This window comes from Hibiscus syriacus, unplaced genomic scaffold (assembly GCF_006381635.1).
Source record: "Hibiscus syriacus cultivar Baekdansim isolate YM2019G1 unplaced genomic scaffold, ASM638163v2 tig00011824_pilon, whole genome shotgun sequence".
Classification (NCBI taxonomy): Eukaryota; Viridiplantae; Streptophyta; class Magnoliopsida; order Malvales; family Malvaceae; genus Hibiscus; species Hibiscus syriacus.
Genome location: NW_024062258.1, coordinates 327,114 through 471,292, shown reverse-complemented (window position 1 = coordinate 471,292; position 144,179 = coordinate 327,114). Strand labels below are relative to the sequence as shown.

The following is a 144,179-nucleotide window of genomic DNA, read 5'->3' as shown; positions in this document are numbered from 1 at the left end:
GTCTTCTTCATTTGCATTAAAGTCTCAAAAGAAATGTTTCATTTATAGAACTCTTGCTGCATTGAGAATTATGACCTTGATGCCCCCATTTTGTCTTTGATAAAAACGACTTTCTTTGTCTGGACTTGTGTAGAAATCCAATAAAGCTTTCATCTTTGAAAATAAAAGCTTTCATATTTGAAAAGAGAATCTGTCATCTTTGAAGAATGTAGATGTAGATATGCCAAACTCCGTAGAGATTAATTAGGAGAGCAGTGTATGTTCTGATTTGACTTTTAAAACACATCACCAAGAGAATTTATCCTAATTTCTTTCATGTCTTCACGTCTAATCGTATCTCGAACAAAGCTATTTGGACCATATCATATTGAGATGTTTAACAACAACATATTGTTTAACCTTAATTGGCTCCACTAGTTTCTTGTTGTTAAAATTTCAGCGTCCCTTCCGTGGAAAGAAATCTTCATCATATATCACTTCTAACCTTGGGGTTAAAGAAGACAAACTTTATCTTGAATCAATAAATGGAAACACCATACAATCGCAACATTGGTTCAGCACCACAATAACTGGTTCATAAAATATTTGACAACACATTCATCATTTCCTATGTTTTTTACCCAGATTTCTTAATCATTGAACCCATTGCATAGTGTTCTGAGCTTTTGTATGATGTCATAAGGATACTAGATAACAAAGATTAGTTAGGAATACAAGTGGGATGCTTTAACTGCCAACATCAAATCACCAGAATAATGCAATTGTATGATGAACAAAGTAATTATGTATAGTCAGCTCATCTGTCACTGTTTCACCATTTTCATTCATCATATTTTTCTATCTCATTGGAAATATTTGCTCAATTCAATGATCTTTCCACAAGATGATATGGGCCTTCAGCATGCCCCAACATTTACTTCTAGCTGATATGAGCTTTCAAAAATGCCCAAATATTCATACTGATGTGAGCCTTCAAAATGCTCCACATGGGTCATTTCTGTCTGAAATGGGCCTTCAAAATGCCCCAACATTTTCATGTCATAAAATTCATCCTCAATATCCATTAGATTTGAGGACTAACTTTGATAATGCCCATTGTGGGTACTTGTGGCTTTCTTGGTATCAAATCTCTTAATCTTGAATGCTTTCATTCGGGTGTCACTAAACAGTAGTATTGTCAACTAACTTGAGGGATTCTCTTCATGTTATCACAAACTTAAGAAGTGATCAATCTTTCTGACAGAAATGTCTGAGATATGTGCCTCTTCTGAATAAGGTGGTCATCTCCTTCTTGACTAGTCGCATTCTTGCCTTTTTTTTCTATGCTCTAATATATGTGTCCCTTTTGAATAGGGTAATCATCTTCTTCTTATCAGGTTGCTGATAATGTCACAAGAGAGTATTACAAGGTCTATTCTCCAGCTCTTATGATATTTCAGACCATTTTCTTTCAAGAATGTGAAGTGCTTCATCATTTTGGCATCACTCATTCTTTTCTTCAATAGAGGTAGAATAGGCATCAACTTGCTTCAAGGACCTTTCTCATTTGAGACTATCCTGTTTGAAAATGTTTTTCCTCATTTTTTATCAAAGAATGAAATTTTTTGTAAAGTGTTGTTCCTTAATTAAGGTTCACAATAGAATCAGATCATAAGCATGAGTTCAAAGAATATCAAAAGAATCAACATCTCTTTAATATTTGAAAATTATATCACTTTGACAAGTATCAAAATTTTGGGTTGGTTTCAGGATAACTTTCCTATTTTCTATGGTTACATCTATTTAAGATGTCACTCTTCTCTCACTCTTTGTGAACTTTGCCACATGCCTCACTTTCAAGACTTGGTATTTTAACCGGATGCGGAAAAAATGATGCAACTAGCATAGCCAATTAACTTTCTAGAATACTTCTATTTCAGTTCTCTAGAATCTTCCATTTAGACTCCTCTAACCAAATCAGTGCAAAAATATCGATTTAGAAATGAAAATTCTGAGTGCTTGTGTGAAGTTGACTATAACATGTGCTTCTTAACTCTCTTAATCCATCTTTACAACAACTTCTTTTGCTATTTTGGCTAGCTGAATTCAACTTTATTATAATTTGCCCTAATCAGGCTAATTGAAACTTATCCATAAAGTCGGGGCGATTAACCAATTGCTCTAGAGGGACAGTTTTATTGCATATAATAGTATAACAGGCTAGCTGAATATTATCCATAAAGTCAGGGCGATTAACCAATTGTTTTAGGGGGAAAACTTAAGCTATATTATAGGCTATCTGAATATTACCCATAAAGCCAGGGCGATTAACCAATTGCTTTAGAGGGACAACTCAAGCTTTATTGTATATATAATAATATAATATGATTATACAACTCCAACTTATTAAGACTGTTAAGAAGAACCTGTTATAGTCTAGGTGTTTTGGAGGAAGTCAAAAAATCTCTTTGTTATAGTCCAATTCTTAAGCAACTGACTTAAACTAGATTTACCTATTTATGAAGATTATGTTTGTAACACCCCTAACTCATATTCGACCCGAATACAAGTTTGAGATGTCACATTGGCTTTTCAAACTTTGATTCTAAAAGAAAACCCCGAGAATTTAAAACTTTCATTAAAACAAAATACTTTAATTTACATAAAAGAGACCACTTAACACAAAATCGATCAGAGCATTCATAATTAACCACTTATTACATACCAACACTCTATACACAACAAAATACCTACTTTGTCAATTACTTCTGATCCGATTTCTTAGTAATGTTGCTGTCTGTGCCACTTCTATTATGAATCATCTTATTTCTTGGTACCTACGTGTAAATCACTTATACGCTAAGTCATAGACTTAGTGAGGAAATAAATGAATATGCATTCTTACCATTTCCTTCATGACATTTCAATATGCATGTATCTATTACACAATAACATATATAATCATATCATGCATGTACGAAACTTACCTTCTTGTACCACTTTCACTTTACTTTGTATTTCAATTGTCCATGTATATTATTGAGAATAGAGGTATATGAGTACATTGAGGTTTTGCACTAATGTTGTCACCGCAGCTCGTATCAATTCCCTCATGGGGCACCGAACCTTAGTTCAATATTCGTCCTGAAGGACTGTTATATATGTCCCGTAGGACCACTACATCCCGAAGGACTATATCCCGAAGGACTATTATACCCTCGACTCTTGGCATGCCAATTACACCTATAGCTCTCATATCATATACTATGTGCATTATTCTTATATTTCATATGTTCATGAACTCATGTCATTTCTCTTGTGATCATGTAGCTCATGTCACTTACTTCATGTCATGTTCTCATATCACATATGTATTTGAATCTATTCATATATATACATCATTTATCCAATCACATGAACATATATATGCCTTATGCATGTATTATAATAATTATCATGTATGTATGTTCACAATTATTGTACTATGAAAATTAATATAGGGATTAGACTTATCACAAGTCTTATTCCATTATACTATACATATAGTATGCACTCACCTTAGCTTTGCTTTGATTCAATTTTAATCATTTGATCGTTCCAGAATAAGCTTACTTTTAGTATCTACATAATCACACATGTATCTATATCAGTATTATAGCTAATATACTCTAATTGTTCACTCTTTAGATTAAGATAAATGCCAATTTCCTCTTTTAATGAAGGTATGCATCGATGCACTAATTGTGCATCGGTGCATAAAATGCATTCGATGTTTTTATTTTAAAAGAGTGCATCGATGCACTACCTGTGCATCGATACACATTCAAACAATTTCTGGGTTTTAACATTGATGCATCGATGCACTATGAATATGCATCGATGCACTCTACCCAGAATCCTCTTTTTGAACCCGAAAATTCATTCATTTTGGATTTAATCCTTCATGTTTAATCCCCTTTTTCATTCTTAACTCTAGTACACATCCTTAAACCAATTTATACTCATTTATTTCATCTTAAACCTCCAAATCCTATCCTTCATATGTAATTCAAGAATTACATCAACAATTCAACATGTTTGAATTCCACTTTTAACACTTCGTATATCTTAACTAGATTGATGACAAGTCAAATTTAACTTTCAATTCTAGCTATGAACTCTATTCCAAGATTTCATTTAAGAACTTCAAATCTTAAATCTCTCCTAACTCCATCATCATTTGATCTTACCTTTGCTTTGGGTCACACGTACATGGAATAAAGAAGAAGAAGAGAACTCTGGAAGCCTTGGGTGTTCTCTCCCCTTCAACCCACGTGTATCCTTATATATACATATTTATCCTTTCTTTAATTATTTTTCCTTGCAATTACTCTATTGTCCTTCCATTCCTTCTTCCTTTTAATTCCATCCTACACAATAATTTACATGTAAATATTTATACTATTCATTCATTTTATTTTAACCACCAAAGTCTAAGACTTTACAATTTAGTCACTAACCCGGTATTGAGGATGTTACAACTCTCCCCCCTTAAGAAAATTCATCCTCGAATTTTCATTATGCAAAGAGGTAGGGGTACTTAATCCTCATGTCCTCTACTTTGTGATTCCTCCACAAGACTTTAACCAATGGAATAGTCTTGTCCCTTATTTGCTTGACTTCGTGAGCTAATATTTGAATAGGTTCTTCCTCATAAGTTAAATCTGGTCGAACTTCAATTTCTTCACTAGTCACAACGTGGGATGGATCAGATCGATATTTCCTAAGCATTGAGACATTAAAGACATTATGTATATTTTCCATTTCAGGTGGCAAAATTAGTTGATATGCTACTGGTCATACTCTCTTAGTAATCTCGTAAGGTCCAATGAACCAAGGACTCAACTTTCCTTTCCGTCCAAACCTCAATACTTTCTTCCACGGAGACACTTTCAAGAACACTTTATTTCCAACCTGAAATTCGATCTCTTTACTTTTTAAATCAGCATATGATTTTTGTCTATCATCTGTAGTTTTCAGATTATTCTGAATTACTTGAACTTTTTCTTCCGTATTCTTAATCAACTCAGGACCAATAACTTCTCGATCTTTAAGTTCATACCAGTTCAAGGGTGTACGACATATCATTCTATATAGAGCTTCATAGGGAGCCATTTTGATGCTTGAATGATAACTCTTGTTGTACACAAATTCAGCAAGTGGTAAATACCTTTCCCACGATCCTTTGAATTCAATGACACAAGCTCTTAGCATATCCTCCAGAATTTGAATAGTTCGCTCGGATTGACCATCGGTTTGAGGATGAAACGCTGTACTGAAGTTCAACCGAGTTCCCAATACTCCATGTAATGACTTCCAAAACCGTGATGTGAATCTAGGATCTCGATCAGAAACTATGTAAATAGGTACACCATGCAAACGTATAATGTCTCTAATATACAGCTCCACATACTTATCCATGGAGAAATCAGTTCGTACCGGAATAAAATGGGCTGACTTAGTCAATCTATCTACGATCACCCAGATTGAATCCTTTTTGTTCGGAGTTAAAGGCAACCCCGTCACAAAATCCATCGTTATGTTTTCCCATTTCCATTGAGGAATTAAAATTGGTTGTAACAATCCTGACGGAACCTGATGCTCAGTTTTGACTTGTTGACAAGTCAAACACTTTGATACAAATTTTGTAATGTATTTTTTCATTCCCGGCCACCAATATCGACTCTTGAGATCCATATACATTTTGTTCCCTCCCGGATGCATTGTCAATGGACTACAATGAGCTTCTATTAACAAATCATTCTTTAATTCATCATCATCTGGAATTAACAATCTTTCTCGATAATATAAGTTCTCATCAGACTTAATCTCATAATACGTACCCTCTCCATTCTTTATCTGTTGTATCTTCTTTAAGCACTTTCCATCTTTAGCTTGCAATTCTTTAATTTGATCTAGCCATGCTGCTTGACAGTCAGTTCTGCACAAATTGCACCATCTTCTCTTAACGATAATTTAGCATCAAGAGCTCACAAAGCTGCAAACGTCTTTCTACTCAAGGAATCAACTACCACATTTGCCTTTCCGGGATGGAAATCAATCACAACATCATAATCCTTGAAAAATTCCACCCATCTTCATTGTCTTAATTTCAACTCTTTCTGAGTCATCAAGTATTTTAAACTCTTGTGATCCTTATACAAGTAGCACTTTTCACCATACAAGTAGTGACGCCAGATTTTTAAAGCAAACACTACTGCAACCATCTCCAGATCATGTATAGGATAATTATTTTCATGCGGTTTTAATTACCTCAAAGCATAGGCCACCACCTTGCCTTCTTGCATTAATACACATCCCAAGCCATTATGAGACGCATCACTATATACTATAAAGTTTTTTCCAGACTCAGGTTGGACTAACACTGGAGCTTTTGTCAAAATATTCTTTAACTTTTCAAAACTCTCTTGGCATTCTTGAGTCCAAGTAAATTTTATTTCCTTTCTCAACAGCTTAGTTAGGGGTAATGCTATTATTGAAAAGTTTTTAACGAACCTTCGATAATAACCAGCTAACCCCAGAAAAATTCAAACTTTTGACATATTCTTTGGAACTTCCCACTCTAGAATAGCTTTAATGTTTTGAGGATCCACTCGAACTCCTTCTGCAGAAATTACATGTCCAAGAAATGCCACTTCATTCAACTAGAATTCACATTTAGAGAATTTAGCATAAAACTTCTTGTCTCGTAAAATCTGTAAAACAATCTGTAAGTGTGAACTATGCTCTTCTTCTGACTTTGAATATATTAAAATATCATCAATGAAAACCACCACGAACTGATCTAAATAGGGTTGAAAAATTCTGTTAATTAAATCCATGAAAGCAACTGGTGCATTCGTAACTCCAAACGACATTACGATAAACTCATAGTGACCATATCTTTTTCTAAACGCCATCTTTGGAACATCTTTCTCTTGAATATTTAATTGATGATAACCCGAACGTAGATCAATTTTTGAGAACACTGAAATTCCCTTTAATTGATCAAATAAGTCATCGATTCGAGGAAGTGGATATTTATTCTTGATAGTCACTTTATTGAACTGTCTGTAGTCGATACAGAGTCGCCTTGATCCATCTTTCTTCTTAACAAACAAAACTGGAGCTCCCCAAGGTGATACACTTGGTTTAATAAATCCTTTGTACAGTCACTCCTGCAATTGAATCTTTAATTCTTGCAACTCTTTTGGAGCCATTCGGTATGGTGCCATTGCAATGGGCGCTGTTCCCGACATTATCTCAATCTGAAATTCTACCTCTCTGTCCGGAGGTAAACCTGGCAATTCTGCAGGAAATACATCAGAGAATTCTCTCACGATAGGAATTTCTTCAATCTCTTTGTCTTTGGCTCTTACATCCAGCACATTAGCAATGAACCCTTGACATCCTTGTAGCAATAACTTCTTCGCCGACATTACTGAAATTACATTTGCCAATGGATTCTATCCTTCACTAAATACCACCATATCTACCCCTTCTAGATTTCTCAGCGTTACTCTTTTCAATCTACAATCGACATTAGCGTAATAACGATATAACCAATCCATTCCCAGTATCACTTCAAATTCATCGAAAGGTAATTCCATCAGATTAACAGGGAATTCAATTCTTTGAATTCGTATGGGATATCCTCAACTCACCATATTTACCCGAGCACTGTGTCCTAACGGATTCGTCACTATCACCTCATTGCTAGTAGTTTCTAACGGAATATTCAATTCTCCCACTAACTTACTTGTAATGTATGAATATGTAGACCCTGAATCAATCAATACAATAACACCTTTATCAAACAATAGAAATGTACCTATTATAATATCTGGGTCATCACAATCCTCATTGGTCTTGAGGTTGTACACTCGAGCAGTGGAGTGTATCTCCTGTTGAGCAGAGAATTCCGACTGGCTTCTTCCTCTGCCTCTACCTCTTCCTCTCTGGCATGCAAAAGTAGATCTCTCTGGCTTTGTAGATTCACTGGTTAACATTGGACAATCCCGAACAAAATGCCCAGCGTCCCCACATCTAAAGCAGGCTCCAGAAATCATCCGGCATATCACTGAATGATTCTTTCCACAATGTGGGCATTGTCTGGCTTGACTCTGATTAGATCTCCCAGGTCCAGATCCCACTGACTAAGTTTGTCTACCTCTCATCTGATTTGATCCTCTAGCGGAGGATACCACTGACTCTGATCTAACTTAGGGTCAAAAACCAGCATCTCTTATGGTGCGAAACTCGAAGAAACACCCGTTCTTTTGACTGTCTAAGCTCTCGAATTTTCAAACCTCTCGTTCTGAGCTCTTTCCAGAGCCTTGGCACGGTTGAATACCTCTTGAAACGAGGATAAATTCAAGACAATTAACATTTCCTTCAACCAAGGACGTAACACCTCTACAAACCACTCACAAGTATCCTTCTCCGTAGGAACTAGCTCGGTAGCAAATCGGCTCAACTTATTGAATTCACACTCGTACTCATATACAATGTGATTTTATTGCTTCAGATTCATGAACTCTTACTTTATTTGACGAACAAATTGATCTCCGATGTACTTATACTTGAATTCTTCTAAAAACAATGACCAAGTTACTTGGGCGTTAGACATCCTCAATGTAACATTGGTCCACCAGATCCTTGCTTGTCCTCTCAACAAGGAAATTACTCCATCCAGCTTCTCAGCATCGGAACAATGAAGTCTCGTAAGCATGACCTTCACGTCATTAAGCCAAAGGTCCACAGTAAAAGGACCTTCATCGGCTACCCCTCTAAACTCTGGAGCTCCTAATCCCTTCAACTCTTTCGCAACATGCATTTTTGGAGTTAAATTAACAGGAGGTTGGAAACACGTCAATACCGCGTCTAACATTCTAAAGAATATATCTTGATCATTTACAGGCATTCCAGAGGATGTCTGTTCTTCACTCTGCCTGGCCAGGGAAAGTGAATTACTGCTTTCAGCGGGTCTATCTTCTCCCACTTCATTCCTAGAACTACTTCGTCTGGACATATATAAAAATACAACCATATAGTTATATTAGCAAAACAACATACTTACTATTCCATCAAATCAGAAGTTTCCACAATTTTGTTGGTATGTATACATTATCAGACACTCTAGACTCCGGTTTATGCAGAGAATCAACTAAACCGTAGCTCTGATACCATTAAATGTAATACCCTAACACATATTCAACCCGAATATAAGTCTGAGATGTCATATTGACTTTTCAAACTTTGATTCTAAAAGAAAAACCCTGGGAATTTAAAACTTTCATTAAAACAAAATACTTTAATTTACATAAAAGAGACCACTTAATACAAAATCGATCAGAGCATTCGTAATTAACCACTTATTACATACCAACACTCTATACACAACAAAATACCTACTTTGTCAATTACTTCTGATCTGATTTCTTAGTAATGTTGTTGTCCGTGCCACTTCTATTCTGAATCTTCTTATTTCTTGGTACCTACATGTAAATCACTTACACGCTAAGTCATAGACTTAGTGAGGCAATAAATGAATATGCAACAATATCTTCATGAATATGCATTCTTACCATTTTCTTCATAATATTTCAATATGCATGTATCTATTACACAATAACATATATAATCATATCATGCATGTACGAAACTTACCTTCTTGTACCACTTTCACTTTACTTTGTATTTCAATTGCCCATGTATATTATTGAGAATAGAGGTATGTGAGTACATTGAGGTTGTGCACTAATGCTGTCACCACAGCTCGTATCAATTCCCTCATGGGGCACCGAACCTTAGTTCAGTATTCGTCCCGAAGGACTATTATATATGTCCCGTAGGACCACTACATCCCGAAGGACTACGTCCTGAAGGACTATTATACCCTCGACTCTTGGCATGCCAATTACACCTATAGCTCTCATATCGTATACTATGGGCATTATTCTTATATTTCATATGTTCATGTACTCATGTCATTTCTCTTGTGATCATGTAGCTCATGTCACTTACTTCATGTCATGTTCTCATATCACATATGTATTTGAATCTATTCATATATATACATCATTTATCCAATCACATGAAAATATATATGCCTTATGCATGTATTACAATAATTATCTTGTATGCATGTTCAAAACTATTGTACTATGAAAATCAATATAGGGATTAGACTTATCACAAGTCTTATTCCATTATACTATACATATAGTATGCACTCACATTAGCTTTACTTTGATTCGATTATAATCCTTTGATCGTTCTGGAATAAGCTTACTTTTAGTATCTACATAATCACACATGAATCTATATCAGTATTATAGCTAATATACTCTAATGGTTCACTCTTTAGATTAATATAAATGTCAATTTTCTCTTTTAATGAAGGTATGCATCTATGCACTACTTGTGCATCATTGCATAAAATGCATTCGATGTTTTTATTTTAAAAGAGTGCATCGATGCACTGGTAGTGCATCGATACACCTTCAAACAATTTATGGGTTTTAACCTTGATGCATCGATGCACTATGAATATACATCGATGCACTCTGCCCAGAATCCTCTTTTTGAACCCGAAAATTCATTCATTTTGGATTAAATCCTTCATGTTTAATCCCCTTTTTCATTCTTAACTCTAGTACACATCCTTAAACCAATTTATACTCATTTATTTCATCTTAAACCACCAAATCCTATCCTTCAAATGTAATTCAAGAATTATCCTACATAATAATTTACATGTAAATCTTTATACTATTCATTCATTTTATTTTAACCACCAAATTCTGAGACTTTACAATTTAGTCACTAACCCGGTATTGAGGATGTTACAATGTTCTTCATCAAACGTCATCAATAGAAAAGTAGTGTAGTCAGTTTTGTAATGTAATACACAATCGATGCCCCATGTTGTACGCTCCTATATAAATACCAAGCCTTTTTGCAAAAGGAGAAGGCTATATCATATTTGTAAGAGGATGATGTTTGAGTGTATTTCTTCTGAGGTAAGGTCAAGGGTCCTTGTTTTACAAGTTTTCAATCTTGATATTTGTCAAATATTACAACTTTAATCATTTAAAGAGTTTTTAATCTCGTTGATATTCAAAGAATTACAAGATTGCAAAATTGATTCAATGCTCATAACCTTAAAAGCAACACAAATTTATTTATTACAAAAAGGCAGAGAAAGACACAAAAACATGTTTAAACAAGATGCTTAAAATGAGATAAAGTACTATGGCTGATGAAATGATCTTTTATTTGATTAGGATACCCCTTTACTTATCCAATGCGATAATACTTGATTCAATCATGCTTTGATGCCCTACTTTGAGTTTGTGATCCATTATTCCACCAACTCTCGTGTCAATATCTCATTATCAACAAGCATCTCTATTTCTTTTAAAAATAGCCTACAATTGCTCGTAGAATGCCCAAATACTTCCAAGTGAAAATCACAAACACTACCTTAATCATAGCTATAAGTATAAGGGTTTGGTGGCACTTTCATTGGTTTTGGTGTGATGTATTGACCTTTAATCAAATGAGGGTACAGATCTAAGATGAAAGTTTGGAACACCTCCAAAATATCTCTTGATCGCGCGACTTTCTTTTGTTGATCCAAACAACTACTTGCTACTTTTATTTTGTAATTACGGGGACTTTGGATGTGACATTCATTCACACCATCAGCTTTTACTTTTTGATCCGTCGGGGTTTTGCATGTGACTTTTAAGTTTCCTTCGCTAATTACATTTTCAATTAATTCTCCATTTGTCATAAAATTCTCAAATTCCTTCGTCGGATTTTCCAGCATTGACTCAAAGAAAGGAACGGGAAGGGAATCGTGAAACATATGTGATATCTCTTCTTCTAACATGGGAGGTCGAACTTGTGATGCCACTCCTCTCTATCTTAAGACATAGTCCTTAAATCCTTCATTGGCTTTCATATTTACTCCTTGAAGATCCGTACGTTTGGGAGTTAAACCTTCAACATATCGATATTGTCCCAAAAATGCATCAGCTAGATCAACCCATCTCTTAATCTGCTCTTGGTTCAAATGATTGTATCATACTACTGCTGGCCCAACGAGGCTATCAAGGAAGGAGTGAATTAACAAATCATCAAAATTTAAATATCATTCCATTTTTCTGCAAAATATTCTTAGGTGGATTAGGGGACAACTGGTGCCATCATATTTCTTAAAATCAGGCATCTTGAATTCATGGGGAATAACCAAATATATAACCAAGCTGAGCTCTCTTGCTTCTAATTCTTTGTGGGAGGCATTAACACCTTTCATATTTCTTATTGTTTCATCCACCCTCTTGAATCCCTCCTTATAATGTGAATAATTAATGAGGATATTCTTTGGGTTCGAGTGGGATGCCCCAGGGTATGTTATCATTCTCGACTTATTAATATGATAGCATTGTTGCTCTTTAGCAGTTATCTCTTCTTTATCAGTTGACATCACCTGAATAATTTGATTCGATCCATCATGTAAAGAATCTGATGCTTCATTCCTTGTATCTTGATGTAACCCAGTTAGTTGTTCTGGCCACTGATCTTGTAATCCCTCACTAGATTGCTCCATTGTTTTTATGATGATGATAAAGTAATATGAATGAATGATCTCGGTTTTACTGTTACAAAACATTTCAAGAATTATTTACATGTTTTTATAACTAATAAATTTAACAATAAAAAAATGTAATGTAAATACGAAAAATACATAAATGCAAAAATAAGAATGTAATTTGTGCAATGCAAATGAATGTATGAAAATGATATTAATCAAGAGTGATCATTTTAAAATAGCTTTCATTGAACATAAAAGTTTCGATAAATCAAACAAAACTTTACATATAGGGGATAACTTTCACTCCTAACTTCTCTATTTCCCTTAAAAGCCAAATTAACTTCCACTCATGCTCAGGTGTGGAGTTGTCAATTTGTTTTAATTATCTTGTGAAGCTAGCTAAATCAACCAGTTTATTAGTCACATTGCTTGCTTTGGCAGCAACTTCCTTCATAACATTGTCTTTTCTTTCATCTTTTGTGTCAAATCTCGGAGTTGTAGACAATGTTGTTCATTTTTTCTTGTGAGGGAATCTTTATGGCTACGGAGTTCTTGTACAATATTTTCATAATCATCTAAACATTTCATCAATATCTTGTTCTTGGCTCTAGTGGATTTTAATTCAGTATCAATCTCATGCTGATTGATCTAATATGATGCTTCCATGTTGGTTATAGTAGTATTCAACATTTGCTTTTTGGCTTGACATATTCCCAATTCAATGACAGTTATATTGCGTCTTTCTTCTGTAACTCGTAAACCATGAGAAAACTTCTTGGCTCAACCTTCATATATCTTGCAGTTCCTTTTTAGTTTAGTGACCCCTATTATCCACTCTTCTGGGGTATTTTCTATACCAACATTTTTAAAGGCTTGACTGATCTTTTGAAAATCCTCATGCATGATTTTCATTTATTTGCTCAATTTATCGTTTTTAATCTTTAAATGATGTGTTTGAGCCTCGTACATCAGTAAATATTCTTCATTCTAGACGCCCCTACTGACACTTTTACCTTTGAACACTTTTGGTATTAATCTATCAGGACCTTCAGTTACCAAACTAGGTCGATCATTTATCATAAACTCTAAGATTCCATGATCCAAAAGGCATTGGACTCGATGTTTGAAGGCAATGCGATTCTCAATGGAATGTCCTTGATCTCTGGCATGATATTCACAATGAACATTAATATCGTACCAATTCGGATACGGAAGTTGCCACGGTTTCACATAATGTGGAGCCACTTCTCGTGCTTCAAGTACCTTCTCGTACAGATCCTTATATGATATAGAGATAGCATCAAAATGAGAACCACCTTTTATCTTGGATTGAACCTGAGTTTCTGATGTCAGGAGCAGACTAAACCTCGACGATTTCAGATTGCATGATTTATTCTCATTTCTGGGAGTTTTTACAGTTGTCACCATTTCCTTGGTGTCTCCAGACAACTTCCATTTCCTTGGTGTCTCCAGACAACTTGTGAATACGAATGATAACTGTATGTAATTTCTCAAAGTGGTTAGGATCAGAAGTCCCTTGTATATGTGAGATTGCAATATTATATTCATTGAGCTCTTTCTCTTTTTGTACAAGAGTCTCTTTTCCTTTGGCCAAAACAGATATTCTACTCATCATCGTGGACATTTGCTCTCTTATTTCTTGTATCTCATTTTGCTCTTCCACGGGCGTACGATCTTCGGGTGTATAGTTCTCCTTTATCATCGGAGTTCCCTCAGGATGCCATTCCTTGGCTGCGTCATAGTTTGCTTGATCATAAAACTCTTTGTCCATTAATGAAAACTTTTTATTTTGATGATCATTCACAAATCAACACCTTCTGGTTATGTCATGATCATGCAATGCAAGAAAAAGAAATCAATATAAACAAGTTAGAACAAACTAAAATGTATCTACAAAATAGATAAAAAAAAAGAAAAAATAAAATGGATAGCACCAATTATTGGAAAGAAATATCTTATTCATCATGATATCTAATATATATCCAAACCTCATGCTTTCTAGTTCCATGCTTTGTTTAGAAAAATAAACTTACCCGCATGATTACTAGTTCGCGTGCATAGAACGGAAGAAAAAATCAAATAAATTAAACGAAAAAAGTTAGAGTTTATTTCTCCTTTGTGTACACTTATGGACAGAGTTTCAGAATTTCCTTAGATCGGGTGAATTTCTACGATTTATTATATGCAGGGTTTTGGTTCTAGTAGTAAAGGTACTCGAATTGTCCTTGTTGAAGCCCCCTTGGGCTGTCAAACCCTCAATCCTGGTCTATCACAGACTTTCGGATTGAGTTTAATTAGAGAGGGTACATTTCCCTATGCCTAACACACAAAATTAATCCTCACGAAGACATAGGGTATATGAACCCCAAAAGCTACTTACTAGGTATAACACAGAGAATAAATTCTCACGAAGACGTCACTTTCACTCCCACTTAAAAGGGAAATAGCTCGAGTATAAAGCTTATGTTTATGCAATGTACGTGTTGTGTGTGAGGAGAAATTCTCAAACCTTGACAAAGCATCACAAAAATTGAATCCTAATAACTGAAAATTAACCAAATACTAATATACAAGAGCATAAAATAAATTGAAAAAAAATCAAAAGAATCAGAAATTAAATAAAATTGAATTCTCAATTTTCAACTATAGAGACAATATACAATCAATTTAGGTTTGACCAGGTTCCCCAACAGAGTCGCCAAGCTGTCGTAACTGGTTTTCGCCCGGGCATGAATTTTTATTGGCAGAAAAGTATGTGAATAAATGGTTTTTAATGAAATGTTTTGGAGTCGCCATCAAGCTTTTGGATTAGGTAGGTCGAATACCTAAAAATCATCTTTTAAAAGAGTTTAACAAAACATCATTTAAAAGATAAACTAGTCTGCGTATAACCTAAAATTCATTCTTTTTAGTAATAAAAAGGGATTCGTGGTCGATTATATTTGGGGAAGGATTAACACCCCAGAACGCCCAAAATTGGTACCCGTTGATTATAAATTGTCTTTGTAATAGAAATTTAAGAATTCAAATATAAATTTAATTTACGATCCTATTATATCAGATTCAATCGCATATTTTCATTTAAAGAAAATTCATAAGGAAAAATATAAAATATTCCAATATTTCTAATCGAAGAGAAACTAATCCCTAAAATGCTTTAGGACAATATTTCTCTTTTCAACTGAAATAATAAGAATATGATAATTTATCCCTGAGAATTTTATATTGAAATAACTTGATTCGACTAAATAGGCATATTTGATTTGTCAAAGTTTAATAAATAGGGTATTATTTATTTTAAAATATCAGAATAAGACATCTAGTTACTTTAAGACATTCATTTTTTTAATAATTAAAAATAAATAAATATTGTCCTTTAATTGGTCAAATTATACCTATGAGTCTAAAATGAAATAAAATAAAAATAATAATTAAAGTACTAAATTTAAAATATTGAACAATAAAGGGTAATAATAAAAATTAAATTAAAATTTCCATTAAACATTGACTAAAATAAATAAAATTAAAACTATAGGGTTAAATTAAAAAGTAATAAAACTTATGGTAAAAAATAAAAAAATATTAAATTATCAGGGATTAAATCGTAAAATATCAAAATTAAATGCCCTAATTCAAAATATTATGAAATCTAGGTACTGATATTGTAATTTAGCCTTAATTAATTATTCGGGATTAAAATAAAAATTATTAAACTATAAAGGACTAAATATGATATTTTAGCCTAAATATATAAAAATACTGGTAGGGACTAAAATAAAATAAAATAAAATGTGAAGATAAAATTAAAATAAACATAAACTTGATTTTAATGACTAAAATGGAAGTTTACAAAACTAAGAGTGACTGCGGACATGATTTTCCCATGAGGGAAATTACACAAACACCCCTCCCCCAAAATGACGCCATATGAGGGATGATATTTAAACCCAAATCCGACCCCAAAAGGGCCAAGCCCTCTCATTTTTTCAAATTTCTCTCTTTATGAGAGAGAGAGAGAGGAAAATTCTCTTTGTCTTCTCTAGGTTTCCCTCACCGGAGGGAAACCAGTCACCGGCCGACCGTCTTGCTCCGTTGCCGATCACCAACGCCGACCACCGTCCACTGTGGTTGAAAAATGTCAAAGTAGCCCAAATTAAAGATTCGAACGCCTTAAGGCCGAATCCAACTCCAGTTTCCCTAGAAAGCCCCAGAATTTCGTAGATCTACGATTATACCTTCGATGTTTCGAATTCTTCGGCGACGTGTGGAGGCTCTGATGACCAGGCAGTTTCCTCGGTAAGTTTCTCTCCTTTTCTTTTTCTCGATTTGTTGTTGAATGATGTGGTTAGCTGGGTTTTTGTGTGTGTTGCTTGTTGATGTCTTCCTCGTTTTTTTTGTTTCTGTTCGTATCTTTGTTGTCTCTCGCCGTTCGATCTTTGTTTGCTTTCTTCGTTCCTGGTTCCTTGTCTTGTAGGTGGTGGCTTTTATAAGCCACATTGTACTGCTCTCGGACCAGTTCTAAGGGTGGCTTTCGGTGAGTTACCGAACTATAATGGTGACTCACCCTAGAGCTGCAACGTGTGCGATCATCTGGTGCCTTCTGGAGGTTTCTGGCGAGGCGGCGGCGTTGTGGCAGCAGCTGGAGCATGGACGTGGAGGCGGCGGCCGAACATAGCCCTAGGGTTATGATACCATATGGTTTCTTCTAGAAGAGATATGGACCATTGTATTTCTCCAGATCCAACGGCTGAGAAGACTGGTGGCTGGAAGTTGAGATGAAAACCCTAGAAGGGTTTTGCTGGATCGGTCTGTTGGGCCGGGTCTTGACCAGGTTGGGCTTCCGGGTTGAAATTGTAATCGGGCCTCTGGGAATAATGCAACTGGGCTCTGGGTTGTAATTGGGCCTCCGGGTCCTTATAAAATTTGCTTGTAATATTTAATTGTAATTATTATTATTATTATTATTATTATTATTATTATTAATAATAACAATATAATAATTATAATTATAATAATAAAAATGATAAATAAAAAATGGGCAGAAACTTGGTGTCTACAATCATCATAGTTTTTGGCCATATGCAAACAGACTATGAGTCCTTCACAGCAGGTAACATGTAGGTTAGGAGAGTGTAGTAAAGGGTCAACGTTCGATTAAATTAAATTACATTATTTGAATTTTACTCATCTTAAAATGTAATTACGTCAGCCAACATGACATTTAAATAGAGGAATAAACCTGCTTTTTAGGGATTTTTTCCTTTCATTTTTTTTCTTTAGGTTTAATATACTCTTAGGTGTCTAAACCATACTTCAAATTGACTGTAGATTTCTAAAGATTTTTTTATTATAAAAAATATATATCTAATGTTTTCTCCGTTACGCTTTTAGGTTTCTACTGTTAAAAAAATATGTTAAGTGACATGTATCACGTTAATGTTTTTTTTTAATATTTTAAAAAAATATTTTATTGTTAAGAATATCACAAAATATAAACATAATACATGTCACTTAACAATATTTTTAACGATAAAAACCTAAAAGTATAAAAAAAAAATAAAACATTTAAAAATAATTTAAACACCGGAATTTAATTTGAGATATAATCTAAACAAAAATGTATTAAACCTTTTTCTTATAATAATCATTAACGCGTAGCTTTTTAATTTAGTAATTGTCTAATTGCAATGCACACGCTGTTCGCATCTGTGGAGCAGATCTGTCATATATATATATATATATATATATATATATAATATGTTCAACATGTAATTTGAAATTAAAATGTTTAAATTAAAAAATATCGGAACTATTTGTATTCTTTTAATTTTTTAATATTTATTCCGTATATTCATTTTCAGTGATCTAATTATTTAAAAATCTTATAAAACTAAAAGATTTTATATTATACCAACGAACCATACTATGCACTTTCATTTCTAACAAGTTCAAAGAGTCGGTTGATCTTTGATTTTTTTGCTTTACGAAAAGTAACTTTACTGGTAATTAATTCAAACTACATGCTCAACAATTTCTTTTGGTGAAAAAAATACTTTAAGTCCCTTCAATTTCTAAGGAAAATCACTATTACTGAATTTTATGTATTCTATTAGTTTTGCCTAATTTTGATTAACATAATAACAAATTATGCATTCAACGTTTAAGCATTATGTCAATCCGATTATAATTTATATTTTTTTTTAAAAAAAATCAACACATAATTTGTAAATGTTGAGAGTTAATTTTGTTGAATTGTTTAGATTAAAGACTAAATTAACATATCATAGAAAATATTGAAAGTCAAAATTATTATTATATTAATACAAATTGAATAAAATTTAGAAAAAATATTGACGTTATGATTAATTATCATTAATTATTCATTTTTAAAAGTAAAATGAATCAAAATCATTTAGCTTAGAGATATTAGTTTGTTCAATTTTAAAATAGAAAATAAGATATTTTTTTTGTTTTCATATATATATATTTACGTATATATATCAAGAAATCCATTAACATAAATTAGCCTTGGCGACTTTGTTTGTATGGGTGTGTAAAACTTAACTTGACTTGATTCGTAATTTTATGAACTCAACTCGAATTAAAAGAAAATAAATTCGAGTCATGTTATAAAATATAACACGAATAATAACTTGAAAATTTTAGTGATTATTGGATTGATTTTTAAGTGTAAATCGAGCACCTCAACTTTGAATGATATGTGTATATGTCATATGAAGAAATATATATGTATTATATATGATTATAGAAAATCGTTTAAATTGGAATCAAATAGTATATTTATAATTAAAATCTAAATAGAGACTACAAAAATTTGATTTTTTAAAGAAAAATAGACCTCATTAAAAATCCATTCTAGGCTTATAAAGGGAAAAGAGTGTCACAGGAACTTGTTAGATACAACAAACAATATAAGCTCATGACATATTGATTTAAAATACACAATATTACCAGACCTACGAGCCCACGTAATTGGAGTATGGGCCACAAAACTACAAGATCTAAGAACATAACAAACCTTGAATTGGATCCTAGCCTCTATTGTCTTATGAGCTTTCAAAAGATGGTAACTCAATGTGGATAGATCTTCCTCTTGTCGGAATAGCTTGTTAAGAACGAACATCGAGTCTGATTCGAATATCGTTAGCCAGCAAAAGAGCTGCATTGAGAACGTGAATCTCTGATAACTTGAAATTTTTAACTTGAATTGATCCGATGAAATGCTCACCAACATTTGTTTCCACTTTATTTTTCTTTTCCTTTTTCTTTTTGCTTTTCCATTTCCTTTCATCCTTTTTAATGAATTGACCTGCTGCTCCTCCTTTTAGCTTTAATAGCCTCAAGCTTGGGATTGAAGCTTGGCATCGCCACAATTAATGAGGTTCTTCACAAGTTTCCATCATTGCTAAACAAAATGTCATATACACACATAAACATGGCCTGATTTGTTTTTGATCTAATATGAATTCTCTTTATTTCTGCTAATATTAATGACACTGAATGTTTTGCAGAGATGATGCAAGTTAAACCATGCTCTTTACCCATGCAAAATTCTGTACTAGAAAGCAAGTAGTTGACACTACAATAATGGCGGTGCCTAAGAGTCTAAAAGTGACTACTTTTTCATCAGATTAAGTGACTGCTTTCAGTTGACCTAAAAACCATCAATGGATAAGATGGAGAAAAACACTTATATGCACCCAACAGGGAATTAACTTTGTCAACAAACGTGTTGGACGAGAAATTCAATGGCATTCTTGTGAAGTTCCTAAAAATATATTTTTATAGGACGACTGGTTCCACCCGCCTCCCCTCGATCCATCTCTGATAGTGTTGTACTCGTTAAAAATACCTCCAATCATAAATTCCGTATCAAAAGATTTCCAAAAGACTTGGAAGCATCTGTGATTCTTTTAAGTCCTCAAAAGACGTAAACAAAACGTCTTCAAAGATCTTGAAGATCTAAATTTCAAGAAGACGCGACTTATCGATATGACTTCTAACAATCTACATGACCTATTAGAATTAAATTCATTGTCACCTGATAGTATCCACTTAGTCTGTTAAACTTACGAGTAATTATTATAACCCTATGACTTACACATATACTAAAGGACACGAAAACATCTGATTTATCACTGATTGTGACTCTTTACACAAATTTAAAAGGATGAATTGTTTACACGATTGCTACAACTTATATTATCCCGTCAACGAGTAATAAAATATATCATATTTTTTTCGAGATATTTTATTGAAAGTACAAGCATGAATTATAGACATAAATGGTAAAACATATAAGGACACACCAAAAATTAACTCTTTCTCCCTTTTGGGTGTGAAAACAAGGGGGTTTAGGGTGACTCTATCAAGCATATGAACCCTTGAAAGAATCCCTTTTCATCACAACGTATATATAAGGAACGCATTGGCATTCTTCTTATCTCTGTTATCTCTAAAAACTCTTCTTCATTATCCAGTCTTTGTTATGTTCTGCGGGCAATCTATAACATGAATTGTTGCGGGGAATGTTGTCTGGTTTGAAACCATTCATATGAAATCTCAAATGTGTTTTGTCCTTTGAATGATTTCGGACCAGGCTTCATTCCCCCCAACTTGGTTCTATAGCTATGTCTTTTCACAGCTTCACTGTCCAGTGGCATATCTATAAAGGTATAGGAGTAGGCAAGTATTCACCTTGAAATTTTTTTTTATATAATTTTTTTTATTGATTGTGTTCACCTTATATAATAATTTAATGTTCTTTAATATATATGTGTTCATCTTAAAAAATATTTTTAGATCTTTCATTATCAATATCCCAAGTATCGATCCATGGCATTGGAACCAGTGAAATGAAAGGTAGAAGAAACCTACATCCTGTTTTTCCATGTTTTGTTTTCTCCTTTTACTAGTTAATATGTTGTTTCTATGTAAATATATGACTAGGGATTTAAATAGTGTTGTCATATAATAATAAAAGTGTCCTTCGAAATTATTATTATACCATTTATGATATTTAAAATGATCGTAATAACATCTACTATTACCACAATTGCGATAAACGTAACGTAAAAAAAACCGTAAAACATGAGTTTTTCTTTAAGCTCTAGAAGTCTGGTAGGTAGTTGCCAATGCAATCTCATGTAATGTTCATCTGACCTCCTTTGATGTGTTTTCCGTTCTTGCTTGACTATTATGTGTTTTTTTTCTTTATTTAAGTTTAGAGAAAATTTTAATGAACATACAATTTAAATTAATATATTTTAATAAAATTCTATTACCCAAAAAAAATGTAATCGCACCCTTAATTTAAATCTATGTATCTGAGTGCAAAGGTTGGGTCGTATGGTCTATCTTTTGTTCCATTTAAGCTATATGATGGGGCTGATATATTAACTCTTGGAGGCTCAAATCCACATGAGAAATAAGGAAACCCCAAAAGTATTCCATGTGAGCCCGATTTGCATGCGAAGCGGGTCAGAACTCAGATCTGCCGTAGGCTGTCAGTATGTTTTCGTTAACAATAATTTGAGTGCCTCTCCTTAGAGACGGTTGAAGATAATATATGCACCACTTGCAGTATTTTGTAACAGATGAGATAATGATGATTGATGATGGTGATGAAAAGACCTCTCATATCAATCAGATAAAACTTTAGTTAGTGATGATAAGTTAGTGATGATATTATGTTAAAAATAGGGTTGAAAATTAGGAACCAAAGTTTTTCTGTTTGATTTGATAGGACTTGTTTGCCTAAATATATATATGGTTAATTATTTCATTTATTGGAGATGTAAAAAGGTTCTCTCTCTTGTAATTTATGCAACATTTTTACTATGTTATGGAAAAGAAAAAGCAAAGCAAAGAAATATACATATAATTCCATGCAAAAGACAGTTTTTGTTGGACATCACTGTCAGTTGAAGGCATTGTTAATTTTTTATAAGAAACAAGTAGCTAGACGACCAAAACTGAGTTGGTATAAGTTAACAAAGAATCACATGCTGCATAATCAGATTATATGCAACTGTTGTTAATCTTGGAGAAGATTGTTATATCTTTTTCAAGTCAATTCCGTAGGATCAATTTACCTATAAAAAATTTAAAAACTATTTTTATAACGAAAGCCTTAGAAGAACATCTTCAAAAATAGAATCTAAAATGTCTGATATCTTTCAAGAAATCGTGACTTATGATAAACTTGTGTAACTTGTCAGAGCTAAATCTATCGTCAGCCGACCATATTTATTAAGCATGTTATGTTAATTTATGAGTAATCGTAATCATAAGTCTAACATCAACACTAAAGGTGTTATTATAAAATTTCTCATCTAAGATTGATATAAGGATTTGGAACCACCCTCATACTCATTTTTCCTCTATTTTTTCGGGATGGAGACAAAGACCCAAATATCAGTTAATCATAGTTTAATCATTAATTATAACTTTTCATTCAAATTACAAAGAATGAATCACCAATGACTAACGTAACTATTTTATTATCATCAATAGAAATAAACTCATGCTTTACATTACATCTGACCTCGGCAACAATAAAGCTTAGCCAGTAGAGCATAAGCATGGAGATTATGGAGGAAGATATCGTAACTCATAAAGGTACGTATGGTTGATAATTAAATGACAACTCATGAATGAAATTATCACGGACGCCAATGTCTATCTGCTTTTTGAAGCTAAGAAAGATTAAAGACCTTTCTGACAAAGATGGGAACTTTTTGATGCAAAGATCGAGAGTGACATGGCTTAAGAACAAAGATTGAAACACCAAATTCTTTCAAGCGCGAGCTATCATAAGGAAAAAAGAAAAAATGGATGCATATGATCAAAGAACAACGGAAGGATTTGGGGTTGAATCCATGAAAGTTATTCCTGAAGTTGCCTTTTGTTTCTTTACCAATCTTTACGGCTTCTTCAAGGCAAAAGAGCGGCTTTGATCCCCAATGTGATTCAAACATGCATTACACCGGAAATCAATGTTAATCATTGAAAAGAGTACCCGACAGAGGAGGTTCGAGATGCCTTTTCCCAAATCAACCCTACTAAAGCTCCTGGTATTGATGATATGCCCGATAAGTTTTTTGAATCTTTTAGAGTATTGTTGGTAATGATGTGGTCACTTTATGTTTAAATTTCCTTAGGTGTCATGCTAATTTCGAGTCCGTTAACAAAACCGTCAATGTATTGATTCCCAAAATCTATTTCCCGTTGTTAGACGATAATGCCATGCATAATGATTGTCCAAGAAAATAGACACCAAGATTTTACGTGAAAAATTCTTTCGAGTAAAATCACGGACAAGAGAGGAGAAAATTCACTACAGTCAAGGGAATAAGAATACAAGAGGAGTCTTCATGACAACCTAATCTCTAACCTTGACCTTATAGTCTCTTTATAGTGATAGTTACTTGATTTCAAAAGAAACTTATAAAATAGAAAATCTACTCAATGTAAGTTTTCTATATAAAAGGAAAAAAGTTTCTACTTCTAATCAAACTAGGTTTCTAAATTTATATATTAATTAATTTGTGTCACTTTGAGTCAAACTCTAACAAATCTTTACCTTAACATGATGTCATAACATTTCCGCGGGGATCCGTTAGACTTAAAAAAAATTAGTTTTCGGGGAAAGGTGATGAAATATGATTTTCGAAAACGATTTGATTTTGGAGTCACCACCAACCATTAAGTTAGATAGGTTGGAAACCTTAAACGTCAAAAAATTGTCTTCGTTTTACCAAAGATTTATTTTTAAGAGTTCGAGAGTCGGTTACGTGTGGGGAAGTGTTAGCACCCCCACAACGTCCCAAATTTTAGAACCTAAACAATTATATATTGTTTAAATATTAGGAATTACAAACTTGAAAATATATTTATATTATGATCCTACAATTCATTCGAATTTATTTAAAAAGTGTAAAATTTCGGATAACGAATGATTTTGTGTGAACAATCTATGGGAATGCACTTCCTTTGCAGTTAGGAGACTTTCCCATAGATTACCCTCACAAAAATGTCATTTCACCAATTTTTGCAAAGATAAAATAAAATAAATCAAAACAAAATAAAAGTGTAAAAATGGTGAAAAATACTCGAAATAATTAAACGTAGCACAAAGAAAAATATTGAATATAAAATACACATTTATGCAAAAAATCCTCGAAAAGACACCTTCCCTTTTAGTCGGGAAATGTCTTCGTAGATTTCCCTCATAATAAAATTTCCCATTTACATAAAAATACAAAATATGTAAAACAAATACATATATATAAAGGATTCAATCGTAAACAATAAAATAGTACATATCCAATTACAAACAACAAAACATAACCACATTCTATAATGTTGGACACCAAAATGGGAAAACATAAACTTAAAGGACCAAAATAGTAAAAATAGAAACGCAAAGGTCTAAAAGAGCAAAAACAAAAGTTTTTAGGATTAAAATGGTATTAACAAAAATTGGAAGGACCTAATAAACAAATTAGAGACCCAATAATCAATTTAAAATAAATACAGGGACCAGAAACAAAAATAACCTATAAATAATATACAGGACTGAAATGAAATAAACAGAAACATAAAGGATCAAATAGTAATTAAACCAAATATCCAATAGTGACTAAAATAAAATAATCATAAACATCATGACCAAAATCAAAATATCAGCAAAAATACATACTACACTAAATCAATGACTAACTTGGAATAATTACAAATATTGTGCCAAGAGTCAAATATTAACAGAAATAACAACATAAGTAGGAACAAGACTAAAACGTAAGTTATAAAGAATAAATGCTTCAAATTAAAGAAATTAGAATTTCATTAAATGGCTTTACACAGAGTTTACAAAATACTGGCTATTATCCCCTAAAACATAAAACACAGAAAGTTTAGGTGCCAAAACGACAGCGTTTTGGTTTGGGTATTTAAACACAAATCGAGGCACTTTCCTCACTCATCTCTCATTTTCCTTCCTCGCTCAAAAAAAGAGTTAGAAAAAAAGAGAGGTAGCCACCGCCGGCGGCAGCCACGGCTGAGCCAACGGCGACTCACAGTTATAGGAGTAGGAAAAAAACTCCCGAACACTCCTCTCCATACACCTAGATCCCACACTAGTTTAACCTAAAAATATACCAATAACCCTAGATCTACATTATACCTTTCGAAAAAAAATGAAGACCCGAAGACCCTTAGGCTTCCGACAACTTTCCGACCAAGGTATGGCTCTCTCCTTTTTATATATATTTTTATGGTTCTTTTTGCTGTTTGGTTTTGACTGATATTAGAGTTTTGTTTTCTTCTCTCGGTTCTATTCGATTTTTGTTGTTTTTTTCTCCATATATTTTCTTTGTATTTTTCTATTTCTTTTTCTTTGTTTCCTCCGAGTGGTTCTTATCCCTCTTTTATATTGATGTATGTTGATATCAAGAGGTCAATCCCTTGGGATTTTGAGTGTGATTTTTTTGATATTTTATTAGGGTTTTCTGATGGATGTTGTCCTTTGACTGATTGAGGCACTGTAGGAGTAGATGGGAGCAGTCAGCTGAACAATTGACAGTGACATCATCAGAGAGTGGCGGCGGTGATGACATTATACCCTAGGATTAGGGTTTTAAAAACCCTAAGGGACCGGGCTAAATCCGGATCTCTGGCCGGTTCGGGTTTTGCTGATGGGTTTGATCTCGAGTCTACTTTGGATTCCAATTGGGTCGGGTTTGAGTTGTAACCAGGATTGGGTAAGTTAGCTGGGCCAGTTGGGCTTGTATGCTATATGGGCTTTGGATCTTGGCCTGTAAACAAAAAATGTAAATAATATTAATAAAAATAACCATAATAATAATAATATAATATTTTTGGTAGACCCTGATAAAAATAGGTGTCTACAGCTGTCATTCTTTGCACATTCTTGTGTTAACAAGAATAGGGCAAAGACGAAAAAGATAACTAGTTTTTGTATGTTTCTTTTTTTTTGGTTTTGGAAACTTGATGTGTTTGTTTTGGGGACGACACTACTCATACGCGATGAAGATGTCTGGTCATCTAAATGTGACAATGCTCCTACGTGATTAGGAGATCTGGTCGGTGGATGACACGACTCATACGTGATGAAAAATTCTGGCCATCTTTAGGAGTGGTGATAACTTGGTTCATACGCGATGACGATGGCTGGTTATCTAAAGGTTTCACGGTTCCTACGTGATGAGGACGGAAATCCATCTTTAGGGATGATAACATGGTTCCTAGGTGATAAGGACGACTGGTTATCTAGGGGTGATACGACTCCTATGTGATGAGGAGGTCTAGTCAGGGGATGACATGGTTCCTACGTGATGAGGATGTCAGGCCATCTTTAGGGATTTTGGTTTCAAGAGAAACCAACTTAAAGATGATTTTTCCAAAGAAACTGTCTCACGGGAGATAAAACTTTGTTTGAAGGGAAACAACTCAAAGATATTTGTTTTGTTTCAAGGGAAACATACTCAAAGATGATAAATTTTGTTTCCAAAGAAATAGACTCAAAGATTTTTCTCAAAATAAACTGTCTCAAGAGAGATAAAATTTTGTTTCCAAAGAAACAGACTCAAAATAAATTGTCTCAAGAGAGACAAAATTTGTTTTTAAAGAAATAAACTCAAAGATGATTTTGTTAAGAGAAACAAACTCACAGATTTGTTTCAAGCGAAACTGTCTCAAGAGAGACAATTTGTTTTAAGAGAAAAATATTGAAAGATTGTCGATTTTGTTTCTAGGGAAACAATCTCAAAGGTGTTTTTTTTGTCTCAAGGGAAACAATTTCAGAATTTGTGTTTAAAGGGGAAATTGTCTCACATGAGACGAATCGATTTTAAAATCTCAAGTGAGATTAATTTTATTTTAATTACAAAAAATTTAAATTTGTATCTCAGAGAAAAAAATGTCTCAAGCAAGACGAAATTTGTTTTGATAAAAATTTTCTCAAGCGAGACAAAATTTCTTTTAAAATTCTCAAATTTTGTGGAAAAATATCTCAAGCGAGATAGAATTTTGTTTCAAGAAAATCACCCTCAAAGGCGATAGAAAATATGCTTGGTCCTGCATGTTGAGGAAATATCTTGATTGTTGACTTCAGGAAGTCAAATCATTGCTTCTTCAAGTTAGAGACATCTGGTCATTTTCGAGCTTTGATTTCCTAAGAGATCAAAATGATGCATTTTTTACTGACTATCTTGGATGTTATGATGGATGCCAAGATGAAATTTATTTGATTTTTTATTGAATATGTCCTCAAGAGAGGGGAAAATGCCTTTAATACACATGATGATAAATGTTTGATGCAAATTTTATGCATTTCCACTAGGGTGTACTCTTGCAAACCTCAACCTGAGAAAATTTGTTTTCTTTGCCCCAAAATTAAGCTTCTCTTTAGCCAACTATGCATGTATGCATGTATGCATGTATGCATGTATGCATGTATGCATGTATGCATGTATGCATGTATGCATGTATGCATGTATGCATGTATGCATGTATGTGTATGTATGTATGTGTGTATGTATATGTATGTATGTATGTATGTATGTATGTGTGTATGTATGTATGTATGTATGTATATATGTATGTTTTTCTCGATCTGGAAGGAGAATGGTTGCGAGAGTAGTCTTCACTCTATCATTAATTCAGTTTGGCTGCATTTCCACTAGGGTGTACTCTTGCAAACCTCAACCTGAGAAAATTTGTTTTCTTTGCCCCAAAATTAAGCTTCTCTTTAGCCAACTTCGATCCTGAGCCTCGGAGAAATATTTGTTGAATTCCAAGATATGCTTCCAGAGAAATTATCTTGTTTGAAAATTTTTTTCTTCTTCTTTTTATTTTCGAAAATTTGAAAATTATCTAAAAGAATTTTGAACAATGTTGTCTCCTTCTAAGTTTCAGAATTGAAACAAATCATAAAACATGAGTTTATTGGATATCAAAGAATTAACTGCTCTTTTAATCTTTGATAGCTGCGAATCATTGACAAATATCAAGATCGAAAGGTTGGTTTTGAGGTTGGCTACCTAAACCCTAAGGTTTGTTTCATCGCTTCGATCATTATGAAGATCATGGCATGCCCCTCTTTCTTGGTTTAGCATTTTGATCGGACACAAACAAAATGTTGCAACTAACATAGTCAATTGCTAGACTTTTTAGAACACTTCTATTTAAGTTCTCTGAAATCTTCCATTTGTTCAAGCTTCGTAGACACCTCTAGTCAAGGTAGTGCAGAAATATAGGTTAAAAGGTGAGATTTCTAAGTTATCGTGTGAGTTTGACTATAATAGGTGTTCTTGAACTCCCTTAGTCCATATTCACCGAAACTCCTTATTTAGTAAATTTGATTTAATTTGCCATTGTTGGCTAGTTGAATCAACTTTATTGTACATATATATTTTATAATTTCCATTGTTTGGCTAGCTGAAGGATTCATGTCGTCACAAAGTCTTCGACTTGACAACCACAGTGGAGCACACACCGGATTGCCAATTACCGATCAATGTCATGGTTTGAATGTAATCTATTCATAAAGGCAGGGCTTTCGAGTTTCCTCTATAACCAATTGCTTTAGCGGAATAGCTCATCTTTATTGTAAACATATATATATAGGTATACAGATTCCATTTCTTAAGCTCGCTAAGGAAAACCTGTTATAGTCTCGGTGCTTGTTGAAAGTCAGAAAATTTCATCGTTAGAGTTCAATTCCCAAGCAACTGGCCTAAACTATATTCACCTACTTGACCATTCCGTTTGCGAATATCATGATCATTATTGAACGTCTTTAACAGAAGTAAAAACCAATTAGTTTCATAATCTCATGTGCTAATTGCCCCGTTTTGTATGCTCCTAACACATACCTGAATGCCAAGATGATTGATTGTACATGAGAGGAGAGAGCTAGCTTTGTTTCTTCAAGGGAAGGGTATACAATCTGATATACTTTTAGATCCTTATAAAAGGGTCATTTTTTATAGGGTTCAATCTTATCTTTTGTCAAAGATTTTCAATCTCAATTATTAAAGAGCTTTTAATTAAGATGATATTTAAAGAATTCAAGATTAAAACTTGCTCATTATTCATTTCCTAAGAAGAAAACATTTTATTGAAAATGTTCGAACGTCAAGTGACTTGCAAACATTTAAACATAGATAGAAAAAACAAGTTCAAACAAGATGACATGCATGAGAATGCAACAAAACTTCTGATGGATGCTCTAGTCAACTCTCGATCAGAATTCCCCATCAAATATTGAATGTTAATGCCCCTGAATCGATCAGATCTTGGACCTTGCACTTCAATGCTCCACAGTTCTTAATGGTGTACCCTGAGCTCCCAATATGATAGCTGCATATGGCATTTACATCATGGCCTTTGGGATATGGAGCCTCTCTTAGTTTAGATTGAATTGGAGTCACAAGGTTCTTCTCAACTAGCGTTGGGAGCAATTCCTTATATGTCATTGGTATTGGATTGATGCGAAAAAATTTCTTATGAGGTTTGGTCCCCAGATTAGCTAGGTAAGATCCCACTATGTTAATCTCAGCTCTTTCCTCAATGTTAGTATGGCTAGTACTACTTATCTGACCATTCTTGATAGCTCTTTCGATCATTTCTCCACACATGACGATGTTGAAGAAACTCTTAGTGACAGATCCTATCATGTAGTTGATATATGGAGACTTCAAAGTATCAATGAATAGAGTGATGAGCTCTTTTTCAGTCATTGGTCGATGCACTTAAGATGCGACATCCCTCCATCATTGAGCATATTTTTAGAAGCTCTCATCACTCTTCATCTCCATATTTTGAAGCATTGTTCGATCAGGGGCCATATCAGTCGTGCTTGTATTGACTCAGAAATGCACTAGCAAAATCCTTCTAGGAGAGGATTTAAGTACGACTAAGTTGATTACACCACCTTGAAGCGGGTCCAGTTAAACTGTCTTGAAAGCAGTGAATCAATATCTGATCATTGTTGGTGTATCCAGTCATCCTTCGGATAAACATCGTGAGATGTGCATTGGGGCAACTAGTTCCACTGTACGTTTCAAACTTGGGCATCTTGAATTTGGACGGGAGCACCAAGTTGGGAACTAGTACTAGTTCTGTTGCATCCATTTCATTGTGAGAGCTTTGTCCTCTCATTCTCTTGAATGTCTCTCTGCACCATTGTTTCAAAGTCTCCAGGATCTCATTGTTGTCTCTTTTCATCTTATCAAGATTTGACATGTTGTGATTAGTAGAGTGATCCCGAGGACCTAGCACAGCTGCATGAGTTTTAGTGGCGGAGAAGCGTGCTTGATGGCTATGAAGCTTGTGGGGCGAAATGATTATTTTTGGATTAGCATGTTCCATCACATCTTCTCTTTGCCTATTTCCTGGTTGAGCCTAGTCAATTTTTCTACCATTTCATCAACTAATTCTTTTTGGTGTTGCAAGATACGATCCATGGTGGCCTTTTGTGCCTGCTCCATTTTATCCTCTCACTCTGCTTGCATCTTCTGCAAACTCTCTTCTAGCTCTTTCTTCATCTTCTCAAATTTGGCTTCCATTCTCAATACTATGTGAATGAAGGTGCACAGTTAGAAGCACTTCCTTTGAGTTCTTCATGTGAAAAACCTATGATTCCATGATTAATGCATGTAAAAAATGCTTCAATGAATGTCATGCAGAATGCGAATATGCAGAAATAAATACAATGCAGAATGTAAATGCAAAAAGGTATTGTTTTCCAAAAGTAACCATTCTTAGAAAGAGTTACATTCATCCAAAAGAGTTTTCATCTTTACAAGAGAGATCCATCTACGAATGTGGTTTTGTGATACATAATCCCCAGGCAAACTACCAAGCTTGGACCGCCGGATTGCGTTCTTTCTTGTTATGAAAATTCTTTTCCATTTTAATGGTTGCTCTTCTACTATGATGATTACTTGGTTAAACAGCACCTTTCTTTTATTTATGATGATCATGCAATGCCAAACAATAATAGTAAAAAATCAAACATAGAAAATGTGTCAGTATAAAAGAATTCAAATATCAAGAAAATAAAATAATGCAGGTAAAGAGAAGAGGTTTAGAGTCGTTTCTCTTTTGTGTACACTTAATTTGGGTACCTACTGATGGACAGAGGTTTGACATAAATTTTATCGAGGTGGATTACTATGGCTCACAATATGCGGTATTGGGTTCTAAGAAAGAAGGTACACAAATTGTCTATGTTGATGCCTCCTTAGGGTGCCAAACCCTCAATCCTGGCCCATTACAGGCTCGTACGGATCGAGATCAATTCGAGAGAATATATTCCCTTATGTCCATGTGGAGAAACAATTTATCTCACGTAGACATAAGGTATATGAGCCCCAAAGATTAGTAGCTAAAACCCATGCGGAGAAACAAATTATCTCACGTAGGCTAAGCTTTCACCTCAACATAAAAGGGACAAAGCTCGTAAGTAAGCTTATGATATGCGAATGTACGTGTTGTGTGTGAGGAGAAACTAACAAACCTATAAAACTAGACAAAAAACAAAACTCTCATAATTTCCAAAATCTGTTAAAATATGAAAATCACTAAAATAAAAAATCAATTAGTTTAAAAAATAATATGTTGAAACTCAAAATAAATTAAAGGATCGTAAATTAAATACAATTTAAATTTGTAATCCCAAAAATAAAAACAATGTATAATCGTTTATGGTATGACTCTCAAAGTCCCCAGCGGAGTCGCCAAGCTGTCGTAACGTTTCCGCGGGGGACCCGTTACACTTAAAAAAATTTTGTTTTCGGGGAAAGGCAATGAAATGTGATTTTTGAAAACGATTTGACTTTGGAGTCGCCACCAACCATTAAGTTAGGTAGGTTGGAAACCTTAAACGTCGAAAAATGGTATGTGTTTTACCAAAGATTCATTTTTAAGAGTTCGAGAGTCGATTACGTGTGGGGAAGGGTTAGCACCACCACAACGCCCAAATTTTGGTACCTAAACGATTATATATTGTTTAAATATTGGGAATTACAAACTTGAAAATATATTTATATTACGATCCTACAATTCATTCGAATTTATTTAAAAAGTTTGAACTTTTGGATAACGAATGATTTTGTGTGAACAATCTTCGGGAATGCACTTCCTTTGCAGTTAGGAGACTTTCCTATAGATTATCCTTACAAAAATGTCATTACACCAATTTTTGCAAAGATAAAATAAAATAAAACGAAATAAAATAAAAGTGCAAAAACGGTGAAAATACTCGAAATAATTAAACGTCAAAAATCATATTTCATTGCATTTCCCCGAAAACTAATTATTTTTTTATGTGAAACGGGTCCATTGCGGAAACGTTATGACATCTTGGCGACTACGCTGGGGACTTTGAGAGTCAAGCCATAAACGATTTGATTTTGGAGTCGCCACCAACCATTAAGTTAGGTAGGTTGGAAACCTTAAACGTCAAAAAATGGTATGTGTTTTACCAAAGATTCGTTTTTAAGAGTTTGGGAGTCGATTACGTGCGGGGAAGGGTTAGCACCCCCACAACGCTCAAATTTTGGTACCTAAACGATTATATATTATTTAAATATTGGGAATTACAAACTTGAAAATATATTTATATTACGATCCTACAATTCATTCGAATTTATTTAAAAAGTGTGAACTTTCGGATAACGAATGATTTTGTGTGAACAATCTTCGGGAATGCACTTCCTTTACAGTTAGGAGACTTTCCCATAGATTATCCTCACAAAAATGCCATTTCACCAATTTTTGTAAAGATAAAATAAAATAAAATGAAATAAAATAAAAGTGCAAAAATGGTGAAAATACTCGAAATAATTAAATGTAGCACAAAGAAAAATACTGAATATAAAATACACATTTATGAAAAAAATCCTTGAAAAGAAACCTACCCATGTAGTCGGGAGATGTCTTCATAGATTTCCCTCATAATAAAATTTCCCATTTATATAAAAATACAAAATATGTAAAACAAATATATATATAAAGGATTCAACCGTAACCAAGACAATAGTACATATCCGATTACAAACAACAAAGCATAACCATATTCTATAATGTTGGGGGAACAAAATGGGAAAACATAAACTTGAAGGACTAAAATAGTAAAAATAGAAACTCAAAGGTCTAAAAGATCAAAAATAGAATTTTTAATGATTAAAATGGTATTAGCAGAAACTGGAAGGACCTAATAAACAAATATAAACAAATCATAGACCCAATAATCAATTTAAAATAAATACAAGAACAGAAACAAAAATAACCCATAAATAATATACAAGACTGAAATAAAATAAACTGAAACATAAAGGATTAAACATTAATTAAACCAAATATCTAGCAGTGACTAAAATAAAATAATCATAAACATCATGAACAAAATCAAAATATCAGCAAAAATACATACAACACTAAATCAATGACTAACTTGGAATAATTACAAATATTGTGCCAAGAGTCAAATATTAACAGAAATAACAACATAAGTAAGAACAGGACTAAAACGTAAGTTCTGAAGAATAAATGCATGAAATCAAAGTAAATAGATTTTCATTAAATTGCTTTACACTGAGTTTACAAAATACGGGGGACCAAAATGGCTATTATCCCCTAAAATAGAAAACACGGAAAAGTTTGGTGTCAAACCTGCAGCGTTTTGGTTTGGGTATTTAAACCCAAACTGAGGCCCTTTCCTCACTCATCTCTCATCTTACTTCCCCGCTCAAAAAATAGAAAGAGAGAGTTATGTAACTCTCTCAACTCCCTTCGTCAGGGAGAGAGAGGTAGTCACCACCGGCAGCATACACGGCGGAGCCAACGATGGCTCACGGTGGCTGGAACAGGAAAAAAACTCTCGAACACTCCTCTCCTCGCCATACACCTAGATCCCACACTAGTTTAACCTAAAAATAGCCCAGTAACCCAAGATCTACATTATACCTTTCGAAAAAACATGAAGACCCTTAGGCTTCCGACGGCTTTCCGACCAAGGTATGACTCTCTCCTATTTATATATATATATTTTATAGTTCTTTTTGTTGTTTGGTTTTGACTGAGACATGAGTTTTGTTTCTTTTTTCTCACGGTTCTATTCGATTTTTATGGTTTTTTCTCTATGTTTTCTCTGTTTCCCCCCGAGTGGTTCTTATCTCTCTTTTATGTTGATGCATGTTGATATCAAGAGGTTAATCCCTTGGGATTTTGAGTGTGATTTGCTTTGATATTTTATTGGGGTTTTCTGATGGATGTTGTAATTTGACTGATTGAGGCACTGTTAGAGTAGATGGGAGCAATTGACTGAACAGTCGGTGGTGACACCATCAGAGATTGGCGGCGGTGGCAACATTATACCCTAGGATTAGGGTTTTAAAAACCCTAGAGGACCGGGCCGAATCCATGTTGCTGGGTCAGTTCGGGTTTTGCTGATGGGTTTGATCTCGAGTCTACTCTAGATTCCAATTGGGTCGGGTTTAAGTTGTAACCAGGATTGGGTAGGATAGCTGGGCCGATTCGGGTTTTGCTGATGGGTTTGATCTTGGGTCTGCTTTGGATTCCAATTGGTTCGGGTTTGAGTTGTAACCAAGATTGGGTAGGTTAGCTGGGCCAATTGGGCTTGTATGCTATCTGGGCTCCGAATCTTGGCGTGTAAACAAAAAAATGTAAATAATATTAATAAAAATAACCATAATAATAATAATATTAATAATAATAATAAATATAATATAATAATATTTTTGGTAGACTCGGACAAGAACGGGTGTCTACACATGAATTATGAAAGTGTGAAGATTTTGATACAAAAATCCAAATTCAATAGAAAACAATTCTTTACGTCAATGAACAAGTTCTCCACCTTGGGAACATATTCTTCATTTCTTTCATGAAACCCCTTAGGGGAGTATTCTTCAGCAATGATTATCAATTGAATCCAAAGCTTGCCCAAAATTGTATTTAGTATTCACATCGGTAAAAAAATCTTAAGTGTTAACTTTTCTCATAACTTGTTCACTATAAGAAATATCATGCACATCACCATCTCGACCATCCATGAAAATGCTATCTTTTTTGTTATGTAACACCCTAGACCAGTACGACACGCAATCGATCGATTTAAGGTGCTATATGGAACCACCGAAGCAGCTGACCAACTTTTCTTACTTTCTTTAAATATAAACAACTGTAAAATAAAATATAGAATAAATAAAACATGTATACTGATGAGCACCAAATTAAAATATTTACACTTTACAAAAATAATACAGACCCCTCTACTGAAACTACTACTCAACTGGACAATAAAGTTTACAAATATACATGCCCTTTCAAAAATGTTGAGATGTACCCTGAATTTGCACTGGTCTGGACTGGGTTTTGGTGTATCTATTGCTCCTCACCTGCTGGATCTACTAACATGCCCACGGAAACAATCTGAATGTTGAGCTAACTAGCTCAACGACACACTAATAGATAAAACATACTAACTTCATATCACTGAAAGGCTAGCTATCAAGTCTACTGATCTAATAAGCTTAGTGAATATCCTTACGATACTCACTCTCTACGCCACTGCAGACATCATGGTGCGGTTGAGGGATTATTGCATTTCAGAGCTCATGCACCCCTCTAGTCTACTAAGATATGGCCCCTGGAATTATACATTAGACACCATACCCCTGACTAACCCACCTATTGCAAGTGTCAGGCCTCAACCTTAGTTAGTCGATTTTAAGGGCCTTGCGCCCTACCTAAGGATATATCCATACTACATCTATACTTTCAACTCTGATATCTTTTTTAAATGAACTCGGGTGTCCTGGTCGTTTTCTCGAGTATTCAAAAAAGGCTAGTCTTATTTGTACCTAATTATTTGGTTTCTATATTTGAATTAACATTAATAATGTTCCACTTGTAGTCTTATTTGATGATATAATGAAGAGTTGGGGTACCTCATGTCTAAATCCCTAAAAAACTAACATTTTTGCTCAAAATTGACTTAAAGTAGCGATACTATATCCGGAGTATTGATACTACTGCTAAAGTTTCGATACTTTATATAAGTACCGATACTTTTTAGTCCTCTGTTCTAGCAAGTTTCGATATTTGCCTGAGAGTTTCGAAACTATTCATAAAGTATCGACACTCTTGTAAGAGTATCGATACTTCTACCCAGAAAACACACATTTTGCTTGGAATGATGAATAAGTATCGATACTATCCCTATAGTATATATACTCCACCTGCAGAAAACACATTTTCACTCGAAAATATCATACTCGTCTAACCTAAAGACCTTAGTGAGGTCCCCAATGTTCTTAAAGTCTTATGTGATTAAAGAGAAGCATAAATAAGGCTTAGAAACATACTAAAAACATTAAACATAAAATCTACCATAATAAACATGATCATACTCAACTTTCAAGCTAAACTTCTTTCTAATGATCCTAGAACTGGTATGGAAAAGCTAATAGTGTGTTATCTGGATTCGTTGGATGCTAGAACACTTCTTGAATCAACTAGGGATCCACTCTTCCTTTTCCTTTGGCTTAAACTCTATCTTCAACCTCTTTAATAAATCAAGGTATAAAAAATGGATTACTTACTTACGTAGGTGTTGAATAAAGCTTAGATACACTCCCTAAAACTCAAACACTCTCCTAAAATGACTCAAAACACTTGATTTCTAAAAAACCCATAAAACCCCATATTTGAAAAACTAAGCCAAGCCTTGAAATTTATGGCTCTAATGGAAGCTTAGAAGATGAAGAATATATTTCTTACCTTGATTGCTTTAATCTAGGCTTAGGTTTCCTTAGAGCTTGATCTTAGCTAAGTAGAAGAAATTAAGAAGAAGAGTTTGGAGAAGAAGAAAATGGGAAGATATTTTTGGGGAATGACTCACGTGGAATAAGGACATTTTTAACCTTTAAACAAGCAATGGGTAAACTGAACTTTTAGTAATTTTCCTTTATAAATTAAATTTAAAACATCATTTTCCTTGACTTTTGGGCCAACCTTAAGCCCAATACCCTCTCTAAATGGTCCAAACTATCTTAGGAGGTCTAATGAGCTCTATTGACGGGTTTTTGGTTGATCGAAACTACTGACCCGAGTTCCAGGGCATTACTTGTTAAGCTCACAAATTTGAATTTTCTTCTTCATGAATATGTTATACCCATAGAATTGAACTCTCTTTTTCTTCTCAAATCCATTATACCCACAAAATAAAACACTTTTATTCTCTCAAAATTGTTATGGCCACGGTTGTTTTGTTCAATATATACTTATTCTTTTCCACAAAGAAAAATAATTGTTCATCTTCTATAATTGTTGAACCCTACAAATATAAAACTTGACAGTCTTTTTCTTTCATATCACCAAAATAAGAGACCTCTTACAAATTTATGTATCTCTACATTTTACAACGTGAATTTGGTACTGCGATCAAATAACAAAATTTCATACTTCAAATATGAGATTATTGTGATCAATTCAACCAATCCAGACGCTATAATACCAATTATTATTATCACTAATGTTAAGAGAAGAACAATACAAGAGGAGTCCTCGTGTAAGCCTAATCCCTAACCCTAATCCTTAGTATCTATTTATAAAGATAGATACTTGATTACAAAAGAAACATATAAAGTATAAATCTACTCAAAGTAGGTTTTCTACATAAAAGAAAATTAAAATCTCTACTTCTAATCAAATTAGGTTTCTTATTTTCCCAAATTATATATTAATTAATTTGTGTCACTTTGAATTTGAGTTAAACTCTTATAGATATCCGTCTTAACATGAATTCTAAAAGTGTGAAGGTTTTAAGACAAATCACTAAAATTCGATGAGACACCTGAATTCAATAAAAATAATTTTTCGCTTCAATGAACAAGTTATCCAATTTGAGAACATTTTCTCCACTTCTTCCATGAAACTCCTTAGAGGGGTATTCTTCAACAATGATTGCCAAATGAATACAAAGCTTGCTCAAACTTAGATTAGTTTTCACATCTATAAGGAGATCATAAGTGTTAACTTTACTCACAACTTGTTCACTACAAGCAATATTATGCACAACATCATCTTAATCATCAATGTCATTTCTATCTTTTCAGTTATGCTCACAGAACTAAATTTTCGTCTTCCCAAATCTGTTATACCCATAGAACATAACTTTATTTTTCTTCTCAAATATGCTATGCCCATGAAATATAACACTTTTCTCCTTCTAAATTCGTTATGTCCATGGTTGTTTTGTTAAACATAAAATCAAAAAAAATAATTCATCTTTTATAATTGTTGAACCCTACTGAATATAAAATTTGAAAGTATTTCTCTGCATTTTCATCAGAATAAGAGAGCTCTTATAAATTTATGTATCTCTACGTTTCAGGAAATTAATATAGTGTTACGATTCAAAAACAAAATTTCATACATTAAAGATGTCATTATTGTGATCGAGTCAAACAAGCCAAATGATCTTGTACCAAATATTTAGAAGATAAAAACGTGGATAATGAACGTCCAATAAAATAAACACCAAAATTTTACGTGAAAATTTATTTCGGGAACAACCATGAGTAGAAGAGGAGAAAATTCACTAATTTCAAGAGAAGAAGAATGCAATAGGAGTCTCCATAGACAACCTAACCTTTAGTCCTAATCTTTAGAATCTATTTATAGAGAGATGTATTTTCTTACAAGGCAAACTTATAAAGTAGAAATCTACTCAAAGTAGGTCCTCTACATAAAGGAAAAATAAAGTTTATACTTCTATTTAAACTAGGTTTCTTAGTTTCCCAAATTTATATTTTAATTAATTTGTGTCACTCTGAATTCGAGTTAAACTTTAACACCTAAGGTTAATGAAAAACTTTTGATCGATTAACCTATGCATAGTCATCTAAAAGTGGTGTCAAAATTTATTGTTAATCGTTTTAAATTGATTATGCCTTTGTGCACTTCAGAAAATCAGTGTGCTTTTATGATTGGACATCATATTTCTGATAATTTTCTTGTTGCTAACGAATTAATCCATTATCTCAAGGTTTTAAAAATGGCCTGAACAAATGGGCTACAATCAAATTGGATATAAAAAAGCTTACAGAGTTGAGTAGAATTTTATCGAGGGTATCATGTGGAAAATGGGGTTTGAAGAAATATCATTCAACTTGTTATGAATTGCATTACATCATTCTCCTATTACATTAGAATTAATGGTAAAATTTGAGTTCTTTCAGACTAAAGCACAAATTAAGGCAAGGAGACCCTCTGCCTCCTAATCTTTTATCCTTTTATTCACAAGGATTGCAGGCTACCCTTCTTGTTGAACAAAGGATCGATAACATCAAGGGGGTGCAAGCTTACATTGACCAAAAGTAAATCACCTACTCTATGTGAAAGACAACTTGCTCTTTATCAAGAATTCGAATCATGAGGCCAGGAGGTTAAAAGAAGTGCTTATCATTTACGAAGCTAGCTCCAACCAACAAAAATTAACCAAGACAAGTCAATGATTTTTAGCTCGCATACATGATAAGAAAACTAAATAGATATTATAACAACGTTGGTAGTGTGTGAGAAAGTCGATCTCTGATGGTACTTAGGTCTACCCCTCATTGTGGGTAAGAACAAGATGAGAATGTTTAGCTTTCTCTGAGATAAAATGGTTCAAAGAATTAGACGAAGAAAAAAATAATCTTTTATCGTATGGGGGAATGAGGTTTTTTTTATGTTAATCATCCAAACTCTCCTCAGTTGTGCAATTTCATGCTACTAGATCTCGGATAGTGTGCTTGAGTCGATATCCTCCTATATGAGGTCTTATTGGTGGTCGAGGAAACACAATGCTTGAGGATGGGCACATATTGAATGGACAGTATGTAGAGCAAAACGATTTGGAGACATCATATTTAGAGATTTAAAGTTTTTTTACATGGCCTTGTTAGGAAAACAAGCTTGGGGATTCATCCAATATCGAGACCCACTTCTTTTCAAGGTTTTCTTTGCTAAGTATTTTGCTAACTCTAATTTCTTGAATGCCCAACTCGGTAAAAGAGCCTCTTTTGCTTGGACTTGCATCTTTAAAGCTAAAGAAACCCTCGAACATTGTTTTTTTTACAGAGTTTGTCTTGATATCCCTACACAAATGAACGAAAGTTAGCGGGGTGGTGAAAAATAGATGGCCATTTACTGCACATTTATGGACAATGTTGACCAACCAATTCTTTGCAAGGGCTTCATGGTTTCAGGGGTTCCACAGTAACAAGATACCAAGGTTCAAAAGGTTTACTGAGCAAGATGCAAGATAAATATTGAGCACAATTTATCTCATTGACAAGTGTCTTAATTGTCAAATAAATAAGTCTTTTCTCAAATAAATAAGCTAAGAACGTAGTATATAGAAACAAGGGTCAACCCGCAAGGACTTAGAAATTTTCAATGTCTGTTTGAATTGATATTTAACTAAGAAATCTGTAAGAAGAAAATAAAAGGGGTTAAGTGAAATAAATTGAATAAATTAAAACAAAGTAAAATAATAAAAGAGAGAAAAGTAAATGGTTGAAAATAATTATAATGAGAGATAGCCTCTAGTCTCGCTTTACCTCAATTTTTCTCGATGACTGAAAGGGATTTTACTTCAGGATTCCTACCGGTTATAGTCTACAAGGCCCAACTCTTGTAACTTACTCTTCTCTTTGGTGAACTAATTTCCAAAAGTAAATCCTTGGAATTTAGTCCTTGTTTGGATTAACAACGACTATCAATGTTAACACCAATGCAACTTTGAGTGTTGGAAAAGTCCCTGCTCGGATTATGGCATCTCAATGAGAGTCGAACTCAATCTCGATTTCCCTTAGCATACTGCCACTAAGTGTGTTCTTAGGAAGTTGAATTTGCTACAAGTCGAATCTTCCTCTCAATGATAAATCAAAACATCGATCAAACCAACGTGTACTTTTTGAATTGAAGGTGTCAAGATATATAAAAGAGAGTTTGATTGCCAATCCAAGTTTGTAAAAAATCGAAAAAATATATTAAGTTATGAAGTACTTTTCAATTCTCAAGAAATGGATTTAGTCGTTGCTTAGCTATCGACTAAATGAAAAATTAGTTAAGCATGATAAAAATCATACTTAGCATATAAAAGAAAAAAAGAAAATAAAGAAGATGAAGAAGAAAGATAATCTTTATAAAAATCCCAAAGCTAATTGAAGTCAAAATTAGTACATCTATCAAACTACACCTTAATGGGTGTTTATAGCTTGAGATAACCTAAAGAAAATAAAATACCTAGAAATAAAACAACTAAAGATAATCCTAAGAACAGTCAAATACTTAAATCCTAATTAATAACAATATAAAATCCTAAATAATAGCTAGATAATTCCTAATTAAAATAATAATTCCTAAACATTTAAATTCAATTACAATTATTAGTCCCTAAAGAGTTTCCATCCGCTTGTTCTACCTTCTTGATTATACTTAATGGGTCGCCTTCTAGAAGTTATCACTGACTGGACTGTAGACTTTTCCACGTCAACATCGTCATGCCCAAATTTATGGCCATGTGTCCAGCCTTGATTCCAAAATATAAAAAAATTGCATAACTCGCCCTTTAGACATTGTTTTATGGAAAATAGAGTCCTACGCCAAATCGAACATAAATGACCCAAATCAACAATATCAAAGAGATAACATTAGCAACATAATAATAATAATAATAAATGAAATAATCATCACATTTCGAAAGTTGGAGACCAACTCATTTGGAAACACCATAACTAAAACGTTTATTCCTCCAAACCAGGGTATAACTAGTTTTTTTTTTTTTAATTATGCAGACCTCATTAAAACCCCCTTCTAAGTCCTAACAAAGGGAAAAGATCACCCAAAATATATTAAAATTTATGGGAGTTTACATCATCAGAAACAACCATAGCAATAAGATCGAGACAAAACAACTCAAATAAATGACTATCACAAGTTCTTAGAGCCCAACTAGCAAGAGTATGGGCAACAATATTACAATATCGATTAACATAAGAAATACAGAAACCAAGGTGAGCTTGGAAGATTAGATATGTCTTCAGTTTGTCTAGTTATCTTAGTCACTAGGACAGCCGAAAAAGTGGACAAACTCTCAGCCATGATCACAAGCAAGACGAATGCCAACTGACAAAGCATGAATCTCAGCAAGACCAGTTTCACAACAACCAATGGACGGTTAGGCCAAGCTATCACGAACGTTTCCATCATAATCTTTAGCAATGACTACAACAACAGAAGTTCGTAGAGTGGCATAAAAAGCACCATTAAATTGATTTTGATCACCGGGGTATAACTAGTTTCTCAAGGAAGCGGGGAATGACTGTGACTCTTCACCAATTTAGATTAAGGTTATGAAGCTCTCAAATCTATCAAAAATGAAATTATTTTATTGGTGATTCTACTATTAGGCGCTACCAGCCAGAAACAAATGGCTGCAACGGGTTTGGGACTAGGGGCCTGCTTTCTTTGTTCACAAGATGTGCAAACTCTCGTTCATGCCATTAAGGACTGTCTTAAGGAACGAGAAATTTTACTATTTTCGAGGTCGGTCCGAAGATGCATTGATAACCAATTGGAAAACTGCAAATTGTGGCTCGAAGCTACTGTTGGGAAATTAGATCAGGAAGATTTCTCAAAGTTTATCAAGTTCATTTGGAACATCTAGACCAAAGTTTGATAGATGATATTAATGCGACATGACCCCTCTGAATGAATTAAAGAAGAAAACAAGGTCTCGATAGCCACCCAACACAACTTGCAGAAAGCAAGGGAAACAATGGAAACCTTCACCAGCTGAGACCTTTAAAATTAATGTTAATGGGACTTTCCAACCAAAATTGGGTGTGGTCGCTAATGGCATTATTGTTCGAGACCAACGGAAAATGGTGGTGGGAGGGATGACGAGGTGACTGGATGGCTCGCATTCGGTTGAATCGATTGAGGTGTTCCACTTCATGAAAAGTCTACACACGAAAGTCGAAAATGGTTGGGAAAGTGTTATTAGGGATGACAATTTAACCCGAAATCGACATGTTATAACCTGACCCAATTTGATAGGTTCATATTTAAAAAAAATAAAATCACAGTCAAGTTGAGTCAGGTTAAATTTTTAAAGGGTGAGGTGGCATTAGCGTCAAGTTCGGGCGGACAGAGAAAAAACTCTGACCTGACCTGACTCGGGATAATAACATTATTTCTTTAAAATATTATTACTTTTTGATTAAGTCTTTATTTTATATAAGGTTGAGTCAAGTCTGGTCGGATTTATACTCTCAAAATTCGGATCAGGTTATAATTTGGCGGAGGATATATACTTTTCAAGTCAAACTGATCGGATGAAAGATATATAATTTTCGGGTCAAGTATGATTCAAGTGAATGATGAATATTTTTGGGTCGAATCGAGTTGATAAAAAACCCAACTCTAATCGACCTGTTACCATCCCTAAGTGTTATCATTGAGGGAGATATTATCTTCACTGTTAATCGCTTGGTCAACTCAAGAGATTATATTTTGTTGATTGAATTAATGCTCAATGAAACGTGAATAATCATTACCGATAATTCAAACTTCAAGGTGCACTAAGTTAATCGATAGGCTCATCGAGTTGCCTACTATTTAGCTCAATGAATTTTATCGAGGTTCAATCTTCTTTAGTTTATTTTTATGTACTGGAATGTGTTATGAACGATTTCAATTCTTGACGCCATTGGCATAGAAATATACTTTTTCCATTTCATAAAAAATGACAGCTGGTCATATACGTGGCCCAAGTATGATCAGAAATAATCTGTTTGAAAAGATTAATCAATATAAAGACCTCCACAATTATGAAAACGTGCCAATCACTAAAGATAAACCTAGCTAGTTTAAGCCTAGGCCTTAACTTCAAATGGAAACAGGTAACAAACTTTTGAGAACAACCATGTTCATGGCTTGTCATCTCCAGTAGTGGGTCCTTATCGGTATGGCATCTGAAGACTTTGATAACATTTTCATTACTTGCATGACAGAATGGTTAAACGAAACAAAAAGAAAAGGTTTTGGATCCAAACCTCAATGGATTTGTAGGGTGTTAGATGATTAGGGTAGGTGTTAGACTTGAGATTCTTTTGAAGATTATTGTCGTCTCTGTCTGTTGCTTGAGTCTAATTATGATGCCATCCAAATCTGTGAGAATAGTTCCCCCCCCCCCCACTTTCCATAGTCAACAAGATTTGTACCAACGACGATGACAAATCGTGCAATCATTGAAGTTTTACGATATTTTTTTTGTCATGTAACTTGTTTCATGACAAGCCTCTAATTTGCACCATTTACTATGCAGGTTATAATACAAGTGTTGAACAAGAAACGAATGAGTTGGAAAATAATGAATTTTTTAAACTTTGAGACATATTATTTATTTGTAAAATTGGAAGTTTCAATAATAAAATTATAGTTTTATATTTTATTTTTGATAAATGAGAAATTGATGTTTAAAGTGAGTTGTGTAAAAATATTCTTAAGAAAATTTTAATATTTTAAAACACTTTCATCTTACATGAAAAGAGTATGAGATTTAGAAAGTGTTTATAAGATGTAACCAATATATTGGTTAATGAATGTGCAAAGTAGGTGTAGAAGATGCAAATAAATCACATTTAGGATTAAGAGTGCACTTGCACGATATAGGTAACGTGTAATATTTGAACTTTTGTAGGGTCTGCTAAAATTTTAGGTCATTATATATATTTTCGTCTCCTAGTGTTGTAAAGATAGATTAAACGTTTTCCTGTAGTTTAATTTTTGCAATTAGTTCTTGTGACCATCCACTTGACTTGCATGTCCATTAATTTCATTTAATCTTTTTGATTATTGTCTTTTTATTTATTTTCATCTCTTTAAAAATAAATTTACAAAAAAATATTTTTAAGTGAGTTTGAAATTCTTTTCTTCAAAAAGTTTTCGTTTTTCATCTAGTCATAAAAAAAAAGGCAAGATTAATTTGATTTGTTCATTAGAATGGTGTTGTTGCCAATGAACGGTTGTTGTTGTTATATCGTGAGAGATAGAAATCCAATATTCTCAAACATCAATAAGAATATGAATATATCTTAAGAAAATTGTTTACCTAAGTCTCGACAAATCATGTTATTAGTACAATTCTGATGTAACCTATTTTATACTTCAGGAGCTATCATCACCTCACTATTATATCCGCCGCTCAAGTGTACTATGAACATTTTCCTTTCAAACCTTCTCGAAAATCTTTCGCACAAGTTTTCTTAAAATCTCCGGAAGACCCTCCACTTAAGTTCTTTTGAAGCCTTCGGAAGCTCGACATCATCTGGACTACTTTTTTGTTTCAGATTAATAGTTTATGTACATTAATATTGTTTAGTACTCTTAATAATTATTGGATTATTAGTGCATTATTTCTAGCATGAATCACAAAATTTTCAAGGACAATATACTACGATCTGACTTAAATAGTCGGACAGTATCACATAATATGGAATTACATTTGTTGAGTTTCTCTATAATGGATAAAAATAAATCAAGTAGATGAAATGACATTAATTTTGTGAAGAGTATTTGTTGATGTGAAAATAATGATTGGAAAGATTATTGGTGATTCACCCTTCATTGTTTAGATAAAGAATCACAATCAATGATTCAAGCGAGTTAAAAAAAGATAATATATGATGTAAAAAGAGAATGGAAGAGAGAAAAAGAATTCATAATTCCTATTTCAATCATGGATGCGGATTTATATACATACCCTTAGTGTCAGAGTCAGACATAAGGTTATGATGGTTGTCCATAAATTGGTAGGACGAACAAATATGACTGACAAATAACAAATTTGACTCTGACGGATTGTGTGAGTATCTTAGTGATCACATGAAAAGATTGTAATTGCTAAGAAGATATTGAAGAAGATACACCAATATTGTTAATTGTTACGTTCATAATTCTAATCTATTGACCTTCACTTGAAGGTGGATATCAAAGCTCAAGGGCTGTTAGTGGCCCTAGGTGGGTCATCTCAAATACTATTGATATGACCACACTTGCACTTGATCCCTGATGTTTTAACATAAAGACCTATCACTCATTCAAAGGCTAAACAATTCAGGGAAGTCCTTTCACTTAAGTGTCTTAATGCTTTTGATTCCTTTGAAAAGTTATCGGGCATAGAAAACAAGTTATACAATGTGTTGCAAGCAAAAATGTAACATGTTATAAGTCCCACATCTTTATACTTATCTCAAGTCATGTATATCTTACCTCATGAATCTATCTTAGCTCGTTTGCATACTTAACATAGGCGGAAGCATGCATTTTGATCATTCCTAGCTCATACACATCTAACTTGGTTATTTTTATGATTTTCATAGGCGTACACAATGGTAAGGCATCTTAGGGAAGCTTAATAGATTGAAACATAAAGCATGCAACTCAAATCTAGCTCAAAGAAAGGATAATGAAGCTCAACTAGCTGAAAGGGGCTCAAAGCTAGCTAAAAGAGCTGAATAGGAGCTATAGGTAGTTGGAGAGCAGCTGAGGACTTACTAGCTGAAGGGTAGGTAAGATGGTATCTGAGTACTGAAGTGACACTAGCTAGGTAGCTTGAGCCTACCTAGCCAAATAAAGACCTAGCTAGTTACTTCACCCTCACCTATTCACCTAAGCATCAAGCATGGTCGAACCTAGCATCATCTTTAGGTGTGGGAAGCTTGTGGCATCAAGCATAACATACAACCTAAGGCATAAAGCATGTGACACTAAGGAGCATTCTAGTGCAAGGCTATACAAAGGTTTACCATGTGACGTCCTTTAGGTGCCCAAATTCAAATGGAAAAAAGGTGATCATTCAACCAAGGCACAACTGTTCACTTAGGAGCCAAAATGAAGGGAAGCAAGCAACATTCGGCCAAAGAACATATCCCTTCATCCTAGACAAACCAACCTATATTTTAAGCCTTTTGTAAAGTGAACAATCATGTATTTATGAAAAGAAACAAGGCTTTTCGAGTCTTCTTGTAACCATTTGGCTTTGTCCTTTAATTTCCTATAAATAGGTAAGTTCATTTGCATTATAAACATCATCCTTTGATCATTAATAAAAGTGTGAGATTATTCTCTCTTCCTTAGTCCTATTGTGACTTTATAGACTTATCAAGTAGCAATAATTTTCGCATCGAACCCCTTTCTTTCTATAAATACTTTTGGTTCCTATCTCTATATAGATTGGGTCTAAGTCCTTGTTTACCACCCCTTAATGAAGTATATAAAGGTTGGGTCTATGCTCATTAGCATAGGTTCTTCTTTGAGTATTCTTTAAGATACTACTTTACTTCATAATCCTTTTCTTTCATAAGCCTACTCCATGTCCATCATCATTCATTTCATCATTTCAAGCCTACCCATACACCTTAACATCAACCGTCCAAGCTCTCTGTTTGAAGCCTTCACTTACTTTGTAGGTTGTTTGCTTCCTTCCTAGATCCATATTTAAAATGTAGTATACACTACATCAAGTGGTATTCAAAGCCTTGGTGGAAGAAGCAAAGTGAAACAACAACAACAAAGTGAAGCCCTATCAAGAAAAAGAAGAAAAAAGTATAAAAAAAGTGCAAAAGTGAAATGCAAGCAAGAAGACTCCACAACAAAAAAAGGAGTTCAAGAACAAAAAGAAAAGAAAAGTTGAAAAAGAAAAGCACTCAACGAAGGGTTTAAAGGCATAAGCAACATCATCTTCAACTATCAAGCCAAGTAAGCATGGTATAGACTTGATTGTAGTGATAGTGAGGTTGTAAGTGAATTGCCTTGTAAGTAACATATTTCTTTCATTTCTCTCTATTTCTAAGCCATCCTTTGCTTTATATTTTGTTTTCCCCTACCTAGTAACCCTTTTGCAGTCGATGCATCATAAGTAAGTCTACTTGTGAAAGTTTAGAATAAGTCTACAAAAGAACATTGCAAGTGAGAACGAGTAGAAAAAGGCTAAGTGTGTGGTGAGACTAGAAGATGACGTGTTAAAGCCATTAAAGTCCTAAGTGCAAACATGAGGGATTGAGTGACATTTCAAGTTTCTTTGGAGTGTTCTCGTGAGGCTTTGTTAAAGTACTTTGGCAAGGTCTTATTACACATTCTTTTATTTCTCTTAACTAACATGTTGCTCGAGTCTTTTCCCTATACTTCCTACAACGTTCTTGTTTGTCAAAAGGACTTTGAATATTTAATCATAAGATGATGAAAAAAAGGGAGAACATTTTTTCCCTACCAAATGTCATGTTGATGGCAATGTTTGTTTGATGATAATAGATGGAGGAAGTTACAAAAATATGACTAGCACTCTATTGGTTGACAAGTTAGGCCTCAAGACAATCAAGCATCCCCACCCCTACAAATTATAATGGTTGAATGATGTTGGAAAAGTAAGGGTCACCAAACAAGTACTTGTGATAGAGAAGCAGCAGTGGATGATGAACGTTTCTCATCATTGAAGGAATCAAACCTAGAAAGCTCTAGACTCTATGAAGAAAGTAAAAGGATTTGAATAGAAGAAGTAGATGATAGAGTTATGGAATATGGATAATTTAGGGATTAGGATACTGGAAAACTAAGAAAAAATATTGAGACAATAATGACTAAGATAGTAAAGATAAATAAAGACGAGAAATATGAACATAAAATAAAGAAATTGATAAAGATATAGTGACTTAGTTAAATTAGGGTTATGACTAAATCGTTGAAACAGTGGCATAGACGATATTGATGGATATGATGAAAAATATATGGATAACTGTCAAAAAAACTTAATGAAAAGAAGTTTTGAAGGCACAAGTAATCAACACTTGTGTAGACAATCATTTTCGTCCCAAATTAGATCCATATCCACATATATATCCAAAAATATATATATATATATATATATATATATATTAATAATAATAAATAATAATTACAAAACGGGCCTAAATACAAAACAAACTAGAGGCCCAGTTACAAAGAAAATTTGGAGTCTAGTTATAACTGACCCGGAACCTGGTCCAGGCCCAGAATTTAAACTTGAAGCCCAGAACCCAGTTAGGGTTTTCCACACTTAGCTTCCAGCCACCGCAACACTCAACCGTAGGATCTAGACCCATCTAACGGTCTAGATCACTCCATAATTAGGGTTTTACCCTAATACTCTATGCGAGCCACTGCCTCTAGATGTTCCACTCAGCCATCGCCACACAGTCGCCACCGCACCGGCAAAATCAAAGAAGATCAGGGTGCATTTAATGCACCCAACCAACTCACCAGCTATAAATCGGTGCCGCCCCTAGTCACCACCATAGACTGGTGACTCAGAGGGAGCCCATCCCTTTGACCGATCTGAGAGAGGCACTCTGGGGCCTATAAAAGACCCCCACCTACAAGAAGAGAAAAACACAAAGAGCAACTAAGAGAAAAACAAACCAAGAGAAAAAAAATGGAGGAACATTCATTCGAAACAAAGGAAAATGGAGGAATGGAAAGCAACACAGCATACAAATCACAGATGAATCAAAAATAGAAAACGAAGAAACGAGAAAAAGGACTTACCCTTGTTGAAGCCTCCAAAACATCGTCGAACCACTGGATATTTTGAAGGTAAACACTTAGATTTAGGTCGATTGATGGTCTTTTAGGCCAAAGGGGGTTCAGATTCAGGACAAGAGAAGGCTGAGGTTCGATTTGGTGTAAATTTTTTAACCCCGGCCTCCATGGACGGTGGTCGGTGGTGGTCGCCAACGCCGATATACGACGACTAGCCTAGTGGACGATTTTCCTTCGATGAGGGATTCTAGAAAGAGGCGAGAGAAAAAGCTTTCTCTCTTTTATAGAGAGAGAAAGCAAATTGAGAAAATGAGGATTAAGGCCCTTAAGGGCCAATTTTTAGGGTATAAATACCCCTCCTCACGTGACATAGTTTTCGAGAAGGGGTTTCTACGTATTTCGTATTTGAGTAAACCCCTCTCCAGGACCCTGTATTTTGCATCTTTCCATTTTAGTCACTAATCGTATTTATATATGTTTTGGGTAAAATATCCGGTTTAGTCCTTATATTTTAATGTTTTCTATTTTAATCCTGAATTGTGATAATGGTTAAATTACATTTCCAGTACCTCGATTTCGAGTTGTTTCTGTTTATGGCCAATACTTTAGATGCTTTGCAATTTAATCCTAAAATTTAATAGTTTTTTTAATTGTGAATAATATTATTGGTTTAATTACATTTGAAGTACCTAGCATATAAAATATTTACATTTCTGCCATCACCCATTTGTTGAGTTATATTATTATTATATTTATATTTAATTTATACTAACATATATATTTGTTGTTGTTATATAATGTATTATATTTTAATATTATTTTATTTACCTACATAGGTAATTTATATATTGTTATGTTTAATATATATTTATGGTATGTTTTGAGTAGCTTCATGAACATAACTCGACTTTAAACAAAATAATTTGACTAAGGGTAATACCTTTTTGTTTTAAAGTTCACATGAGATAGTTATCTTAACTTATGAGAAAGCTATTTCCGACAATTTTAAAATAAAAATGTGTCATGTTAAGTGATACCCAAAATTTGGTTTCAACTAAAAATTGTGAACGAGAAAAAAGAAAAGTTTGTCTATTTAAATTCTTATAGAAAAGATCGTTATAACTTATCTAAGGTCTGATCTCGATGTCTTTAAATAAATAGAATATTTTTATTTCTAAAAAGGATTGGTAACTTTAAATTCAATATGATTTCGTGCATTTGAATATTACAATGGAATTGTAATATTTCTTTATTTTGATTGGAGTGAGAATTGATTGCCTCATTATATGAGGGGTTTTTTCTTCTTAATAGGAAATAATTAAATATTACTTGTTTCATTTAAAATTCAAGATTTTTATCTTAAGGGATCCTATATTAAATTAAATTCACATTTGTAAATTTTATTGCAAAGAAAAATAATTAATGGACAAGGTACCGAATTAGGCCATTGTGGGGTTGTTAATCCTTCCCCACACGTAACCGACTCCCAAACTCATTTTCTAGTATGCATACCTTTTTTGTGTTGTTTTAATAATTTTTAAAATAAAAAAATGTTTTAGGTGTCCAATCACACCTTCATCAAAGATTGGTTGGGACTCCTTAAATTGTGTTTTATCTTATTTGATAAGAAAAACACAAAATATTTAAGACAAGATTTTAAAAATAATTAAATTTATTTAAGAAACATCTTTTCGATGGCTTGGTGACTCCGCTGGAGACACTGGTTTTAGAGAGTCAAGCCATCAGTTCATTAATTAATCGCCTTTGCAATAAAAATTATAAGTTTGTTTTAATTTAGTTTTTGATCCCTTGATTGTTTAAAATCGTCATTTTTTGTGAATTAATTTGCTATTAAATAGTTATACTAAATTGTTTGCTAATGTTTTCAGATTAATTATGTTTTTATTAGAATTGAGGATTGAGTTTTGTGTGTTATGTGAATATATTTTTCCTCACACATTGTCCACTGCATTATCATGACATGAGCTAAAACCCCCTCCAACTTATTTAAGTATGAATGAGAAACTACTCCCTCATAAGGTTTTCACCTCCGTATGGGATAGTGAACCGCTCCTTGAGCTCACACCTTATGGTCCTCGTGATGGTATTCACTTTCATATGGACATAAGGAAGTGTGTTCCCTCGAATTGAACTCGATCCAAAAAATTGTGATGGACTAGGATTAAGGGTTCAGTAGCCCACCGGGGCACCGGCAAGGACAATTCGATGACCTTTTACTTTAAAGCCAAACCTAACATATAGTGAACCTAGAACCCGAAAATAGTTAGAGACTAACCTAAGTCTTAAGAGTCTCGTGAGAAGAATACGCAAGGAATAGTTATTTTGACTCTTTTAATTTTTCTAGTTTAATTATGTTTTTCGAATAAATGTATGAGAACTAGAAAATTATGCGGTTAGGTTTTACGTTTTTGTACGAAGTATGCAAATTAGATATAATGCGGTTAGGATTATTTTCTTAAATAACAATGCATGGGGGTAGAAAACATATATGGATAAGATTGCTATTTGATAAAAGTATGTTAGGGTAGTTACCATGTTGGATATGACCTTTTTCTACTATTTTAATTGATTAATATTAACCATTCCTCTTGACTTATTTTTTTGTCTCTTATTTGTATTTGTATTTTTGTTTTGCATTAGCTTGTAACTTATTTATTTTGTTATTTGTAATAACTTGTTTTTATGTTTATTTTTGTACTTGCATTGCATAATCATGACATAATCAAAAGGTGTTGATTTGAGAATGGTCATTAAAGTAAATGTTTTCATAATGGACAAAGGGTTTCATGATCGAGTAAACTATAATACAGCTAAAGAATGACATCTTGAGGAAGTTCCGAAAATGGTGGAAAACTATGCACCCAAAGATCATATGTCCGATGAAGAGCAAAATGGGATACAAGAGATGAAAGGGAAAATGTCCAAGATGATGGATAAAATATCTGCTTTGGCTAAAGCAAAAGATACTTCTTCATAATAAGAGAAAGAGCTCGATGAAGATGATCCTGTAAAGTCAGATACACAAGGGATTACTTTAGAACAAGATAATCCTATCCAATCTGAAAAATTATACACAGTCGCCATTTGTATCAACAAATTATATGGATATACCAAAGAAATGGTAACAACTACAGAAATTCTCAGAGATGAAAATAAGCCATACAATCATAACTTATTAATTTTTAAGAGTTTTCTCCCAAAGTCAGAGACTCAAGTTCAGTCCAAAATAAAAGGTGGATCTCATTTTGATTTTATTTCAATTTATATAAGGAGTTGTACAAGAAGCTAATAGAAGTCTGAGAGGTGGCTCTGCATTATGTGAAACCTTGGAAACCTCCATATCCAAATTGGTATAATATCAATTTTCGCTATGAATATCATGTCAAAGTTCAAGGACATGCTATTGAGAATTGCATCGCTTTCAAGCATCGAGTCCAACATGTTTTGGATCATGGAATTTTAGAGTTCGAGATAAAATGATCGACCTAGTTTGGTAACTGATTATCCTATTTGATTGATACTAAAAGTGTTCAAAGGAAAGGGTATCAGTGGGGGCATCCAGAAGGAATAAGATTTGCTAAAGTATGAAGTTCAAATTCATCATTTGAAGAATGAAAACAATAAACTGAATAGAGGGATGAAATCCATAAATGATGATTTTCAAAGGATTAGTCTAGCCTTTAAAAATGTTGGTATAGGAAAAAGGGGTAACCAAACTGAAAAATGATGTTGAACATTGGAAGAAGAATGCCAAGATGCATGAAGGTCGAGCCAAATATATTTTTTATGATTTAAGGATTGTAAAAAAATGGCGCAAAACATCCGTCATCAATTTGGGAAGATGTCAAGACAAAAACTAGATGTTGAATATTTCCATAACTAATATGGAAGTTTTATATCAGCGTCACAAGCGTGAAAATGATGCTGAATTAGATGCCACTAGGGCTAAGAATAATAAATTGATGAAGATTGCTAATGAATATGAAGATATTGTACAAGGTCTTCTTGATCACAAAGGCTTTCTTACAAGGGAGAATGAACAATATTGTCTACAACTTCGAGAATTGACACAAAAGGTGCATGAAAAAGATGATGTCATGAAGGAAGCTACTCACTAAGCAAATAATGTGGCTCATAAACTGGGTTTCTTAGCTGGCTTTACGAAGGAATTAGAGCAGATTGAGAACATAACACTTGAGTATGAGTGGAAACTAACTTGGCTTTTGAGAGAAATTAGGAGTGAAAGTTATCCCTTATATCTAAAGTTTGTTTAATGTACCAAAACCTTTGGTGTTTAATGAAAGTTTTTTTAAGATGATCACTCTTGAATGACACCTTTTTCATACATGCATTTGTATCACACAGTTTTCATTCTCATTTCTTCATTTTCGCATTTGTATTTTTTGTATCTGTACATTCACATGTCACACATTGCATAACATATTAACATGTGTCAATCATGAAAACGTGAGAGTAATTTGTGAATGATATTATGACAGAAGTTCTGAAAGAAAATTAAAGTCACACGGGGCATATCTCTAAAAAGGATCGAAAGTAATGAATGTAATATTAACATATGCTAGTAGGATCGAGAGAATCTAAGAGAAACTTGTAAAGACCCAACAAGAAATGTTTGATGAAGAAAGAAAGTTCCAAGTTGAGTCCAAGGAACAGATGTCCAAGCTGATGAATATGATGGTTACAGTAATATATGGGGAGAAAACATTAGAGGACTATATTGAGTAAGAAAAGATGAAAACTTCGAGTGAGAATCTAAATGTTAGTGGTGTAGCCAATGCAATGATAAAAAATGACCAAGAACCTATTGAGGAATGTGGTAATCCAATTCAACTCCAAAAATCAGGTGTGATTCCATAAAATGCGACAAAGATCATGTTGGAAAAATAAAAAAATTGAGGGTGAAACTTTTAACATGAAAGTCTAGCCTGAATCAAATAAAAGAAGCATGGAATGGTTGCTATGCTTTGAAGATTGAAAACCTAAGATCCCCAGAAGCTCAAAACTTGTCAATGAAGGGCGATCTTTAAACCAATGTCTCTCTCAAGACGATTGTCAAAAGTTAAATCTTCGAAGCAAACATCTTGGTGATCAGTCACAAGGTCTTCAAGATGGTCATGATAATGGTAAGGAGGAAATAAGGTCAAAAGAGCTTCTACCCAATTTTTCTTCATTTTTGTACGACAAGTTATATCCCAAGTTGCTCCAAGCCCAGCTGATTGCTCCACGTATGGCTAAGCCTCTGCTGCCTCCTTATCCTAGTTGGTATAATGAAAAAGTTTCTTGTGAATATCACACTGGAGCTTGAGGACACTCCATTAGGAAGAGCAGTAACTTCAAACAACAAGTCCAATATCTTTTGGCTCATGGATTTATAGAGGTAGATGATAAGAATCAGTCTATTTCAGTCAGACAATTAGGAGTCAACCCTCATAATGGAGTTGATAATGTCAAAACAAGTGAAGTAAATACGGAAGAAGACGTTAAAAGAGAAAATAGAAAAATCAAGGAAAACGAGATATGTGAGGTAAAGATAAGAGATTCAACTCTCGATACCTCTCTGATGTTAAATGATGAGAAAGAAGGTAAATGAGAGGTAATTCGAGACTGGCCGTAAAAGATGTCTTGGAAAAATACAACCCTCAAGGTTTTTCAAGTACCTATTTTTAACTTGCTATCCCCTTTAATCAAGAGTCAGTACCTCACTCCAAGACCTTTAAAAGAAAAGACTAGCCCATCTGCTTATGGTTATGATCCGAATAGTGCTTGCGATTTTCATCTGGGTGCATTGGGCCATCCCACTGACGATTGCATACCATTGATGGAAGAAATTGAAAAGCTCATTGATAAGGAAATCTTGACACGATAAATTATCAAGAGATGGGGAGAAAATGAGGACAAAGACTCTAGTCCAATTACACGCCCAATATTCTAGAAGTAATGGGGTATTCTTGATGAACAAGTGGAGGTTGATATCTACCACAGTTGTACCTTACATTGAAAGCATCTTGTTTGAATTTGTTTTTGTCCTTTCTCAGCCTTTTGTAAGGTTATTTAAATAAATTTGTGTTACTTTAAAGATGGTGAGCACTGAATAAAATTTGCAATCTTATAGTTCTTTGAATGTTAATTGAATTAAAAACACTTTAAGTAATTAGAGTTATAAATCTTTGATAAAGTGACAAGGTTGAAAATTGATAAAACTAGGACCCTCGACCTTACCCCAAAGATACACTCGAACACCATACCCTTCTCTGGCAGGGGCCGATATTAGCCTTCTCCTTTTATAAGGAAATGTAAGAGGCTTGGTATTCAGGTATGCATAGGAGCTGTAACATCCTCAATACCGGGTTAGTGACCAAATTGTAAAATTTTAGAATTTAGTGATAAAAGTAGAATAGATGAATAGTTCAATGAATTATTTGGAAATATTGCCTGAAAGTTATTAGTAATTATTAAATGAAGTGAAGGGAAAAATGGTCATTTGACTTAGAAATTAATTAAAAATGGGATTGATAAGAATAAGACGAAGGAGATATTTTCTCCAAAACTTCTTCATCTTCTTTCTCCTTCTTCAACATGAAGCACTCCAAGCAAAGGTAAGTTTTCTGATTACTCGATTGTTTGTTGATTTTAAGTATGTGTTTTAATCCTTAGGTGATACTTAAGCTTAAAGAAAGCTTAAGTTGTCTTAAAATCAAAATATTAAGAAGTTATGAAAGATTAAAGAAAATGGGGTTTTAAGTGAATTTTTGGAAAAGAGTTGATAAGTTGAATTTGAAACCAAATTTGACTTCTTATCAACTTAATTAAGAGATATGAGGTGATAGAATTAGATTTAGATCATCCTCAAAATTTGGTATGATTATTGATTTCCATATGAAAGATGAAATTTTAAGGTTAAAGATGTATTGAATGAGTAGAAATTAGTTTAAGTATATGCACTTGAGTTAGTAATATTAAAGGGAATGGAACATGAAGTATTGAAGCTGGAAATAGTGAATTTTCGTGCTTGAATAGTGATTTCTAGGCAAAGAGTATTGGTACGCATTCAATAGGTATCGATACCCTCTTGAACGAAAAATTCCAGAATGTAATAAGGGTACTGATACCTTAGGGAGGGTATCGATACCCCCTAAAGAAAAAAAATGGAATTTTGGTTCATTAAATTAGCTTAAGTTATTAACATCAAGTTATAAGGTTTAGGCTTCTGATAATTGACTCAGAAATTATGTTTATGTAGATATTGAGCCTAAACAAGTTCCGGAACAATCAAAGAATTAGGATCAAGTCAAAGCAAGAAAGGCTAAGGTGAGTGCATCTTATTTTATAGAATTATATGGAAATTGGACTTGTGATAAGTCTATTTCCGATAGTTATAGTGCATGAAGTCCTGATTATAATTAGGTGAATGACATGAAATGTATGTATGCTTGATTATATGAATGGATATGTTTTTGTATGTGCTATGTGGCTTATGTGAACATATGGTTATGAGATAAAATAGGTAATCATAGGAGAATATGATGAAAGTGAACTCATGAGAAACGATAGTAACTAGATAAACATGTGTAAATGTTATATAAATAATAGTCATAGGAGGATTGAAGAAAAATAAATAAGATATGTGAATCTAATACATGAGAAGACATAGCCATGTGACACGTGAATATACTTGAATAATACATGCTATGTGATATGAGATTATGTGACAATAAGTTATATAATGTGAATAATATAATAAGAAGCTATGTGATAAGAAGATATGGGTTTATGTGGTATGAAAGTGTATATGTGAAATGACATGATAGGTGATAAAAACCGTGAGCCTATATGAATATGTGATATATGTGATGTATGAGAATCATATGAGAACAAGAGATGACAATGATTTACATGTCATATGAACACAAGAGAAGTGTTATAAGCTAAGTGACATATGATTATGAAATCATATGAAAAGTGAAATATGCATGTGAATATGTGAAATGATATGAATCATAATGATATTTCCCATGTTATGTGATATGAGAGCCAGGGGTATAGTTGGCATGCCAAGAGTCGAGGGATTACTTATGTCTTTCGGGATATATGGACATTATTATCTATGTTCTTCGGGATATATGGATAGTTTACCTATGTTATTTGGGACATATGGACAGTTTACCTATGTTCTTCGGGACATATGGACATTTTACCTATGTTCTTCGGGACATATGGACAGTTTACCTATGTTCTTTGGGATATATGGACAATTTACCTATGTTATTCGGGACATATGGACATATTATTATATGAGCTGTGGTGACAGCATATGTGTGCACAACCTCAGTGTACTCACATACCTTGAGTTCTCAATAATGTACATAGGCTTACAAAGGACATAAAGAGTATGTACATGATTGTATCTTAATACAATACTTTATTTACATTGCTTCATATATGGTATGGTAAATGATGATATTACAGAAATAATTACATTTGGATAGTAGATTGCATGTTCGTGTTTTTAGAAATATTTTATTATATGTTTATGCCTCACTAATTATATGACTTAGCGTGTAAGTGATTTACACGTAGCTACTAAAAAACAGGAGGATCAAAGCTAAGTTCAAATGAACAACATATCTCCGCTCAAAGATCAGATCATAAGTAAATTACACAGTATGTATTATTATGTGATAAATAGGTTGGCATGTAAACAAAGTCTTTAAATTAAGTATGTGTGCTTTGATCGAGTTTTGGAATGTTTTAAAAGTATTTATGTAAATGGTAAATGTATAGCGGTGAAAGGTTAAATTTTAAGAGTTTATGTATGTTTTCCGGAAGTACTGTAGCAGGGTATCGGTACACTGTAGCAGGGTATCGATACCCCTCTTGTATTCTGGAAAATTTTAAATTCGATATTGTTCACGGTACTATTCACGGTGTTGTTCATGTTACTGTTCAATATTGTTCATACCGTCTAGTATTGTTCATGAAAACGTATTTTTTTCAAATTTTTTATAACGAGCATAATTCAACAGTATATTATCGTATTTTATTAAAATAAGTCCAACTGTTCTATGATTTTAGTTAAGAATGACGTTTTAAAAGTCAATGTGACATCTCGGACTCGTATCCGAGTCGGGTACAGGTTGGGGGTATTACAGGAGTAGGCAAAATGGGGCATCTCTTGTGTATGACATTGCAAAACCAACTAGAACACACTTCTATTGAGGACGTTCAATGGTGAACTTAATCTTAACAAATGGAATTGTGGAGTGGATGGATTTAGTATAGGTCAGTTGTTTGAGAACTGAATTCTAAATATGGATTTTCCTGACCATCAAAAAATACACAGAGACTATAACATGTTATTCTCAATGAGCTTAAGAAATTCTAATATGAATACTTAAATGGTTGATAGATCTATTATTATTATATTATACAATAAAACTAAGCTATTTCACTAAAGCAATTGGTTATAGAGGAAACTTAAAAGCCCTGACTTTATGAATAGATTTTATTCAAACTATGGCATTGCTCGGGTACTCGACAGTTCGGTGTTTGCTCCACTTTGATTGTCAAGTCGAAGACTTTGTGATGAGATGAGCTAGCCTGATAAAGGCAAACTACAATAAAACTAAATTCAACTAGCCAAACAATGACAAATTAAATCAAATTTATCTGAGAAGGAGTTTCAGTAAAATGGACTAAGGGAGTTGAGGAACACCTGTTATAGTTAACCTCACACAAGCACTCATGAAATTTATATTAAGACTAATATCTTTAAACTACCTCTGGTAAAGAAGTCTCCGAAGCTTGAACAAATCGAAGGTTTCAGAGAATTGAAATAGAAGTGTTGTAGAAAGTCTAGTAATTGAATATGCTAATTGCATCATTTTGTCTGCATCCGGTTAAAATACCAAGCCAAGAAAGAGGTAGATGTTGTAATGTTCACAAGAACAAAAAAATGACATCTTTGATGACCAAAACCTTAGAAAATAGGAAGGCCAACCTGAAGCTAACCTATCAATTTTGACACTTGTCAAAGAATTATAACTTTAAAAATATTAAAAGAGTTGTTGATTCTTTTGATATTATGTGAACTCATGTTTACGATTTTGATTCAATTGTAGGCCTGAATTAAGGAGTAATACTTTACAAAATTCTTTCATTCTTTATTTTTTTAAAATAAAAAAAGGGGAAAACATTTTCGAACAAGACAATCTTTTTGGAGTAGATCTTGGTAGTTGACATACATCTCAAACACAGAGCTTATGCTTAGATTTAGTGTTGGAGCAAGAAATAATGAATGTTGGGGAATTTTGAAGGCTTGTATTAGTTAGAAATAATAAATGTTTGGGCATTTTTTAACGTCTATAACATCTGGAATGCAAGATCATTACTTTAAACTAACATTTATTGAGACATATGGGTATAAAGAATGAAAGTGGTATAACAGAGACAATGGAGCTTACTATATATGATTATTTGGTTTGTTATCACAACGTACAATTGTGTCATTCTGGTGATTTTTCATTAATGCTGGCAAACCAAAGTGTCCCACTTATATTACTACTGAATTTTGGTGTCCTTGTAATGCTATACAAAAGCTCTGACCATCATGCAAAGAGCTCCCTTGGTTGAAAAATCTAGGCAAATACCACGGGAAAGGATGAATGTGTTGTCAAATGTTTTACGAACCAATAACTATGCTGCTAACCAATGTTACGATCATGTTTTGTTTCTATTTTACCGAAGAGGAAGGTTGTATTCTACAACCCCAAGGTTAAAGGGAAGAAATGGTGAATATTTTTTCCACGGAATAGGCGATGGAATTTTAATAGCAAGAAACTAGTGGAGTCAAATAAGATTGAACTATGGGATGCCGTTAAACCTCTCGACAGGATATGGTACAAATAGCCTTGTTTAAAATCTGATAAGATGTGGAGACATGAAAGGAATTAGGATAGACCTTCCCTTTGATGTGTTTCAAGAGTCAAATTATAATAGACGTTGCTCTCCTCGGATGGTATATCGTCTTTTCAAAGATGAAAGATCTATTGGATGTCTGTACAAGTTCATGTAAAGAAATCCAATCTTATCAGGGGAAAGAATTTACTTGGGTGTAAGAAGAAATTGGCATAACTCAAGACTTGCAAGAGTGCACGTTGATTAATATCGTTCTTGTAATCAGAAATCATAAATCAAGAAAACATGTATTTATACATGATACATTCCATGCACCATACATTATTTCATACATACATGATAAATTTTTCTTCATGATAATGTATGCACGATTTTTTTTGAGAAATTTTTGTTTTTCTTAAGATAGTTTCCCCAGAAATTTCAATCAGGCCTTTCTTAGAACATGTTTCCTAAGAAACTCAATTTTGTCTTACTAAAAATTATTTTCCCTTGAAATTTCAACTTGACTTTCTCATGAAGATAAGTTAATCTTTGTTATTCCTGACTCTCTAGTAGAGTCAATCCTTGATTCCCTCATGAAGAGAATTCAATCCTTGACTTCCTCGTGAAGAGAAGTCAATCTTTGTTAACCCTGACACCCCAGTAGAGTCAATTCTTAACTTCCTCGTGAAGAGGAGTAAATCCTTGATTCCTCGTAAAGAGAAGTTAATCTTTGTTATCCTTGACTTCCTCATGAAGAGGAGTTAATCCTTGACTTTCTCATGAAGAGAATTCAAACTTTGTTACTCTTGACTCCTTAGAAGAGTCAATCCTTGACTTCCTCGTGAAGAGAAGCCAACCTTTGTTATTCCTGACTCCCCAGTAGAGTCGATCCTTGACTTTCGCATGAAGAGAAGTCAATTTTTTTTATCTATAACTCCCTAGCAGAGTCAATCTTTGATTTCCTCATGAAGAGAAGTCAATTTTTTTTATCTATAACTCCCTAGCAGAGTCAATCTTTGATTTCCTCATGAAGAGAAGTCAACCTTTGTTACTCCTGACTCCTAGTAGAGTCAATCCTTGACTTTCTCATGAAGATAAGTCAACATTTGTTATTTCTGACTCCCCAGTAGAGTCAATCCTTGATTTCCTTGTGAAGAGAAGTCAACCTTTATTATCCCTGACTCCCCAGTAGAGTCAATCCTTGACTTCCTCGTAAAGAGAAGTCATTTTTTTGACTTAATATTCATAAAGAAGAACGAAGAAAATCAGGTTCTATTCAATCTTCCTGAAAGAGTAGTGAAGTGAATTACAAAGATCATGAGTCTGATCTCCCCAAAAGAGTAGAGAAGCAGATTCTTCTTATTTCAGATTTGGTCTTCCTAAAGAAGTAGTGAAGCAAATCAATCTCTAGTCTGATCTCCCTGAAAGTGTAGTGGAATAAATTCTTCTTATTTCAGATTTGGCCTTCCTAAAGAAGAAGCGAAGAAAATCAATCCTCAAGTCTGATCTCCCCCTGAAAGAACAGTGGAGCAGACCCATTTTCCAAAGCTTTTTTTAGTCTTATCTCCCTGAACGAAAAATGGAGCAGACCCGTCTTCCAAATATTTCTTGAGTCTTATCTCTCTGAAAGAAGAGTGGAATATAATCGTTTTCCAAAATTGATCTGACTACCCAAAAAAGAGGAACATATCGAGTCTTATCTCCCTAAAAGAAGAGTAAAGCAAACCTGTCTTCCAAAATAAATCTGACTACCCAAAAAAGAGGAACATATCAATTCTGATCACCCCTGAATGACTAGTGGAGCAAATACGTCTTCCAAAATTGATCTTACCCAAAAAAGGAACAAATCAAGTCTGATCCCCCCTGAAAGAATAGAGGAGCAGAACTGTCTTCCAAAATTGATCTAACTACCCGAAAAAGAGGAACATATCAAGTTTAATCTCCCCTGAATGAATAGAGGAGCAGACTCATCTTCCAAAATTGATCTGACTACCCGAGAAAAAAGGAACATATCAAGTCTGATCTCCCCTGAATGAATAGAGGAGAAAACCCGCCTTCCAAAATTGATCTGACTACCCGAAAAAGAGGAACATATCAAGTCTGATCTCCCTGAATGAATAGAATAGCAAACTCATCTTCCAAAATTGATCTGACTACCCAAAAAAGAGGAACATATTGTAATACCCCAAAACTTTATACAATGACCAAAATGAAAATTTTGAAAGTTTGATGGTAAAAGTAGAAAATTGGGAAAACGTTTAGGGAATTAAGTGATAATTTCCTAAAAAGAATTTTATTCCATAAATAGATGGTTTACTCTTTAGAGTGGAGTTTTATAGAAATCATATTTTTGGATTTGGAATTTTAGTAAAGAAAAGTTAGAAAGGGTTAAAGCCGATAAGGAATCGGTAATTCGGATCGAATTGGAATTTTAAAAAAATTTGAAGGATGTTATAAAATGATTGGAAATAATATTTTAATATTTTGGATCAGAGAAATTTGGTTTGGAATGTGCAATTTTTTAGATTTAATTGAAACAGTTGAATTTAGTGACTAAAACGCAAGTTTTGAAAAGTTTCATGGAATTTTTGTATGTCAAAGTCAAATTTATTCATCTTTGACTTTGAAATATGATAAGGATGAGTTGTCATGGTTTTATGGTAAATTAGAAGATTCATTAAGGGTGATTTGGTCTTATCACAAATAAATGAATAATATATTCATTTAAGTGGAATATAAGGTAAATTAAGATGAAATGTTCTCCACATTTCAACAAAAATTGCTCATCTTCTTCTCCAAAAACCAGACGTGAGATTCTTAAAAGGTAAGAGCAAACTTTAATTTCATTTTGAAGCAATTTCCTTAGGATTTTGAGTATGCTGAAAATAGAAAATTGTTATATGGGAAAAACGCTATCATTTGGTACCAATATTGCATGATAATCTTGTTGGTTGTTCAAGTTCATCTTGAGTTGATGAAAAGGCATTCTTGTGTTTTATGGGTTTTGAATAGTTAAGTGATTTTAAAGAATTGGTTGTAAGAATTGATGAAGAACCTAAGAATGAAGTTAAAGGAAACAGTTTGGATTTTGAATCTGACAGTAGGTTCGAAAATTCACCAGAAATTATATAAAAAATAATTTCGAGGTTATTTTTATATACTGTATTCATATATCGATCTAGTATTGTTTAAAACAAACGGGTATCAATTTCGAGGTGTATACAAAATTATATGAATTTGTAACCAAGGAAAGGTCAGAAAAATCGGACAGCAGATTCTGCAAAACAGGTTCTGTTGATCAACTTTGAAAATTCACCATAAATTGTACGTAATGAATTAGAAGGATTTATTTACATGGATAGATTCATATTCAAGTCTAGTTTTTAACGAAATAAACTTAATTAAATTCCAGTGTGTATATGAATACAAAATACTGATTCTTTAAAGGTAGTACGAGTTGTCTGAATTCTGGAAAATTGATGGGTTATTGTATAAGTGTTGTATAATTGATGTACTAAGCTGGGAAATTTTGTTTGGGAATTGAAATGAGTGTTAGATGTGAAATATGGTTATTTTTGGAAGTTTGAAAAGATTTGTGATTTAAGTACAATATTTGTAGAGTTGGGGTACTTAAAGATAATTATGCTTTTGTAAAAGCATTTGAATGGAAATAGTTTCAATGCTGAGATTATTGGTATTAAGAATTTAAGTGGTAAAATGGTGAAGGACCATTTTGAGTAAATTGGAAAAGTTAGTTCCAATACTAAAAATAATTAATAAGTGTTAAAGTATTTGGTGGTGAATAGTTTGAAGTATGATTATGGAATTTATTTTGGAAATATATTTATGTTAGTATAATACTAACATATATATAGGTATGAATCTATATTTTGTACAGATCATGATTTACTCGGTGTTCAAAGCGATTCGAGTATAAAAGCAAAGATTTATTGTGGACAATAGTGAGGAACAAATATTTGGAAAATTATAAAGTGTCAAGGTGAGTGCAATACATGCATGAAATTATACATGGATGTTTTATACATCATAAGGAAGACTTGTGATAAGTCGACCTTGTTTATATCGGCATGATTTTATATTATTTTTTATAAATTGACATTGATATGTCAGAGTATGAAATTAAAATGCATTGATCATGAAAAATGTGATAGTTTACCATGAATGTTTTCGGGTATGAACTGCCCAATGTTAAATTTGATAATATACTTTGCCATGGATGGATCGAATAAAGTAGACTATATGCCCAAATAAGTCATTGAAGGACAGGGTATAGTTGGCATGCCGTAGAGTATAGCAGCTCCAGGTTTATAATACACTTCGGTGTATATGGTGGGCACGACCATATGTGTAATACACTTTGGTGTATATGGTGGACACGACCTTTTTTGTAGCACTATGGTGCAAATATTATTCGAATACCCAGGTTCCTCAAGGTTTAATATTGTGCTATTGGCTATGGATTATGTTTTATTGGTTAATAAATGGTAACCATGCAAATAAGCTTATGAGCTTATGGAATAATGGCAAGTATATTGGAAAAATAAGCTTACGAGCTTATGAAATTTAAATAGTAAGTATATTGGAAAAATAAGCTTACGAGCTTATGGAATTTAAATGGTAAGTATTTTGGTAAAATAAGCTTACGAACTTATGGGATAAATGGTAAGAGATTTTATATTATTTTGATCATGGTAAAATATTGGATATGTTAGTAAAATGATTTTATGTAAATTTGATTTTTTATTTTGAAAATCATGCATGAATTGTATTGCACTGTTAAATGTTTTAATTGCCTCACTAAGTATATACTTAGCGTGTGATGATTTTCACACGTAGGTTAAAAACCAGTAATGGAATAAAGAGTTTAAAGCATCATCAAAGATCGAGAAGTATATTTCAATATCAGTAAGACATCTTAAGTTGTAATGTTAGTTTTATTAGTGGCATGTAATTATAAATGCTTTATTTATTTTGTTAAACAAATTTGGAAACTAAATGGATTTTGATTGAATATATATGTATTTTCGAAAGTTACTGTAGCAATTATTGTAGGATGAACAGTAACCACGAATTAAGAGAATTTCCAGAATGATTTTGGGGAACCGATTTCCCAACTGTTCATCACCATTGTACACTGTTATGTTTACTGTTCATGGGTATTGTTCACTATTCATAAAAAAAATTTTGAATTAAATTGGTTACAACGAAATATGATTTATATGATATGATATTTTTATAATATCATTTACTATTTTAAGAAAATAAATTTTAAATCGCTCACAAATTGAGAAATGGTTTTAGAAATTCGGATAACATCTATAATCTGTATAGGTATAATTATACAGGTTATGGGTGTTACATTTATTGGCATTAGAGCTACAGGTTTAGCCGATTGTAGGACTAAACCGAGGTTGTTTTGAGTTAAAAAAGTGTATACATGCCACTAGGATGTCAAAAGTTACTGATAGTTGTATATATACTGTGATGATACTTATTGGGAGTCTTTACTATTGCATGATGATTCTGACTATGTTATGATGTTGGAATTAAAGACAAATGTAAGAAAGTCAAATTTGTTGAAAAGAAAATCTAGATATAAAATAGACAAAAAGGGACCCGACATGGCTTATGTAAAACACCTTAGAAGGGTGGATGTTGTAAGGGATTCTTCTCCATTTTGTTGAAGATTCTTAATGGAAGAATCGATTAAAAAATTTGAACGACTTACAAGAAAAGTCGAATCGGATGAGGATCCAAATGAGATTTCTAAATCTAGTGATGATTCTGAGGTTTTTCATAGTAAGCTTAAATAAGTGAGAAATATTTAAGCTAAGCATTAAATTGTTTAAATCATTACTGGTTTGAGTAAGAGAAATTGAGTAAGCGATAAATATGATTTCCGCTAAAAGTAAAGAAAGTTGAGTTATTAGTGAATCAAATGGTTATGAGTTGGATTGAGAATAGATATCAAGTCCATAAAACTTGATAGAGATACCTTGTGAAGGTAAATATGTGAGAATGGATTGTCTAACCATTCCATGCTATAATGAAAATATTGTTTAGATTGAGATGGATTCTCAAGAACTTGAAAAGTGTCAGATTCCTAGTGAGAGGAAAAATAGTAAATTACTTGATAGTATGATTTTAGCATTAACTGCTATGAAGTTATTGCTACAAATTGTCAAATTTTCTTATTGAACGATGTGGACATTTAGACTTTCATTTGAGATGGAAAATGTTTCAACTGTTAAAAAAAATATTATCTCTGGATATGGAAAAGTTATACAGATTTTCTTATGAATGAAATAAGGAATTTCAAAGTAGAAATATTCAAATCTACTTGGTATCGAGTGATATTATAGCAGAAGACCTATGGTTCATGATACAAGTGTTAGACGGACAAATAATAAATGTCCAATAAAGTTTCAGGAGCTTATGTTATTGATGAATCTGATGAGATTATCATTAACGAGTTTTAGATCATTTTGATCATGAGTGGGTTATCTCTGCATTAAGTTTGGATAAATGGTCGCAAGAAGCGATTAATTTAGAAAAAATACAGAGAAATAAAAAAAATTAATGATTGATGAAAAAGTGAAATCATCAATAAGTGATATCAACAATGGTTGCGATGAAGATGATGTAAAAAGGATGCATAGCTTTTGTAGCTAATGTGATAGATACTCAAGTATCTGAAGTAAGATCATATGATATTGCCATAACTCAGGAATTTTCATATGTATATTTTTAGATTTATTATTTGGATTACCTCCATATTGAGAGGTAAAATTCAATATTGATGGTTATCAAGGCATTAATCCTGTATATTTGGGTTCATATCGAATGGTTGTGATTGAGTTAAGAGAATAAAGAACCAATTGCAAGAGATGTTAAATCGAGGATTCTTTAGACCGAGTATTTCACCTTGGGGTGAACCGGTGTTATTTATGAAAAAAATAGATATATGCAATTATGCATAAATTATCGATAGTTAAACAGAGTAACTATCAAGAACAAGTATCATCTTCCGAATATTGATGACTTATTTGATTAGCTTAAGGAAGATGTTCCAAATATAGTTTTCAGAAAACGATATGAACACTATGAGTTCGTAGTAATGATGTTTGGTTTGTATTGATGACATTCGAGTATACTCGAATACAAAGATAGAGCATAATGTTCATATTCATATTGAACTCAAGATACTTAAGGGTAAAAAGTTATATGCCAAAATGTCAAAGTGTGAGTTTTGGCTAACAGAAGTTGCTTTTCTTAGTCATGTTGTCTCGGCAGATGGCATAAAAGTTAAAAAAATATATATATTATATAAGAAAAAGAAAAATAATAAAATGAAAATGAAAATGAAAATGAAAAAGAAGAAGAAGAAGAAGAAGAAAAAAATATAAAAAGAAAAAGAAAAAGAAAAAGAGAAAGAGAAAAAGAATGAGAGATGAAAAAAAATATTTCATTTGTGAAAAAAAATGCGAGACTAAAGACTTTGAAATCAAGTCTGATGGGTGTCTATTTTATCGAGGAAGAATTTTTATTCCTCATGATGATAAGTTGAAGAAAAATATTTTTCTGAGGCACATTATAGTCTATTGACTATGCCTACAAGTAGGAACAAAATGTATCAGGATGTAAAGAGTCATTTTGGTGGCTAGGTGTGAAAAGAAACATTAATGAGTTTGTTGCTACATGTTGGACATGTCAACAAGTAAAAGCTGAGCATAAAGTGCTTTCGTAATTGTTACAATTGATTTCTATTTCAGAGTAGAAATAGTAAAAAGTCATTATGGATTTTATTACTGGACTACCTTTGACATCAAATAAAAAGGATTCCATTTGGGTAATAGTGACCGGTTAACTAAATCAGCATATTTCATTTTGATGCAAATGGACTATGCATTGAATAAATATACAGAGTTGTATATCAAGAAAATAGTTCGATTACAATGAGTATCAGTATCCATTATATCTGACAGGGATCCAAGGTTCACTTAAGGTTTTGGAAATATTTGCATAAAGTTTTGAGTACTTGATTGAATTTTAGTATGACATTTCGTCTATAGACGGATGGTAAGTCAGAAAGTACTATTTAGTTATTAGAAGATATGCGGAATGCATGTGTGATTGATTCCAAGGAATCATGAGAAAAGAAAAATATTTACTTTTAGTAGAATTTTCCTACAATAACAATTATCAATTGAGTAACAAGATGGATCCGTATGAAGCTTTATATGGGAGAAAATACCGAACACCATTGAATGGGTTCATGTTCAAAGATCAAAATTTTGTTGACCCGGATTTTTATTGTAAGAGGTTAAGGATAAAGTAAAGATAATTCAAGATAATCTCAAAATGGCATTCGATCGACAAAAGTCTTATGCAGACTTGAAGTGAAAAGAGATTGAATTTTTATGAGGGATGGAAAAAGATTTTGCGCCCAAAACACAAAGGAAAACTAAGTCTAAGATTTATTGGACCTAATGAGATATTAAAAAAAAGAGTTAGACTGATGGATTATCAGTTAGCATTTAACTCTGGAGGTAATTGAGATCCAGATCCAGAGTTGGACAAAGTACACAATATTTTTCATGTGTCAATGCCTAGAAAGTATCGACCAGAACTTTTATATGTCATTTCAATAGAGGAAATTGGGATTTGAATATATTTGATTTATGAAAGAATAATCAATTTGGATCTTAGCTCGAGAAGTCAAAGAACTGCATAAAAAGAATATTCTCTAGTCAAAGTGATTTAGAAAAATCATAATGTCAAGGATGTTACTTGGGAAGGAGAGGATGATATGAAAATGTGTAGATATTTTCATAACAGGTTGAAGAATTGAAATGAACTGGTTCAAAATCTAATGTATAGTATGATCTTCACAAAATCCTCAAATTTAGGAGGAAAAATCATAATTCAAGAAGTTGGCAGGACCAGAAGAGGTTTTTGCATAAGACATAAGCACGGCTTATTCATCCTAAACGATTTGCAAAAGAAGTTTACAGTTAAGGCGTGAGTACGTCTTAGAAGTCAGTATAACCTTAAATTAAGGTTATAAATTTTCAAGGGAAAAAGAAGTTAGGGTTTTCATGGAAAGTTTTAAAATTCGAGGACGAATTTTCTTAAGGAGGGGAGAATTGTAATACCCCAAAAATTTAGACAATGACCAAAATGAAAATTTTGAAAGTTTGATGGTAAAAGTAGAAAATTGGAAAAACGTTTAGGGAATTAAGTGATAATTTCCTAAAAATAATTTTATTCCATAAATAGATGGTTTACTCTTTAGAGTGGAGTTTTATAGAAATCATATTTTTGGATTTGGAATTTTAGTAAAGAAAAGTTAGAGAGGGTTAAAGCCGATAAAGAAGCGGTAATTCGGATCAAATTGGAATTTTAAAAAAATTTGAAGGATGTTATAAAATGATTGGAAATAATATTTTAATATTTTGGATCAGAGAAATTTGGTTTGGAATGTGCAATTTTTCAAATTTAATCGAAATAGTGGAATTTAGTGACTAAAACGCAAGTTTTGAAAATTTCATGGACTTTTTGTATGTCAAAGTCAAATTTATTCATCTTTGACTTTGAAATATGATAAGGATGAGTTGTCATGGTTTTATGGTAAATTAGAAGATTCATTAAGGGTGATTTGGTCTTATCACAATTAAATGAATAATATATTCATTTAAGTGGAATATAAGGTAAATTAAGATGAAATGTTCTCCACATTTCAACAAAAATTGCTCATCTTCTTCTCCAAAAACAAGATGTGAGCTTCTTCAAAGGTAAGAGAAAACTTTAATTTCATTTTCAAGCAATTTCCGTAGGATTTTGAGTATGCTGAAAATAGAAAATTGTTATATGAGAAAAACGCTATCATTTGGTACCAATATTGCATGATAATCTTGTTGGTTGTTCAAGTTCATCTTGAGTTGATGAAAAGGGGTTCTTGTGTTTTATGGGTTTTGAAGAGTTAAGTGATTTTAAAGAATTGGTTGTAAGAATTGATGAAGAACCTAAGAATGAGGTTAAAGGAAACAGTTTGGATTTTGAATCTAGTAGTAGGTTCGAAAATTCATCAGAAATTATATAAAAATAATTTCGATGTTATTTTTATATATTATGTTCATATATCGATATAGTATTGTTTAAAATAAACAGGGATCAATTTCAAGGTGTATACAAAAAGATATGAATTTGTGACCAAGGAAAGGTCAGAAAAATCGGACAGCAGAATCTGCAAAACAGATTATGTTGATCAAATTTGAAAATTCACCATAAATTGTATAGAATGAATTAGAATGATTTCTTTATATGGATAGATTCTTATTCGAGTCTTATTTTCAACGGAATAAACTTTATTAAATTCCAGTGTGTATATGAATTCAAAATACTGATTCTTTAAAGGTAGTGCGAGTTGTTGTCTGAATTCTGGAAAATTGATGGGTTATTGTATAAGTGTTGTATAATTGATGTACTATGCTGGAAATTGTTGTTTGGGAATTGAAATGAGTGTTAGATGTGAAATATGATTATTTTTGGAAGTTTGAAAAGATTTGTGATTTAAGTACAATATTTGTAGAGTTGGGGTACTTAAAGATAATTATGCTTTTGTAAAAGCATTTGAATGGAAATAGTTTCAATGCTGAGATTATTGGTATTAAGAATTTAAGTGGTAAAATGGTGAAGGAACATTTTGAGTAAATTGGAAAAGTTAGTTCCAATACTAAAAAGAATTAATAAGTGATAAAGTATTTGGTGGTGAATAGTTAGAAGTTTGATTATGGAATTTATTTTGGAAATATCTTTATGTTAGTATAATACTAACATATATATAGGTATGAATCTATATTTTGTACAGATCATGATTTACTCGGTGTTTAAAGTGATTCCAGTATAAAAGGATATATTTATTGTGGACAATAGTGAAAAACAAATATTTGGAAAATTATAAAGTGTCAAGGTGAGTGCAATACATGCATGAAATTATACATGGATGTTTTATACATCATAAGGAAGACTTGCGATAAGTCGACCTTGTTTATATCGTCATGATTTTATATCAGTTTTTATAAATTGACATTGATATGTCAGAGTTTGAAATTAAAATGAAATGATCATGAAAAAATGTGATAGTTTACCATGAATGTTTTCGGGTATAAACTGCCCAATGTTAAATTTGATAATATACTTTGCCATGGATGGATCGAATAAAGTAGACTATATTCTCAAATAAGTCATTGAGGGACAGGGCATAGTTGGCATGCCATAAAGTATAGCAGTTGCAGGTTTATAATACACTTCAGTGTATATGGTGGGCACAACCTTATGTGTAATACACTTCAGTGTATATGGTGGGCACGACCTTATGTGTAGCACTACGGTGCAAATATTACTCGAATACCCAGGGTCCTCAAGGTTTAATATTGGGCTATTGGCTATGGATTATGTTTTATTGGTTAATAAATGGTAACCATGCAAATAAGCTTATGAGCTTACGCAATAATGGCAAGTATATTGAAAAAATAAGCTTACGAGCTTATGGAATTTAAATGGTAAGTATATTGGAAAAATAATCTTACGAGCTTCTGGGATAAATGGTAAGTGATTTTATATTATTTTGATCATGATAAAATATTGGATATGTTAGTAAAATGATTTTATGAAAATTTGATTTTTGATACTGAAAATCATGCATGAATTGTATTGCACTGTTAAATGTTTTAATTGCCTTACTAAGTATATACTTAGTGTGTGATGATTTTCACACGTAGGTAAAAAGCCAATAATGGAATAAAGAATTTAAAGCGTCATCAAAGATCTAGATGTATATTTCAATATCAATAAGACATCTTAAGTTGTAATGTTATTTTTATTAGTGGCATGTAATTATACATGTTTTATTTATTTTGTTAAATAAATTTGGAAACTAAATGGATTTTGATTGAATTTATATGTATTTTTGAAAGTTACTGTAGCAGTTATTGTAGCATGAACAATAACCACGAATTAAGAGAATTTCCAGAATGATTTTGGGGTACCGATTCCCCTTACAGGGAACCGATTCCCCCACTGTTCATCGCCATTGTACACTGTTATGTTTACTGTTAACTATTCATAAAAAAATCTTTTGAATTAAATTTGTTACAACGAAACATGATTTATATGATATGATATTTTTATAATATTATTTATTATTTTAATAAATTAAATTTTAAATCACTCACAAATTGAGAAATGGTTTTAGAAATATGGATAACATCTATAATCTGTATAGGTATAATTATACGGGTTATGGGTGTTACACATATCAAGTATGATCTCCCTTAAAAGAATAGTGGAGAAAACCCATCTTCCAAAATTGATCAGACTACCCAAAAAAAAAGAACAAATCAAGTCTGATCTCCCATGAAAGAATAGTGGAGCAGATTTCCCTTCAAAGGATTAAGTTAACTGGACGAAAACTCCTTGTCTTTTCATCTTTGCTTTATTCTTGTTTACACAAAAATGAGCAAAGAGTGGCAGTTGTAGACAGCCATTTTCGTCCCAAATTATATCCATATCCATACCTATATATATTAATAAATAATAATTAATAATCGGGGCCCAAATACAAAACAAACTGGAGTCCCAATTACAAAGCAAATCTAGAGTCTGGTTACAACTAACCCAGAACCGGTCCAGGCCCATAATTCAAACCGAAGCCTAGAACCCAGTTTGAGTTTTCTACACTTAGCTTCCAATCACCACAGCTCTCAACCATAGGATCTGGACCCATCCAACGATCTAGATCACTCAATAGTTAGGCTTTCACCCTTATACTCTATGCCAGTCGCCGCCTCCAAATGTTGCACTTAGCCATCGCCACACAATCTTCGTTGCACCGGTAAATCGAAGGAGATCTGGGTGCATTTAATGCACCCAACCAACTCACCAGCTATAAATCAGCGTCGCCCCTAGTCATCATTATAGACCGGTGACTCAGAATGAGCCCATCTCTTTGATCGGTCCAAGAGGGGCACTCCAGGGCCTATAAAAGACCCCCACCTGCAAGAAGAGAGGAGAACCAGAGAATAAACGAACACAAAGAGAAACAAAGAGAAAAACAAACCAAGAGAGAAAAACCGGAGGAGCATACATTCGAAACAGAAAAAAAACTAAATGGAAAAAAGCAACACAGCAAATAAATCACAGATAAATAAAAAACAGAAAACGAAGAAACAAGGAGAAGGACTTACCCTCGTTGAAGCCTCTAAACCATCATTGAACCGCCATATATTTTGAAGGTAAACACTTAGATTTAGGTTGATTAATGGACCTTTAGGCTAAAGGGGGTTCAGATTCAAGACAAGGAAAGGTCGAGGTTCGATTTGGTGTAAATTTTTTAACTCCGTCCACCATGGACAGTTGTCGTTGTGGTCACCGACACCGATATACAGCGGCCGACCTGGTGGTTGATTTCCTTCCAGTGAGGGATTTTAGAGAGAGACGATAGAAAAATCTTTCTCTCTTTTGTAGAGAGATAAAGCAAATTGAGAAAATGAGGATTAAGGCTTTTAAGGGTTGGTTTTTGGGGTATAAATACCCTTCCTTATGAGATGTCATTTTGGGGATGGGGTTTCTGCTTATTTCACGTGGGTAAACCCCTCTCCAGGTCCCTGTATTTTGTAGCTTTCTAATTTAGTCACTAATCATATTTATATATGTTTTGGGTAAAATATATGATTTAGTCCTTAGATTTTAATGTTTTCCATTTTAAACCCAAATTGTGATAATGGTTAAATTACATTTCCAGTACCTAGATTTTGAGATGTTTCTTTTTATGGTCATTACTTTCGATGCTTTGCCATTTAATCCTCAAATTTAATATTTTTAATTGTGAATAATATTATTGGTTTAATTACATTTGAAGTACCTAGCATATAAAATATTTACATTTTGACCACCACCCGTTTGTTGAGTTATATTATTATTATATTTAGGGTTAATTACCCTATTCATACATGAACTATACCCGATTCTCAATTTCATACATAAAGTTTCAAAATTCTTGATTTCATACATGATGTTTCTTTCCATTAACGGATTCGCCCACTTCCATTACGGAAAGTGACATGGAAACTTATGACATGTGTTACTTTAAAAAAACATGTTTTTATTTTTTTAGGTAAATTATACCATTCATCACTCAACTATCTTCTCACTTTTATTTTAGTCACTAAAGATTAATATTTTTTAAACTTTTGACTACCTACCTCTGCTAAAGTTTAGAACTTAAGATCCGAATTTCAACTACTTTCAGTTTTCCCTCAGTTTCCGGCAACCAAACAAAGAACGAAGAAAATTGAAGTTCAATACCGAAAACAGATCACAAATAAGTTTCAATTTTTTCAACACCGAGAATAGCAAGCAAAGAACATAAACAAGAGATTTTTCCAAAAGCTTAACTTTCCGCGCTCTTCTCCCCACCCCGTCGGATTCTCAATTCAGAAGAGAGCTTAAGTAATCAGAATTCAGAAAATGTTTGTCTATTTAAATTCTTCAAGAAAATATCGTTATAACTTATATAAGGTCTGATCTCGATGCCTTTAAATAAATAGAATAATTTTCTTTATAAAAGGATTGGTAACTTTAAATTCAATATGCTTTCATGCATTTGAATATTACAATGGAACTGTAATACTTTTTTATTTTGATTAGAGTGAGAATTGATTGCCTCATGATATGAGGGGTCTTTTCCTTCTCAATAGGAAATAATTAAATATTACTTGTTTCATTTAAAATTCAAGATTTCTATCTTAAGGGATCTTATATTAAATTAAATTTAAATTTGTAAATTTTATTGCAAATACAAATAATTAATGGTCAAGGTATCGATTTAGGGGGTTGTGGGGTGCTAATCCTTCCCCACACGTAAACGACTCCCAAACTCATTTTCTGGTATACAGACTTTTTTTGTTATTTTAATAATTTTAAAATAAATTTTATTAAAATAAAAAAAAATGTTTTAGGTGTCCAATCACACCTTCATCAAAGATTGGTGGCGAGTCCTTAAATTGTGTGTTATCTTATTTGAGAAGAAAAACACCAAAATATTCGAGATAAGATTTTAAAAATAATTAAATTTATTTATGAAAAAAATCATTTCGACAACTTGGAATGAGAAACTCTCAATGTAATATATTCAAGAAAAAAATGTATTTACAATGGTGGGAGGAGCCTCCTTTATATAGGTGAGGAGTCCTTGTTGTAACATAATTATGTAATAAAATAATAAATAAAAGATGTCCTAATAGCAATAAACTAAAGATAACTGTTTTGACTCTATCTTAACTAATAATAAAATAATAAATATAATCCTAAAAGATAATTCATCATCCTATATTAAATTATAGGCTTAAGTATAAAAAAAAGGTGCCCAACCTATGTCCACTTTTCTAATTTAGTACCTAATGTTTATTTCGTTCTAGTTTGTTGCCTAACGTTGCATTTCGTTATTCAAAATGGGTCAAGCCATGATGAATCATTAAGTTTGGCCGTTAACCCATTAAAAATGTCATATGGCATATTTTTTAATATTAAAAATGATTTCTGAAAATAAGAAATTAATTAGAATAGATTAATTGAAAATTTTAACTTTTTAACTTCTTACCCGTTAACCCTAAATCAGTTTCCCTCCCTTCCCCTTCACTTTCTTCCTAATCCTTCTGGATAATCTGAAAATTTGCAAGGAACCCTAATAAATCCCTTTTATCTTTGCAATTGAGGAATACAAAATCTGTTACTACCCTAAATCGATTCCTATGCGTTCCCTGGTTACTATTTTATAAACTTGGAACAAGCTTGATGAAATCAGGTAGTTTTAATCCTCTAGCTTTCCGCAATTGTTGCCAACCTTTGCACTCCACTGCTGGGTGTCGTTCTCTTTCATCAAATATCCATCATTTATCAGCTTATCTTTCCATGTTTTTTAAAGTATTTGTGAATATTTCATTCCTTACTTGTTCCATCACTAATTTAAGTTTGACATTTTACTCGGGTTTTGCATTTTATTTTTTATTTAAAAAAAATTTTATCTTTCTTTCTTCTCCTACTTAGCTCTGCTCTAGTTTCATGTCATCATGTTGTTTAATTTGCAAGTTATATAAATTTTGAGATTATATTATTGCTTTAAAAATATGGAAAACCTGGGTTTATTAGAATTGGATTGATTTTGAGTGTTCACTGCAAAAACAAACGTATATATTGCCTTATGATGGTAAGATTGGCCAATACAAAGACATTGATGTGAAAATATTTGGAAGTGGGTGTGACCTTCTTTGAAGATTCTTGGAACAGGGAAACTTCCTTTTTTCCCCAAAATTTTAATGATTTGATCAGGAATTTCATGGAAGGTTTTAGGGCAGATTAAGTTTAAGAATACTTCATATAATACAACAAGCATTCATTGTATTTCAAAGCTGGCGATGAATGTATAAAAGAGATAAACTTCGTTGGAAAAACTCAAATCTGATTCAATGAATGATGACAAACATTAACATCCCATTTTGAATAAACTTCATTGTATTTCTTATTTTCATAAATCATTTTTTAATATTAAAAAATATAGGACAAACTTAACGATCAGTCATGGCTTGACCCATTTTGAATAACGAAATGAAAAGTTAGGCACCAAACTGGAACGAAATAAACATTATGCACTAAACTAGAAAAAGGACTTAGGTTGGGCACCTTTTATATACTTAAGCTTAAATTATTTTACAAGTAATCAATAAAATTATTAAAAATTCGTAACATTTACAAAATCTCTGAAACTCCCTAATCCGATCTGACCCGAAGAACAATGGACTAAAGCATTACACGGTACCACCAAAGTGGCTATCCCAAAAATTTTCCTTTAAAAAACGTTTAATCAAAAACATACTACATGGTGTCAAACAAGCATACACAACAGCTATAAAAAAAATTTATAAATCGAAACTCCATGTCACAATTTAAACCAAATAAGAAAAATCGAGATTGACAATCCAAAACATAAGTAAGGTCATATGAATACACATGCCCACTAAATCTACAATACAGTACTCTGGGAATGATGTTGGAAATCTTGTTGTGACAATACTCCTTGAAAAGGTCTACTACTAACTTGCGAACGAAAACATCTGAACGTTGAGCTTGGAAAGCCTAGTAGTCTAATCGCTAATCTAGAGTGGCATATGAATTTCATAAACATGATAGATGATAGGATAATAAGTTGTACGTATGTTGAGTAAATCGATTGACGAAATAGTCAAGAGGGGGTGAATTGGCAATTAAAAATTTGGTGGAAGCTTTTGCAGAAAATAGAAAATAATTGCACATCGATTTAGAGTGGTTCAACTTTTTTAACCAACGTCTACGTCCACTACCTTAGCTATCCACACTAAGGATTTTCCAACAAATTCACTAATTTGTTCTTTCTTTTGAGGACAAAGAGTAACCTTACAACTCCCTCAAGAATTATACCCCAAATTCTTGAGAACACTCTCTCCCAACGAGAAGATTACAAATTTCACAAACTTATAGAAAAACCTCACAAGGCAATATGTTTGCACAATTCTAGAACAAAGAAAGAACACTCAATAATGAATATAATTGAGTACAAGTAGGGTTCTTGAAAGAAAAAATGAATATTGAATGAAAATTGACTTGAATTGCTCAAACTTGATGTTTAAGCTTTCTCTTTGTTTCTCTCACAATTCTTGTTGATCAATGGCTCCTCAGCTTGTTTAAATACACCTTGAATCACTTCATAACGTTGGGGATCATTGGTGAAGTCAATAGAGTCGTTATTGTGTAATTATCATTTAAAAATCTAGTTGGGAGCATAGGTGCATCGGTACACTAATTACATTTGATGTTTCAAAAGAGCCAGGAGTGTATCGATGCATGGTATGTGCATCGGTACATAAAATGCATTTGATGTTTCAATAAAATCAGGAGTGCATCGATTCATGGATCGGTACACAAAATGCATTTGAATTAGGGTGTGCATCGATACATCCAAGAGTGCATCGGTACATCCCTTTGTAAAATTAATTTTTGGCTCGATTTTGGTTCAAACTATTTTGTAAAATTGTTTCAAAAATATTTTAAGTTTAAAACACAATTTTACACTTTAGTAAGGTTTGAATTGACCTTTGAAAAACTTCGAGTGATATTTTGATATGTGAATGACTTAATCAAATATACTTTAAAAATGATTATAAAATCTTAAAATTCAATAACACTTAATTAGTTATATCGAAACATCAAAATGTTTTCAACAATCTCCCCCTTTTTGATATAGCAAAACATTTAAATAATTTTAAGATTTTCTTTAAAAATCATTTTTTTAAAATCAATTTAAAATTACTCCCCTTACTATATACTATATTCTCCCTTTTTTGTTAAATCAAAAAGACTCTATAAAACATTTTTAAACAAGGTTTTTGAAAAATTAGCCAATTAATATTTAGATAAAGCTTAAGCTGCTAAGAACACAATCAAGAGAAAGATTAGCCATTAGTTCCATAAATCAGTATTCATAGATAATGTGTAATGGTAATTGGTCATAAATGATCTAAAATGTAAATGATGCAAAATCTAACATAAAAATTCAATTTAAGTTCAAAAGACTAATAATCATTCAAACAAACCAAACATCCAAAAACATATTCAAAACAAACAATCCAAACTAAATATTCAAAATCCAAACAAACAAAGCCAAATATTCAAAATGTTTAAACACAATGTTAAGATCCATTATGATTCAACCTAAGAAAACTAGAAAGCAAAGTCAAGCATCCGTAGGAGGATCGGGAGGAGATAGATGTGCCCATATATTCGCCACATCTTGTGTAAGCGCATCGAGTCTATCATTCATAGCATTGAATTGATTATCCATTGCTTCACGATTAGCTCGAATCTCTTGTTGATTCTCTGATTGTTGAGCCCCCATAGCGGTTAAATGGGACTCTATGGATGCAAACCACAGATCAAATGACTCAAAAAACGATCGAAAGTATAGAAGCATTTGATCCTCTTATTGTGTCGGCTCATCCTTAGGTACGTGATCGTCGATATCTTGAAATAGCTCTTGAAGTTCTGGATCATCGTCCGCTGTCGGTGCCGGAGGAGCTCGTAAAGAGCTAGCTCCCGGTGTTTTCTCAAAGGATCGAACCCATTAGTCCTTTTCCTTCTTCCATCCTGATTTCTTTAAAGATGTGAGATTTATTTGGTTCTGGAGAGGGATGGGAATATCAAGTGAGACCCTAAGCCTGAGTTTGATAAACAAATTACTAAGGAAACAACTATAAACTAAAGTTTTGACTTTTTTTGGAAGGGGCAACGTTTACAGTATTTATTAATTCACCGAAAATGATCTGTGGTAAATTTATTTTCTTGTTATGTTTGATACAATGTATCCACCATAAATTTAAGACTCTAAGAGAGGAGTACCTACCTCCGGATGGTCTAAACCACCAAGAGATCATCAAGTGAATGAATCGCTTGTGATGAGTTCTGAAGGTACTTACACTATCCTTAGCTTTATAGGGTGTGGCCACAATCTCTCTTTCATTAACTAGACCCGTGTTATCTAACCCAAAGGTGGAAACGATTTTTTCGGAGTCAATATAAAGTAATTGACCTAAAAGATAAGATCGAATCCCTATGGTTTCAGTTTAACGCTCGTTTTGGACACATACCGCATTGGAGTAGAAAATGTGGACTAGTTGATGATAGACAATCGGTTTAAGGTGAAACAGTTTATCAAATTTCCAGGATTTAAGGGGAGAAAGATATTGAAAATTCATATCAACCATAGTTTGAAGAGAGGGAATACGCTTTTCCGGGATTTTATAAGATTGGAAAGAATTCATGTACCTATGGTAGAGGTTTTCTGTACAACCGGGTTGGTTAAAACATGAATTGAGAATGGTCATATTTGGATCATTCGGGTTTTGATTTGGATTGGGTGGAGGAATAGGTGGTTGGTTTTTACTCAATCAACTAGATGACGTCCTAGGACGTCTTGGATTAGACATAGTTAAAGATCGGAATGGGTAATGTCACCTGCAAATTTGAAAGACATGTATGCAATACAATCAATCCCAAAACTCAATATGAGTCCTCAATATTCAAGGTTCTCTAAACCAAATCCTAATAGGCAAAATTTTAAAAACTATTTTGAAAAACAATGTTTGAAAATCAACATATATAGTTTTCAAAAACAACATAATTAAATCAAAAACATCAAATTTTAAAATCAAAACAATAATTTTTTATTTTTTTATTTTCAAAAATTATTTTGTACAAAATTGTGTGTTTTTTATGAAATTAGTTGTAAAATCTAGTTTAGAAACATAATGTGAGTAAGGCCCGACATCTAATTAAACCTAGAACTAATCAAATCTAGTCCTAAGTACAAAAATTAATAAAATAGAGGTTTTAGAAAATTTACCTTGAAATTTCAGATTTGAGAGAGATTAGAAGTTGTTTGCACGATTTAATGATAGTAGCAGGATTGGGAATTGAAAAGCAAGTTGATTCCGACTTAAAAGTTATGATTTGAAGCAATGGGAAGATTTGGAGATAAGAGAGGTGTACGACGACAATGAGGGAGCGTATGTTTTCTTTGAAAACCATGAAATCAACATATTTCCTAGGAATTGGCAAGTACCAGAGGTGCTTTTCCTATATATTTTGCATCCTCCATAATCCGCATCAGAGAAAGCATGCAAGCTAAAGCTAGAGTCTCTAAGATACCAAAGTTTTAAACTATGAGTGTCCTTAAGGTATCTAAAGATTCTCTTAACGGCTAGTAAATGTGATTCCTTAGGGCATGATTGAAATCTAGCACATAAGCAAACACTAAACATAATATCCAGTCTACTTGCGGTTAGATAAAGCAAACAACCAATCATTGACCTATACAATTTAATATCCACACATTTACCTCCTTCATCTTTGTCAAGCTTTTTAGATGAGCTCATTGGAGTGGCATGAGGTTTCCCATTTTCCAATCCAAATTTCTTGAGCATATCCTTGACGTATTTTGCTTGATTGATGAAGATGTCATCTTTTCTTTGCTTTATTTGGAGTCCCAAGAAAAACGAGAGCTCCCCATCATGCTCATCTCGAATTCACTCTGCATTAGCTTAGAAAATGCTTGGCAAAGAGCATCATTAGTAGAACCAAATATTATATCATTAACATAAATTTGAACTACTAATAAATCTTTACCTTTATGCTTTAAAAACAATATAGTGTTAACTTTCCCTTTTGAAAAACCTTTTTCAATTAAAAAGTTTGACAGTCTTTCATACTAAGCTCTAGGAGCTTATTTTAAACCATAAAGCGCTTTTGTCAATCTAAAAACATTATCTAGAAATTTTGAATCTTCAAAACCAGGAGGTTGTTTCACATACACTTCTTCTTTTATAAAATCATTTAAAAATGCACTTTTAACATTCATTTGATATAATTTAAATTCATTGAAACATGAAGATGCTAATAACATTCTTATTACTTCTATCCTAGCTACGGGAGCATATGTTTTATCATAGTCTATGCCCTCTTCTTGAGTATAGCCTTTAGCAACAAGTCTAGCATTGTCCCTCACTATATTACCACTTTCATCAAGCTTATTCCTAAATACTCATCTAGTACATACAGTAGATTTATTACTAAGCCTTTCAACTAATGTTCATACTTTACTTCTCTCAAATTGATTTAACTCTTCTTGCATAGCCATAATCCAATGTTCATCATTTAATGCTTCTTTAATATTCTTAGGCTCTATGCCTGAGATAAATGCAACATAATTATATATATTTCTAAGAGAAGATTGTTACCCCTTTGGATGGATCACCTATTATCTCACCATCCTTGACATAGTTGTATTCTCTCGGGTAAGAGACTTCCCTTTCTTCAATGGCTGGATTCTCGAGAACATCGTGAGTTTCCTCATCTTTTGTTTCTTCCTTTGATGATGGTTCTCCAACGTCATGTCTAATGTCATTTTCTTTTATAATACCTACGTCATCATTAACACAAGAATCCTTCCTTGAAAGGGGATTATCATCGAAAACATGTATAGACTCTTCTACCACTAAAGTTCTTTTATTAAATACTCAATAAGCTTTAGAATTTAAGGAATAACCCAGAAAAATTCCTTTGTCACTTTTAGCATCAAATTTGCCAAGATTTTCTTTACCGTTGTTTAAAACAAAACATTTACATCCAAAAGGATGAAAATAACTACTGTTAGGCTTTTTATTTTTGAAAAGTTCATATGGAGTTTTCTTTAAAATAGGCCTAATCATTACTCGATTAATAACATAACAAGTGGTATTTGTGGCTTCCACCCAAAAATATTTTGGCAAATTGTTTTCACAAAGCATGGTTCTAACCATTTCTTCTAAAGTTCAATTTTTCCTCTCAACAACTCCATTTTGTTGAGGGGTTCTAGGGGATAAAAAATTATGGCTAATACCATTAGAATTACAAAACTCAGTAAATCCAAGATTTTCAAATTCAGTACCATGATCACTCCTAACACTAGTTATGGAGTAACTTTTTTCATTTTGGATTACTTTTGAAAACGTGATGAATTTTTCTATTGCTTTATCTTTAGTACTTAAGAATAGAACCCAAGTATATCTAGAATAGTCATCTACCAATACAAAACAATATAGTTTTCCACCCAAGCTAACAGTCTTAATTGGCCCAAAAAGATCAATATGGATCAATTATAATACTCTACTAGTTGATACATCATTAATGGACTTAAAGGAAGCTTTTTGATGTTTTCCTTTAGCACAAGCATCACAGATTTTATCTTTATCAAATTTTAGCTTTGGCAACCCTCTTACTAGATCTCCTTGAATAAGTCGTTGTAAAACACTCATGCTAGTATGTCCTAGTCTCCTATGTCATAACCAACTATCATGCTCATTCTTAGCAGCTAGGCATAAATTAGTCATATTTATTGAATCTAAATGCAGCATATAAATGTTTCCTATTCTATGACCAACAAGCATAATCCGATTAGATGCAATGTCAATGACTTTACAACCATTAGTTTCAAACATGTCATTGTATCCCTTATCGCATAATTGACTAATACTCAATAAATTATGCTTTAACTCATTCACATATAAAACATTATGCAAGATTAAGAGCATATGCATAAAGTTTTAAAATTGTTATGCATTAAAAGTTGATATCAATTATTAGAAAGATATCATTAAAAATTTGAGTTTTATGCATAAACATTAAAAAGTTTATGGTCAAAAGTTTGTAAAACAAAATTATTTGAAAAATTGATATCAATTGTTAGAGACATATCATTTACATTAAAAAATTGACCATAAATTATTATGATAAACTAAAGTTATAAAGCATTACTGAAAATTTTAAATTGTTCATCAAAAAGCATTTTTCAATATACATGAGATAAAACATAATTATTTAGAAATCAAAAGCTCATGTATGCATAGACAAAATGAGCAACCAAATAAAATAATAACATTAAGTTTAGAGGTTACCCATTCCTTTTTCATGTGTGGCTAGAGCATCTTGAATATCATCACTTTCATTACCATTGCTCCCACACACCTACAAGAGACATTTAAGTAGATTTTGGTATCCAAATTGCTTTGGATCCTTGAACGTTAGTTTCAATGCCCCTTTTTCCTTTTGGAACCCATACTTGTCTAATTTTAAATATTTTTCATTTTTTTAAGGGACAAGTATGTTCCTTATGACCATGATAATGACAATGTGAGCATATTGTCATTATTGAACTAGATGAATTATTTAAAATGATCACTTTTTCTTTTGTTAAGCATTCAAGCTTAACTTTTAAATCGAAAATTTCTTTTTCAAAGATTTCAATTTTTATTTTTGAGATCTCTAAATCATTCTTCAATATTTCATTTTGATTTTCAAAATCCATTTTAGTTTCTTGAAGAAGTTTGTTTAATTCAAAAATTTCTTTTTCAACGTTTTCAGATTTCATTTTTGAAAGCTCTAACTCCTTTTTTTAAAGTTTCATTTTGATTTTCCAAGTCTATTTAGCTTTCAAAAGAAGATCATTTTTAGCTATAAATTTAGAAATCAATTTCTTATATTTGGATTTCATGGTCTCAAACTTCAAAAATAATTCATCATATGCATCTTGTAACTTATTAAAAGAACGTAAATTTAATTTATTTGAGTTTGAAGATACCTTGGGCTCTTCGAGAGCTAATAGAGACATCACCATAATTTGTTCTTCTTTCTCATCTCTATAGATTTCCTCAAGCATATCCCACAGCTCTTTGGCGTTTGAACAAGAAGAAACTCTTTTGTAGATTTCTGAATCAATTGCACAACATAGCATGTGCATAGCCTTTGTGTTTTGTTGAGCTTTCTTTCGTTCTTGACCACTTCACTTCTTTGCCTCCTTCGTAGGAGAATAATATCCTTTATTGATTATCATCCAAGCTTCCATACCATGTGCTTGGTAAAATATCATCATGAACCTCTTCCAGCAGTGATAATTTGTTCCATTGAAGTAAGGAGGTACGTCAATTGGTCTGGATTCCTCCATGGAGAATGAACCAGAAGTGGACGCCATCTTTATCGATTTAACTCTTCCCGAATCAACTCAAGAGGTGATTAAACCTTCAAATGAGTGAGGCTCTGATACTAATTGTTGAGTTAATCGATCGATAAAATAGCCGAAAAGGGATGAATTGGCAATTAAAATTTTGGTGGAAGTTTTTGCACAAAATAGAAAATAATTGCACAGCGATTTAGAGTGGTTCGACTTTCTCAACCAAAGTCTACGTCTACTACCTTAGCTATCCACACTAAGGATTTTCCAACAAATTCACTAATTTGTTCTTTCTTTTGAGGACAAATAGTAACCTTACAACTCCCTCAAGAACTATAGCCCAAATTCTTGAGAACACTCTCTCCCAAAGAGAATATTACAAATTTCACAAACTTATAGAAACACCTCACAAGGTAATATGTTTGCACAATTCTAAAACAAAGAAAGAACACTCAAGAATGAATACGATTGAGTACAAGTAGTGTTCTTGAAAGAAAAAATGAATATTGAGTGAAAATTGGCTTGAATTGCTCAAACTTGATGTTTAAGGCTTTCTCTTTGTTTCTCTCACAATTCTTGTTGATCAATGGCTCCTCAGATTGTTTAAATACACCTTGAATCACTTTTAAACGTTGGAGATCATTGGTGAAGTCAATAGAGTCGTTATTGTGTAATTATCATTTAAAAATATGGTTGGGAGTGTAGGTGCATCAGTACACTCTTAAGGGTGCATCAGTACACTATGTGTAAAATTTAAATATTTCGACCATTATAAGACCTAGTGCATCGGTACACTTGGGGTGCATCGGTACACTAATTACATTCGATGTTTCAAAAGAGCCAGGAGTGTATCGATGCATGGTATGTGCATCGGTACATAAAATACATTCAATGTTTCAATAAAATCAGGAGTGTATCGATGCATGGCTGTGGATCGGTACACAAAATGCATTTGAATTAGGGTGTGCATCGATACATCCAAGAGTGAATCCGTACATCACTTTGTAAAATTGATTTTTGGCTCGGTTTTGGTTTGAAATATTTTGTAAAATTGTTTCAAAAATATTTTAAGTTTAAAACACAATTTTACACTTTAGTAAGGTTTGGAATTGACCTTTGAGAAACTTAGAGTAATATTTTGATATTCGAATGACTGAATTGAATATACTTTAAAATGATTATAAAATCTTAAAATTCAATAACACTTAATTTGTTATATCGAAACGTCAAAATGTTTTCAACAACGTATATGCATGATCATAATCAAGTGCTACCTAATTAAGTTTTAATAGTTCTACATCTCTAGTCCAAGTCCCATGCTTCTCATGGTCTCCGCTAGGGCCTCGCTATAAGCAAACGCATACTAGGTCTCTAATCTCAATATCATCCCACAATGTATCATCATGCAACACACAATGATAGTATCCAATATCACAAAAATATCATATACAATTATACAAAAAATAAGCATCATGGTGTAGTTTGGGGTCACAAAGCATCACCAAAACTTATACCACTCTTTTCTTACTAATGAGCATACGTAAGACCTGGGTCACATAGCATCAACGTCTTGTTATCATTCGGGTTATGTCCAGATCACGTAGCATCAACACCTCACTCCTCTATTTTACCCATCTAGAGTACTAGGGACGTGTTCGGGTCACTTAGCATTGGCACAACATCCAACTAGCAACTAAAGTTCTATTGCACTAACTTGAATATATTTGGATATTATGTACACAGAAGATGATCGTCACACTACTAAAGTAACTCAAGTGTCCTTGTTCTCGAGTATCACAAAAAGGCTAGTCTTATGGAATCTTACCTCATAAGGTTATTATGGTTATCACACGTGTAATATTATTATTGAGTGATTATTTTGTCATTATTATCAATTACAACACAAGTAGGTGAGATCATTATCTCACTCACTACCACCTCGTTCGTTCTCTCTTCTATAACATTATGCAAGAGCTTAATAGTATTTTATTGTTTTATGCCCTTAAGGCAATTCATAACCATTTGTACCCACTTTGTATTTTATAACTAGTACAACACTTGATTTGGGTATAGTTCATTGAAAATGAGTCCATAGTCATTCCTATTGTACTTCCTATCAATTCGTCCTTGCACCGGTGAGGCAACTTACAGATATTTGATTTTAAGTACCCATATAGTACTCACCTTCAACTATCATTTTAGTCACGCCGTTCATCATCTCTCTCGTTGGCACATTATTAGAAACTATCTTTCGTTCACGATTACTCAATAAATGTTCGATTGAAGATACTTGGAGTATTACACTTAATGTTATTACTTCGGTCATAACCCACCTCTAAACATCTTCTTTAACACTTATTCTAGTATTTTACACATATTCGATCCCATTTATGATTATATTATGTGTCTAGGGTCTTTTGGATAACATTTTAAACCAAAATGGCCATTTTATGGGGTTTTAAAACCATCTTAGGGGATTTCAAAACCACAGTAAAAAATTTGTATTCTGGTCAAGGGGTTTTGAAACTAACCTGTGGGTTTCGAAACTACTGTTGCATATTTCCCTATTTCTCACGATAAAAGCTCTCCAATAACTCCTAAGACCCTTCCAAGGTCCCCAAATGTTATCAAAAGTTTATGGCAGTTACTTATGATCACTTAGCACCCTAAAAACACAATCTTTATAACAAAAGCTTCAACTAATGGAAGAATCAAGAAACCCCCAAATATGCTCAAATACCCAAATCCCCAACAAGGCGAGATATTTAGGAGTTTCATAACATAACAAAGAATTAGAAATGCACTAGCTTAGTTTAAAAATCCGAAATAAAATTCTTTTATAAGCTTCACCACTTTTTCTTCTCCTCTTGACTTTAGGAGGCTCTATACCCTTTCTCTAGCCACACAAGGAAACCAAACATTTTCTTAACATAAATGGTTATAAGAAGACTAATGGTGGATTAGAAGTTTAAAAGAAGCTTACATATTCTCAAAAGACTTACCTTTTACCTATGGATCATGAGGAGGAGGAAGAAAGGAAGAAATGAGAATGATGAAATGAAGAGAAAAAGATGAAGAAAGTATAAAAACCCTTATCTTTTAAGAAATGGGAGAAATGCACTTTTGGTCCTTCATTTTTTGTCCTATATCAAAAATCCCTTATATGACCTTTTGGGCATGATTCCAACCTAATTAATCCCATACTCGACCCAACATCTTTAAATACGAACTCTACGAGGTTCATAAACCTCTTGGATAAACCCGAAAATACTAGATCAAAATTTGGGGTGTTACAATTCTCCCCTCTTTAAAAGAAATTCCGTCCTCGAAATTTACTTAAATCCAAAGGAAACTTACTCTTGATTCAAACACTTAGATGTTCCAGCAATAAGACATGCAACTCAGAAACTTTCAAAATCAATCTATGATTTTCCAAAGGACTTTACCTACGTCAAACCCTAAGCAAAAATATTTTAGAAGTGTAAAATCATCGAGTCTCAAACTGTTCATTCTAACACTAAATAATTGGAATGTTTCACAATAATAACTCTACTTCACAATTTCAACTGCTATCATTGAACCCTTTATTGGCTAACTCTACCCAATCGAGTTAATACACTACACAATTCCATAGATATCTTTCACTAGTTGAACATAGGTAACTGAATATACCACGCATCGAGATCTTACATACACTTGTCATACGTGGTTTAAAATCGACTACTAATGATATGATGAAAATTCTTGACTTTTTAAATACTAATCTAACTCTTTCGTTGCACAACTCTGATTCAACACTCATCCATGTTATTCGACTGGTTCTTAATTTCCTTATTGTTTACATATGCACTACTCACCATATCGTACACCTACGATAGTCAAGGTTGAGAATCAAGTTCTTTCTTAGCGACACTAGAAACATCTAGCTCTCCTAGAGAGCACGCATCATAGAGCAGAGATCCTTTACAATTGCACTTGGACTTAAGGATTATATGACTCTACGTATTACGCCCATGATCGCTTACTACCACTGCGCCAATTGACGATGGCTAATGTTGACGTTAGTCAAACGACACTAAAGGTACTTGATTACTTATAGCCTCGAGCATATACTCAATGTTTCTACACAATTCTATGTACCCATAGGTGTTGTATAAAACTCACGCTCTTATACCAATACTAAGATATCAAAGATGAAGTTTGGGTCGAAGAACATAAACTCTTATCCAACCACAAAAGCAAACTTTACGATGTAGTCTAGGGTAACACAACATCGTATGACTTACACCTAACTAGTCTACTAACTTAGTTACCATGGATGGGACCTAGACATACCCACATTAGGAATGTACATCTAGCAACCTTACACAAATAAAACCTCAGTTCGACTCTTAGAAGTTTTAAATAACTCACTACACATGATCCACGTTCATAACAAACGCTACTCAATGCTCTCGACACTTTTCTTGGAGATATACATTTATAAATCCAAACTTTGGATTGCTCAAGCTCTACAAAATCAGGTCACATAATGCATCGACTCTCGGGTGGTTGTATCTACTACCAAGTGTCTCCTTAAGGTTGACCCTTAATTTAAGAAGTAACAATCGAGGTTCTCTACACCTCGAGACTTACAACTCACCATCTTACCTATAGTACCTTTAGTACTTAGGGTGAGATCCGGAACTGTTGCATCGGAACGTACGCCCTGTTAACTTACTCCTATTAAGTACAAGGGGAATCTATGTGCAGTTAGCAATTAAAATATCTTAGCACTAGCTAGAGTAACTTGGGATTACTAAAACTATATGGGATTGATCACACGAACCCTTAACTAACGATGCAAGAACATCCTCATAGTCTCATAATTAACTTAACAACCCATAATGATGCTCCCCTAGGGAACAATAAGGGTGAAAGATTTTGCGGTTAAACATTTCTTAAAGTTAACCTTCAATTTAGAAAGGGACAATCACCTATTCACATACCTCTGGACCCACAACCCTGAGGTCCAAGCTATTCTTAAGCAAACAACTTCTATTAGGTTAGCAACTAAGATCCACCCAAGCATTAAAAGAATGATTAATATAACCTTGTCTATTCCATTAAGGCCCACCAGCTAGGCACTTGGATAAACGCACTAGGATCTTCTACACGAATATTGTCCCTACTTAGTTCACATGGACACCGCGATGGAGTGGATGGACTCGGATTTACTAATGCAACATTATCAACTAAAATCTTTCAAATATACTTGGCATCTAAACAATGGCATCAATACCCCCCCAAATCTCATGGTGACCTTCCAAGCTAAAACATATGCAACTAAACTGGGAACATGGTGATTTATTCCACTGCTCTCTTGTCAGACCATGTCACTAACACCCTTTTGGACAGATCCTCTACCATGCTAGGTTAATGGGATCACTATTCAATTTAGGGTAGTCTCTCACCAAAGCTATAAAGATCCATCTTCAAAACACGTCCAACGGTGTCTTAGGATAAGACACTTACTACAGGCGGTGAAGTAAGTGATCTCCTATGAGACCCTACTTTATGTCTTCAACTCGATTTGAATGACTAAGTTGATGTCAATCTTCTTTATTCATGAGAATCTCTTGCTCTCCTGGCCATACAACTAAGATAGGTCTACCGATATTGAATTCTTCATATTCATCCCATTGATATCATCTACCAAACTCATCCTTTTATCTTACACACTTTCCACGGTCTCAACCCACAAAATCAACTCAATACTTTAGTCAAGTTTACCACCATTGAGCTTGAACACTTATATGAAGCCCTTCAAAAAGACCTTCTGCACCTTAAGAACTCAGCTAGAACCAACTCTAAAGTACATCGATTTGATCAAAAGAAACCTCTTATGTACTCATACATTGTACAATCTCCTTAATCGGGAGGGAGGATTGTATCCCATGAAGGCATCTCTAGTTGTAGAGCTATCTCTACAGTCTCCTACCAATCGATAGCATCACCCTTGAACAAAGCAGTGATGCACTCTAACTTACCCTCTAGGGTAAGGTGAAGTTGTATTAAGGTCCTCACGGTTTCTTACAACCACTAATCGCTCAAAATTGAGTTATCATCAACTAAACCATATAATGTCAATATCTTAAACTTCTTTAGTCCCCCTACAAGAGACTTTACCGGTGTTGTCACACTTAAAGCAGTTGATTGAGCAAGCTATACAATATAAAAACTTCTATTATCTATTTGATCGAGTGAAGTCAAACCGGTAAACAAGGTTGTCTCAACGACTCACAAACACTGAAATCTTACGATTTACTACTCTAGGTAAGAACCCAAAATCATTACCACTTTCGTAAATATAGTTACAAAGAGCAAGCATCATCAGAATTCCATTCTTATAAGAGTACTTCCAGTACCTAGGGATAAGTATTTATTGATACCTTACTATAACCATCCCCTGGGTCCTAAAACTGACTCAACCTGATGCTCTGATACCACTAAATGTAATACCCTAATCTAATCTAAACTGATGATCGATTGATTAAAACATTACATGAGACCACCAAAGTGGCTAACCCAAAATTTGTTCTTTAATATATATTTAATCAAAAAATACTAAATAGTATCAAATAGACCTATAGGAAAGCTATAAAGAACTTTTATAAATTGGAGTTCCATGAAACAATTTAAATCAAATAATACAAATTGAGATTGACAATCCAAAAACATAAGTAATGTCCTATTAATACATATGCCCCCTAAAGCTACAATACAAAACTCTAGGAAAGATGTTGAAAATGTTGTTGCGAGAGTGCTCCTCAAAAACTCAACCGCTAACCTGTGAATAGAAACATCTGACGGCTGAGCTTGGAAAGCATAGTAGTATAATCGCTAATCTAGAACAACATATGAATCTCATAAACATAAGCATGCTAGAAGATAGGATAATAAGCAGTACGTACATGCATGATCATAATCAAGGGCCACATACTTAAAGTTCAACAGTTTTACATCTCTAGAGTAAGTCTCATGCTTCCCTTAGTCTGTACTGAGGCCTCGCCATGAACAAACATATACTAGGTCTCTAACCTCAGTATCATCCTACAATGTATCATCATGCAACACACAATGATAGTACTAGTATCACAAAGACACCAGGTACAATCATACAAAAAATAAGCATCATGGTGTAGCTCGCGGTCACATAGCATCATGAAACTCACACCACTCTTTTCTTACTAAGGACCATAGGTAAGACTTGGGTCATATAGCATTAACGTCTTTCTATCCTTCGGTTTAGGTCCGTGTCACATACCGTCAATACCTCACTCAACTAGACTACTTATCTAGAGTACTCGGGATGTGTCTGGGTCACTTAGTATCGGCACAACATCGAACTAGCACCTAAAGTGCTCTTGCACTAACTTGAATATATCTGAATATTTTATACAAATAAGGTGATTGTGACACTACTAAAGTAACTTGGGTGTCCTTGTTGTTTATCGAGTATCACAAAAAGGCTAGTTTTCTAAAATCTTACCTAATAAGGTTATTACGGTTATAACACATGTAATATTATTATCGAGTGATTTTTGTGTCATTGTTATCAATTACAGCACAAGTAGGTGATATCATTCTCTCACTCACCACCACCTCGTTCGTTCTCTCTCATAGAACATGATGCAAGAGATTAATAGTATTTTAGTGATTTATGCCCTTAAGTCAATTCATAGCCATTCTTACCCACTTGGAATTTTATAACTAGCCCAACACTTGATCTGGGTATAGTTCATTGACAATGACTCCCTAGTCATTCTTATTGTACTTCCTATTGATTCGTTCTTACACTGATAGGGCAACTTATATGTATTTGATTTATAGGTACCTACGTAGTACTCACCTTCCACTATCCTTCTATTCACATCGTTCATCATCTCACTCTTTGGCAAATCATTCAGAACGATCCTTCATTCACAATTAATCAATACTTGTTCAATTGAAGATACTTTGAGTATTACACTTAATGTGATTACTTCGGTCATAACCCACCTCTAAACATCTTCCTTAGCACTTACTCTAGTGTTTTACACATGTTCGATCCCATTTATAATTATCCTATGGGTCTAGGGTCTTTCAGGTAACGTTTTAAGTCAAAATGGCCATTTTTAGGGATTTTAAAACCACCTTAGGGGGTTTCAAAACCATAATGAAAATTTTATATTATAGACAATATGTTTTGAAACCAATTGGGGATTTCGAAATCACTGTTGTAGATTTCCCCGTTTCTCACAAAAAAAAAGCTCTCCAGTCACTTCTAAGACCCTTCCAAGGTCCCCAAATGTTATCTAAAGTTTATAGTAGTTACTTAGGGTCACATAGCACCCTAAAAACACTATATTTGCAACAAAAGCTTCATCTAATGGAAGAATAAAGTAAAACCCCCAAATATGCTCAAATACCCAAATTCCCAACAAGGCAACATGTTTAGTAGTTTCATAACACAACAAAGGATTAGAAATAAACTATCTTAGTTTAGAAATTCGAAATAAAGTTCCTTTATGAAGCTTCACCTCTTTTTCTTCTCCTTTTGACTTTAAGAAGCTCCATACCCACTTTCTCTAGCCACACAAGAAAACCAAACATTTTCTTAACATAAATGGTTATAGAAAGACTAATGGTCGATTAGAAGTTTAAAGGAAGCTTACATATTCTCAAAGGACTTACATTTTACCTATAGACCTTGAGGAGGAAGAAATGAAAATGAAGAAATGAAGAGAAGAAGATGGATAAGGTGTAAAAACCCCATCTTTTAAGAAATGGGAGAAATGCACTTTTGGTCCTTCATTTTTTACCCTTTATGAAAAATCCCATTTATATGACCTTTTGGGTTTGATTCCAACCCAATTAAGCCCAAACTTGAACCAATGTGTTTAAATACGAACTCTACGAGGTCCAAAAACCTCTCGGGTAAACCTGAAAATACTAGCTCAAAATTTGGGGTGTTATAATCTCATATTAATCCTGTATAGGAATTTATGCATGCGTTGTCTTCACTAAAATGAATGTATCTTGAGTTCCTGATATCATGTTTAAGTGATTCAAGAATCTTTGGAAAGATAAGAGACATCCATTCATAATTTCAGAAAATATGTCGACTAAATAACATCAGGATCCCATTCAAAATGTAGATGCAAGTCTGCTGCTCTATTTTTCTTCTTTTCCAATACTTGGTCGTGTAGATTAATTGGAAGCGTTAGTCCATCTTCCTTTGAGAGAACCTTCTGATGCATGTATCAACTTATTACATTCTCCATAGGCAAATACAAGGATGAAGTACTTTTTGATATGGTGCCAATGAACGCAAGTCATCTCTTACTTGGGCGTCCACGGTAATTTGATAATAAGGACACCCATGATGGACTCAGAAATCATTTCTCTTTTCAGCATGAAGGAGATGAAGAAACATAAAGAAAAAGAACATATATTCCAGTGGAGCAGAAGTCTGAAAATGCCTTTCTACAAAGAAGGCTCTCCTTGTACTCATGTACAAGGATATTTTTCTTCTTACTAACCCTCCTGAACGTTTGAATTCTTCTAATTCTTCTCTTTTGCAGGATTTTGAAGATATAATCCTTGAATAGATTATTCCAAATAGATTTCCACCCATTCGTGGTATTGAACATCAAATTGACTTATTCCATTTGCTACTATACCAAATAGACTGACTATAGAAGCAATCCAAAAGAAACGAAGGAGTTGCAAAGACAAGTCAAAGAACTAATGGACAAAAGATACATTCGGGAGAGTTTGAGTCCATATGTAGTTCATGTCTTATTGGTTCCAAAGAATGATGGAACCTAGAGGATGTGAGTAGATTGTCGAGAAATGAACCAAATCACCATCAAATACATGCATTTCATCCCTCAATTAGATGATATGCTTGATGAACTCAGGAGAGCATGTATATTTTCAAAGATTGACTTAAAAAGTTGCTATCATCAAATACATATGAGGGAAATGGATGAGTGGAAGACTACTTTAAGATAAAACAAGGTTTATATGAATGGTTGGTCATGCCTTTTGGCATAACCAACACACCTAGTAAATTCATGTGTTTAATGAATAATGCCCTTCAACCCTTCATTGGTAAGTTTTTTGTTGTTTATTTTGATGATATATTGATTTATAGTAAATCATTAGAAGATCATGTGAAACATCAAAGGTCTATTCTTGACACTCTGAGAAAGGAACAACTATAAGTCAATCTTAAGAAATGTGCATTTTGTACTAACCAACTCACTTTCTTAGGCTTTATTGTTAGTTCACATGGTTTAGAAATGGATCTTGAGAAGATTAAATTAATTCAAGAATGGCGAAGAACAACCAACATAAGTCAAGTAAGAAGCTTTCATGTCTTGGCTAGTTTCTGTATTTGTACCCAACTTTAGTTCCATTACAGCCCCCTTAACCGAAATCATAAAAAGATTTCCAACTTCGTATAGGGAAAGGAACAAGAGGGTGTTTCATTGAAGTCAAGGATTGTTTAATAAAGGCACCTCTATTTACATTACCCAATTTCTATAATACATTTGAAGTAGAGTGTGATGCTTCCGAAATTGGTATAAGAGATGTCCTAAGCCAAGAAGGGCGGGCCATTTCCCTTTTTAGTTAGAAGTTGAATGGTGAAACTTTAAACTATCCTACCTATGACAAGGAAATGTATGCACTTATCTAAGCATTGGAAACATGGAAACTTATCTATGGCCAAAGGAATTTGTCATACATACAGACCATGAAGCATTGAAGCACATCAAGGGACAACACAAGTTAAATAAAAGACATACCAAATGGGTTAAGTTTCTTAATTTTTTTCTCTATGTCACTATAAGAAAGGTAAGGACAACATTGTTGATGATACTTTATCCAGAAGGTATTAGATTATAAACTTATTGGTTTTTCCGTCATTAAAGATCAAAGACAAATGACTCAAATCAAACTTATCTTTGGCATTGTCGTTTAGGCCATTTAACTGAGAAACAGATATCAAAGCTCCATAAAGATGGATTCTTAGATTTATTTATTCTCGAATAATATGATGTATGTGAATCATGCTTGTTAGGAAAAATGACTAAGGCTACCTTTAATAGTAAAGCTGAACGGGTAAGTGACTTATTTGGATTAATACATAGTGATGTATGTGGGCTAATGAATATGACAGAAAAAGGTGGATTACAATACTTCATTACATTCACTGATGACTTCAGTCGGAATATATATATTTATCTTATGCGTCATAAATCTAAAGCACTTGAAAAGTTTAAGAAATTCAAAAATGAAGTACAAAATCAATTAGGCAAAAGTATTAAGGCACTTTGATCGGATCGAGGTATAGAATACTTGAGCAAAGAATTTGATGAAATTCTGAAAGAGTGTGGGATTGCCTCACAGTTTACACCACCTGGTATACCATATTGGAATAAGGTTTCTCAGAGAATGAATCGAACACTGTTATACATGGTTCGATCGATGATGAATCATAGTGATCTTTCGACTTCTTTCTAAGGACATGCACTCAAAACAAATGCTTTCACACTAAATTGTGTTTCATCCAAATCGGTTCAAAAGTCACCATATGAGATATGGATTGCGAAGCAACCTAGTATGTCTTTTATGAAGATTTAGGGTTGTGAAGCTTATACCAAACATCATATGTCTACAAAGCTCGAACCTAAAACTCATAAGTGTATATTTGTTGGATATCTTAAAGAAACAAAAGGATATTATTTCTACAACCCTAACGAGAATAAAGTGTTTGTTGCTTGAACAAGAATTTTTCTCGAAAGAGAATTTCTGAACTTAAAGAAGTTCAAGAACAAAAAATAAATAATCCAGATATTGAAAAAGTTCCACAAGTAGTTGAGGAAACTCAATAGAGGCTAGGTTGAGACAAGTTACTAGGGTTTCGAAAAACCAATTTGGCTTTATGCCAGGAAGGTCTACCACGGAGGCGATTCATCTACTTCGACGGCTTATGGAGAAATATAGGGAAAAGTCTAGAGATCTTCACATGGCGTTCATTAACCTTGAGAAGGCTTATGATAGCATTCCCCGCAATACGATCTGGAAGACTTTGGAAACGAGACGGATCCCAACTGCTTATATCCTGGTGATTCGTGATATGTACTGTAGATCTACTACATACGTCAGGACTACAGTTGGAGATACCGAGGCCTTCCCGGTTGAAATCAGACTCCACCAGGGGTCGACTCTTAGCCCTTACATCTTCGCCTTGATTATGGATGACATCTATTATACGACACTAGACGGTGTACCATGGTGTATGCTTTTCGCTGACGACATTGTCCTAGTTGCTGAAACAAAATCTGAGTTGAATAGTAGACTGGCTACCTGGAAGACTGCTTTGGAAGAAAAAGGTCTAAAGATCAATATTGAAAAGACAGAGTATTTATGTTCAAACTTCAGTGGGGACCAAAACGATTAAGATGTAGAAGTATGCATAGAAGTACACGTTCTCCCCTCAAAGGATTGTTTCAAGTACCTAGGGTCTATGATACATAAAGATGGGGGTGTAAATGATGATGTTACACACCGTATAAAGGCGAGATGGCTAAAGTGGAGGGCTGCTACTGGAGTTTTGTGTGAAAGAAGGTGCCTCTAAACTTAAGGGAAAATTTTATAGAATGACAATAAGACCAGCGCTGTTGTATGGATCATAATGTTGGGCAATCAAGAAAGATCACGTAAGGAGGATAGAGGCCGCAGAAATGAGAATGCTTCGATGGACATGTGGTAGGACTCTGTGGGATATGGCAACAAACTTTGCTATTATAATGTCCTTGGGGGTGGTGCCTGTTTCCAAAAAATTGAGGGAGGGAAGACTACGGTGGTTTGGGCATGTCCTTAGGCGACTACCGTTGGATGCGGTCAGGAGGGTAGAGTCGATTACAATCGACGGTGCCAGAAGGAGAAGACAACCAAGGCGGAAGTGAGAAGACTGCTTGAGATCTGATTTGATAGATTTAGCCCTTACCGAGGACATGACCTCTGATAGGAAAGTATGGAGACTTAAGACTAAGGTAGTTGAGTAGTGTGGGTCACATATATAGGGTGTATCATCTCTGTCTTTTTTTAATGCCTTTGTAGTAATTTCCATGACTTCTACTTTTTATACGTTTATGTTATCGGTATTTATGAAGGCTTAGAACTAGGCTTCCTATCATTGACCTCTGTGTATCATTCTCTTCACTTTTAAATTTAGCTGGGTCTTACGTTTCTGTCTATATGCAGAGATTTTTTCGCAGGGATTTATTTGCAGGGATTACTTCCCATTACAGACGCGTATATGATATTAATGATATTAATGATTGCATATTAATACTGTTCAACTACGTATTTATGTATTTATTTATACATGCATTGCATTTTATCTATATTTTTAATTTTCTGACTACCGGAGGTCTTCCAAGGAAGCTACTCTTAACCTGGCGTTGGGGGCAGCCTACTACCCTACCTCCCCCTTACCCCATTGCATATGGGAATTGGGCTTTGTTTTTGTTGTTGTTGTTATTGTTGTAATCACTATGGAGATCCACAAGAGAACGCCATGTACATGAGTGATATGGATTTCTCATTACCACACATGGAGACGTTCATCTTATGGATCAAGATGAACCTATAACTTTTCAAGAGGTAGTTTCGAGCCCAAACTCTGAGAAATGGCTTGAAGCCATGAAATATTAAATGGATTCCATGTCTGAAAACCAAGTATGGATTTTGGTTGAACCAGCTGAAGGGGTCACACCTATAAGGTGTAAATGGTTTTCCAAGAAGAAAATCGACATGGATGGTAATGTACAGACATACAATGGGTGATTAGTCGCTCATAGTTTTTGACAAGTTCATGGTATTGGCGAAACCTTCTATTATATTGTTGTGTTTAAATCCTTCCAGATTTTTCTTGCAATAGTTGCATTTCATGATTATGAAATCTGGTAAATGAACGTCAAAATCCTTTCCTTAATGGAAATCTCAAAAAGGATGTGTATATGACACAACCAGGAGGATTTTTCACTCCAAGAAATGCTGGAAAGCTTTGTAAGCTACAGAGGTCTATTTATGGACTAAAGCAATCTTCTCAAAGCTGTCATTTTCGTTTTAATAATGCAATCAAAGAGTTTGGTTTTGTCAGAAACGAAGATGAGCCTTGTGTTTACAAGAAGGCTAGTGGGAACATAATTTCTTTCATAATCTTGTGTGTATAAGACATACTCATCATAGGAAATGATATATCTATTTTACAGTATGTTAAGACTTGGTTAGGTAGTTGTTTTTCTATGAAAGATTTGGGTGAGGCAGCATAATCTTAGGAGTTAAGACTATATAGATACACCTCCTAGGTCTGAGTCAAAGTATATATATAGACAAAGTGCTAAAAATGTTCAATATAGAAGACTCCAAGAAAGGATTTTTTTCTTATGAGACATGGTATTTCTCTTTCAAAGGAAATGTGTCCCTCAACTCTATAAGAAAGAGAACGAATGAATAAGATTCCATATGCTTCAGCTATTGGTTCTGTCATGTATGCCATGATATGTACTCAACCAGACGTATCGTATGCCTTAAGCATGATGATTCGCTATCAGGTAAATCTTGGTGAAGGTCACTCGGTTGTAGTTAAAAATATCCTTATGTACTTAAGAAGAACTAAGGTTACATTTCTTGTCTATGGAGGAAAAAAAGAGCATAGTGTAAAAGGTTATACTGATGCCAACTTCCAAATTGACAATGATGACTCATGATCGTAATCGGGTTTTGTGTTTTGTCTTAATAGATGTGCTGTAAGTGGAAGAGTTCAAAGCAAGACACAATATTTGATTCTACAATAGAGGTTGAATACATTGTAGCCAGTGAAGTAGCAAAAGAGGTTGTTTGGATCAAGTTCATATTTGAACTAGGGTTTGTTCTCAGTATATTGGATGATATAGAACTCCGTTGTGACAACAATAGAGCCATTGCACAAGAAAATGAACCTAGATCTCATCAACGATCCAAACATATTCTTAGGCACTTTCATCTCATTTGAAATATCATAGATCGAGGAGATTTGAAGATATACAGAGTACGCATGGATGACAGTATTGTTGATCCCCTAACAAAGCATGTGGAATAGCAGAAGCATGATTGTCACACTGAGTCACTCGATATTAGATATGTGAGTGATTGGTCTTACTTCTAGTAGGAGATTGTTAGAGTATGCCCAAAGACTAATCATATGATGATTGTATGGACATATTTTATTTACTAATTTTATTAAATAAAGGCATTGACACTATTATTTTCAGTGTCTAACATAAGCTGAAAGATAATAAAGTCAATCTAATAATATGATTATTATTAAATATCCTTAGTCGAATATTATTATGAGTATGGACAATAATAATATGTTTAAGAATAACGTGTTATTGATTGATGACAATGAATTGTCATTGACATAGAGATGTCAGAATCGAAGCATGAATATGTTGTTAGAGAACGACATATTACCCACTATGAGCATATCTCTTGGATTATTATGTGATGGTCACAACATTGCTCATGGTGATGATTATATGTATGATCCTCAAACTTGAGATCTTGAGACCGTTACTATCTCAAATTATATTGTTATATGTTTTGATACAGTTGAACATGCTCCATAACTAGTTGCACTATAAAGATTGATAATGAACATATCTCGATATATGTAGTGGGATGTGAATGATTAAGAAAGGATTTTCTCTTCCTACATAATAGAAAGTATATCACATGCCACTTGATTGAGTGAGACTAGAAATGCATGCCATGCTCGAATAAGTTGATATGAGATATCACAAATTATTCGTTAATTATAATCTACTCTAGATAACAAGAAATAATAAATGGGTCATACAAGTGTGACTATTCTAAGACTTGTGCCTATTCTAGATATAAAGGACAAAAGTATGTAATACATAAAAGAGTCTGTCATGAAGATGATATGTCGAATCATGATTTCTTGTAACTTAGGTGACAATGATATATTGCTAGATGTCACTCATTATTTGTAATATTAGAATGGTTCTAATAATTACTACTAATGTTACAACAACCAACAAGGTCACACCCTAAGATTGAAATGAACAAATATTAAATGGATTTTATTATACAATATAATCAGAGTTAATATATGTATATTTGATATACATATAATTTAATTATCCCGAATAAAATAAATGGACATTAAAATAATTTAATTATGATTATAACTCTTTTAATGAATATTTAATTCAAAATAATTAAATAAGATTTTATTTAATTTGGAATAATTAAATTAGATTTTAATTAATTCATAATTATAAACCCGAAAGGTTAAAGTAACTCGTGTCTATAAAGATAAACAAAGGTCTAGCATTCGTTTGATCTTTTTAGTCATTTTTCTCAAAACGATTTTGGGAAAAAGTAAAAAAATATTTTTCTCTCAACCAGGTGAACTAAGTAGAGGTCGAGACGTTTTCATGGAGGCTTATGATTCGAATCGTTCATGATCACTAATATCATTGTTGCAATCTTGTTGTTTTTTAAGGAACCAAATGTAACTAATTGTATCCCTTTTCTCTCGTTTTTGGTTTTGTTGTACATGAATCGCTGGTGAGACCATCAAGTTTATTTCCGCTACACCATGGGGTGTGCCAACGGTCCTAACAATACATGCCTCTTCCCATACCAAACATGCCTTGGGTTGATATTTCCATGGATTTTCGTTGGGGTTACCAAGGACTATAATTGAGAGAGACTCCATCTTTGTGGTGATTGATTGATTCTCCAAAATGGCTCATTTCATACCTTGCCACAAGACTGATGATGTTTCTCATGTTGCAAACTTATTCTTCAAAAAAGTGGTAATACTATATGGCATTCCTCGAACCATTGTGTTTGATTGTGATGTCCACTTCTAGAGGAAACGTTAGAGTGAGGTGGGAACCAAGTTACTCTTATCAACAACATGCATCCACAAACTGAAGGAAAAATGGAAGTGGTAAATCGAGTCATGTCTACCCTATCAAGATCCATCATTCAGAAGAATATCAAGACATGGGAAGAATTCCACCTCACGTGAAGATTGCCTATAACCTGATCACTTCATTCAGGAATAAAAAATTCTCCATTCGAGGTAGTGTATGGTTTCAATCTCTTAACCCCACTGGACTTACTTCCTTTGCCTTATGGTCAAATAGTGAGCAAAAATGGAAAGGAAAAAGGTTGAATATGTGAATAAGAAAGGTTACCTTTGAAGTTGGAGATTGGGTCTAGGTTCAATTCAGGAAAGAAAGGTTTCCAAATCAAAGGCAATCTAAACTTCTACCGATAGGAGATGACCCTTTTCTTATTATGGAGAAGATGAATGATAATGCATATAAATTGGATCTACATGGAGACTATGGTGTGAGTACCTCATTCAATGTTTTCGATCTCTCTATATAAAGACAATGATGATTTGAGGACAAATCACTTAAAAGAATGTGAAATGATATAAGCATGCCTACATTTGATCTTAAAGTTTTACCATAAGGACCTATCACTCGTTCAAAGGCTAAACAATTAAGGGAAGTCCTTCCAATTAAGTGTCTTAATGCTTTTGATTCCTTTGAAAAGTTACTAGCCTTAGAAAAAAAGTTATAAAATGTGTTACAAGCTTAAATGTAACATGTTATAAGTCCCACATCTTTATACTTAGCTCATGTCATGTTTATGTTAGCTCGTGCATCTTATCTTAGCTCGTTTGCATGCTTAACATAGGCGACAACATGCATTTTGATCATTCCTAACTCATACACATTTAAATTAGTTGTTTTTATGATTTGCATATTTGCACACAATGGTAAGACATCTTAGGGCAACTCGTTGGATTGAAACTTAAAGCATGGCAGCTCAAATCTAGCTCAAAGAAAGAATAATGAAGCTCACCTAGCTTAAAGAAACTCAAAGCATAAAGATAGCTTAAAGCTAGATAAAGGAGCTGAAGATAGCTGGAGAGCAGCTGAGGACTTAGTAACTGAACTAAGGACTGGAAGCAGTTGGATGGTAGCTAAGATGGTAGTTGAGTAGCTGGATTGACACTAGCTAGCTAGCTTGAGCCTACCTAGTTAAATACTCACCTAGCTAGCTACTTGACACTCACCTAGTCACCTAAGCATCAAGTGAGCACCATGGTCGAACCTAGCATCATCCTTAAGCGTGGAAGCATGTGACATCAAGTATAACATACAACCTAAGGAATGAAGCACGTGACACGAAGGATCATTCTAGTGCACGGCTACACAAAGGCTTACCATGTGACATCCTTTAGGCGCCCAAATTCAAATGGAAAAGATATGATCATTTGGCCAAGGAATAACTCTTCACTTAGGCGCCAAAATGAAGGGAAGCAAGTACCATTCGACCAAAGCACATATCCCTTCATCCTAGCTTAACCAACCTATCTTTTAAGCCTTTTGTAATGTGAACAATCATGTATTTATGAAAGGAAACAAGTTTGATTGAATCCTCTTATAACCATTCGGCCTTGTCCTTCCATTTCTTTTAAAAAGGCTAGTTCATTTGCATTATAAACATCATCCTTTGATCATTAATACAAGTGTGAGATTATTCTCTCTTCCTTATTCCTTTTGTGACTTTATCGACTTATCAAGTAGCAATACTTGTGGTGTCAAACCTCTTTATTTCCATAGATATTTTTAGTTTCTATCCCTATATAGATAGTGGGTCCAAGTCCTTGTTTACCACACCTTAAAAAACATATAAAAGTTGGGTCTATGCTCTTTAGCATAAGTTCTTCTTTTAGCATTCTTTAAGATACTACTTCACTTCATCATCCCTTTCTTTCATAAGCCTACACCACGCCCATCATCATCCAAAACCAGACATTATTTTCATCATTTCAAGTCTACTCATACACCTTAATATCAACCATCCATTCACTTACTTTACAGGTTGTTTCTTTCTTTCCTAGATCCACAATCAAAATGTAGTCTACACTACATCAACTACTTTTAGTCCTATTAATTACCACAAATATAAATTATAAAAAAAGTAAAAACTATATGTTTTTAAAATATTTTTTAATGAACTTTTACCCAAAAAAGGCAATATCGAAAATTGATGCACGTACTATAGCCATATGTTTAGGTATGACAAGAAAAAAGGTTATTACATGTGTCAGTGTTGGGTCTTGGTTTCAACGAAGATCCATGAAACCATCTATCCTCCAATCAGATTTAGAGATTTAACGATTAACGTGCTTCAAGGCCAAGAGTAATGGAAAATTTGTTTCTCATTTTAGAAAAATCATCAGATTCAGACTTTGAAAACGGTTCTTGTTTCTTGAATTCCAAGGCATGCAGAGGGATAAAGTAATAAAAATACAATTATTCCATTTAGAAACACATTTACATATACTTGTATGTATGTAACCCATTCATTCTATGGCTTTTTCGATGTTTGTTTATACATATCCTGGTTGCTTCATTGATTGGCATCGTCGTTCCAGCAGCGGTGCGGTATCATGTTAAGAAACGAAATGATCAAAAGGTCATTCCATACCTGAGATCGAAAAAGACAAGATGGGGTCGCCTCGAAATGCTCGAAAGCTTCCCTCACTACGTGGGTTGAAGATACTAATTTTTTTCCATCCATTTGTTTTATTTTTACTATTATTATTATTTTATTTTATTTGTTTATTATTATTATTATTATTATTAATATATTATTATTTATTTTTATTATTAATAAATATTATTATTACAAAACAGGCCCCAAATACATTACAAGCCCAACCCGGATACATCAGGCCCAGCTAAACTCTAAACCCAATTAGGGTATCATCTCATCTTCTCCCAGCCGCCATCAATTCACAGCCGTTGGATCTGGCCATGATCCAACGGTCCTGATGCTTCCAGACAAAGCCCTAGGGTTAAGATACCCTAGGACAACCATGCGGCGCCGCCTCTGCCAGATGTCTCATCCCGCCGTTGCCGACGCTCCACTGTTGCCACAACGCCTTTGAAGAACACTCCAGAAGCTCTGCTGCCAAGACTCCGACCATCCACGTTCTTGCCTATGGTGAGTCACCACCATAGCCATGGTGACTCACCAAAAGTTATCCATCAGACCGGTCCGAGAGCCACACCGTTGATGGCTATAAAAGCCATCGACCACCTGCAAAGAAGAAAAAAAGGGGAGAGAACCACAGTAGAGATACAAAGAGAGAGAAGAGACCAAAGACAGAAGCAAAACAAACAACAATCCACAGTAGCAAACAAAAGGAAGAGAAGAGATCGAAAAGACTTACCCTCATCGGAGCCTCCATACACCGCCGTAGAACCGAACGTTCAAAGGTAAAAAATTAGATCTACGCTGATCTAAAGAGATTTAGGGAAAAAAGAGACCGGAACTGTCCTTAGGGTGTTCAGATCTCTCTTTTGGAGGGATTTTATAATTTTTCGGCCGCCGTCGACGGTGGCCGACGGCGGTGTTTGGCGGCGGATCATGGATGACGGCCGTTGGCTGACTCTCTCTCCGGGGAGAGAGTCTAGAGAGAACAGAGAGAGTTTTCTCTCTTAGAGAGAAAATTAAAGAGAAGAAATGAGGGTTAGGCTCGTTTTTAGGCTGGTTAAAGGGTTTATAAATCCCTCCCCGAATGACGTCGTTTTGGGGAGGGGTACTTGTGTAATTTCAAAAAATGGAAAAACCCTTTCTGCAATACCTGTCATTTTGTAAGTTTGTAATTTAGTCACGGAAAGCAATTTTTTATCATTTTAATTTAGTCTCATAATTTTATTTTATATTATTTTAGTCCTTTCCAGTATAATTACATACTTTAGGGTAAATAACCGATTTGGTCCCTTATTATTTAATTAATATTTATTTTAAACCCGTATAATTATATAGGTTAAATTACATTGTTAATATTTATGTTTTATAATATTTCAAATTGGAGCTTTTAATTTTAATAATTGACATTTTAATCACTGATTAATAATTAAGGGTTAAATTACTATTATTAATTATATTTCAAGTTATGTTCATTAATTTAGATCATTTATATTTTAATACTATAGTTTTTTTTCATTTATTTATTTATTTGCAATATTATTTTAATATTACTTTTAATATGTATGTAAATTATTACTTTCATTATTATTTTTATTATATATATATATATATATATATATATATATTGGTTTAAATAATAATATTTATTTATTTTTAATATCAAAGAAAAGGGCAATCTTAAAGCAATAAGATGTTCTATTCTGATATTTTAAAAATAAATAAATATCTTACTTATAAAAACCAGAAAACACATTTTGTTTTATTTTATTAGAAAAAATTATTATTTTTTAATATTTAAATATTAAGAAATGGCAGTCTTAAAGCAACTGGATGTCCATTTTCTGATATTTTTAAATAAATATTTTACTTTTATCAATTATATATATTAATCTAATTTTTTATTATTTTTAGATAAATATTTTATCAATATTTATTTTTTTTATATTAAGAAAAGAGTTGTCTTAAAGCACCTAAAAGCCATTTTCTGATATTTCTAAGTAAATAAGTATCTTGTTTAAAAAATATATATTAATATATTATATTAATAAATAACAGGATTATGAATTAAATATATTTTTAAATTTTTAAATTTCCAATAATAGAGACAATTTATAATTAATGAGTACCAATTTTGGGCGTTGTGGGGGTGCTAATCCTTCCTCAAGCGTAATCGACCACAAATCCCTTTTTATTATTAAAAAGAATGAATTTTGGTTAAAACGCAGACCATATTATCTTTTAACTGATGTTTTCTTAAAAACTCTTTTAAAATATAATTTTTAGGTATTCGACCTACCTGACCCAAAAGGCCGATGGCGAGTCTCAAAATATTTTAAAACCATTTATTCACATCACTTTTCCCGTCAAGTAAAAATTCCGTGCCCGGGCGAAAACCGGTTACGACAGCTTGGCGACTCCGCTGGGGACTGGTCAAGCTTTGAAATTAATTATAAATTGTCTCTAGAAATTAAAAATTCATATATTTAATTTATAATTATTTCCTTTCAAATTTTTTATACATATACTTATTATTTTTTATATATTCTTCTTTATGATTGTTTTTATTTTATTTAAAGGTGTTAAATTTCATTTTTATTTAATTGTTTGTTAGAAGTCTAAATATTTCTCCTCACTCACAATACTTGCATTGCATAAACATAATATCTATAACTGAGATTTGTCCCTTTTAAGTGGGAGTGAAAGCGACGTCTTCCTGAGAATTTATTCTCCGTGTCAGACCTAGCAAGTAGCTTTCGGGGTTCATATGCTCTATGTCTTCATGAGAATTTATTCTCCGTGTCAGGCATAAAGAAATGTGTCCCCTCGAATTGAACTCGGTCCGCTTAAGTCTGTGATGGACTAGGATTGAGGGTTGGCAGCCAAAGGGGGCACTAACAAAGACAATTCGGGTACCTTTACTCTTAGAACTGAAACTCTGCATATAGTATACCCTAGAAAATCTTTTGATCTGAAGCCATGCCGAAATTTTGTCCAAAATAGGTGTACACAAAGGAGAAATGAACTGTAGCTTTTAATTTAGTTCATTATTTCCTGAATAAATGCCTGTGAACTAGAAATCATGCAGTTAGGTTAATTTTTCCAAACAAAGCATGGAACTAGAAAGCATGAGGTTAGGATTTATACCTTGATATATAGAAATTTTTTTCTCTTTCCATTAATTGGTACTAACCAATTTATTTTTTTTCATCCTTATTTTTATTTTTCATACATTTTGCTCCAACTTGTTTATATTGATTTCTTTTGTTTGCATTGCATAATCATAGCATAACCAAAAGGTGTTAACTTAAAAGACTGTTCATCAAATTGGAAAGAAATCGTAAATGGACAAAAAGTTTTATGATCAAACAAAATATGATGCGGCCAAGGAAAGACATCTTGAGTAAACTCCGAGGATGGAAGCGAGCAATGCACACAGAGATCCTGTTATATTAATACCAAAAGTACTCCACAATGATCCTGCCAGATTGATACCAAAAGCAGTTTATGGTAAGAGTATCAGTCAGGGCATTCAGAGTAGAGGAGGTTTTTATGAAGCTCAAGCATGTTATTTGAATGACTTGAATGACCAAAATAAGAAATTGAGAACAGAAGTGGAAACCATGTATGAAGATTTCCAAAAGATCAGTCAAGCTTTTCAAAATGTTGGCATAGGAAACACCCCAGGAGAGTGGATAACAGGGGTCACCAAGCTGAAAAAGAACTGCAATATATACAAAGATCTTGTCCAAGAACTTCTTGAACACAAAGGCTCTCTTACCAGGGAAAATGAGCAACTCCAAGAATTGACACAAAAGATGAAGAAAAAAGAGAATGGCATGGAAGAAGCCTTAGTCCCGACAAACAATATGACCGATAAGATGATAGACTTAGCTAACTTTACAAGGAATTGAAGCAGACTAATAACTCAACTTTTGAGCATGAATGGAAACTAACTTGGCTTTAGAGAAGTTAGGAAGGAAAGTTATCCCCTATATGTAAAGTTTTGTTGAAGTTAGAACTGAAAGTTGTCTCCTACATGTAAAAGTTTTGTTTGATGCACAGAAACTTTTGTGTTCAATGTAATCTATTCTAAGATGATCACTCTTGAGTAACACCTTTTCATACATACATTTTCTCTTTGCATCTTTGCATTTTCATTTATACTTTTATGTTTACTTTTGTATGGTACAATTTGCATTTTTATTGTTACATTCACATATTTACATTTGCATTTGCATTTTGCATTTTTTTTCATTTTTACGTTTGTATTTACATTTTCATTTTTGCATTTGCATCTTTGCATAATTACATTTTATTTCAAACTATTTTACATACATTCAATCATGACAACGTGGAATAATTCATGGAGAATTCCATGACAGAATTTTTGAAATCAAAGTGGAGCTAACTTAGTCTTCATAAAGAGGGATAATAGCTATGAATGAGATTTTAGCAAGGGTTGGTAGAATCGAGAAACTACAAGAGAAACTTATCAAGACTCAACAAAAAATGACTGATCAAGTAAAAAAGTTCCAGGAGGATTCAAAGGAACAACTGACCAAATTGATGGACCTGGTGAATATTGTAATCCATGGAGAGAAACCCTTAGAGGATCCTATTGAGAAATATTTGAATGGGATTATGAATAATGTAGATGATACAATGGAAACAAATGACCATAACTTTGACAGGGAATGTGGAAATTCGATAAATCTCCAAAAATCGGGTATGACCCCAAAAGATGAGACAAAGATCAAGTTGAAGAGAAGCATAGAAGAAATTTCAGTACCATTGAAGAAAGCTAAACAAAGCAAACATCTAGATCGTCAGTCACAAGGTCTTCAAGAGAGCAAAGAAAACAATTGTAATGTGACAGTGATGTCAGGGGAAATTCTACCCAAGTTTCCTTCAGTTTCATGCAGCAAGTTATATCCTGAGTTACTCAAAGCCCATCTTATTGGCCCATGTCAGGCTAAGCCTTTGTTGCCTCCTTACCCGAGATGGTATAATGAGAAATTCTTTTGTGAATATCATGCTGGAATCCGAGGACACTCCATCGAGAATTGCGGTAACTTCAAAAGACAAGTTCAAGACCTTTTGGTTCATAAAATCATAAGAGTGGATGTTAACAGTCAATCTATTTTGATCAAACAATCGGGATTCAAACCCCCAAAATGAAGTTAACACGATCAAGGAAAATGAAGATCATACAGCAGAAGATATTGAAAAGAAAAAAGGAAAATTTGAGGAATATGAAGTATGTATGACAGATTCAACTCTTGATACTTCTCTGATATTAAAGAATGAGAAAGAAATGAAAAGAGAGGTAATTCAAGATTGGCCCACCGGTTTAAGAATGAATGGGAAAAATGTAACTCTGAAGAAACCTCAAACATTTGTATCAGATGTTCTGAGGACAAGTGAAGCAGTGGGCAATATAAAGAGTATAGTGAATACTACTCCAATCACAGCTGCAAGATGCATTCAGAATCAGAACAAAACTTGCATCACCAAAGGAAGCTGTTCTGAATATAAAATTAAGCCTAATTTCCACTTGGGGAAGAAGATGATGATGATAGAGACTGATCAGGAAGAAGCAAAGATTTGTGCATTTGAGGGTTTATCCAAAGAAGTTGACACAAAAGATGATCAAGAAATGGGGGGTAAATGAGGACAAAAACCTTAGTCCTATTACACACTTAATATTATAATGAGGCATGATAGATAAAAAAGTGGAAGTTGATATCTACCACTGTAGTACCTTTCTACTTTCAGCATCTTGTTTGAACTTGTTTTTTGTTCCTTTTCTCCGCCCTTTGTGCAATAAATAAATTTGTGTTGCTTTTATGGTTATGAGCAAGGAATTAAGTTTTAATCTCGAAATTCTTGAGTATCAAGTAGATTAAATATTCTTTTAATATTTAAAGAGTTATAGATCTTTGGCAAGTGGTAAAATTATATCTTCCATATCCCATCCAACGCCAATTACTTGATCCTTACCAAAACCAAATCCTGACACTACGATTATCTGAGACTCTGAAGAAATATCTCTACCTATTTTTGAGAGACCAAATCCAGATGTTTAATGGTTTATGATACTACCTTCCACCACATACACGACTTCAAAAGTCAGACTTTTGTCCTTTCAAATACAAAACCATCATAAACCAAATGACCTCAAAAGAACCAAACTTTCAATTATCCGTGAATATTCCTACAAGAAGAGACGAGATGAGGCATTATGGACCAGAAAGATGCATCAGAAACGGATGATGAAAGATCACATCCGAGAGAGTTCCAAGAGGGTGATCTAGTGTTTAAAAAGATCTTGCCTATACATAAAGATTTCCTTGAGAAATTGATGTCTAATTGGGAAGGGTCAAATATTGTAAAAAATAGGCCTTTTCCGGAGTTTGGCAGAAATGAATGGGAAAGTTCTGAGAAACCAAATAAACTCATATTCTGTCAAGAAATATTATACTTGAAAAAAAAGAAAAAAATGGAAAAATGGAAAAAAAGGAAAAAAATTGAACCAAGATGGGTGACTCATGGAGCCTCAAGTTACAAAGTTGATCAAGTACAATTAGTTCAAAGATTCATATTCAGCAAGAAGAGCAAAAATGTTGAAGATATGAGAAAATGGGATTGGACCCAAAAAAATGGCAGTCTAGAGGGACCTAGATGATAGAAAAATCCCCAGCAAAGCAGATCCAAGTCAAGCAAAGCAAGATTGAAGACATCTAATTAAAAGAGAATATCTTCAGAATTCATTCCGCCTCTCAAGATTGATTTTTATTTGCAAAAATTGGTTTTTAAAATCTTTAATGCATGATATAAAAAATAATAAAAGGGGGCTCAAGATGTATATTTTGAATAACATCTTGAAACCAATGGAGGATTCGAGTTGAAAACCTGAAAAGGCGGCTCGAATATTAGATGGTGCAACAACGACATAAGAGACGATCTTAAGCTCTTAATGAAGTACCACACATCCCAAAGATGTTCATAAGAGTCTGGAAACAAGAAGTATCTTTACGAGATGAGCATAACAACCAAGAAGTATCTCCATCAGATGAGCATAACAACCCTTCCTTCAAGATAGTAGAAGCTCAAAGAAGATATATATTCTTGACCAAACTAAGAGACCTTACTTTACCAGAATCAACCTACACCTTAAATCAGTCAATAGTTTTGACACTTGCCATAGGACTATGATTTTTGAATGATTTAAAAGAATAGTTGATTTATTTGATAGTTATTAATTTCATGACTTATGATTTAATTCTATTGTGAACCTGTAAAGGGCAATATTTTACAAAATTCTGTCATTCTTCAATAAAGAAATGAGAAAAAAACATTTTCAAACAGGACAGTCTCAAATGAGGAAGGTCTTTGAAGCAAGTTGTCGTTTATTCTACCTCTAGAAAAAAACGAGACCAGAATGATGAAGCATTCTTGAAAGCAAGCGGTCCAAGAAGCCAAAAAGTCTGGAGAATTGAACTTGTAAAAATCTCCTATGACATTATCAACAACTCATTAAGAATGATTACCTTATTCTAAAGGGAGATACTTAAAGCCCATTTCAACTAAAACTTTCCATGGTTCAGGAAGAGTGGGATATGTAGGTGTCTATCTTGAAGTAGTATGAGAGACAGTCACTTTAGCAGCCATTGCAAGAAAAAGTGCCAACAAAAAAACTTCTAGTTCATCCTGATGATGTTTATTTCTTTCGGTAAGGTTGTTACACGTAATGCCACCGACAACAAGGTCGAATTCGACAAATCTACTCATCAATTGCTCCAACCGATCATAATTCAGTTCTTGCACATTTGCTTTCAAAGGTATGCTGAGCCAGTAAAGGACAACCTCTGCATCAATGATCCCAGAAAAAAAGAGACATGACTTTGATATCACCGAAGAATATGTCTCTAGCATATCCTTCTCCTCGTGTATGGTTTTTAGGGAAACCTAGAAGCATTTCCACCTCATCAGGTTCAAGTGGAATAATTTTATTCCTTCCGACCCATACCAGATTCCATTTTTGGCACTCATCAAGAACATATTTCTGAACACTCGAAAATGGCTCATCTTCATAAGCTTCAAGAGCCTTACGGATCCTTTATGTCAATCTGGCACTTCCTTTACATGTTTGTAAACAGTTCAACTTTGTTCTTGGATCCCAGGAAGGTCACCAATTTGTTGTCAATGGAAAAGCATCATGTATGGTGTATGGAGGAAGCAGAATAAGAGGAAATCTGTTCTCAATTGGCAGATTATGAATGTAGCCCTTTTCCGTGTAGTAGTACAAAAATACTTTGAATCTACAAAGTCTGGCTCTACATCGTATAAGTACCGTGACATTTTGGTCCAAACACCAACTGGAGCAAGCGCCACGTTCTCATAGCAGAAATAAGAAGGCCCAATAGTCTTCTGGAAGTGTTTTGAGTTATCAGATTTGGTTCGGTAGGAACCCCAAAACCAATCATTGGATTTAAAAGATGAACTGCATAATCGTCTTCATTAATAAGCTTCTTTTCAAGCTTCCTCTGCTTCTTCCTTTTCCAAAAATCATAGCCCATGTTTTGCCTTTTCTTGTAATTGGGGTCATTGCATAATGGCTTCCTATCTTCTATTGAAAGAAGTGCATCAGCAACCTTAGCCATTTGAGCAGCACATATAAAATCTGTCAATTCTGCAATTGATGAATCTGGACCATATCTCTCCATGGTTATTGAAGCCTCAGCCTCTGAGAACTCCGTTTTCGTCAAGTATAACAGTTTATTCTCCTCATCAGAATCAGAATTTAGGATTTCCTCGGTATCAGAAGAACTATCAATATCTTTGAAATCATCCTGAAAGATCGCTTCATAATCAGATGAGTAGTTATCAGAATCAACATGTTACATGGGTGCAGATTTTTCAAAAGTTTGTACCACTGTATATGTAGTCTTGCTATTGCATCAGATTACTGTTCACATAAATTGGTTTCTCTCCCACAGAAAAGTATATTCCAGAAATAGCCTTAACTGAAAACAAGGTTTACTATGTCAGCCTGGAATAAATTACCAAGCAATTTATACTACTTTGTCTGACTAGATCCCTCCATATCCAAAAAAAATGGGCACCTCATTCAGAAGAGGCACATATCTTAGACATTTCAATCAAAATGATTAAGCACTTCTTAAATGTGTGACAACATGAAGAGAATTCCTCCAACTACTTGACAACACTGTTGTTTAGTGACACCAGAATGAGAGTATTCAAGATAAATAGATTTGGGGTACGAATAAAGCCACAAGTACCCATAACAGTGCATTATCAAAATTTAACCTCGTAGAGATCATGAGATTCAAGTCAAACGGACATTGAAAGTAAACCAGAATTACAATGTTAGGGCATTTTTTAAGGTTACTTCAGACAGATCCATATGGAGCATGCTGAAAGCCCCTTTCAATCAGAATCAGGAATATTGATATATTTTGAACGTTTGTATTAGCAAATGTTGGGCCATATGGAAAGCCCATTTCAGACAGAAATGATTCATGTGGGGCATTCTGAGGGCCCACGTTAGTATGAATATTTGGGCATTTTGAAAGCTCATATCAACAAGAAGTAAATGTTGGGGTATGCTAAAAACCCATTTCAATCATAATCAGGAATATTGACGCGTTTTGAATATTCACGTCAACAAATGCTGGGGCATGCTGAAAGCCCATTTCAATCAAAAATTGGAATAACATTTTGAATATTCATATCAGCAAATGTTGGGGCATGCTGAAGACCCACATCATTATGTGTTAAAGATCATTGCTTTGAGAAAAAATTTCCAATGAGATAGAAAGATATGAAAAATGAAAATGGTGAAACAGTGACAGTCGAGCTGACTATAATAATTGCTTCGTTCATCAGGCAGTTACATTATGATCATGTTGTTGAACAAATATCTACTCAGCAAGTATGGTTTCAAGTACCCAATCTTCTTAACCATGTATCACATGGCAGCGTGTTCTTTGTTAAGCTACATCATGGTTGCATGAATAAAGATGGTCCCCAAGCAGACCATTCGATCTAGGATTCAGTTCCTCAAAATCTCAGCTTTGAATTTTGTATTCCGTGTGTCGGTGATGATTAGAAATATTTCTTTTGGATTCCTGACAGTTAATCCCAACCATACTATTGAGGTTACGAAGCTGTTTTTCACATCAGTTGTTTACTTGATGACATTGAATAAAGAGGCTCAGCTTATGTTATTTTTATTCCCATTGTTACTGGTGTTATCATTGCCAGCCAGGGTGAACTGAGTTTTCATCTATTTTGGTTTTATCATGGGTGTTTCATTCCCAACGGCAAGAATTCCATGAACCTCTTTCTGTACATGGCTCCTATAGTTGATGTGTTCTACTTTCTACAATTCTCATTACGAAAGAAAATGCGATCGATATCACACTTGCCCCTGCTCAAGATGATATCAAGATCAGTTGTCATCTCTTATTCAATATGACACTAGCATATTTGGTGAATTTGACCAACTTTTTGGTCATAAAACACGCCAACATTTCACTTATATTCCCATTGAGTTTTGTTCTCAAACGGTCTTGTGACATTATACAAAAGTTTTGAACACTATGAAAGAGCTTTCCTGATTAGAAATCTGTGCAGAAGCCACAGGAAATGATGAATGTGTTGTCAAAAGTTTTACGAGCATCTGATCAGAAGCCACAGGAAATGATGAATATGTTGTCAAATGTTTTACGAACCAGTGATTATGGTGCTGAGCCAATGTTGTGATCATATGGTTTTCATTTAATGATGCAAGATGAAGTTCTTCAACCCCAAGGTTAGAAGTGAGATATGATGAAGATTTCTTTCCACATAAGGGAAGCTGAAATTTTGACAACAAGAAACTAGTGGATCCAACTAAGATTGAACGACAGGTTATTGTTAAGAATCTCAACATGATATGGTCTGAGTTGTCTTGCTCGAGATCCAATTAAATGTGGAGACATGAAAGGAATTAGGATAAATCTTCCTTATGATCTGTTTCAAGAGTCAAATTAGAACAGACGTTGCTCTCCTAATTAATCCCTGCTGAGTCAGACATATCTGCATTTATGCTCTTCAAAGATGATAGATTCTCTCTTCAAAGATGATAGATTCCCTTTTCAAAGATGAAGGCTCTATTGGATTTCTACACAAGTCCAGACAAAGAAAATTGGTTTTATCCAAGACAAAATGGGGCATCAAGGTCATAATTCTGATTACGACAAGAGTTCTACAAAGGAAACGTTTTCTTCTAAGACTTTAATGCAAATGAAGCAAAGAAGACACAAAGATTGCTCTACCAAACCAGAAATGCCAGCTTGAAATGACATTTTGACCAAGTGAAGGTAGACCGAGTTCACCACTTTGAAATCAAATAAAGATGAACTTAACATTCATGCATCATATTTAGACATTTACGAAATAGGGGCATTTTCATTCATTTTATCCATGTTAAATATTTGACAGGAATTTCAAAGATTTTAGTAAATATTCGAATTCATCACTCAATGGATCAACATGCCAGAGGGAGTTCATAATGAGAAGAACTCATCTGAAGAAGGAAGAAGAAGTCCATAATGAGAAGAACTTGTTCAACCTTTTGCTTGACTCTGTCACAGAAGGAGATAGATCAGCATCAACATTTCCAGAGGAAGTTCATAATGAGAAGAACTCATCTGAAGAGGAAGAAGAAGTTCATAATGAGAAGAACTTATTCAACCTTTTGCTTGACTCTGTCACAGAATGAGATAGATCAGCATCAATATTTCCAGAGGGAGTTCATAATGAGAAGAACTCATCTGAAGAAGGAAGAATAAGTTCATAATGAGAAGAACTTGTTCAACCTTTTGCTTGACTCTGTCACAGAAGGAGATAGATCAGCATCAACATTTCCAGAGGAAGTTCATAATGAGAAGAACTCATCTGAAGAGGAAGAAGAAGTTTATAATGAGAAGAACTTGTTCAACCTTTTGCTTGACTCTGTCACAGAAGGAGATAGATCAGCATCAACATTTCCAGAGGAAGTTCATAATGAGAAGAACTCATCTGAAGAGGAAGAAGAAGTTCATAATGAAAAGAACTTGTTCAACCTTTTGCTTGACTCTGTCACATAAGGAGATAGATCAGCATCAACATTTCCAGAGAAAGTTCATAATGAGAAGAACTTATCATCTGAATAAGAACAAGAAGTTCATAATGAGAAGAATTTATTCAACCTTTTGCTCGATTCTATCACATAAGAAGATAGATGAACATCCACGTTTCCAGAAAGTTCATAATGAGAATAACTTGTTCGACTTTAGCTTGATTCATCACCTATGGAGTTGAATGAAAGAAGAACCTCTTTTGAGGGTCAGTATTTCCATATAGAGTTCATAATTAAAAGAACTCATCTGAAAAAGAAGAAGAAGTTCATAATGAGAAGAATTTGTTCAACTTTTTGCTAGATTACATCATAAAAGGAGATAAATTGTCATTCCCAGTAGAAAAGTTCATAATGAGAAGAACTAATCCCAAAGAAGAAGAATTGGTTCAACATTGTCATCATAATCAAGGGAAGTCAAATGGATAAAAAAAAATTATTATCTTTTCGTCTTTGCCCTATTCTTGTTAACACAAGAATGAGCAAAGAGTGGCAGCTGAAGATACTAATTTTTTTCCATCCATTTGTTTTATTTTTACTATTATTATTATTTTATTTTATTTTTTTATTATTATTATTATTATTATTATTATATTATTATTTATTTTTATTATTAATAAATATTATTATTACAAAATAGGCCCCAAATACATTACAAGTCCAACCCGGATACATCAGGCCCAGCTAAACCCTAAACCCAATTAGGGTATCATCTCATCTTCTCCCAACCGCCATCAATTCACAGCCGTTGGATCTAGCCATGATCTAACGGTCCTGATGCTTCCAGACAAAGCCCTAGGGTTATGATACCCTAGGGCAACCATGCGGCGGCGCCTCTGCCAGGTGTCTCATCCCGCCGTTGCCGACACTCCATTGTTGCCACGACGCCTTTGAAGAACACTCCAGAAGCTCTGCTTCCAAAACTCCGACCATCCACGTTCTTGCCTATGGTGAGTCACCACCATAGCCATGGTGACTCACCGAAAGTTATCCATCAGACCGGTCCGAGAGCCACACCGTCGATGGCTATAAAAGCCATCGACCACCTGCAAAGAAATAAAAAATGGGAGAGAACCACGGCAGAGATACAAAGAGAGAGAAGAGACCAAAGACAGAAGCAAAACCAACAACAATCCACAGTAGCAAACAAAAGGAAGAGAAGAGATCGAGAAGACTTACCCTCATCAGAGCCTCCATACACCGCCGTAGAACTGAACGTTCAAAGGTAAAAAATTAGATCTACGCTGATCTAAAGAGATTTAGGGAAAAAAGAGACCGGAATCGTCCTTAGGGTGTTCAAATCTCTCTTTTGGAGGGATTTTATAATTTTCCGACCGCCGTCGACGGTGGCCGACGGCGGTGTTTGGCAGCGGATCATGGCTGCCGGCCGTTGGCTGACTCTCTCTTCGGGGAGAGATTCTAGAGAGAACAGAGAGAGTTTTCTCTCTTAGAGAGAAAATTAAAGAGAAGAAATGAGGGTTAGGCCCGTTTTTAGGCTGGTTAAAGGGTTTATAAATCCCTCCCCGAACGACGTCGTTTTGGGGAGGGGTACATGTGTAATTTCAAAAAATGGAAAAACCCTTTCTGCAATACCTGTCATTCTGTAAGTTTGCAATTTAGTCACGAAAAGCAAGTTTTTATCATTTTAATTTAGTCTCGTAATTTTATTTTATATTATTTTAGTCCTTTCCAGTATAATTACATACTTTAGGGTAAATAACCGATTTGGTCCCTTATTATTTAATTAATATTTATTTTAAACCCGTATAATTATATAGGTTAAATTACATTGTTAATATTTATGTTTTATAATATTTCGAATTGGAGCTTTTAATTTTAATAATTGATATTTTAATCACTGATTAATAATTAAGGGTTAAATTACTATTATTAATTATATTTCAAGTTATGTTCATTAATTTAGATAATTTATATTTTAATACTATAGTTTTTTTCATTTATTTATTTATTTGCAATATTATTTTATTATTACTTTTAATATATATGTAAATTATTACTTTCATTATTATTTTTATATATATATATATATATATATATATATATTTATTGGTTTAAATAATAATATTTATTTATTTTTAATATCAAAGAAAATGGCAGTCTTAAAGCAACTAGATGTCCTATTCTGATATTTTAAAAATAAATAAATATCTTACTTATAAAAACCAAAAAACACATGTTTTGTTTTATTAGAAAAAATTATTATTTTTAATATTTAAATATTAAAAAATGCAGTCTTAAAGTAATTGGATGTCCATTTTCTGATATTTTTAAATAAATATTTTACTTTTATCAATTATATATATTAATTTAATTTTTTATTATTTTTAGATAAATATTTTATCAATATTTATTTATTTTTTTTATATTAAGAAAAGATTTATCTTAAAACACCTAGAAGCCCTTTTCTGATATTTCTAAGTAAATAAGTATCTTGTTTAAAAAATATATATTAATATATTATATTAATAAATAACAGGATTATGAATTAAATATATTTTTGAATTTTTAAATTTCCAATAATAGAGACAATTTATAATTAATGAGTACCAATTTTGGGCGTTGTGGGGGTGCTAATCCTTCCTCAAACGTAATCGACCACGAATCCCTTTTTATTATTAAAAAGAACGAATTTTGGTTAAAACGCAGACCAGTTTATCTTTTAACTGATGTTTTCTTAAAAACTCTTTTAAAAGATAATTTTTAGGTATTCGACCTACCTGACCCAAAAGGCAGATGGCGACTCTCAAAATATTTTAAAACCATTTATTCACATCACTTTTCCCGTCAAGTAAAAATTTCGTGCCCGGGCGAAAACCGATTACGACATAGGTAATAAGATTGATCTCATGTCTTGTCCTTGTTTCATTTACCTGCACCTTTGAGATTCTTTTCATCTATGTTTTCAGCTAGACAGATGGGATTGAAAGATAAAAGTTGTCCATTGCTCTGCAAGTTAGCAGTCGAATACATCAGGAAATGCGAAAGCTGCGAAGACGATATATATTCGTATTTTTCTAATGAGCCTGATGTGGATTCGCAGTATGTTAAGCTTGTGGAAGAATTTGAGAGATGCATAGTTATTTTGCATTTCATTGGAGCCATGCAGATATCATGATAACTCAAGTAATCAGTACGTGTACGTGTACGTTGCCACATAGAGCAAATGACTTGTTTTATGCCACATTGTTTCAGGTATTAAGTGCTGATGCTGCACCCAAGAAAAAGCTCAGGCAGATTTTCATGGCAGCAACTAGGTTGGGCATATTCTGTTTATTAACCAATTTTATTGTCACTTTAGCTATATCCTTTCACAGAAAGAAACTTGGGGTTCGAAAAACTTGAAAAAGTAGCCTACATATAGTCTCTAACCATTGTTGTTGTCACTGACTAGTAATACTAATTTCGACAAAAGAAACTTCGGTTTTCTAATATAGGGAACAGAGATTCGAGAGGGTGACGAAAAACCTGAACGTGGCTAGTGTTTTCAATACATTGGTTGAAGAATTGAAAGCAATGGGGCATACCTCATCCGATGATTCTCAATGTACGGAGGTAATGGCTCCAGTGGCTCACAGTGATAGAAGTCCAGTGCTGCTATTCATGGGAGGCGGGATGGGAGCCGGAAAGTGTACGGTCCTTAAGGACATTCTCAAAGAGTAAGCCTGTGTCCTACACCTGCATTTAAGATCAAAGGATATTTAAGCACTGAAAAAGATGTATAACACATAGGGTAACATGGAAGACAATTAGTCTCCTTTTGTTCCTGCATAAGTAAAGCTGGTCTAGAAAGTTCGATTATTACTATGAGCAATTACAAGGAACTTACATCAAGTGCTGTGCATAAAACATTGGCAGACCATTCTGGGCAGGCGCGGCGGCGAATGCAGTTGTGATCGAGGCAGATGCATTCAAAGAATCAGATGTCATATACAGAGCCCTCAGCTCCAAAGGCCATGCAGACATGGTTCGTACAGCCGAACTGGTAAGAATCACTTTCGCAGCCTTATCGACTTTAGTAGCAGCCGTTCCCGAAATATGTATCTCTTATGGTACCATCAACCTGGAACTTGGTTTTCAATTCCAAACAGGTGCACCAATCATCCACAGATGTGATCATGGATGGAACACTCTCCTGGATACCATTTGTTCTGCAAACAATAACTAGGGCCAGATGTGTCCACCGCCGGCGATATCGTATGAGGGTTGGTTACAGGCAAGAACCAGATGGGACTGTAATTGAAAATTACTGGGAACAAATTGGAGGAGATCAATCTCCAAAAGGAGGTAAAAAGAGGAAGCCATACAGAATAGAGTTGGTCGGGGTTGTTTGCAACGCCTATTTAGTGGTTATTAGAGGCATAAGGTACGGCAATGCCTATTTTCTCTTCAACCAAGTAATATGTCCTTTATCCTTTACCTGAGATACTGATTTTATCAAAGGATTCAATATTTACAGGAGAGCTATAATGTGTAGACGAGCTGTAAGGGTGAAATCACAATTGAAATCCCACAAGAGATTTGCAAATGCATTTCCAACATACTGCCAACTGGTTGACAATGCTAGGCTATATTCCATCAATGTTCTTGAAGGTCCACCTAAGGTGAATAAACTATCCAACATTTTCAATCTTAAATTCTCTAGTGGCATAAAACTAGAAGTTCAGAATTTTAGCTCTGGGAACCTAAGGTCAGAACAGCTAGAACAGAGCCTGATTATATCAGAATGGTCCATCTTGTATCACTAAGATGGTAGAAGTTTGTTGTACCTCCGATCTCAAACCTCTAACAGGCTCACGTGACCTACCAGAACTAAGTCTACTGACAGCTAATCATATCCACTTAGAGTGCCAACCTATGGATATATGTAATGACCCAACGACTGACATTAACACTACCAGTCGATGAAAAACCTCTCAATCAAGATCGAGAGAAGGGATGGAACTCATTATCCTCCTTTACAGACTTAGATACCAGCCAACGGCTGCTCCTCCACCGACTGCGGTCTTTCGCCTAAACCAAACGAGGTGAACCGCTTATAACTTTCATTTCCCATTTGTTCCATCATCAAATTTCATGGAGAAAAACTCAGAAACCTACTTTTACTACATTACAGACCTGAAACTAAAATCTAGGAGGAAGAGAAAATAGTCCATAGCTGCAGCATGCAGGAATAAACAAATAAAATTGAGCAGGAACTTTTATTGCTAGCAAAATTACTACATGCAACCAAACATGTAACGTTAACATAACAATTTTTGTGAAGTTGATAGGATGGAAAGACAGAGAAAGAACCTTGCTAGTTGATCCAGATGAGATCGACTGTTTAAAGCAGGTGGCGAGGCTGAACGAAGACGCCTAGTCCATATACGAACTTTACAAGCATCCCAACCCGTCTTGTGAAGCTGGTTCAATTTGGAAAGACATTGTACTATCACCTTCTAGACTAGACATTCAAAAGGAGCTGAAGTTTACAACCAAGAAAGTGGAAACAATGGCACAGCTCTAATTTGAGTTTCAATCTTATGAATATTTACCAACAAAAATTGCAAGCTGAAGAAGGTTTCTCAAAACCTTTTTATTTAGTTATGACCAAGAATGTCTATCAAGCTTGTATTGAAATCACGAAGCATATGTATATGATTTTTTGTCACTTGCAAAGCTCAGTTCAGACACTGGAACTGAAAAATGAATTTCCCATTAATCTGCTGCTAGTATCAGTTGGTTTGGTGCTGAATATTGGAACTCCAAAAGGGTAATTAAAAGAAAAAGAGCAGCAGCAGCAACTTAAGCAAAATAAACTCCTACTCCACAATTCAATTAATGCAAACTGAGCATGCTTTCTATGGAAACAAAAGATCTGAACACCGGCCAACCATCGTCTACATACTGGTCGTAATTTTCTTTCACCTAAAACTAGGACAACCCAAATATTATCATCATCAACCATCAAATTTAAAGACATGCACAACTACAACTAAAGAAAGAGCATGGATGCTAGCTTCCAACCCTTGTTAATGGTAATCAAGACTGAATGCAATATCTAGTTAAGATCTCTCCCTAAATGAAACCTGATATTATACTCACTTTGAAGTTCACAAGTACAAGCAGATCAAATCTTCAAGAATTCCCATTTTCGGCAAAGTGATTATGCGAACTCCCCACCTCTATTCATTCATTTTCCCCCAATCTCTACTCAACTACCTGAAACCTAAAGGTATCCAAAGTTTTTCATGGAATAACTCTCACAATGGAAATCAATTCAAATCTAGAACCAACCAATGTTTAAACCGTCCACCAAATTAGGTGAACCCATTCCAAATAAATGCAGAGCTTTTAAATTTGCTTGAAAAGTAAGTAAACTCGATGTCCCTCAAATTCAAACCAGGCATGATTAATTTGATCAACAATGGCAGCTCATATCGTTCTCACTATTCGACATAATTATACGAATTTGAATATTTGAAAAGAAACCCAAACCTTAGCTTCCATGTCTCGAATCAGTGCAGCTGCAGATATGAGCTTAACCATCCGGTGTTCCACGCAACTTGTTCCACAAGGTATCGGGGTTTTTAATCTATTCCGAGCAATGTAAATGATAAAACCCTAATCATTTTAACGAATAAAAATGAAAGATGACGAGAATAAGATCAGGGTTCTAATTTCATCTATTAAACGGGAAATTTCTAAGGAAAATTAGAAATTTAACATTGAAATAAAAGGGTGTAAGAGAACAGTTTTAAGATCCGATGTCATATTTCTCTCTCGGTTATACACTGACCCAAATACATTCACTAAACTTCAACACTCAAATTTACAAAACTACCCCTACAATGACTACTAGCCTCTCATTTCCTTCCTCTTCTCGTCGTGGTTCTCTTTGCCGGTGACTTGACACTCTTCGGCTTAACACCCTTCGCCGGAGCTTTTTTAGCTGCCGGAGCCTTCTTTGCAGCTGGCTTAGGAGGAGGAAGAGCCGCCTTCTTCCCAGGAGTAGTCCTTGTCGAAGTCCTCGCGGCTTTGTCCGGCTTATCCTTAGGCTTGGCTGCAGCCTTCGACTTGGCTGCCGGAGTAGTCTTCGGCTTCACAGAAGCCACCGCCTTAATCTTCGTCTGAGCAGGCTTAGCTTTAGGAGCAGCCTTTGGTTTGGTCGCCGGCTTGCTCTTGGGCTTAGGAGTGTTCTTCTTAGCTGGAGCTTTAGAACCAGATTTAGCACTCTTCCCTGCCTTGGCCTTCGAAGCAGGCTTAGTAGCATCTGGTTTCTTCTTGGCTGGAGCATAAGCAGTAATCGCCGGCTTCGAGGACTTCACCGGAGGTAGCTTATACGAATTCTTAACCTTAGTCAACTTCCCAGCAGCCACAAGCTTCTTCAAATGGAATAGCAAAAGCTTCTTAAAGTTCCCAGGAAGCTGTTTCTGTTTCCCTTCTATGAATTTAGTAATGGCGTATTGACTTGAACCCGTCCTCTCTTTTAAGCTAACAATCGCATCCTTTATCATCTGCAACAGAGCCAACCATATATCAAAACATTAAACATAATCAAAAGTGCAGAACAAAAATAATATGAACTATTAAAAACCTCTTCATAAGTAGGATGAGTAGAAGTTGTTCGTGGCTTCTTCGGAGCTGCAGCTTTCTTTGGCTTAGAATCTTTAGCTTTCCGTGCTCTGCCGGATTTCGTAGCAGCCTTGGCTTCTCCGGGATTTCTCCGGGCCTGGTGGTAATGAATCTATTTAAATACAGGAATGTGAGAGACGGTATACATTTGATGAGATTTGATTGGCGGAGATTACCATTACGCGGATCTCTGTCTGTCTTTAAGTTTAAATACGGATCGTTGGATAAGACGTTATCTACGGTTCAAGATTTATGGGGTGGAAAACAATGGAGTATGGAGGAATGAGGTCGAATTAGATGTTTTCAACATTTGAGGTGTGCTTTTGGTCTCGGTTGATTTGAGCATAACATGAGTTATATTTCATGAAAAAATCTGAATTTTTTCCCATTGTGTAGTTTATTATATAGGCTTTATAATGAATATTTTTACATATGTTGTGGTTGTTTCAATTGTGAGAAATTCAATTTTGAAGCAACATTGGTCAAAATCATGGTTTACCATGATGTTATTGTGGTTTGAGTGGAATTTAGGAGGATGCTTAGTTTTAATGTCAAATTTTTTGATCTCATTGGATAATACATTAACAAAGGAAAGTAATGCTTCAAAAATCATGAAAATTGATTAAGAATTGAATGAGAAAATTCATTCGGAATGTTGTTGAAGTTGAACATGTCCTATTAGTGTTTGATATGTTTCATAACACATCATATCGTTCAATTTATGACAAATCAAAGATGAAACCAATATTAACCCAAAAAAAAACTTAATTTGTTATGTTTTATATGATTATTATTCATTTGTATATGTTAATCATGAACATCAAACGTTCATACATTCATAAATCTAAAATACATGTTGTAACCATTTATTGTAGACTTGTTATATTATTTATTATTAGATTTTCTTCTCTACACGTGATTAATATTCATTGTCATATCATGTGTTGTTCAATTATTAATTAAGATAATATGATAATAACTAAAATAACTTGTGAAGAAAATACTTTCATTACTAGTATATTATATATTCATGGATCAAATTAATTATCATCTACTTTTTTTGTTATAATAATTAGCATCTCCAATATAACATTTAACCTTGGAGAGTTGAAAAACTTTGTTTATGAACAAGAACATTAAAAGTAATCACATTCTATGTAAAAAAAATTAATATATTTAGGATTTGATTAATTCAAAGAAAAATATTATTAAGTCATAATTATTCAGAGTTACATTTTCATTTTTGGTTTAACATTATTCTCTTCGGATAATAACTTTTTATTAGCAATAATATTTTTCTTCAAATGTTGAGAATATTATCTCCATCAATTTATTAGTTATTATACAATTCATATACCTTTTGGATCATAATAGTCTTGGAATAATAGTTTTTCAATAGATATGTTGTTGTATTTTTTACTTGATGGCTAATATTTTAAGTTTAAATTTATTAAATATTTTTTATTTTATATTAATTTAATATTTAAATGGTTTTACACATATTTAAATTGTAATTCCCCAAATATCAGGTCAGTGATTATATTGAAATGACTTAAAATTTGGAGGGTTAAATTGAATAAATGGTAAAGTATAAGAAATGATTTGATTAAGACCAATTAGTAAGAATGGAATAATGAAAGGGTGTTTTGGTCCTTTAGAGGGAAATAGATTTAAAATTCATTTTTATTAGGGATTTAAGAGAGAAAGGGAAAAAGTTAAAAAGCTAAGTTATTTTCTTCTTTTCCTTCTTCTTCTCCTTTGCATGTGCTCTCCTCATAGCCAAAAGTAAGTTTTCTTCAAGTGGTTTTTCCTTTAGTTTATGGGCTGGTTTTGAAATCTTAAGTGAATAGAGTTTTAAGGAGAGTTCAATGATGATTAAAACTAAGTGATTAGTGAATTAATTGAAACTGAAGAAAATAGGTTTTTGAGTGATATGATGAAATATGAGTTTTTATTGAGGATTACAAGTAAATTTGAATTGTCAAATAAGTAAATAAGATATTAGAAGCCTTGGATGTGATTAAGGGTCTGTTTGTTTCCCGTAATTCGAATTACGGAATTGGTTTTCCCCGAATTTCAGTGTTTGTTTCACGTAATTCGTTTTCCGGAAAATGTTTTCCCGTGTTTGTTTCACGTAATTCGTTTTCCGGAAAACGTTTTCCCGTGTTTGTTTCACGTAATTCGTTTTCCGGAATGTAATTCATTTTCCTAGTAATATGATTTCCTTTGTGTTTTCTGTAAAATGACTTACAGATTCATTTTCCGTAAGTCATTTTCCGAACTTTTCACTTCAAAGTAAAAATACTCAAAATAATTTTATTTTATGAATTTAATATTAATAAAATATTTTAATATCATTTTCATCAAAATATTAATTATTAAAATATTTAAAATATATTTATTAATATTTATAATAATATTATATTATATTTTAATATTATATAAAATAATCAATTATTATAATAATAAGATATTTTATTTTATTTTAATAATATATAAATTTTTTATATATTTAATAATGAATAATATTATTTATATATTTCAATATTTTAGTAAAGATATTTAAAATACTAATTAATATTTTAAAAATAATATAGCATTATTACTTTAATTTTAATATTATATAAAATAATCAATTATATATAATAATATAAGATATTTATTTTATTTAATAATATAAATAAATTTTTTATATATTTAATAATGAATAATATTATTTATATTTCAAAATATTTTAGTAAAGATATTTAAAATATACTAATTAATATTTTAAAAATATAATATAGCATTACTTTAATAAATAATGTTTAAATAAATTATTTATATATTTAATATTTGTAATAAATAATTTTAAAAAACTCTTCAACTAGTGAAAAAAATGTTTAAATAACATCTTCAAACATCATAAAACGTTTTCAGATGTTTTCCAGAAATGTAATTCATTTTCCAGAAATGTAATTCATTTCCAGAATTCAAATTCCAGTAATTCATTTTCCAGTAATTCAAATTCCAGTAATTCAAACTCCAGTAATTCATTTTCCGGAAAACCAATTACAGCCAAACAAACAGACCCTAAAAACATGTTGGAAAACGTAGTGTGATTCTTGGTTTGGAGTGTTCTTCAGAGAATTTGGATGTTATAGGAAGATTAATGAAGGAAAGTTGGTTGGACTAAGTAATGATGAGTTTAATGGTATTGTTGGAGGTAAAAGTAAGAGATTTAAATGAAATTTGGGTAAAAATCGAGCTGAAAAACGAAAAATTTGGGTAAGGGTATCGGTATTGGAAGAACAATACCGATATTATAGGTTTAAATTTGGGAAAATAGGATGAACAGTATCGATACTGCTGTGGGTATCGATACCATGGATTCTAGAATGCAGAAATGGTACCGATACTGAAGGGAGTATCAGTACCATAATATAGAAATATCGATACCATACTAGGGCTACCGATACTATTGAGCCTGAAATGTTGTAGATATGATGAATTTTAATAGAAATTGAATATAATAGTACTTTTTAGGTATTATTAAAGTATAAATGTTAGATAGTATACTAACATTTGTATTGTATGTGTAATAATGGATGCTTGTGTAGATCGTAACCAAACTCTAGAGTCAAGCAAGAAAATGGGCTAGGATAAAGTTTCCGAGTAGTCAGACATCATTATAGCATTCTAGTGAGGCATACCAAGTGAGTGCATTTATTATGTACATTAAAATTTATAGATGCATGTTGTTAAATGCATATGTTGCCTTTTTATATAAGTACTATGTGCACTATCGGAACTAAGTGTGTAACCCACGGAATTCATAATATGTTTATGAATGATCGTATCGACACTAAGTGTGCAACCCACGAAATTCATAATATGTTTATGAACCACCATATTGGCACTAAGTGTACAACCCACAAAATTCATAATATGTTTATGAACGACCGTATCGGCACTAAGTGTGCAACCCACGGAATTCATAATGTTTATGAATGACAGTATCAGCACTAAGTGTGCAACCCACGAAATTCATAATATTTTTATGAACAACCGTATTGGCACTAAGTGTGCAACCCACGAAATTCATAATATATTTATGAACAACCGTATCGACACTAAGGTGGTGTTTGTTTTCACTGTTTAAGGTCTTCAAAGCTCTTATGTCTACGCCGCGCAGACCACTCGCAGACATTGGGCTCCGCAGACCGCTTGTTTTTTAGAAGACAGAAGCTCTTCAAACGTCTGTACGTTCTCTTATTGGCGCAGACGTGGACTTATGTCTTCAAAGCTCTTCTAACCTCTTCAAAGAAACCATTTTGCTATTAATTTCTAAAAATTATAAAATGTCATTAAATTAATGAATTGTTACAAAATAGTCACTATAATGTTGTAAAATTATAAAATTTGATAATATAATAATTATTTATAGTATTTAGATAAATTTATTAATAATTTTTAATATTTTAATAAATTTAATAAGTATTTTTATAATTTTTTAAACTTTATTGAAGAAAATAATCATTTGTATATAACTCAACGATATCTAATATACTTTATTTGAAAAAATATTATACAATTAAACTTAGTAAACTTTTTTTATATAAAACTTAGAAAATCACGGGGACATACAATTATTAGCATTAAAGACAAAATAAATGTTTAATAAAAAATATTCACACTAATGAAAAATCTGATTATCATTTAATTCTGGTAAGTACGAAAGTCCCTTTTACAGAATAAATAAATAAAAAACAAATAATATTTTTTTTTTCTAAATAGAAAAATACTAATTGATGTATATTATATGGAGTATATATTATATATACATTTTTGATGTTACTAGAATCGAATTGTACCACTCGAATAAATTAAGATGATTAAATGATATTATAAAATTGAGTATGATATATTTGTGAATCGATAATAATGAGAATTAAAATATAATTTTTTAACAATTACTTAAACCGAAACAAACAGATTGAATTAAAATCAAATTGATTTCATTATCGATTGATTTAATAATAATTTTTAAAATGATATAGTATTAAAACCAAAATCTAATAGTCGTAGATGTAATAATTTAACAATAAAATTCGTATAATATTATTTAATATATTTTTTCAAATAAAGTATATTAGATATCATTGAGTTATATACAAATGATCATTTTCGTCAATAAAGTTAAAAAATTATAAAATACTTATTAAATTTATTAAAAGATTATAAAATTATTAAATTTATCTAAATACTAAAATAATTATTATATTATCGAACTTTTATAATTTATTACAACATATAGTGACTATTTTGTAATAATTCATTAAATTTAATGACATTTTATAATTTTTAAAAAATTAATAGCAAAAATGGTTATTTTAGTATAGTTTAAAAAATCAGTTTATTTATATTTCAGTTTATTTTAGCAGTTTGCATACGTTAAAAAACAAGCAATCTTCTTCTTGCAGATTGTAGACTTTTGGTCCACCTCTTCTGCTGTAGATGCTTGCAGATGTGGTCCGCAGACTGCAGACCTTTTACCTCTGCAAAAACAAACACCACCTAAGTGTGCAACCCACATAATTCATAATAAGTTTATGAACGACCGTATCAGTATTAAGTGTGCAACCCACATAATTCATAATATGTTTATGAACGACCGTATCGGCACTACGTGTGCACCCCAACGGACTTATAATGTTATGAAAAAATAAATTCGTATTTTAATAGTTATGATATACTTATGTTTTAATTACGACAATTAGGTGCAACTCATGTACTAGGCATGTTCATTCAACATGTATTGGACAAACAATGGATAAATTAGAAAATACTAATTGACAGGTATGTTGGGCATACTAAAGATAGTTATCATGTTATTTGATTGAAGATTGGTTTGCCAAGCTTATTTGATGTATTGATATGAATTATACGATTTTCATTTGTATTTTGATAATTTGGGATATGCTTATATTTAAGTATAATTTATTTTGTATTACTATGTCTCACTAACTAAAAACTTAGCGTGTGTTGGTTTCACGCGTAGGTAAAAGCCGAGATTAGAAGTAAAGAGTACTGAGCAACTCCAACCATCAAGGAATATATTGCAATATCAGTATAAGACATCCTATGATGAAATATTTGACTTAGTTTAGTGGCATGAACTCATGAATGTCCTATTAGCTCTATTTAAATATTTTGGAAATTAGTTTGTAATAGTTTAACTGGATCGTCTTATATTGATTTTTAACATGAACTAGTATTGATAATAGGAGTAGACGTGTTTAATATATATAATTGAAGAATGACTTATAAATCTATATTATTAAATGGTTTTATCTAAAGAAAACGAAAATTTTACTGATTTTCAAGTATCGAGAATGTTTCAAAAGTCATATGACATATGTGACTCGTGTACGGAAACATATACGGGAAATGGGTGTTACATAAATAGTGTTTTATTATTTTAATGTTTTTTATTAATATTATTTTTATGATGAGGTTACATGTTACTTGAGAGTAGATGAGTACATAGGTGTTATTAATTTTATTCTTTTAAGTACTTTGTAAAAAATATATATTTCAACATATTAAATTTATGATCTATAATATATTTTTATTATATTTAGATATTTGTTATTGTTATAATATAACAAAATGCATAATAATCGCTCAATAAAATAGACACCAAGATTTTACGTGAAAATCCCTTTCGGGAAAAACTATGGGCAGAAAAGGATAAATTCATTAATGTCAAGAAAAGAAAATATAAGAATAGTTTATTATTACAATAGAAACTAAATAAAGTAAAAATATATTGTATAAAAAACTATTTTAATAAAGTTCTCTACTTTTAATCAAATCAGGTTTTTTACTTTCCCAATTAAATTGTGCCACTTTGAATTCGGGTCAAACTTTAACAAATCACTATCTTGACACGAATTTTGAAAGTGCGAAGGATTTGAGACAAAACACCCAAATTCGATGACACACTTAAACTCAACAAAAACAATTCTTCACTTCAACGAACAAGTTCTTCACTTTGAGAACATATTCTCCACTTCTTCCACAAATCCCCTTAGAGCGAGATTCTTCAACAATGATTGTCAATTGAATCCAAAGCTTGGTGAAACTAGGATTTAGTCTTCACATCGGTAAAAAAAATTGTAAGTGCTAACTTCTCTCACAACTTGATCACTACAAGCAATATCATGCGCAACATCATCCTGATCATCAATAGTAATTATGTCTTTTTCCATTATACTCACGGAACTAAATTTTCTTCTTCTCAAATTTGTTATGCCCAAAGAACTGGACTCTCTTTTTCTTCTCAAATATGTTATGCCCACGAAATAGAACACTTTTATACTCCCAAAATCATTATGTCCATGGTTGTTTTTTCAACACAAAATCCTTATTTACCATGAAAGAAAAAATAATAGTTCATATTTTATAATTTTTAAATCTTGTAAAATATAAAACTTGACAGTCTTCCTGTGCCATTTCATTAGAATAAGAGAGCTCTTCAAATTTATGTACTTCACTACCTTTCATAATTTGAATATGTTTATGCGATCAAATATCGACTTCTCATACTTTAAAGATGTCATTATCGTGATCGAGTTAAACAACCCGAACACTCTGTGATAAAGATACATCAATAGATGAATGAATGTTTCTCTCGTTGAAGAATCAAACTTAGAAAGCTCTAGACTCGATCAAAGAATGAAAGGGAAAGAGTAAATATGGGCGACGACAAAGAATGATGATGTATGAATTATGGTTGCTGGAAATTGAGATAAATAAGAGATTAAGACAACGAATAGATAAGGATAATGTAAAGACAATGAAAGATAAGGACAATGAATGAAATAAGATATGAAGAACTTAGCTAAATTAGAGTTTTTGACAACATTGATTCTGACATAGAATAAGATAAGTGAGTAGGCGATAGAAAGATAATTAAATAAGGAATGTATATACGTAAACGAAATTGAAAAAGGATAAATAGATTAAGAGAAAACTGAGTTTGAGATTTCCCCTGGTTTATAGGTGTTAACACAAACTTGTGGATAAGGTAGAGATGGGCGTATAGTTGATGATGATGATGAAGATGATGGAGATCATTGGGTAAATGTCCTACGAACCCTCCTAGTCATAATTAACTAGGAAAACTCAATAATTAGCTCTAAATAGCCCTCCTAATCGCAATGAAGAGGGAAACCGGAGTGTGAAGATCTCTCTCACAAAGAACTTGAAAAGAACTTAATGAAAAGAATCTTTGAGGGAAAAAGTAATCAACAATTGCAAAGATAATCTCTCAATGTATTGTATTAAAGAAAATATGTGTTTTCAATGGTGGGAGAAGCATCCTTTATATAGGGTGAAGGAGTCCTAATTGTAGTATGACTAATACTTGAAAATAATAATAAAAATAACAATAAAATACTATCTTAATTCCTAGTATCAATAAACTAAAGATAATTATTTTAACTCTATCTTAATTCCTAATAAAATAATAAATATAATCAAAAAAGATAATGCATCATCCTATATTAAATTATATTACAAATAGTCAATAAAAATATTAAAAATTCGTAATAATCAATTTCTGCATGCGATGTATTCACTAAAATGGGTGTATATTGAGTTCACGATATCGGATTAATACGATTCAAGAACCATTGGAAAACTAAGAGAGAGTTGGTCGTAACTCCAGAAGACATGTTGACCAAATAACAACATGATATCATTCAAAAAGCAATCGCAAGTCCGCTGCTATTCTGTTCTTTTCCGAGGCTTGGTAATGTGAATCAATTGTAGGCGTTTATCCATCTTCTTTTGGTGTGAGCCTTGTGATTCATGTATCACTATAATACCAATTTGTTATAATATAATGACATGCATAATGATCACCCAACAAAATAGACACCAAGATTTTACGTAGAAAACTCTTTCGGAAAAAATTTACATAGAGAAGAGGAGAAATTTACTAATATCAAAAAAAGAATAACACGAGAGGAGTTATCACGGACAAACTAATCTCTAACCCTAATCCATAGTATCTATTAATAGGGATATATACTTTAATACAAAGGAAAACAAATAAAGTAAAAAATCTACTTTAAAAAGTTACTTAAAGTTCTCTACTTTTAATCAAATCATATTTTTTATTTCTCAATTAAATTGTGTCCTATGAATTCAAGTCAAACTTTTATAGTCTTTATAGGTTACTTATCGTAATGAGGGTGTCAGGGGTATTATCGTGGCTTAAGAGGTTAAAATACATGTTCTAGTAATTTATTGTTGACTTGTTATATTACTTACTATTTACTATTAGATTTTTTCTCTACATGTGATTAAAATTCATTGTCATGCCATGTGTTCTATTTACTTGTTTAATTATTAATTAAGACAATATGATAATAACTAAAACAACTTATGAAGAAAAAAATTTCATTGCTAGTATATCAAATAATACAATTATATATAACATGGATCAAATAAATACAAAACAAAAGCAACAAATTAAATATAATCTTTTTTTTTTGCTATAATAATTAGCATCTTCAATATAACCTTTAACCTTTGAGAGTTGAAGACATTTTTTAAGAATAAGAACATTAAAAGTAACAATCTCTTAACTGGTTGAATTTAAATTAGAATAGTATCAAGTTTCCTTTCATTGAAAAAAATCTAATTTTCTTTCATTGGTGTGTCGCTTATCTTTTTTTTTCATCTTTGTTAATCGACGACGGCACCAACTGTAATGTTGGTTGCTGACCGCCAATATTCTTTATTGTCTTTTCTTTTCTTATATTATATCTCTATTTTCTTTTTTTATTTTTGTTTTCAATGAGTCTTCATGTATGACACATTTTCATTTGTCTTTATGACACGTTTTCTTATGTCTTTTGGCATGTTTTTCGATCATTGCATCCGTTTTTATTTATCTTTTTCTAAGGGTTGATTTGATATTGCCACGACTGATCAAGATTATGCTTATCTGATATATTGTTGATCTTCCATGATTTTGACCCTCATATTGGATTTTGGTACTCGAATTGTGTTCATGGATAGCTTTTCACGTCGCTCGAGTCTAATTTACGATTTTTCGATGGTCTTTCAATAGCTTGACTCCTTTTTTTGGTTCATTTGCCAATGCGATTATATCTAATTGTATATATCTTTGTTCGAGTTTCTTGGTTAGATTTTTAATCTTTCATTGCATGGTCCTTATGTGATCTTAAGTTTCTAGTTTTATTTCAATGATTATAGAAATTTTTCCTAATTATGTGCCTGATGAGTGTTCTGAATCGGTAATATTTGCTTGTTAATTCTTTGATCTTATGGATTTATTGCTGCTGATTTGGTTGTGTTATGCTTATTTTCGTGCAGGGTCTTACTCTTTAGAATTAGTAGTAAAACGGATGCATTCTGCATTTGTTTTATTATTTGGTCACAGTTGGAGACATGAGCATGACTCTGGGCATGACACGGTCTGACGTGGCAGTTTCTAGAAGGTCCAGTTAGCGACAGTTTTCTCGAAGATCTTGTCATCGCGCCTTCTGAAAGATGGACGGACAGAGTTGCATTAGGAGACTTATTTTGAAGTTTGAATTTAGAAAACATTTATCTTTAGGATTATTTTAATTTTAATTTATTTGTTTATCTCTTGGTTTTTTTGAGGCTATAAATACCCTCTTGGGATAAGCCAAAATTCACAACTCATATTACAATTTTCTTCTCATTTCTAGTTTTATAATAGTTCTCTCCTTTATTTTATTTTCAAGTTTTCAGATTTTTCCTTTATTTTTAAGCTTTGTTTTTAAATATACTAAGTATGACTGTTGTCATGCTTAGCTAATTTTCTCATAAGCCGAGAGCTGAAGGGATAACTCAATTCCAACAGGAGAATTGAAAAAGACCCTTATTAACTTCGGAATATCTCTCTCAATCTCTATGTTTTTTTTTTCAAAATCAAAATTGTTTTCGAAATCAAAGATTGACTTTGGTCAAGATGTTGTTGCGATTAAATGTGTGGGAGGAATGATCGGCTTATTGAAAGCACAATCGACTTCCTGGGAACACACTTGGTGAGATAGCCTTGCCAAGAGGGAATTGAGATCGGAATTAATGGTTATTGAAACAACAATCCGAATCGGTCGTCATAAACTTAAACGATAATTGATCTACAAAAATTGATGTTGATCATATCAGTTTCCGAAGCTGGAATCAAATATTGCCTTGGGTATTCTGTATACACAATGGAGTCACGAGGATTGCCCTTATAAACAAAGTAACCGACGTGAATCCCGAAGAGAAAATCTAGTTCGATGATCTGAAGGAAATTGAGTCAAAGCGAGGCTTGAGGCTGTTTTTACCACATTCATTTTCAACGTTACATTCCTTAATTTCTTATTTTCACTTTAAATTGCCTTTTATTCAATATATTTTTACTATTTAATATATTTTTACCAACCCCATTTTTTACTACTTATCTCCTGGTTTAAACCATTAAAACATAAATTTAGAATTTTCTAAGTCCCTGAGGATCGACCCTTACTTCTCTTTACTATGATTTCCTTTATTTATTAATTGAGAAGAATGAATTTATTTTGACATCAAAACGACATTTGTCATTGCCTAATTTAGTATTGTGATTGTAAATTTTTATTGAAATTTGACATATTTCCTATTTTGAATAAAATTAGTTGCTTTCTATAAAAAAAACCATCTTTAATGCTTTATTTGATGTTTTATGTAAAAACAATTAATATATTTAGGGTTTGTTTAATTCAAGGAAAAATATTATTAAGTCATATTTTTTTCATAATCATATTTTCACGTTAGGTTTAACATTATTCTCTCTGGATAATAATCTTTTATCAATAATAATGTTTTTCTTCGAATTTTGAGAATATTATCTCCATCAATTTCTTAGTTATTGTATAATTCAGACACCTTTTGGATTATAATACCCCTTGAATAATAATTTTTTTAGGTTTAATATAAAAATAAGTACCTAAACTATATTTAGAAATGGATTTTGGGGTCTAAAATAATTTTATTAAAAATATGTGTCTAACGTTTTCTCCGTTATACTGTTAGGTGACTACCATTAAAAAAACAATTAAGTGTCACGGGCCACATTTAGATTTAAAACAAATATTTTTAGACAATATTTTATTTTAAAAAAAATTAAGAAAATATAAACATGAGATGTATCACTTAACGAACTTTTTAACGGTAGAACCTAAAAGTGTAACAGAAAAAACTGTAGTTAATCTAGATATAGTTTTGGACACTTTGCAGTAAACCGTTTTTATGGATGCGTTGTATTTCTTTACTTGATAGCTAATTTTTTGAATTTAAATAATTTAATATTTAAATGGTTTTACACATATTTAAATAGTGTTTATTATTTAATGCCTTTTTATCATATTGTTTTTATGATGAGGTTACATGTTACTTGAGAGTGAATGAGTACATAATTAATGTTATTTTTTTAAGTTATTTGTAAAAAAATATATTTTAACATATTAAATTTCTGATCTACAATTTTATCACTATTTTACTATTTGTAGTATTTGTTATTAATATTTACTATAATTTATTTGATATTTTGTCATAAGAAGTAAAAAAGTTAAGAAATGACTGTATTAAACATTTAGGATTTGGTAATTCAGAAAACAAATATTTTGAAGAGTAATTTGGAAGAACAAGGCGAAGTTAGAACAAGTTCTAATTTTGAACCTATGAAAGCTTTGATTTCGATTCTAGTATATTGGTATGTCATTGTTTTGTGTTTGTGTAATTTGAAAGAACAAGGTGAAATTAGAAACTCCAAGTCAAGGGGGAAATCAAAGATAAACGACTAATTTATCGATCTGACACATATTAAGCTCAGATTAGCTGTATTCAATATCGAGTCTAATTTTTGTATGTATATTTGTTTTGATATTTGGTTGTGTAAGTTAATGTTTCTAAATGTCTAAATTATGAATTAAGGCTCATGTAGAACATTCAACTAGAATGCTGTTACACAAGGTATGTTCTGTATGTTTTAATGTGAAATTTTGATAGTATGATATGTCTTAACATGATAGCTTAGTAATTGTTATGTTAAAAATGTTGTTTTTGTGGAATTGTATGGATTTCATGTTCAGTGAGTAAAAATATTTTTTATTAATCTGGAGTAAGTATAAAACAACATCTATTCAAAGTTAACTCTCAACCTTTTGACATTAAAGGCTTACATCACTGACATTTTTAGTGCTCGAACCCGAGTCCTCAAGGAATAACAATAATTTTTTTACCACGGAGGCCACTTGGTTCATGCAAGTAAAAATAAGTTAAATTCTCTATTAAGTATTTTTATGCAAATAGAAGATTCTAACTTTATTAAAAGTAGAAAATATCAAAACTTGCAATGACAGTACATCTATAAAGGTAAACTAAACACATAATTATGATATTTTCCTATAATAATTGATATAAAAACTAGTCACTTGAGATCAAACAAGAACCATGCAATGAAAAGGTTAAAAACCAATTCAAAAAAATCGAACAAATATTGATACGAACAAATTTGATTGTATCGGAAAACAAACCACAATGGATGATCAAAACTAATAAAAGACAAACGACAATCGCAAATTAGAGTCGAGTGTCATGAAAAATTATCTTCAAATGCAAATTGCGTATCCAAATCCAATTTGAGGATCCAAAACAAAGAACATCAACATGATAAACAAATATACGCCATCTTGATCAATGGAAGGGATGTCAAATCCAACCCCTAGGAAATTAAACAAAGAAAATGGTCAAACTACTAATAAATAAAATTGAAAAAAGTGTAAAAAGACATAAAAACGCGTCGCAGATTAAAATGTTTCGTAAAAACATAAATATTAGAAACTAAAATCCAAGAGAAAAAACATGATATATAAAAATAAAGAAAGGTCGAAAACCACTACCAAGACAAGTGTTGTCGCCGTCTAATAAAAAATAAAATTTAATCTTTGCAAAGATAGAGAGGGAATGAGGGGAGCGATGCTAGGATTTTTTATAGAATAAATCCATAATATTAACAATAAGCAATGTGCTATTTTGATAATAAAAAATAGCAATTTGTGATACGTCGATGTAATAATTAATGAGCTTTTGGTTATTAGTTTAACTCTTGATATAGTTGATATCTCATAAGGTTTATAACAGAGTAAAGTTTTTATGACTTTGGTCTTGATAAAGATGAGGAATATTGTTATTAAGAATATGTATCTCGGTGAAGAGGATATATATTTATCATATTGTATTATATCAATACTTAATAAGGAGGTGAGATCTGAGTATATATAGGTTATTAATATATCACCAGGTTGAATCTAATTGACATTTCATAAGGTCTACTGCAGAGTAAAGTTTTTATGACTTTGGTCTTGGTGAAGAAGAGCAATATTGTTATTAAGAATATGTATCTCAGTGAAGAGGATATATTTGTATCATATTGTATCACATCAATACTTAATAACGAGGTGAGATCTGAGTATATATAGGTTATAAATATATCATCAGATTTAATCCAATGAAATGCACTTAAATAGTATGCTTTATCATGTAATTTTAAGTTTAAGAAATATTATGAAATGTCATGTTATGATTTAATAAATATTATGTCTAAATTTTCTATACTTTGATTAAGTATGTTCTCAGACATTTTTCGTTTAAATTTCATCTACTTTGTTGAGCTTCAAGAAGCTTACTTCATTTTTTTTAAATATCTTTACATGACTTTGATTGAGTTAGATTATTTCAGATTGCATTGTAGGATTTACAAGTCAATCATTGAATCCATTAATTTAAATTCTTTTGTTCTGATCTCCTAGGATGATGGCATGTAAACTTCAGATATTTTTTTATTATTGTTGATGCATGACCAAGTTCGGTGTATATATATATATACACACACACAAATTAATTATGTTTCTTCATATTAAGGTTTGGTTGCTAAGTTTTGATAAGTGTTTGTTTATTAATCCTAAATATTGTGGTAAGTATATATGTATGTATATATATATATATGTGTGTGTGTTATAGTTTCACATGTTAAAATGATAGATCTAGATTTAGTTATGTTATTAGGACTAATGGCTATATGTGGTAAATTCATAAAATAATTTATAATGTTAGTTTAAATTTAAGTACTGGTATGTTTTATGACCAAATGAATGAATAAATCCTCGTATGTGTTGGCTTTTTGGGATCTAGGTGCATGTTATGTGCAATTTGGTGTTGAAATTGTCTTTATCAGTTACTTATTAATAGGAGGGCGTTAGGGGTTCTATTGTGGCTTAAGGAGGCTAAATTGTGCTTATGTGTATGATAATTTATTTAGGGTATAATACCATGTATTAATAAGAATTATTTACTCATTTTGAAACTCATTTTGATATTGATACTCATATAAGTGTATCGATACCATTATGACAATATTGATACTTAGGAGTATTAATACCTTGCATTTATGATATTTTGTTGAAAGTTTATATATCAAATAGATACCAATGCCTCAAGGTTGGTATAAATACTTATATAACTTCTTTACCATGTTATATGATTTCTTTAGTAAGTTATAGTAATCTTTTTATCATTTTGGGTATTAGTTTTTGAAATTTCGTGGTTTGATATTGATGTCTAAGAGTTCAACGGCTTTTGAACATTACTATTAGATGCTACTGCTTGAGCTTGAAATATCTAGGGATGATAATAATCCCTTTAATCACTAAGATTACTTGATTTATACTTATTTTTATTGATTTTAAATGCTTTTGATGATTGTAATTGCTTTAGAAACATTACATTTTATATGTTTGATAAATTAGTGCCTAAAATAATTTCTGATGACTATTTGTTAATTTGATCGTATGATGTAGTTTTTGTTTCGACTATGTCTAAGATCAGATTAGTCATATGACATTTTTAGCTTGGTATATAAATAGATCAAGTGAGAATGTTACATTTATTGGTATCATAGTTTTGGTTTAGTCGATTCTAGGACTAAACCAAAGTTTTTAATGTGTTTTAAGTTAATATATGCCACCTAGGATTTTAAATTTCATTATACAATGATGACTTGTGACTAATGCAACCAAATTCTTTTTCGTTTTAAGATGTATGAAAATTCAATCAATTTCAGTAATCTTGAATCATTCTATGACTCTTCGAATAATGAAAAAGAGTAACAACCCTCTGAATGTTCCAAATGCTTTGAATCAAATCTATCTCCCACCTCTGGTCCGTGCTGTTAATCTACATCCACCACAACTTTTTGAGAGGTTTATGAAACCAATGGCTCAACCCGTGTGCTCTGAATGTTCCAATTGATAAGCTATCCTAATAAAATCTTATACCTTTACTGACTTAGATGATGATCATACTGAATCAGTCGAATATTGGCTTGATAATACAATGACGATATTGAATAAACAATTTTATTGTTTTAATGAGCACAAGCTCGAGTGTGCTAGTTGTCGACACTCATTTCGTCCTGACATTATTGTTGTTATTATTATTATTAATAGTATTATTATTATTTATTTTATTTTATTATTTTATTTTCAGGTTACAACCAGCCCAACATTAACAAACTCAACTGGGCCCAGATATAATTCAAAAACCCACTACAACCCGGCCCAAACGGTGAGTCCAACAGTAGGCCCAAGCCTAACTAAAAAAACTAGGGTTTAAAACCCTAGGGTTTCAATCATTTGCAGCCGCCACCGCTCATTCCAAGGGTCCCTTGTCACTGCCATCTCCACTAATCACAACAGTCCTGCTGTACCAGCCCCGTGGCCTCCATTACCAACTGTGCAAGGCAACCCTACCACATCAAGTCACCCAAATCAACATGCAAAGCATTGTAATGATGATATTTTTTTGAAAAAAAAATGTAAAGCGGGGTTATAAAACCTGAACAATGATGTAGAGAGGGGTTCCCTTTTTTCGGTTTTGACAGAAGCAATAAAAGTAAAAAACTCTAAGGTATTTTTTCCTTATTATTTTTTTTAGTTTCGATTAAAAAAAAGCACAACCAAACATATTTACGAAGCAAAATCAAAGGGAAGGGAGTAGATTTATATACCTTAGAGTGGGAAGTCAAACCGGGGGGTCAGTTCGTCTTCGCGGCAGTCGGAGCATGCGAGAATCGAAGGGTCCTAACTCTTTGGGGGTCTTTAGGGAGCTTTTTAGGAGGTTTAGGCCCTAGATTTTTGCCTAGGAAGGTAGATCAAAGAGTTTATAGACTTTTAGGCTTTGTTTAGGTGATTCGACCGCCGTGTGTGGCGGACGGACGACGGTTGGAGTTGTGGTAGGGCGGCCAACAATAGACCGACCGAAGGGAAGAAGAGAGAGGGGAGAGGTTTTTTGAGATTTTTTTTTCGGTCTGAAATGAAAAAAAGAAAAAAGAAAAATGAGTTATATAGGAAGACTTTAGGGGAAAATCACACCTAGGTCCCCCTAGTTTAGTCGTGTTTTTGCATGTTAGTCATCTGTAGGGACCGAGCTTGCTATTTGTCCATTTTTGTGCATGCTTTATATATTTTTTGGATTATTTGTTGTTTAGTCTCCCTAGTTTAGCCGTATTTTTGCATGTTGGTCACCTGCTAGGACTAAAATTGTTATTTCATTGTTTCTTATGCATGCTACGCATTTTTGGGTTATTTTCTATTTAGTCCCCCTTATTTAGGCGTGTTAATACATTTTGGTCGTGTGTAGTGATGATTTAATTTTTTTAAAATGTTTCTGGATCGACTTAGCAATTTACCCATTTTTCTTTGAAAGCATGTTTTAGGCTAATAAAAAGGGAATTATTATGAAATGGTCCCTATAGTTCCATATGTTTTATATTTCGACCTATGATCTATTTTTTTATTTAATTTAATTTAACCATGCAATTTTATTTTATTTTAATTTGGTCCCCATGTTTTATTTATTTTTATCTTTTGTAATTTTAGCACTTAATATTAAAAATGTTCATTTTAGTCTCTTTTGCACGTTATTTTGTTTTAATTTTTGACATGATGATTTGTTGGTTTATATTTTAGTCCTATTTGTATGTTGTTTTATTTTAATTTTTTGCATATTACTTTTATGTTATTTTATTTTTGTCCCTAATTAGCTTTGTTCTTTATTGATTTGCATGATACCCTTATAAGCATTTCTGGACTCGAATCAAAACATTTTGACTAAGGGTAATATTCTTTCATTTTAATATTGCCATAAAGTGATTGTCTTAACATATAAAAAAGTTACTTTCGATAGTTTTAAAATGAAAGACTATCCCATTATGTTGCACGAATTAAATTGAATCCATTTTAAAATTTGTGGATTGGGAAAAAAGATCATGTTCTTTTAACTAAGTTCATCGAGAAAAGACTATTATATCGAATCTAAAGTCTCGTCTCAATGTATTTAAATAATTTAACATCCTTATTCTCATTAAAAGTTGGTAAATTAAATAATTAATTGTATTTATTTGATGTATGCTTTTAATTTGTTTTGTTTTTGCATGTGTTTTTCAATGGGATTTCAAAATAGTAACACTCAATATTGAAAATAATAATATCTTTTCATTTCGGTTGGAGTAATAAATGATTGCTTTAAGGCATGAGAAGTCATTTATTCTCGATTGGAAATAATTATATATTATTGTTTTCTCTCGAATCAATATTGATTTTTATGACCAAATAGTGATACTCTTCATTTCGATTGGAGTAATAAATGACTGC

The 144,179-nt window shown here is 33.0% G+C and overlaps 1 protein-coding gene and 1 pseudogene across 1 annotated transcript; one reads left to right on the top strand and one right to left on the bottom strand.

Moving 5' to 3' along the window:
- Positions 1-54,252: 54,252 nt before the first annotated feature.
- Positions 54,253-123,289, top strand: LOC120204994 (annotated as a pseudogene).
- Positions 123,290-124,541: 1,252 nt separating this feature from the next.
- Positions 124,542-132,650, bottom strand: LOC120204993 (histone H1-like). Its single transcript, XM_039204962.1, has 3 exons — positions 132,570-132,650; positions 125,360-125,509; positions 124,542-125,279 (listed from the first exon to the last, which is right to left on the bottom strand). The coding sequence occupies exons 1-3, from the start codon at positions 132,648-132,650 to the stop codon at positions 124,629-124,631; spliced, it is 882 nt and encodes a 293-aa protein (XP_039060893.1). The 3' UTR covers positions 124,542-124,628.
- Positions 132,651-144,179: the final 11,529 nt, after the last annotated feature.

Coding starts and splice junctions, on each gene's coding strand:
- LOC120204993 (XM_039204962.1), bottom strand. CDS start 132,650: ATGGAAAAAGACATAATTACTATTGATGATCAGGATGATGTTGCGCAT. Junction 125,510..132,569: donor GTGATCAAGTTGTGAGAGAA/GTTAGCACTTAC, acceptor GTATTTAAATAG/ATTCATTACCACCAGGCCCG. Junction 125,280..125,359: donor CTCATCCTACTTATGAAGAG/GTTTTTAATAGT, acceptor GCTCTGTTGCAG/ATGATAAAGGATGCGATTGT.